Source organism: Platalea leucorodia (assembly GCF_965183815.1).
Source record: "Platalea leucorodia genome assembly, chromosome: 2".
Taxonomy (NCBI): domain Eukaryota; kingdom Metazoa; phylum Chordata; class Aves; order Pelecaniformes; family Threskiornithidae; genus Platalea; species Platalea leucorodia.
The window spans coordinates 108521507-108665685 of record NC_138824.1 but is presented as its reverse complement, the minus strand read 5'-3'; the positions used below and the strand labels follow the sequence as shown (position 1 = coordinate 108665685).

Here is a 144179-nt window from a genome sequence, read left to right as displayed (position 1 = left end):
GCTGAAAGCAAGTCCTGCTGCTGGCTTTGCCTCCCAGCCCTCTGCCAGCCAGCGGTACCTCCAGCCCCCTTGCAGAGGACCGAGTGCTCTGCCTCCCTTCGCCCATCTGACTCTGTTGGTGGGGTTGTCTTCTGTTGAGCCAGCTGATTAATCCAGCTCACCTTGCAGCTGCACAACCATTAGGTCTGCCAGAGGAAAGGCAGAGGCAACACGCAGCCAGGTACAAGCAGATTGATGGGGGACGTTAGCCCCTTTCATTAGCATTTCCCCATTAAATGGGGCAGATTTAACATGAAAATGGATTCTCAGAAAAAGCAAGGCTTTATTTCCCTGGTGTTTCAATAGTTTATGTTAAGCACTAACACATTCCCACACTCACTAAAGTCAAAATAAAACAAAGTGTCCTGATCATGGCTGAGAATCACGTTTGATAAATTTTTGAGTGTGAATGATAGAAAAAGGTGACGATATTTTTGAGAGTGCAACAGTATGTATAAAATATTACGCATGTGTCAAAACAGAGTGAGATTTTCACTTCAGTTCAATCTCACAGCTTGGTTAATTGATTTGGATGCTGGTTTAAAAACCTTTTTCCATTTTAGGCTAAAGGCTGAACATTTGAGACTTCACACAAGTCCCTCAGCGTTGACCTCATTCACACATTTTTATAAACTAACCACTCCGATAGCTGGGACCAAAGGACACGGGCTTGTATTCCTCATCTGAGAGCTGAGGGTGTCATTTAAAAGAAGAGAGAGTCCTCTAGCGGAGAATTTTGAGTTTTACTCTTAATGTAACATTCGAAGGGATTTGACTTTTTAACTGGTTTTGTAATGCAAAAATACCTCAGTTTACAAGCACATACTGAAAGTAGAGTCAGCATTTTAAATCCTCCAAGTTCATGCTCATTGTCAGCCTCTTTGACAAAAAGTTTTTGGCTCTTTTTACTCACACTTTTTTTTTTAAAGCAGATTACAGCTATTTAGGAATGAACAAATACACACGTGCTTCAGTAATCTTATTCTTCTGCTATTAAAAAAAGTATCATCTGATCAAGAAGGAGGAGGAATCACTTGGTTTATGTGACTGCTGTAACAACGTGAACGATCAAACAGAGCGTCTGCAAATTGCTCAGACGCTCTTGCAAATAACTGTGTTTCCAGGAACAAGAATCAGTTCGCAAATAAGGTACCAGTAGCAGAAAGTTAAATTAGCAATGAATATCAGTCACAATGAAGCACTCGACCAGCTCTTGATGTGACACAACTTGAAGGGACACAATGTACTTTGAAAGGGCACTGATGTAATAGGATGAGACACGGTGACCTTTGTATGGTTGCCTTATTTGCTACACAGGCAGCGATCAAGCAACTTTAAACAGCCCTGAGATTTCATTTCCGACCTCTCCCGAACATTTTTCATTTAATAACATGTCAGTGGCTTTTACATTCTCCCGTCCTGTTTGGACTGCGCAGAGATGGAGAAAAGAGAGATCAAGACAGATGGCAAGAGCCTGATCTGGTGGAGGAAGGCTCTCCCCCTGTGAAAGCCCTCTGTGAGTTATGGGGTTCAGGAGACAGAACTCATGCTCGTGTCAATAAAAGGAGCCAAAGCAGTTCAGTTCATCTACTCCCTTATTCTTCTCTGACATATTTCATCTTGGTCTGATGTTCTTGTTACCAGTCTTCTATCTATCTTACACCTGAGAGGGAATTTCCTCTGCAGGACGCAGCCTTTATCGTGCCAGACGTACTGCCAACTCCGGCAACTTTATCCCAAGCCTTGCAGTTTCTGGAAGTATTCATAGACACCAGCTGCTGGACCGTAAAATTTCAGAAGAATGTCAGCTTTCATTCAAGAAAAAATAAGAAACAAACAAAAATAAGAAAGAAACACAAATAAGAAAGAAAAAAACAAGGTGAGGTCTCCAAATCCAGAGCGTAAATGCAAAAATACAGAATGTACTACTCTAAGTATGTTTCATACTTTTTAAAGCCCCATAGCACTCTTCTGAGGCCTGAGCTGTGATTTCCAAATGTCTGGAGCTGGCAGTTCTGTGCCTGTGAAAATCTTTCATGTGGAGAGTTTATTCTCCACCACGCAGCTCTGGCCACTTCTGAGTTACAGGGCACAAAGTGAATTTGGCAGACAGCAAGATCTGTCTGTGTGCGTCAATCACGCTTACTAAAATGTCTCTCCTTATTCATTACATTCAAACCCTTTGTGAGTAAACTAAGACTGAATTGCAGCGTGGAGGATGTTTTAGTGGTTGGAGGGCACGGTTTGGTTAGAAAAAATGGAGTAGGAAGATGTAATCTTCCCAGCGCGCTCTTTTCCTCCTCGCCTCAAATGCTGAAGTACTAGGAGCCATAATCTTCAACAGTATTCCTACCTGTTTGCTTTCTAGTATTATACCTGTACTATCTCCCTTTTCATTTCCTTCTAGGCTAGCTATTTGTAATGGCTCATCTGAGCAGAAATATCTGAAAACCTGGAAATGCAAAGATGAAATAAGTGTAAAATGGAATTTTTCTACTAAAGGTTAAGATGATTAAATAGCATGAAAGCTAAACCCATGAAGTTATAAATACAATCTTCACATGATTTTCCTTCAACTATATTCCTAATATTTTGCATTCATTTTTTTCCATAAATTCTAGCAGATGGCATCCCTGGGTGGGTGTGCAGAGGCACGGGGCTCTGGCAGTAACCTGTGTTCAGTCTCATTTGTTGTCATGAAAATTCTCATTAAACTCATCCAATGAGAAAATGGAAACCTACCTTAAATTACATGACTCTTCTCAAATAAATGTTTAGTTGGCAACAAAATATGGTACCATCCCCATGGCTTCTCACTGGGTTTTCAACTCATGAGTTTTCTGTCCCTCAAGCATTTCCAAAAATACTATCTTTACTCTAGCAGGCTTCATCTCCCCATTCGAAGCAGGAATAACAGCAATTCTTCATTGCCCCATCATTAGCTTAATATACCAAGCTTATGCCCAGCTTAATAATTCGCTAGGAATGGAAGGTATACCTAACTTATGTGGGCAGACAGGAAAAAAAATCTCAAATGCTTTGAATAAACTGTAGAAAATGTATCTTGGACTTTTTGAAGCCTAGTGAAGAATAATTGTGCTGTGCTTCTAAGAGACTTTGAGATCTTTTCCCATGGATTCTCTGAAGACCTGACCACTAAAGAGAAGGTAAATTAGATTACAGTATAAAGTGAAGCCTGCATTTGGCGCTTTGGGACTGCTTGTTACATGGTGCCAAAGGTTTCAACAAGAGGCAGCAAGCTGTGAATCCAGCATTGTCACAGAAAGCATTAGAAACACAGCGGACAGAGTTATCCAGAGACAGCAAAGCTGATTTCTGGTCTCCTTTTCAGTTTCTTAGTAAGGTTTTCCCCAGGTGAAGGATAACCACTATTCCAGCTTTGACTGCTGATGCCCTAGAAGCAGAGAGGCAACTAATTCAGACACCATTCCCTCGCACTCTGTTTTCATCCATTGGATTGCTATCAATCACCATTATCTCCTGGAATAACAGCTTTGCTACAAACACTCCTAGACTGAGGCCCAGAAAGGGAAAAATCAATTTTCAGTATCAAGGAGAACTGGTTGTAGGACTGAGCTTTGGTGGGAGATTTGCTGATGACACTTGTGTGCCTCTCATCACTCCTATCGCAGTCTGCTTTCTCCTCAGAAACAGGGCAGGCTCATGTTGCCATTACCTTCCTTCAGAAGTCCCAGTATTAGTCCATGGACTAAGAACCACTGAACTCAGAGAAGAACAGCCTATGTTACGGCTGCCATCAACACCATGCAGTCCAAGTTTCAGAGGGATTTGGATCAGGCCTTCCAAGAGACATTGCATGTTAGAAATTAACCACGCGGTATGTATGACTGGAACACCCTTCACCCTGCAGTTGCGTCCTAGATAGTCCTCTCAGTTCACATGCAATGAATCCTGTCTCTTCTGCCGAGCAGTTTTATGTTATGTGGATGTCAATTTTCTTCTCCCCCAACACTATAAATGATAGCAGATTAAGATATTTATGATGGCGTAGAAGAATTTTTAATATGTCAATTGACAGTCCAGTTGGAAGATTGGGCTATTTCCAAACTTGGATTTTGGCTGCGTGAGGAAAACCAGGTTAGAAATTGATTTTGTTAAATCACTGCAGCACCCTGATGCAGACATATATTTAAGGAGGTTTCATAATGACTCTGTTTAAACTGGTAAGGAATCAACTTAAGCTAAATTAACCCCACGCACCCTTACACAAAACACCAGCAAATGGCATGATGACACTAATGGTACTAAACGCATGAAGGATTGTGCTGATCTGTGAAAAGCATTTCTAATCCTATTTGATTGCACTGTCTTGCACAGATGATGCTTGTGTACATGCGTGTTTGTATGGGTCTTCTCTGAAGAACACAGAACATGAGCCTTCTTGATCCCTGCACGCTGTGAAATTCTGAGTGCTGGCAAAATGGTGGGAAATCTTGTGGGTAGGACTGAGAAGGGAAGGATGCTCTCTTTCTCTGTGGAGAGGGCACTGGACTTCACCAGTTGGAAAATGAACTATGAGATTTAACATATCATAGTTGCAAACAATCCAGCAATTGAGATTATTCTCTAAATGTTAAGCTCTCACATATGAAAGCTGAAAATACCAAAAAGCCTGAAGAAGGAGCTTGTGGAAATGGTGTAATTAGTCCGTCTTTAAGATAACGCTGAAGTACATTTCTAAAACAGAAATAATCTGCAGGAGGTTAACCTGTTCAGAACTGCTTCACACATATATTTTTCTCCAGACTTTCTTTTTTTTAACTTTTGTAGATCCTGTAAGTATTTGATCTAGTATCCAAGAGTTAATAAAACCTTATTTATTCCAATAGACCCATAAACTCAGAAAAAATACATAAAGCACATAAAACTTCACACTTATTAATGTAATTCTTAAAACCATGTAGTGCTTTATATCACAGCATTTGCAAAAATTATACAGTGATAAAGGTTAGTTTATTAGTAACGCAGATTCCTAACTAACATGTATCACCTCTTTATTCAGATTGCCCCTTTGACCACGCTAAACGGTATCTTGCCTTGATACTCGCAGCCTATAATTACATCTGTATACGAGTCATTTTTCGTCAGTCATGTATGTTTTAGTTGTTTTTTATCTTTCCTCACAAGGCAGTTCTAGTTCAGTTGCTCAGAGTAAGTGCAAAAAATATTGAGTGGTTTGAACATGTGCTTCCATACTTTGTGCTGGGAGGACGTGCTTTCTGGGGAGCCCCATCCGGTAAGTTATGTGCTTCTAAAACGGAGCTGGATTATTCCTAACTATGGTAGGCAGAACTGGGAGTAATATGGAAGATCATCCCATGGCAGGTCTTAGGCTCTTGACTTGCAGCCCCTGCTGAGAGGATCTATAAAGATTATAGTTACAGGAAATTTCCTCTAGCTTTTAAAAGAAAGAAGCATGAGTTTTTTGCAAAGTAAACAGTGAAATGTTTGGCCTGAAGCATCACATCACTCGTAATCACGCTGACCAGCTTTGTGTACATTCTTTGCTCTTGTTAGTCTCACTGTTCATAAACATTTATAATTTATTTTTTTGGTTGTTTTCTCATTAGACTGCATTCCAGTCTTCATATACAACAGGCTCCTGCCATAGTACAGTAGTATTATTAACAAACAGTGCAGTTTGGCTAAGATGAAGTATATACAATGAGAAAAAAAATCATGCATCAGATGATTCTGACAGATTATCAGATCATAATGTACATCAACCACTTGCAATGTGTAAAGAAAATGAGTGCATTATGAATGGGTTACTGAAGATGCATCAATAGTTTGATTACTCAATTATTTTGTAAAGAAACCAGAATCACAATGTTCTAAGATCATTTGCTGACAAACGAAGCAACCCCAAACTTTAGCCTCTGGCAACAAATGAGGAAATGTCTCCTGTCCCATCCACCCGCCCTCTGTCCCCCGTCCCCCCCAGCTGATGAAAATGAAACTTCTGCAGCAGGCAAGATGAATTTAATCACCTTCTTTTCTGTCTGGATAGTCTTACTTAGTTATAGGGATGTGGAACACTTCAGCGGTATGAGTGCTTTGGGCAAAATATAAAAGCTTTGTCTTAAAAAAAAAAATTAAAGAAATGCATAGGTAAGGAATCTGGGCTTGAAAAGTGTCACCGCAAAATGTCATCGGTCTTAAAGGTTATGAGATAGAAACTACAGGAGGTGAGGGGTTTACAAATCAAATAATCTCAGACGATCCCTTATGCAGTCAGTGTATACAGGGGGACTTTTAATCAGTTCAAAGGTGGCTCGGTATTTTTATATAAATAACTCATTTTCATTTCCAGCTAGCTGAGTGCTCCTGCTGCTGGGCACTGAAGGAATCTCAGCAAGGGCACAGATGTTGAGAACTGTGTTAAGGTAACTTCAAATGATTTAATGTCTGTGCTGTAAGAGAAGTTAATTTATCATACGAGAATGAATTCAGAAAAGAACTTCTTATTTCTGCTAATAAAATATCTTCTTGCTGGAAACCTAGTTTAGGTTTTTCATGCAGGCAGCAATTTTTATTAATCTCTACCATTTGACTGACACACATTTCAATTTTCAGATGATTTTTCTACAGTGCTGGAACAGTATATTAGCTGAAAAATACACTCTGGAATGTAAGTGTAAAGTATGCATCCATTATGCAGCAGCATCAAGGCAGAATTAGACTGCACTTTGAGACAAGATATAGTATCTGTCACTCCTGTGAATGAGCCTTGATTAAATTAAATTCCCTACAGGGACAAAGGTTCAAAAGTTCCTGGTTTAATAAAACATATGGCAGAAAACGTGGGAAATAGCGGAGTATGCAAAGCTTTAGCACTGTAAATGGATCTATTTCCCAAGTATGTGCATTTTTTCTGTACACAGCTATTCCTTGTCAAAATACTTTTTTCTTAAATAACTCAGTGTTTGCGCTGCTCACACAACCTGTGTGAAACACCCCAGAGTGGGTATAGGTATAGCTCTGTGTACACTTTGAAAAAAGAACAGAAATTCCAAGAAAACATACTGCAAACTAGAAACTCTGGGCTCTTTCTTTCAATTAAAATATATATAAAAAATATATATAACCCATATATTATTCATTTTGCTATTCAGTTCAACATGTTATAACTGTACTCACATTTTCAGCCTTTAGAGAGCTCTTCTATACTCTCTTAAATCTTTCATAGATAATGTTTGGAAGAAAAGCTGAACAATTGGTAGCTTGGGAAGATGATGGGAGGCAATTACCAGACTTCAGCTTATGGTTTTTGTATGAGCATTTAATAGTGCTGAGCAAATAAAAAAACAGTTGGTCCCAGAACATACGAAAACCACGGAGGATGACCTGCTACTCAGGGACAGTACTGGCAATTCTCACACTACAGTAATTGGATGCATAAACTGAAGGAGATGACAGAGGTCTGGGTTTTCAACCATCTTACCTGAAACTGTGGCCAATTGTAGTGCATGGTGTTGCACTTTTTCTTATTTTCCCATACTGGAGACTCAAATTATTTGATAATGCCTTCTGGGAAAAAAGTAATCTGTATACAATTGTTTTGATAAAAGAAATAGCGCTGGAAGCTATGCACGGTTCTCATGGACTGCTTTTTGAACATGTTCATGCATCTGAACTTAGAGTAAAGTTGTTCTAACAAAAAAAAAAAGACAGTTGATTTCTCATTCTTGCCAAGAGACAAAAAAAAAAAAAAAAAAACAAACAAACAAAAACAAAACACGGAACAACAACAACAACAAAGAAACAAGATCCTTCCACAGGATGGTATTGAGACAGAACACCAAACACAAGAACTGAGTGCATGATTTTATACACCTTTTTAAAGGACATTTTCACAAGTCTTTTTCCTTTCCATGAGTCTAAGAGTGCAACTTAATAGGAAAGGATAAAAACAGCAGGCACAGCTTGCACAGAAAAGAAGAGTATAACTGATCACCATGTCCATTGTGAATACTGTCAGGATGCTGTCAGCACTAACAGGTCTTAACTGTCCTGTCCAGCCTCACCTGGGACCCCCACCCCAACCTCCCCTGCCCTGGTCCTCCGACGGGGCGTCCCAGATGGACCTCAGGTTCACATTGTCGCCTTGTCTCCAGTCCCATCTTCAGCCTCCTCTCCTGTCTCATCTTCCGCTGCCCCTGGATGGACCTGGCCCTGGTTCAGCCCCTCTCTTGTGTCTGGGGCTGCTGACAGAGGCCGTTGCCAGCCCCTGGCCCTACCGGCCCCGCTTACATGCTGCATGGGAGGCTGCAGCCTGGCTGGTGAGGGCATTGCCTGTGCTGGAGTCACCCCTGGCTCCTGGCTCATCCTCCCTTGGGGAGCAGCCCCACTGCCACTGTTCCCTAACAAACAGGACAAAAGTTTATTGAAATTGCAGCAAGATAGATTTAGGATAACCATTAAGAAAACTTGCCAACTGTAACCTGTTCTTGAGGTCCCTTCTAGTCCTAATTTCCATGAACCTGTGAAATGCCTGCAACAGCCAATGACTGAAGTCAAATTCATTGGTTATAATGCTATTTTGTTTTTCCTGTGTGGCTCCAGAGTATATTTGCATGGTTCTTCACAATTACAGCTGACACCTCCTCTTCAAAACTCAGTAGAATTGCTGCTCTGTGACAGACCTGTAACTGATCTTATACCAAAATTTCAGTTAGATGCCAACCTTGGCACCAGTGGTGGCTCCACTAACCCAGCAGCTTCCCTTTAGCTTTTCTCATGCAGAAGGACAACTGGATCTGCAGACAACCTGCTTTTGATGCCAGTTAAGTGCATCTTGAGACTCTTCTATCTGCCACTAAGGTATACTCTGACCATCTCCAGAAAAGTAGACTAGATAAGTCCATATGGGATTCTTAAAATATCTGTAACATTCCAGAGTAACAGATTTCGCTATTTTGCAAAATACCACTGCAAGCTATCCTGTACAATACATTTTGTATGAGGCATGAATAAATTCCCTTGATACTGAGATGCCCAGCTGGGGTGTCTCAGGCCGCAGCTTGTGTGACACAGCACCATGGCATCAATATGACGGCTGCCTCCAGACAAACATGTTAAATTAAAATAATCATGAGCGCAAACTGGAAAATAAATGAGTTAGCTTTGTATTTGCAATGGAAATCAAGCAGGGTACACGAGAGCTTTCGCTTTGATGTTCTAACATATTCATATAATAGCTGTTTTGATGTTTTCCTGAGACGTGCCTCCAGATTCTTCCAGTCACGTATTAGGAAGGTGAATGCAAAGTGTAACAGCTGCCTCTTTCTTTCTCCTCCCTCACTTGACTGTTAAGTCTTTCATCATATATCAACACAAGGAAAGTGACCCAAAAGATATATTACTTCAATTAGAGAAGTCGTGTACAGGCAATATGATGGAGTAGGAGATAAGGACCACAGGTATGGTCACGGGAAGTATTCTGGTTACAGCTGAGCTGAATCGATATTTTATTGACACCACCACCCCGTGCTGCTTGTTCTCACCTTGCCAGAGATCCCCGCCATTGGGTTTAGGTTTCATTTGTTTGTTTCATTTTTAATAGATTGAGTTATGTAGGCTCTAAATCAGTTCTGAGAAATGACCCAAATTTAAAACCCTCTTTATAAGAAAAGGGTTGTTTCAAGCTGTTTCAATCTATAGGTTAGAGACCAACCAGGAAAACAATTAAATGAATAGTACTGAGAGATGAAACCTCTACTGGGCTTGTGGCGTGGGTGGAGGAAGAGGACAGGGAGATAACACATTGCCCTGGATCTGCTGCCTGCAGCACAGTTCGTGTCACCGTTCCACATGGTAATAAGCATTAGCTAAAATACAGAAATGACATTACATTTACGGCACCCTGATTAGGTGTCTTATTCTCAAATGACTGGAAGGACTGATTAAATCAGTTTTAGGGCACCGTAAAAAAATGGGAGCTCTACTATCAGTGTGGGTTTTTTTCTCAACCCAGAAGTTGAATCAGACTGTTGTTAAATGAAGATTTTTATCAAGTTGCTTTAGATGATGTTTATTATCAGGAATTTGATAGCTCCTGGTTTAGCTTCCCCACTATATAGTGACATGCGTTTATACTTCATACAAGAAAAATTCTCATTTAAAAAAAATCTGAAGAACTAACCCATCTCTAATTATTCAAGTTCCATGCTCTTCATCCTCCCGCTTGCCTTCCATGTCTTGTTTGATCGATTTTTCTATAGCATTCATAAATAATTGAAACTGTTGATGATCTTCCTTAAAGTACGACATGTATCAAGGAGCTTAAGAGAACGGCAAAGATAAAATAGCATAGTATAGTTTCTTATCCAGAGGAGAAATAAAAAATTTCAATTCCTGAAGATGCATGCCCCCTAGGATAGATTTTTCATTATTATTACCTTCTTCTTTTGTCTGCCTTCCTTTCTGTCTTTTTTGGTTCTTTTTAAACAGTACTCAGGCAAGATCATTCCTGCTTATAAGCAAGGCAACACTTTGATTCTCCAGTACATTTTGTATTTTGGCATTGGTAGAAGTACAAAGTGATGGAAGGGCTTCTTGCTGAATTTTTGCTGCTAAACTGAAAGGAAGAACGAGGTGATCTCCTAGCCTATTTTCCTGTCAAAGCAGAAAACTCACTCTTGTAAGGTATAACTTTGGGCTTCATACAAATGGGCATGATTCTTTTAAGTTTCCCAAGGAGGACACTTTCTTACTATTAGTCTGCTACACACACGTGTATGCACAAATACATAGGCTCACTTCCCATTTCATCGTGTGAATACCCTGTTATTCCTCACTAGCTTGGGTATGGGTTTTTTTTTCAAGACAATGTATAAATATTTCTAGTTTGGCCTTTGAAGACAGTCTATTTATTAAATGGTGTTGCTTCTTTCCTTAATTATGATTATACTGAACTAGATCCTTTCTTGGGACTGACTGGATGCCTGAAAATGAGGAGCTAATCTGTGTTGGTCCCAACAGGAGTTACACGGGCTGGTAAGCTTCACCACACAATTCCAGGCACTGCACGCTAAGGAAGGAGGACAAGAGTTACGAGATTTGTATGCTCAACAAGCTCACTGCAGTCTTAGATTAGCTGTGAAAATTTAATCTGGTCAGCCAAACACTACGCAACTTTTTGAGAAGATCGCCAGCTTGGCTGGAAAAAGAAATGCTCATGAAATGGTCTTCTGCAAAGTGTTCATCTCAGACCTACACTATGGTTTAGCTTTCAAAAAAAAAAAAAAAAAAAAAATAGCACTATCAGAATGAGCATAGCCTCTAGTAGTTACTACCATCTCAGAGGAGAAGAGGGTTAAGAAGCTATTGAAGAAGATTGGGCACACCTGCAAGCTGTCTGTAATACTGCATGTTAGGGATAAAAACCTGAATTCAGGTGGAGGGCAGTATATGTAGGTCAATGTGAGAAAAAGGACCTGGACTTTCTATGCCAAGACTATGGGTAAGGTTTTAGAAGAAAGGGCCCTCTTCTGGAACTAACCAGGTCTAGCATTATGAAAAGTAATTTTTTTTTTTTTGTTCTGGTCAGAAAGCTGAAAATTGGCAGTGTAATTGTCCTGTGAGCAGGCAGGCAACCTCACTCCACTGTCCTAAGACAGAGATATTAATCAGGAGGTGATGAGGGTTTTTTTGTTTGTTTGTTTTGTTTTCTCTTCTCTGTACCAATAGTGAGATCATTATTGAATGCTGTGTCCAATTCTGACATCGGTGCTTCAAAACAGATGCTGAAAAACTTGAAAAGGCCTGAGAGAAGAGCCCTGAGAACGACTGTGAATCTGGAAAGGTCCAAGAAAGCATGAAAAACTGTATCAGTGAGTATATGCTGAGCTTGCACAGAGAAAACTTTGCTGAAGTTGCATACAGACAAATGAAACCAAAGGTTTGTTTTGCTTGTCTTTAGAGGAAGAAAAGCAGCTTACTCAGGATTTCCCAGCAAAAAATTCGGTCTTTTTCAGTACCTGATGTTACTTCAAATGATAATTGTGGTTTTGTGAAGAAATAACTGGGGTGAGATGATCCTCTGATCAAAGGCCAGGGCTGCACTGCAGCGTGAAGGGGTGTCTCAGGGTAGCTCATGCAGGTGACTGACCAGGTACAGCAGGACACCCAGGGCTTGCCTCTGTGCTGCAGCAACACTGAAGGTAGGACTCCTGTTCCTAGCACGTGGTGCCTGGGCCACACCTGGACACGAGCGTAGTGGGTGACCTGAGACTGCTCCAGCCACAAGAAAAGGTTTCAGCTCTGTCTTATTGCCTTCTTCCTCGCCCTTCCTTGCCCCGTTACTGGCAGCGCTTGTCCCCCCTCGCTGAGCTGGCGAGAAGCCGCAGGACAGCGGGAGGGTCGCTCGTAATGGCAGCCCCGTGTCAGGGCGGCAGGGCACGGACTGAACTGTTACTCTCTTCTGCCCCTCAGGTTCAGGTCGTTTTCACCTGAAACGAGCTGACCAGTGGTCACGTTTGCCTGCCCTCATGATCTGTAAGGCTGCTTGTAAATCTGTAAGTCTTGTTTGACTTATGAAAGCCTTAAATCTGGGGTAGGAGGTATTTCCTTCACCTCGGGAATAAGTGGATTGACTCAGTGGAATTAACTACGAAGGTATTTGAGCCTCAAGGGTCTCAGTAATTTCCTGGAAAACATTATGGTGGGTGACAGCTAGGTGAATGCTTCCCAAAAAACCCCAACCATATGCTCGGTTGAATCAGCAGTGGCTCCCCTCTGTATGGGTGCCTCTTAAATTTCACTGACCTGACTGGAAGCGTAAAGGTACCAACGCAACCAGCCATTTTCCCAAGTTGTCTCCCTCCTACATGTAAAATGGTGTAACTTCACTCTTAGTAACTTGATTGTCCCGAGTGACGGGATTTGCTCAGTGCTTTCCCAAGAACGGCCGTTTCCCATGGCCGTACTTGTCAAGGGCCGGGGCTGGGCCCTACCCTTAGCCGGCAGGCCGCGCCGGGAAGCGGGCCGGGCAGGCCGCGGCCAGGCGGGACGCCTCGCCCCGGCGCGGAGCAGCGTTTCGCGGGGAGGAAGGGGCAGGAGGAGGCGGTGGGGAAGCCCTTCCCTCAGCCGAGCGTGCCGGGGAGCCCCGCGGCGCCCCATGGCAGCGCCGTTACCGCACAGCGGCTACAAGCGCAGCCGGTAACCGCCCGCCAGCGGGCCGCGGCCCGCCTCTGCCCCGCGGCGCGGCGGCGGGCAGGGCCCCCGCTCCCGCCGACGGCGCGGCCCCAGCAGCCGGCAGCGCCACCCGCGCCCCCGCCTCAGCTCGGCCCGGCCGCGGCGGGGCGGTGCCCGCCGTGCGCCCAGCAGGTGGCGCCGCCGCGCCGCGCCGCGGCCTGTGTGCGGGCCGGGAGCGGGTGGCGGGGGCGGGCGGGGACAGGGCCCGCGCCCGCGGAGCCGCCTGGCGCGGGGTCCCGCCGCCGCCGAGGGGCCGCTTCCCGCCCGCCGGGGCTGAGGGGCCGCCGTCCCCCTCCCGCGGCCGCCCGGGGAAGCGAAAGCGGGCACGTCTTGATCCGAGCCTTGCGGAGGATTGCGGGGAGGGAAGCAAACGCAGCCTCTCCTGCCGCCCCTCCGCTGCCTTGTCTGCACGGCAACGGAGCGTGCGTTCCAAATTAGGTGCCATTGAAAAAAAATTATGAAGTCAGGTATGATTCAGAGCACCTATTTTAGAGCCCTCAGCGTGACCGTGTAGGAGACCATGCGGGTTTTTGAAGGCCACGGAGATCTCAACGAGAGTTGGCAGAGAGGAAATTGCAAGTCGTCTTTTCAGAAATCTTCCCAGCCCCAGCAACGAACACCCTCGAGCAGAAGAAAACAAAATCCAAAACCAACCACAACAAAATAATAAAAAAAAACCCAAACCCCAAACACCTCCAAAATGTAGCTGGTTTGCAGTTACTGCGAAAGCCGAGGCTTGACCTGACGGAGAAGGGAGGTGAAGCCTGGCAGAACCTGGCCCGAGGGGGGACGTGGCCCGGACGGTGTCCGCAGCCTCAGGGAGGTAAACAAAACGCTTGCTGAGGGCGGCGGGGCCCGGAGCGGGGCGTCCGGCAGGCGGACGCGCCGTTGTTGGCTTCCCTTGCTGGAGGAGCGGCAATGTTTCGCCCCTGCTTTGCCCCCCGTCGGGTGAACGCTGCCCGGGCGAGGCATCCCTGAGGCTGGGCACCGCTGCGGCCCTGCCTGGGGGAAGCGGAGTTGCCAGGGTTAGCTCGTTCCTGTCGCTGTGGAAAGGTTGAGGTCAGGGACGCTTTTACTGTCTTCGGAAGGAGAAGCAGACTTTTGGCCTGCTGGTGAAGGGATTTGAATGAAAACTTGACCATAAGAAATTACATGGAAAATGGACCTTCTGGCGTCCGGGTGGGCAACAGATGATGGAGCACTGTTCTGGCCAGGTTATAATCTATTATCTTTTGGATATCTGAGATACAGAAATAAAAATCACAAAAATGTAGATGGAGATTGTTGTTCTGAGTTAAGCTTTAGTCAGATGATTATCGATTTATCTTTTTTTTTAATTATTCAAAAGATTGAAGATGTCAGATTTGTGAGGCAATACTCTGGTAATGCCATATACCCTTATGTCATGGTGCCATTAGAATACTGCCTCGAGGAGATGCAAATGTAAAGAGCTAGCTTGTGTAAATTCTTCACGTTACTGTGTTTAGCCGGATTAGTTCCTTTAAACGGATCTCCTCAGGCTCAAGTTTTAAATTAAGATACCGAGCTGTCCTGTTGAAGTTGGGGAAATTGAAAATTTGGTATGGAAGTTAGCTCTGTTGAATCAGGACGAGCACATATCTTCAACGTTTTTGGAGCATTTGCTCTTTTAAATGTGGCTGGAAAACACCTATACCTATTTTACCTTCCTTGGGTTTTCCCAATGTGCCCATAACTACAGGATGACTGGTCAGCTTGCCAAAATGCATGAAGAAAATAGTAAATCTGCTGATGCGAGATGCAGTTCTCCTTCAGCTTGAACTTGGACATCTGTTGGCTTTAGTTGTATTGAGCAGAACTTTGCTTAAGGGCTGAAAGGGACAAAAATATTAATAATTTATTATTAATCTGTTATTGATTGCAAGGAAAGCAAGCTCTCTAAAAATTAAGGCAAGCCATGGTGCTTGTCTCAAGGATTTTATTACTCAAGCTGAGATAGCAACAAAGTACTTTGAAGGTTAATTATGGACCACATGATGACAGCAACAGGGGAGATGTAATCATATAATCACCATAGATGCTTTATAGACTTACATTTTCTAAGGTATATATGTAAAAGATGAAGGGAGATACTGCAAAACCTATAAAGTGGTGAGAGAGAAAGCATGAAGAAAAACTCACCTAATGAGCAGTTAGAAGTGACTCTTGTGTCAGTGAAATACTGTTCTGCTTGTCTAGCATGGGACATCTCATTTTAGCATCTAAAGGAATTTGGGTGTCAGAACCAGTTTACGAAATACTGATTAAACAACTAAACCAAAGTATTCATACCTTCTGTTGTTAAGGAGGTGATTTTTAGTGACAATTAAAAATTATCATATGATTTTGATGGCTTGTATACGATTCTAGCCCTTTACTGCTGACCACAAATGTGAATTCAGAAGCTAATTTTAAAGTCAGTTTTCCTATGATGAGGGAAGGCATGTCAGTTGTTAGATGGAGCCTGACTAATTAAGAAAGTGCTTTCAGGCTCTGCTAGATCAGAGGTTATTCTTGATTTGCATCTTAATAAGAAATCATTGATGGTGTAAGGAGTTCTTTTGATTATTAAAATATGACATGAATATTGAAACCTTTTACAGGTAAGGACATTTTGATATGAAAGTGGCACAGACAGGAAAAAGTCATTACACTTTTCTTTTTTCTTTTTTTAGTGTTTCCATTTCATACCGTCTCAGCAAATCAAATTAAGGGACTCCAGCATTCTTATTAAATTTCACTGGTCGGGAGCTGAGACACATTATTAAGTGCTTGCATTTGCTGCTTAAAATATGGCAAGAAGCAAAGATTTGTAAGACACCAGTGAAGAGCAATTTTAGGCCTGGTACTTTCAAGCTCACCTTTTTATATACTATTACATGTTATTCCTTGTCCCTTTTCATGTTCTTATTGTCACCTGCAGAAGAGAAGGAGACACATACAGCCCAGGCAGAACGGAATAAATAATAAAAGAAATTAAGCTCAAATGTAGGGGGAGGCAGAGTAATAATGAGATTTTATATAATGTTCTTTATCTTAAGTACTTCTTTAAGCTGAAGTTAATGGTAACTGTAAACTAGCTGCTATTTCCTTCACTAGCTTAGAAATCACTAAACTGTAGTACTATTAGTTGTCAGCCAGAGTATGGCATAAAAAAAATAATCTGTCACTGAGGTCCTACGCATGCATTATGCACTGCGGGTAATGTTAGTAAGAGGTTAGTCATACTATACTCTCACATGATGTAATTAATACAGAGTAAATGACTCCGAAATTTAACACCAGCCAGAGTGTAGTAATTGTGGAATTGTCCCAAATCTCAAAGAATGTGTGAGTGGATGGTGTTAATAGCCTGATTATGTAGCAGCAAGGGTTTAAATATAGATTTTGAGGCATATAATTTGATTCCTCAAGGGGCAACTAATTTGACAGCAACCACCTTGTAGTGGAAGCTGACTTTTTGGAAGAGCTCTGGAACTGGCCAGGTTTTATTTTGGGCAGCATGAGACCTGTGGGATACTGCAAGTATTGACATCTGATCTGCAGTACTCCAAGAGCATTTCCAGGCATCCTGATTCACCAGGATGTTTCTACTCCTGCTCTTGCTTTATTTTAGGGTTTAGTGTTTTAGGAACAAGTTCTACCTTGTTCATACCACTACTGCGTGTACAGCCTATAGCAAGATTTATATCAGACATCACAGACTCCCTCTTTAGAAATCTCGCATATCAGAAGTTTATGTTTCCGAGGAATGGCAGGTACTCAGCACTTGCAAAAATCATATCCAAAACCTTCATTGACCTTATGTGAGGTATGTTAAATGACCTGCATTAGAATAGAAAAATAGTAAGCAGTAGTTGTGTGCTTACTTTTAACTGCACAAGAAAAACTGCATCATACTGGTCCACAGAAGGAATCTCAGAAGATAATTCTTAAAAAGTTCTATGTTTCTTAAAATTTTCTTTTCCAGTTAGTTATTGATAATGTCTGATTTGGAAGGTTGTCATTTTTTTAGAATATAATTTGTTTTCAATAGCACTGCCTCAAATCTTGCCAGAGATCCTTAGAGTACAGTTATGCTTAATGCTATAGAAACACAACAATGTGACAATTATTCATTCAGAGAAAGTTCAGATTTAGGTGGGCTGGACAGCTGGAAAAAAATTTTAGATATGCCATGACTTGCAAATGGTTCTGAGTTCTCTTAGATTTGAAAAAAAAAAAAAAGTATCATCTGATAGCTACACAATAAACTAAATTATTCTAACAACAGGAATCAATCAGAAATAATTTAAAAATACAAGGAGGCTGTATATATGCAAATATCATATGAGAAGTTTCATAATAATCCCTTCAAAAAATGTAATTCGCAACTTGAAAGACTGAATAATCTGATTTTCTTAGAAGTGTATTTCAAATGCTTCTTGATTTGCAGCAATTGATATCTCCTAATCTGAGGGACCTTTTCAAGTCTGGACTAATCCCCATTTTCTTTTTAAAATGGGAGAGAATGTGTGGGAGTTGTCTCTGTGAAGATGCATTACCATCTCAAATACTGTTAAAAATTATTTAGAACTAATAAACTGGAGTTATCAATAGTTGAACTAGCTTTATTTTAGCCATTGAGGTATCAGAAGTGGCAATACAAGAGTTTGATATGGAGTAATTGACTCTCGGCAGGTAAGCTGGTTAACACTCAGTTCCTTGCTGCCATGGATAGCCTTCTAATATAGACTTCTAATACTTTACCAGCGAGCTTAAAATTAACTTGGCTATCTCTTTACAGTACTGCACCAGCTGTGTTGTCTTTGTGTGATAACTGCTGTGACTTGCTGGCCTAAAATGGTTTCTGAGTCCTCTTTTTTTTCTTTCTCCCTCATTCCAAAAGAATAGTAGTACATGCTCATTCATATAGCAAGGTGTGTTTTTCTTTTAGGAGGGTAGAATTTAATTTCTGTAGTCCAAGTCCATCTTGTGTAAAAGTTCAGTCCCCGTAAGTTAAACCCCCACCTTCCTTTCAGCTGACTGGAAGAGGGATTCAGATGTTTCATCCTTGAGATCACCACCTTGAGCCCCAACATTGAAGATATCTAAAAACAGCACATGGATTTTTTGCTGTACCAGATGAAGTAGAACAAATTAAGTATGGTGCCAAGGTAGATAACCTGTTTTAAGACATTTCTCTTATGTCAAATGACCCTTAACGTTATACTCAAGTAACAGTCATTCCTCGATTATCACTGTTGAGAGTGTTACCATACTGCAGTATGTAGTAGTGCCTATTCCATATGCTTAGAAAATAGGCCCAAAGACAGACATTCACATGAAAAATGTCCAGATTTTTATTGCCGTGCCGTCTGTGCTGAATAATTCTGTAGTTTCTGGCTTACGTTGACAGCATCGTGAAAACTGATGACAAAGAGGGGGGAAATAATAACAGTTTCATTCAAAAATTATTCTTGCAATAGCTGAAATCTATAGATTTGTCAGATAATATGTATTTAAACATTTGGCTTACGGAAAGTTAACATTTTGAGCGATGGTATGTGTGGGAGGGCAGGCTACAGATCTGGCTGAGAAGTGAATGGACCAATCTTAACTGTAATATTCAGGTAGTATGATACCTATCATATTCTCTCAGTGCTTGTCCCTGCTGTTCTTAAATTCTTCATACATAATTTTCCTTTTCCATTCTGTAGGTGTGAGGAAAAAACTGCATATACATATATTGTGTGTGTGTCAAGAACAGCTTAGTAGATTGTAGTGAGAGATTTCTACTGTCTCTTGAATGTGATGAGATTTATAGTCATCTGCTCTTGCAGAAGAGGCTTCCAAAGTATGAAAACAATGCTTGAAAAAGTTCTGTTTCTTGTCATGATCGTTCCTGTAGGAAGACGCCATAATATATTTGTAGCTTTCTCTGAATTCAGAAAAGAGTTTACAGATACAGCAGTGCAGTTATTTATAAAGACCTAAAAATAATTTTGTATGGTTTGGGAAGGGCGGGCTAGATCTTAAATAGTTTTGTATATACAATGATTACTTTTAGTTTCAGCAACACGAAAATAAGGAGTTGCATAAGTCTTAATTATACCTATTAATTATATTTGTCAAAATAAGTAACAAAATCAAATTGCTGTTTAAGAAACTCTTGTGGCAATTTGAAATGTCTGCTGTACTCTCTGCAGAATTTTTTCTATAGGTGCATTGCAGTAGCAGAGAAATTACTTTGAAAAACTCAGATTTACTGGGAAATTCATATTTTATTCCTTCAACGTGTTTATTGAAGTCCATAGGTCTGTATTCTGTTTGTTGGAGATGTTGGCTTAGGTCTCTGACCTGCTCCCCAGTCTTTGACCTGGCAGGTGCTGCCTGTGCTGACCGTAACCCCGCAGTCGCGATCCTGGTGAGGGGCGTCCATCAGCGCAAGCCCTTGGAAACATGCTGCTAAGTCTCTTCCCAGAGCTGCGTGCCGGGTGGGCTCTGGCAGGAGCCACGCTTGGTGTCGCCTGCAGGCGCGGGATGTGTGGGCGCCGATGGGCTCAGTGCCGGCTAACCGCTGGGCAGTCTGTAGCCCAGCGCGGGGAGCAGAGATTCCCGCGGAGAGGCTACCTTATCTTGTTTAACAGCCTGGATAGCAGTCGTGCTTGGCTGTGGGTCTTTTGCACTCCGAGGTGGGAATTTGGGTTTCTAGGTTGTTAATGATAACGCTAAATATACAGGAAGATACTTAGCAGTTAGAATGCTACATTTCAGGGGGTTTGATTCCCCCCCCCCCAAATACTGAATGGGTATGATGTTATGTTGCTGAAAAAACTCAGAGCATTTGGGCCATAAATTTCTAGTCTATTCACTGCTTTAAAGATGAACCTGAGCTATCTGGGGATGAATTGCCCAGGCTGAATTGTGTGAAGCCAGAACCTGCAATATCCCTTTCTCTCCTGAAGGCAGGTACTAACTCCAGACAGTTCCAGGCACCTGGTTTCAGTGCTGCAAACTAGACAGGTAATCTCTCACCGTTCCTAGTAAAGAGCTTGGTGCTCTGGACTAAAATGACTACTGCTCCTGCAGAAGTCTCTCTCTTGTCACTCTGTAGCAATATCTAGCTGGCTAGATACCGTTTCTGGAGCACGAGTGATGTACACCCTTCTTTAGAAACCTTGACATAACTCCACAATTTAAAAAACAAGGAGAATGCATTTATAAAAAAATTAAAATTGCATTTGATATATTATTCTATGCTAAGCTGTATCTTTAAGCAAAAAGTATACAAACGTAAATAGTGTCTTTCTCAATTTTAACACCATGGTTACAGAGGAACCTGTTCTCTGCCCTCTCTCCCGTTGCAATTTTGCAAATGCATTCATTTTGGGAGAGAGAGAGGACAGAAGAGAAAATGACAAAAGAGAGAAGACGTATCTGCAATGTCCGACTGCTGGGAAATAAGTATATCCCATTGATTTCTCTATATGCCATATTTGAGCAAGAAAGTCATGTTTTTCAGGTGACCACCTTTTTGCAGCGTAAAGTGTTAATTAAAAAAGTTGTTATATATAAGGCAGCGAAGGCCCAGCCTTGCCGTTGCCCTTCGCTCACTGGGGAGTTTATACAGATGGCAGGATTAGACGTGGCTGATCTCAAATCTTGTCCTGTGGTGGCTCTGAGTCGTAACATCACCGCCAGCTTCAGAGGACAATGTGTGGGACCAGTGAGTGTCATTGGCTGACTTTGCCCATGCTGAAGACATTATCAGCGTCTCCAGTTCCGTTCTTCCTTGTTTCATTTGTATGGCTTTCTCCATAGTCTTGCGTTACAACCTTGAATCTTGCCGTAGTATCTCAGAAAGCTGTAACAAATTCTCTGTTTCATATGAAAATTGTCTAGCTTCTTCTAATTACAATAGCTCCTTGTTCTACTGCCAAAAAGTAGCATCATCAGCTACTTGGATTATACAGAATATTACAGCATAAAGACAACAACAGAAATACACTGTTATTTTTCCTTCCTTATGTCCTGCCTTGTGACAGGAATCCCTCCCCCTGCTAAGTTCATTGGTTAACAATAAACAAAGCTGCTTTCAACAACTGCCTCACGATAGCCTCTGTGGAGTGTAATACAGTAGAGCCATGATAGTATTAAAAAACTGGCTTACCATGATAGTTTTGATTTTTTTTTTTTTAGTAAACTTTATTTGACTTATTACCTCCTAAACAGAGATGATGATACCCTTTTCTTGCATCCGCATAGAATGGGGATATAATCCCAATAATAAAGAATAGCATAAATAATTTTCTGTAAGTGTTTTATTAACATCAGCAGAGAAAAATGTTCACTGCAAGAGATACAGTGTCACCAGACTCCAGAAGTGACCGGAGGTTGTAGTTTACTCAGCCTGGGGATTCTAGGTTGCTTGTATCTTTCATTCCTATTAACAGAAGCTTTTGTTGCTCAATGTTTTTGTAAATTATGTAAAGGTATTTGGCTGAATCTCAAACACTGATTTATCAGGAAACATTTTTTAAAACCTTAAAAATTTGTCTGCTTTGCCCAAGGGAAATGCCTTGAGGAAAGGATAAGGACTTCACATTTCCTAGCTTTAGGTGACTAATTTTGGTCAACCAAATTAAGACTTTAATTTCTAAGGACTCCCTCTGTAGTTACAGAGAGAAAGAGGATCTTGTAGGGGATTCCTGACCAGAAGTCTAACTCAGATATTCCGTGCTACCCTTCAGAGGAGGCTTGTGAGAGAGACAAGAAAACTGTCTTGGATACCCTTGGCAGTATGTGAGGGGTGGACTTGCATTGGTGGTCCCAGTTTTTCAGTGCTGGAGGCTGGCTTGCGGGTGTGGGGCTCTTCTGACGGGGTGCCATGCACGGATGCAGAGGGAGGTACCAGTTTTCACCTGCTGTCATGCCCTGTCTCCTCCAGAACTGCTGCAAAAAAAGGTGCGAGTTAGGACCATCTTCTGTGCCCAATACCTGACTTGTGGGCCACAAGTTCCACCACCTATTCTTAGGAATATCAGTCTGTCCTTTCTCTTCCCTTACAGGTTCTCTGTCATACCTGGCTTTTTTTTTTTTTTTTTTTCCCCAAAAAGATATTATAGATGATGTATCTGACATTTTGGGGCAAGGTCTTCTTGCTCATGCTTACGCCAGGCAAATTACAAGACATTAAGTTCTGACTAATGCTTTGTTCCACTTGTGTTTGCCAGTTGTGGGTGACAACATCTGTATTCAGAAAGTGCTGCCTGTGCCTTTGCATTTGAAGAGTGGTCTCAGGAGCAGGCGCGAGTACTGCAGGCCCTCTGACCTCCCCACGGCTGTCTCACAGGCTGCCCACGAGGAGCCTCTTCGGTTGCATCTATGAGACTGGAGTTGTTCAGGTGTTTGAAGTTGTGGGTCCGCCTTCACCCATATCTGGGATTGTCTTTCCTGCTTCACAGTTTCAGATCTACCCAAAACTGGACTTCAGAGAGGTCACTGACAGACTTCAAAGATAACGTACTGATTTACTTTAGACAAAGTGACTTAGACTTTCATTTCACTGACTGATTTACTTCAGGCAGTCCTCTAGGTGGGCACTGGCCTCCTGCGTCTTTGTGCTGGACAGTCTCTGTTAAGAAGTCCTCTAACTTGCTCTCCTCTTTTGCACTGCACTGCTATATCCTCTTATTTAGTTAGTATTAAACTTTTACTCAAACAGAATGCTCTAAGCATCTGCATCTTGAAATTTGTTGCCAGATTCTTTAGCATTCACCCTTCTCATCCGATAAAATTGCTCAGCTCCCCTACAGCGATTAAGACATAAAAAACTTCCCTGAATCTGGAACTTTGGTGGGTGCAAAAGTCTGAAGGCTACTGGCTCTTCTGAGTATAATGGCTATGCTATTTTGTTTGCTGTTATCGGTGTTGCTTTTTATTAAGAGATACCATGTTTTTTTCTCATTTAGCCTGGCAGCCTAATGTTTAAAGTAGGTGAGAATCTGATTTTACTTACAGAACGTTTTGTTTATTTAAGGCTATTTGAAATGACTTGTTAAAGAATTTATCACAACTTAGTTGATGACCTCATCTTCTTTCTGTGCAATTGCAGTTCTGCATAAAAAAGAGAGGGCCATATGTATCCAGGGGAAACTGAATCACTTAAGCAGAAAATAAAGTCTGTCAAAACACTACATAAATGCTGTACATGAACCTTTTTTAACTGAGCCTGGTAAATTGAGAGATTTCCAGTGTATTCTGACAGTTTAGTCCCTGGACCAAGTCAAAAAATGATCTGCCACTCCTCAAGGTAAAATACAAGTCACAAGTCAAATAACTAGTCCTTTTAAGGAACAGTGAGTATGTGTAAATTGGTGATCGTTTTAGAGCTCCTTGGTTCAACTCATCTCATTAATTTAGTTTGTCAATTAAGAAATTTGCTGCCTCAAGAACTTCACTGCCACGCTCCTCGCAGAGCTGGAACCTAATGCGCTAACGTACAGGCTGACATAAAAAGGGTTTGAAGTTTACAGTGCTAATCAGAGGTGTGCCTGTATCCAAGAGTAGCTCTTATAGTACATTTGGCTTAGCACATGCAGAAGACCTTCAATATTTCTATTTTGTAATGAGAGCTTTAAAAAGCTCCTTGAATAGGGAAAAGACTTGAAGGAAGGGGAAGAGGCTTCTTCCCTTAGTGATTCCTTTTGGTGGTTCACTGCTCTGCAGTGGCTCTCTAAACTGCTATGGATTTTAACATTTACTCGAGCACAGCTGGGCATTTTTTTTCCTGGCATTTTTCATTCAGATATAAATAGGTACTAGGGCAATATTACCAAGAATGCTTTTAAAGAAATAACCACTGAAGCCATAAAAAACACCTTGAATTAAGGCAGAATGACTGCCACCATTTTTATGCTCCTCTTCTGGGTGCACATAAGGCTGTCTAGGAACTGTAAACCTAGGGAAAGAAATAGAAAGGTGTATGCCAAATACAGTAGATGGGGTCTTTAGTGTGGCTTGTTCAGAGATTCTTTTTGTTAATGCAGGATTATTTCTGTCAAAAATGAAATGCTTTGAAAAATATGCTAAGTTGATGTAAATCAGAGGAAAAGGAAAACTGATAAAGCACTAAGAAAAAAGTCCAGGAAAGAACATTTTGACCATTTTTAGAAGATTGTGAAGTGTGAATTGTTTTAGTTAAAACAATTCAAAGAAATTTGAACTCTGTATGAAATGTATTGCAACTACAGAAAAATAGAATTTAGTAGGTTGAAATGGGGAAAAAAAATTGCCAGCATGAGGTTTCCTGTGAAATGGAAAATCCAGTTCCTGGCCAGGTCTATTTAGTGAAAATTTCCTAAATCTGGAAATACTTTTGGTTGATGGTTTTAAAGAGAGAGAAGATTCTTGAATGTCAACTCACAAATGCAAGTGGATTAAAATCTCCCAAGCCACCTGCTTACTGTAGTGGGGATGGCTTGAACCTAACGTGGAAACCCTATTCCACGTGTTCCTCAGAAAGGTGCCTCAGTAACTGAAGCTCGTCGTGCCCTTCTGTGAAAGCTGGCTGAAGATATTTTCCCAAGCTGTAGATATTAATGGTCTCAGATTAATTACGCTTTTGCAAAGTCTAAGACTCTCAATTACCTGAAGTGTAGGTTGCTGTTCGTTTGCTGGCTGCTGACAACTTGTGAGTTCAAGTTGACCCCTGTATATTTTAAATTGGGTATTACCTTTGAAACAAAAAAACTATGTCGGATGAGCGGTTACCACATCTCTCATGTCACCGCAGAGTGCCATGCCTAGGTCTCACTGGGAGCTGGACAGTCACAGCGGAAGAAAGCTGGGAAATTGTATTATTTTAAAGAACATCTTTGTAAATGGAGACAATGTTGGTGGTGACAAAGTGTCAAGGAAGCAGAGCCCATTCATTAGCTCTTCTTTCTATATAGGAAATTGAAACATAAAATAAAAAAGGACTAGTTGCACCGTGCTTTGACTATAACAACCACCAAACAGAACAACCATCTAGTGGCCAGATTTCTTTTTTTTCCAGGGATTTTAATCTGTTTCCTGTAGAAGCAAATTTTTTGTGTCACATCCATGCATTTCCCATTACTTTGTAAGCTGAAGAAGAAATCCAGTCTGCCAGATTAATTAGCTAGATTTCTCCTACGTAGGAGACCACGTAGGAGGGTGTAGACCTTAGAGGAGTGTTTGTCACCAAATGAACGTGGATGTGCTAGTTCAAGATGCCCTTCAAGCTATGTCTGAAATATTGCTCTGTTCAAATGAGTTACTCCTTCTCGTGGGTGGAATGAAGAATCTTGTCCTTCATCTTAATTTGTGTACGCTAGGTTCATGACAGAGTAACTTAGTCATATAAAAGAATGCAGATATCACCTCCCTTCTACACCATGCAAAGCTGTTGCGAGCCAAGGACTTGTACAGCTAACAGACTAGTAAAACCGGGCCTGTGATGTCTACCAGAACAATCAGGTTGCAAACTCTGCACAGTCAAGTTAAAAATCTAATTTGGCTATTTGTATGGGTTCTTAATCATACAGGTACAAGTTCACATTAAAGTTAGACTTAATTACATCTCTCAACTCATCCATCTAAATGAACAATGCTTTGTTGAATGTAGCTTTGTTTTTTATAAATATCCTCCCATTATATAGCAACTGAATATTCCTATTTTACTGTGGCTTTTGTGTGTGGGAGAGGCACTCTGAAAACTAAATATATCCAGTATTAATTAAACTATGTATCTAGGAAGGACAGCAGGACAATTCTTCTTTACAGTTTTACAATGAGATTTGTCTGTGCATGAAAAAAACCTCAGCCATTCAACATTTTTACTTCAACTTTAGCTTTATCTTTACGTCTGTGAGAGTGACCAACAATTGGCTCCTATATTTTACAACCTGGTATGTGTGAAAAATGAGCTTTTGTGAAACTGAGTTTTAGAAATACTCAGAAAATGGGAAGAAACAATGCACGGGGAAGAAGGAAATGGGGAATAAAACATGGAGAAAATGATAAAGATTTTTGGCATCTAATGAAAAGGGAGAGAGAAGTGCCTACGAAGTCTGAATCTGAACATGAAAGTCTTGCCATGAGCAGTTCGCAGAGAGTCACCATCAGCCTAGCCCTCGTGGTGTGGTACGGCCCTCTCTTGGCACGCACGCTCGCCCGCGCGCGGATCGGCACCGTGCTGTCCTGAGGCCGTGATGCTGACTGCGGTTCCCAGGCCTCTCTGCGCTGTGTAAACATGCCCACCATCTTTAATGATCTCGGCTGGTGGCTCTGGCACAGAACCACAAAACTCAGAGGCCTCCTTTTGCTCTTGGCTGTCTGCAGTAACCATAGAAAGGTTTCACCTCTACCTTGGACTCAGCAGAAGGCCACAAAAGCTGAAGGTGGTGTGAACTAAATGCTCTGAACTTGATGAACCAGAATATTCCCACTGAAGTCTTCTGCTTGGAAATGGGAGAAATCACAGGTTTACTTCATCCATCACGCAAGTACCCTGTTATACATAACACTTGCATTTATTGCTTGAACAAAGCAGTTTACCCACTGTATCAGTCCAGGGACGAGGACAGACAGCCTGGCAAATTGCGCTGAGGTTTTTCAAGGCATGACCCCTCCAGCTGTCTGTCCCGTCCCTGCCACAGCTGGCCTGGCAGGGTGGAGCACCTGCACGTGTCTCCACGCAAAGTCTGCTGTCGTAGCACAAACCAGCTTTCGTCAGCACTTCAAAGGAAATTGCCGTACTTTGCATCTGAGGCATGTACGCACAGCCCCAGCCAGCTGCTTTGCTGTGGGGATGTTTTCCCCTGGCTAGCAAGCGGTAACCAATTGTGGAGGGCCTAGAAGCAGAAGAAAGAAATAGTGTCTTAAACCACCAGTCGTTTCTGTCATGAGTATCCAAAGACTTTTTTCCATGGCATTGCAGAAATCAATCCTTAGCCCCATTTAAATAACTACAACAGCAGGCTATTACAAACATTCTGACTTGAAAGAAAAAATATGTGGTATGCAAGCACTGAAGATTACAAATAAATATTTTGCAAAAAGTGCCTGTAATTATGCAAAGTAAATTTTATGCAAGGAGTGGCGCCACCTAAATGGCAACATAACGTATGCACACATTCAGAAAAGAGTCTTTTCAAACAAACTATTGCCACCATCCTGGAATAGCTTGAGTCTTCAATTACAAGTTAATCTGTCCTAGTAAAATGAATTCTTTAGTGTTGGGAGTAGTTCTCTCATTTTTTACTAGTAACTGTATTCTTTCTACTATTCAGTGTCAAAACGGTAAAGTGGCATTACAGGAGAAGGCAGAATTACTGCCAGTATGAGCACCATATGTGGCAACATGACAGCAGCTCTGCTGCAGCTTTCCTCATAGCAAGGTACGAAATCCAAAGTCAGATGGCTCAGATGTTACCAACGGTGGTTTATAGCTAGAATTTGTTAATTTCTCACTTCAAACTCAGACCCGAGCAGTAACTAGCTCGGGTCTGTACTAGCAACAATTCTGATACTTCTGGTTTTCTCCCAGTTACGCACTTTTCTACATTTCCCAATTTGTAGAACTGGTCTTGTGGCATTGGGCTGCAGCGCTTCGCGGCAGACCCAGAGGAAATGGGGCACTTCCAGCCACAGCAGTTAGCGTCTGCTGTCTGCTCCTGTGCCGTGACGTGCGTTCTTCAGGCAGCCTCGCCAGGGAGCTGGGCTGAAGTTACAGCACTGTGGCTGAGAGTGCAACTGCCTTGTGGAAGGGGAGGAGGATACGAGTTTACAGGTCGCAAACTCGAAGCTCCCTGACCTAGTTGGTGCAATGAGCCGCCTTCTAACTGCCCGCATTTTGAAAGCTTCCAGAGAGTCCCTGAAAGGGGTATCTGATGTGTTGACGCTGCCGCAGTAATAGCTGTGTCAGAACCAGAAGGTGTTGCAACTTCCTAAGCAGTAATAATAGATGGGTTGATACCACCTACTTCCTTAGTTTGTCTTTTCCTGCTTTGTCATAAGGGTGTCTGTCTGGCAGGGCGAGGAAAAGGAAGACACTTAAGTTTTGAAAGATTTGCAATTGTAAGCAGCTGGGAAGGAAACGAGTACTAGCTCTTGTCAGAGGCAGACGACTACCCTGCAGGCTCTGCTGCGCCGTGGAGCAGGCTGAGTGATGAGCTGTGGGTCCAAGCTCCGCTACAGAGAAGGGGGAGTAGTGAGTTTGAAAGGTAAGAGTCTCAGTTGGCCTTTAGTAATTCTCAGGGTCATCTGTGAAAGTCTTAGGCTTGTGCCTGTTGATGGAGTCATATCATTCATGAATCTAAGTTTAGGTCACTCTAAAAAGCATAGCAGGCTTTAAGAAGAAAATTTGAATGGATCAGAAGCAGCAACATTGATTCTGAGAAAATAGATGCCTTCATCTAGGACCTTTCCAGATGAGTCCTCAAATCCATGACCGCTTGTGCCAAACTTGACTCTACAGTCCATAAAACCTGGTTTTTAAGTATCAACCCTAGAGCCAAAGTTTTCCTTCCACTGAATTCCCCTAGTGAAGTTCCAAACATGTCATTGCGTGAATTAATAGATACACCCTTTGAATCACTGAACCTTACACAAAGATGTTTGTGTATTTCATTGATCCATGTGTCTTCTCTAGGAGACCAGAGTCCCCTAGAATAGAAAACAATTTGACTTCTCTTTTACCATATATATGAAAGAAAACAAACAGACAAACACAAAAATCCACACCGTATAAGATGTGTTTACCTGAACTTCTCACCTTATTACAGGTGTACATTTGGTGGGATGGGGAATTCTGCGTCCCTTGCCCTGTTTGTCTTGCTCTGTCGCCACGTGCATGGAACTCATCTTTCCAGTAGAGCACCGTGACTTCTCTTTGACATGCCATGAAGGTGTGTGTTTGCAAAGCCTCAGAGAGCGGTGGAGACACCGTGCGGTGGCCACCTCCCGGGCTGCATGCTGCAGAACTTCCACGCCAGTCGCCTAGCCTGGTGCAGAGGGCTGGTTGCCCTCATACGGTGGGTTTTTTCCCCCCACAGTCCCTCTTTGCTACTGAGTATGTCCTTCTACAGTTAACATTTTGCCATCCCTTAGTACTGTTTAGCTGTACCACCTCCCAGCCTTGGTTAACAAAAACAGAGCAAGCCCTCAGAATTAATAGCTCTGCCCCCATTTTCTAGATGGGCCACTAAACTAAATGTATGAGACCTCACCTACCTGTAATGCTGACCAGCTACTCTTAAAAAACCTTATCTGTCTCTGCCTTCATGCTTAGATAATCAGTCTCCGTCCTGTTCATGTGATGAATTATTTTATTGTCTTCATTTTGTCCATTTTTATAATAAATACTTCCCTTAGGTTTTTGCCTTTGGAGTTTTTCTTGCTTCATCGATTCTCTGGAATATTACGCTGAGCTTGTTTTACATTGCAAAGTATACGCGTGTGTAGCGTGCCTCAGTAAACGTCTGTGAACTGCCGTTCAGAGCGGCTCTGGCTGTCCGTTGGTACACGACGCTTCTGAGGAGACCGCTGCACCCACGTTCCCCAAAAGCGTTGTCTAACGTCGGCACCTCAGTCCTGTCTCCATTTTAAGTCACGGACTCTCCCTCCCCAAATTAACCACTGCTTTGACTGTGCAGCAGGGAGCCGAGGCTAGCGCAGCAGTCCCCCCCTTCTGCACAGATGTTGAGTTTCATGCCAGCAAAGCTTGCCCCGAGAGTGGTTTTCCTTGGTAACATGTACCAAATGTGCAATAGTGTAACAAGTTGAATAAAGTTTTACCAATGCCCTACTAAAGATCATCAACAAAAGTCCCCACCGAGAAGCAAGTGCCACTGGAGATCATTTGTCAAACAGTGTGACTAACGCAATTTATGACCCCACCTCATCTCATCAGCCTCCCGTTTATCTAATGTGTCACCCTTTAGGTCTTATGTTTCACCCCAGCTGTCCGTGTTTTAACATTTAAAGGCTTTGCGTCTGCTGTGCCTGATACTGTAGTACTGAAGGTCACTAAGCTGACTTTACTATTAGGTGGGTTTCATTTTTATATACCAAACGTGATGAGGAAGAGTCATAGTGAAGTCTGCTGGCAAGATCAGCTTTAAATGTTGCACATATTAAATGACTTTGCTTTCAGTTGGTCGTCTCAGCACAAGTGGGACTGGAAATCTCAGAATATATAAAGTGACAGATTTTGTGGTGCCAGCTGTACTCTTGGAGCCCAATATTGTCCTTCATGTGAATACACAGAGAGTATAGTCGCATATTTATTGGGAGGTTTTCCTACAGCTGTGTCTAGAGCGCCCACTGACAACAGCCACACACTACCTGCAATGCTTCTCTGAGTGGGTTAATAGCAATAAGGAGGTTTTTAAGGGGACATTTTATATTGATTAAAAACTTTCTTTTTCTTTCTTTCTGGTAGGTAACCTCCGCAATATTAATCATTAAAATGTTAACTTTTTAATCACCCAGATGAACACTGGGCTTAGATAAGACAAGTCAGATATGGCAGAGATGTGAAATGGTCTACCACCGTCAGCGTTCTGTAAAATGTAAGTGAAGCAGGCTTGTTGGTTAAAACCATGGCAAGAAAAGAAAACAAATACATTTTTGTTTTCTCAGATGCCTTTTGACTTACAAAACTGCTATTGTTGCCATCAGTAAATGTGGTCAAACGCCATGGGTCATTGAAATAACATGGAGAATAGATTATTTTCTGCCAAAAAATATTTTAGAAAGAATTATTTTCTATATACAGGTGAAAAATACAAGATGGCATGAGTCTGACCATGCACATATGTCAGTAATGTTTCACATCTATTTGAATTTTTACATATCATTTCTTACAGTCAGTAATAAGATACAAAACAAACTGACACTTATTCAAGAAAATGAAGGACACATGGTCCCATAACTGGATATAAGAGATAGAAAACCTCTCAGACAATATAAAATAAGCAAGCACGCAGTTCATTTTGAAGAAATTACTACTAAGTAGTTTTGCATGATCCAGACTGAGAAGTACTAATTTAAAAAAAAACTCTGGGCTGAGGGCACGAAAACTTTACGCTATAAAAATCCTACAAGATCCTACTAAAATCCTAAAGGTCTGTTTTGTGTTCTTTTTTTTTTACTTGGAAAAAAAAGCTGTGATCAAGTCCTGCCATGGAGGCCACGGTCATTTGTGAGGGACTGTCTGATCTTTCCTTAATGTTGCTAAGGGCTGAATACAACAAATCTTGTGCTAATGCCCACCATGTTCTGTAGAAAGCTACCCGTCTACAGCTGGGTTGGCTGAAAATACAGATCTAAAAGCAAAACAGAAAAAAAGCAAAGTCCCACCTAAATTTTTAGACAAACAAATTTTTATCAGTAAAGTTTCTGAAGTGCTGGGGAAGCTGTCTTTCTGTATGTGTGCCTCCTGCCTGCCAGGGCTGAGTGCCTAGAAACGTTCCCTAAAAGGGAAGCGGTGGTGTTCCCCCGTTCATCTTCCCTGAGACCACTTGATAGCTATGCTTTGAGCACGCTGACGGGAGTGAATCAACATGACACACAGCAGCCTTGGGTGCTTACATTTAAAAATACAGCCAGCCAGGGAGGCGGTAATGATGTTTGTTCCGTATTTAATCTCCTCATGTTTAGAGTACTCTCCCAGGAGATGGAAGATTTGGGTGCCGTGTCCTCCTACGCTGTCAGGGCTTTGGTGTCGACATTCCCCTCATTCCAGAGGAGCGGCCAGAAAACGAGGCTGTAGACCATGCTGCGATAAGGAAGTGGCATGGTTGGACGTGAGCAAGAATCATTAAGCTTCAGTTGTGAAATGTGAATCCTTATCTAAAGCAGCTTCCCACTCGTTCAGACATAGCTTCCCAGTCCATAGTAGGGGTAGGATGTTAGGCACGTGCCTCTTTCAGCAATTTAGCAAGTCGGAGGTTGCTGGATGTTGTAGATCCCAGCTTGCAGCATCCAAGTCCCTTCCATACCGAGGGCAGGGAGCTTAGTTAACTAGCTGAGCTGTTTTGACATTACCCTAAGGACTGAATACCTGAAACCTACCTGAAATAATGCACTTCAGTGGTCTGGGTCCTTTCATTTCTCTGCCTTTGAGTAGCAGATTATGGGTGACTAGACAGGCATCAAAAAATGACAGAAGCAAAAAATGTGAATTTTGTACTAGTCCCATCAGCTTTGCCTTCTGGTTTTATCTGTGGATTACAGGATCCTGATGGAGAGCAACCTTGTTTGTCCACATAGACCATAAGATGTAAGGTCATTGGCTAACGAAGCAATTGTCTGTCATTATTTAATTAAGCAAGAGTGCATGTATGTACATGACTGCGTGTATGGGAAACTTGTCCAGGAGGCGTGATAGGCTGCCATCACGGTCAGTGAGCATTAGCTTGAACGGAAAGCAAGAAATGACTGAGAAGATGAGGAGAAGACAAGAACTTGACTTTTTACTTTGTAGGAAACTTTGCCATTTGAAAAAAATATATTCAAAGTAAAAATAAAAAAAAATATTTCTGCAGAACTGGCTTAATTACTTTGTAATTCAAAATAAGTTGTTTAGACCTTGAATATCTGAGTGTTACACACTTGTGATGCTAAAAATTTTAAATGTTTCAAAATAAACATTGGAAAGAATCATTAGGTGAAGTTTAAAGTGGGTGGGTGGGTGTTTAGTTATTATTTTACCTAAAAGGAAATTCATTGGATACAGTAGTTTGTTGTGAAACGTGCTCCTTTAAATGAGTTACTTTTTCAATGACAGAGAAGTATTTTGGGGAAAAGTTCTGAAACTTTCTACTGCTTGATAAATGGTGGGTAATGCCTGTTGGAAGGACTAGTATTCATTGCTGAGCTCTAAATTACCTTCAGCCACATAGGAAAAAACCTTATTGCCTCTCAGGAAAGCCGGGTGAAATATATGATCAATGCGCAAGTGTGGTCAAGAAAGTAAATAAAATGTGAAGATGGCTAAGGTTAAATGTAAGGCACTTGAACCAGGTTCTCTAAGAATCCGTAATTTCTGTGGAATTCAGCTGCAGTTACATGGACTCAGTACTTTAAATCTCAGATTTTTTTATTTTGAATGTAGCATCTGACCTTTGGAAGGTATATGAATAGGCATCTACTGTCAGGAGGCAACTGGAAGGTGAGGGACCTTTCATTTGAGATACATAAACCATGGAATATGTAGCTGTGTTTTGTGCAGTAACAAAAACTACATTCACATCATTTTAGTTTTACTTTTAGATTTTCAAAAAGGGCTTTCAGATAATGATCGCCCTCTTTGCTGAGTTACAACTTTGGTTAATTTTTGGTTTGGTTCCCTTGGGGAATAACCAACATAAGATTTTGTAAGCACAGAAGCGCTGTTTGAAGGGTTACCAGTGACACAGAGAGTAATTGTCAAATTATGATTTAAAAGGTGTCGCGCTTAAAAAGCTTCTTGAGCGGCAGCGGTTTTGTTTCAGGTGGCTGAACTGGTTACTGCAAAGCAAAAAGGCCTAAGTGAAAGTGCTCCAAAATGGATTTTATAAATGCGAATCCAGAGAAACTCTTCTCTAGGGTTAATTACAGAAGCTGTGCGTTTATAGCGTTTACAGCACTTTTTAAGGCAGTGCTTTCTCATGGCCAATATAGCAGGTTACACATTTGGGAAAAGAAAACCAAGAAGTCCTGACTTGTACTTCCCCAGCTGTAACCAATGCAGCCACAATATAATTAAAGCCCTAAATAAATGATGAACTTAATTAAAGACAAAAACAAGCCTATTGAAAACGGAGGGAAATAATGAGCTATTTCTTGTTGTACATGATCTTTGTATACAATAAAACATGTGCTAAAGTGTTTTGTGGTTGGCTGGCGTTTTGTTTGCTCTTTACAAAAATGGGAAGACGAGGAGCCCGGTGAGCAGGATCACGGTTTGCATCCAACAGGCGGTCTGCAGATCAGAAAGGAGTGATCAGTTACTGATTTCAGAAATAGGTGAAACGAAGCTCAACGGGTATCATCGCTGAGCTTGTGTCACCCGCTCTTTTGGGCCAGCACAGCTGTTCGTACAGCCAGTCAGTGAACCATTTTGGGGAACTGATCTAGCAGAAAAAAACAACTGGTTTAAGGGGGAGGGGAGGCTGTGGTTGTATTTCAGGTGGATCTCTTCTCCAGCACTGCTGGTGAGGAGGACACGCAAAGCGGGGTAGCCCGGCTGAGGGGACCAAGCAGCTGGAGGCAGAGGTTGTGCAACGCGTTGCCAAATGTTTAACAACGCAACCCTGTAATATTGTTAAAAGGCGAGGAGCAACTAAGTGGAAATATGATAAACTTCCGGGAAAATATGTATAGCTATGCCTAAATACTATTTGAGATATTAAAGGTACATTAAGGTACATTGCCCAACTTGTAACCAATGATATAAGCAACAGGAAGGGATAAAAAAAGAGAAATAAATTTCAGCTCGTGACTCTCATAAGCAAATGTGATCACCTCTCTTTCTGCGCACTAGTATCATCAATAACACTAGCAAGAAAACGCTTGCAGCTCTGGGAGTGTGACAGCTAAATGATCACTGCAGGCTAGCAACAGGAGCTCAGAAATGTAAGACTGTGGGCTCTTTGTTAAAGTGGCACGTCTCAGAAACAATACTTTACAGATAGATGAGATGATATTACATAAATGAAGAAAGCGAGTCTCCTATGTGGTTCTTTTTGTGCTGTATCAGTGCAGCTTTTGGACTTTGAGTTATCATGCCGAATTCTCTGCTAGGTTCACACAAAATTCATCTGTGCCTCAGTCAATGGGATTTGAAGGCAGAAAAAGAAGGAGGGGTGAAACCAAGCAATCTGGTTTTGTAATTTCTTCTGAAACAACAGTTCTTTAATATATTATAGACACTAAGGAACACTAATATCATAAAAAGTCGTGAGCTCTTTCTAACTTGTGGGCCTAACAAGATGGTTAGTGTTTTCTGATGAGGTACAAATTCCAGTCTTGTGCTCCATGTAGTCCATACAGAGCTTGTGCTACAGATGGAACATGAAACCCCGTTCTGTCTGGTTTCCAGCAACACCATATGTACGACAGAATCCTCATTTGCATGGGTATGGCTCAGATTATGTCAGTATTTCAATGATAAATCCCTGTCTTGGGAGTGGATTGCTCAGCCTTTTTTTATTTTAAAGAAAGGGAGGCAGGGGAGGAGCCCTTAAAAGTGAGAGTTTTGTTGGGAAGAGGGGGGTGAAGAAGGGAAGGAATTTAATGGGAGATGATACTTTGTTATCCTATCCTGATTTCAGGCAAATTGGACAAAAAATAAAATTTCTTTCCAACGCTTTCTTTTTCGACACATTCTCTCTGTCAGGGAAGCTCTTCCATTGAGTTAAATGAAACAGAGAAAAGACTTGACAAAATTATTGCAAGACAAATCTATTTTTTAAAAAAAATGCTGCATCGAAGCAAATATTTTCAGATATAAACAATGAATAGCTTTGATGAAAATTATCTGAACGCAAACAGTGCAGCGTTCGTCAAATACGCAGGGTGTAGAAGAAGGTGTAAAACTGTATGAGAAAAAGCATGCCTGTATGTGGGAAGAGAAGGACAAAGGCATTGGTCTAGCACCCCGGCAGAGCAGTGCAACAGAAAACTTCTCTTCAAAAAGCCCCGAACTACTACTGTTACCTTTCTTACCTGGAGCCATCAGTCTGAGCAGGGATCATTTCTGCTCTTATCCCCAGAAAAGTAATTTGCGAGCCATTTCCGATCTCATTATATTATCTGCATAGTTTCTTGTCTTTTGCACGATAAATTCTTAGGGAACATTAATTTTAAAAATCGCCTTGTATATTGCAGCATAAAAGGCAAAAACATTAAAACTGACACAATCTACGAGCAACAAACCTTAGAAGAGCAAATATTGATCAAATTGCAACATCTCCTGTGCAGAAGCTACAGTGAAACAAGGCAGGGTTTGCAGCTTGTCACGACCTGTGCAAAAAGTGGTGTTTTACTTGAAGTCCAAGATCTTGCAGTGGTGTTACTACCTGATCGCCTCAGCTTTAAAAACATTCATACTCTGCTGTGGGGAGAGGGGGGGAATTGAATTACAGAGTCGTAAATGCTAAGGCTGTGCGTGACAGTCGGGCAGTAGCCACAACTCACTGCGTTGCATTAGGCTCCCAGCTCATGGTTTTTAGGTACTTGGGGCTATCAGCAGCGTGCCGCTCTCCTCAGCTTTTCCTACAGACCAAGCTCCACCAGCTTGAGAAGCCTAACCGGGGTGCAGCTACCGCTTATGGTGCAGGCATCCAAAACGCGGGGTGGGTTCCTCTGCTGCCCTTCACCGGCTTCTGTTCAAAGGCATTTTGGACGGCGCAGTACCCCCGGACTTCCCAGGGCTGGCTTTCCCCTGCGTGTGCTGATGCCCACAGCCCAGTCCTCTCCCTCCCTTTCCCTGACTCCACAGAGCGGAGCGACAGAGGGACAACCTCTTTCCTCATCCCGTTTATCCCAAAACTCACTGCGGGTTGCCGGGACCTGAAACCCTCCCCATATTTTAATCAGCAGTGAAGTAGTTAAAGTCGCTCCCGTTTAAACGTGAACGCTGACTGCGACCACCTCGCAGCTCACCCCAAGCGGGGAGCGCAACTCCGGGCGCCGTTCGGTGCCGGGGTTTGCTGCGGGTACGAGCGGCCGGGGCCGGGATCGGTCGGACGCGTCCCGCCGAGCCCCGGGGAAGCGCCGGGGCGTTGGAGCCGGGTGCGCTGGCGGCCGCCGGGCGGGGCTGGCTGCAGGCAGGCCGCCCTCGGCTCCCGCGCCCCGGGAGGCGCCTGCGGCCGCCCCACGCAGCCCCGGGCTGCTCTCGGTGTCGCCGCCGCCGTGGCCCGACCGCGGCTGCCCCGGGCGGCCGCTGCCCGGCGGGGGAAACTTCGCTGCCCCGCGGGAGGCAGCGCGGTGGGGCTGCCCCGGCGAGGGGCGGAGGGAAGCCTGCGCCCGGCGGAGGACGCGGGGCCCTGCCCGGCGGAGCGGCCCGGGAGCTCGGCGGGGGCCGGGCTGCTCCCCCTGCGGCTGGGGCCGAGCCCAGACCCGCGGGGGCGGGCGCCGCCGCCAAGATGGAGGCGGCGGGTGTAAATACCGCGGGGCCGGGGCAGGGCAGCGGCGGCCAGCGAGGGGGCCGGGGGCAGCCGCGGGGGGAGCCCCGCCCGGGGCAGGTGCGTGGGGCGGCGCCGCCGGGGAGCCGCAGCCGAGCGGAGCGGGGCCGAGGGCGGGGCCGGCGGCGCGCTCGGCGCTCCGGGCGGCGGCGGGGGCGGCCGCGCTGGGAGTGACAGCGGGGCCTGAGCGGATCCGCGCTGCCCCATGGCGGCCGCCCGCCTCGGCGGCCCGCCCGCCTGGCGCTGACTCGGGCTCCCCCTCCCGCCCCTCCTCCTCCGCCGCCGCCGCCTCCTCCTGCTCCGCTCGCCCAGCCCGGGCCCGGCCCAGCCGCTGCCGCACGGCGCTGCCGCCCGCCGAGCCCGGGGCGCAGCCGGGAGCCGCGCGGGGGCCATGACGGTGGAGCAGAACGTGCTGCAGCCCGGCGGCGCCGCCAAGGTGAGACCCCGGCCCGGCCCGGCCCGGCCCGGCCCGCCGCCCTGCGGGGGCCCGCCCGCTGCGCCAGCGCCCGGCCTCGCGGCCGGCTGCGCGCCCCTCGCCGCGTCCCTGCCCGCCGGCCTCCGCCGGGCCCGGCCCGCACCCCTGCCGGGGCCGCTCCCTGCCTCCGGCGGCTGCCCCCGCGCCCGGCCCCCGCCCCGCCGGCAACTTTTCCCTCCCCGCAACGGGGGCGCAGCCTGCCCGGCCCCCGCCGCCGCCTCCCGGGCCCGTGGGAAGCTCCCCTCGGCCGCGGGGGGCCGGCCTTCCCCGCGCCGCGGCCGCTCCCTGCCCCCGCCGCTGCAGCCCCGGGCCGGGGCCGGGGCGACCGCGAAGCCGCCGGGGGGGGCGCGGCGGGGCCGGGCGCCGCGCTGGGGCGCGGCCGGGCAGCGGGGGGCCGCCGGGCCCCGGGTCAGCCCCGCTGCGGGCCGGGTCCTTCCCCCAGCGCCCCGCGGCTCGGGGGCGGGAGACCCGCCGCTGGCCGGGCCGGCCCGCGGGCAGCCCCGGGCTGGGAGGGCGCCGCGGCCCCGGGCGGGCCTGTTGAGCTTGCGGAGCTGCCGGGCGGAGCAGCGGGACGGGGAGCAGCGTGCGGGCCGGGGCCGCTGCCCGGGCCCCCGGTGCGAGCCCGGGGCCGGCGGGGAGATGCTGCGCCGGCCGCCGCGGCTGCTGAAGGTGAACGCTCCTTCCAGGCGGTGACCCCGGGCGCGCCGCGACGCGCTCCGGCTGGAGTAGGGAAGAGCTGGGTTTAGGGACTCGTATTTACCCGCATCCTGAAATGGGGTTAAGCGTTTATGAATCTCTTACTGCGCACCAGGAGTTGCTGGAAAATGTTTCCTTGTCAGAAAAAATGGACACCTTCTAAAGCCCGTCTTAGCTTGAAGTGAACTGAACCGGGACCTAAAATTAAATCGCAGTGTTTTTTTAAATTATTTTTTAAAGGTAACTGTTGCTGGTTAATGCAACTGTTCTGGTTAGTGATGTGACTGCCTCCTCTTCCCTGTTGTTGTTTTTTGTCGTTTTTTGGTTTTTTTTTTTTTTTTTTTTTTTTTATGGCACATGATGCTTTTGTAAGGTGTATTTGCCTTGGTATAGTCAGCGTGGAAGTTTAATGGCTCCAGTCATAAGAGTGGACAGTGAGAATGCGGTGATTGAGGTGTAATTGGTTGAAGTGGTACAACTTACACTCAAGCAGCTCATTTGGAGGAAGAGGCATGCCTCGCCAAAGACTGCTGTCATAGTTGGAAGTAGTTAGCACTGATCTTGGCCGCTTCAGCAGGAAGGCAAGGGCTGAGCGGACTAATTTTGTCTCTTCGTTCCTCAGTCGGTAGTGTTTTAAATCGAGGTGTGCTAGCAGGCTAACATAGCAGAGTTTTGCTGCCAGGCCCCATGCTATGTGCGTGTGTCTTCTGTGTTTAACAACTTCATTTGTTGCTGCTGTGCACCTGACAACTTATGTGAGGAAGGTTTTACAAAGCCTGTTGTTGTTGGTTTACTTAAATGTCCTTTAATTATTATACTGGATACTTTGTTACATAATACCTGGTAGACACTGGTCAGAGCTGCCTGCTTGCGCTTTCTGTCAATAATACCGAAGAAGAAAAGTTATAATTTTCAGCTAAACTAGGGCTTGCAGGTTAGCAGTTTGGTGTTACTTTAGTCACAAATCAAGGATAAGCTTAAAGGATGGTTGGAGATTGATTGTGGTAGATCACCTGGTAATCCGTACTGCAGTAAAAATGACTTTAGCAATAATTGTAAAGTTGTAATCAGCGTCTATGGACGATGATAACTAAGTATCTAGAGAAACCGTATAAAATAACAGTTTTTTTTCATGGCAGAGATTTTCTTTATTTCTGTTGAATCATCTGATTATTATATCATCTGAAACTCTTTGTTACCTACTTTATCCCTAATTGCGTGTGGGGGGGGGGAGGAAGGCCAATCTTGAGAATATTTTGCAAAAAATATTATTTCACTCCAAAGTGAGTATCTCATTGCTTAGTGAGACTAAGGAATAGCTAATTGGATGACAAACTTTAACATTGTTCAGCTTATTTGCATGTAAGAAGAAAAATAGTGAAGGTACAGTGGGCTGATGCATTGTTGAAAGGTGGAGAGGTTACCATACCACTAACTCATCGCCTTCCCTCAAAAGAAGAAAATCCCATGCTCCGTGAGTAACGAGAGTTTGTTTTGGAGACCTCAAAGTTTGTCATGATTGTTTTCTGTTAGTGCGAAGAAACCACATACAAGCAGAAATGTATTTGATTTCCAAGAGATGCCTGAGTCATCAGCATACCTTATTCAGAACTGTGGTTCCCAACATTGTTCACCCGATGTTTTCTTACTGTCATGCAGGAAGTGTGTGTCAAACTTCGGCAGCACTTGGAGATGTAGGTTTGTATTAATAAATGCACTAACTACAAACAGCCCGTTTCCCACTGAAGCTATCTTTAGTTTATTGTGTAGTTAAAGCATCTGGATCGCATCAAAAGACATTTTTTCTTTCATGTTTACTGGTCATCTTGACTCCTAGTTAAAACTTTTAATTTATCTCCTGAAGCAAATAATTAATCATGTTACTCTTGTTGCTCACAGCTCTTGTGTGCTTCTCTAATGTCGTTAGGTGCCTGTTGGTTATCTGTAATCTTCGTATTGAGACTGAAGCATGTGAATAAAGGTAAATGGCCTGGGAAGCTTAAAAAAAAAAAAAAAGTAGCTTCTGGTTTTGCCCTATCTGTATTTCTGTCCAGTAAAATACTTGTTGTCATGCATTTTGCTGCTGAAGAACTAAGGCATGTGTATTGCAGGATTCCCCGTACTGCAGGCAGTCCCGCACCGCGGCTGTGGGGGCCGTGCGTGCTGGTGCACGTGTACGTCGACTTTTTTTCTCCCGGAGGAAAACCATCCCAGGCTGCCCTTTGTGCTGCATGCACCCTTCCCTTGGCCAGTGTCCTTCACACCGTGGGTTCAGCAATGGGGGTGGGTGAATGGTGATTCTTCTAGTAATTAGGAGAAAAATGATGTGGAGAGGTCATGCATATTTCAGCAGTGTGTCAGCTCTAATAGTTATTGTGATGGTCATCTCGGAACAACAGATTGAAGAAACTGGATTTTAAAGGGTAATATTTAGCTGGCCTCTCAGCAATGTGTATTATCAAGTTCTACTGCTTCTGGAGAGAGACTGAGCGTTGGTTGATATGTGGATTTAAAGTCTGGTTTATCTGTCCTTTGGTTTCCCACGCCCACTGTTATTTAGGACCTGTGATTCAGCAGCATATTGGCAGTGTAATCACAGGAATAGTAGAATAAAGTTAGGTGTGTCAGCTCAGCCTGTTTTTTTTGTTTTTTTTTTTTTAAAGCAGCACAAACCTTTAAGGATATTTACCACTTGAAATAATGCATGGTGTTAAGCGAGGTCTAATACTACTTACTTCTCCTTTGCTCTTTTTCGAGGTAGTAAGGAGAAAATCGTACTTGCACATGTGTGTACTTCTGCTCTGCTCATCCCATGTGTTTGATGTACATATTATTGAAAGATTTTAGCTAATAGTATGGTACTGACTGCTTTTCTTACCTGAAAGCAGTAGCCACTAACTACTTAATACTGCGGTGGTTCATACAGAAGATGATAGTCATATGTCTCCAACAATTGATGCAGTCCTGAATGGCAGGGGGGGATCGCGTGGAATGTCCACTCAGGACTTAGTACATAAGGGAAGTATTTTGGGAGTTGTGTGGGTTTTTTGTGTTTTTTTTTTTTTCCTTTTTTTTTTTTTTTTCCATCTTGTTAGGTGGCAACCTTCCAAGGATACAACCTTTAGAGTCTTTGTGTTTTGATCCATTGAGTTCAGGGTTGCCTGACTGACCATTTGCCTGGTGGATCCGAGAGGCTGCAGGCTCCTGCTCCCATCACACGGCCAGAGCCGCTCTTGCCCGTGAGCAACACGCAGGTGTCCTCCCTTACCTCAGAAATGCACCCCGGGTCGCGTCATGGGGGTGGGTTACATATGTGTTTGGACTGCGTGGCAGGCGGGCTGCTCATGTGATGGGCTTGAATATGGGGGGTTATGCCTGCTACTGCTGGTAAGGCTTTATTACCTCTTTTGGTGAGGAAGAGCAGAATAACCAGACTGGTTTACTCAAAGTGTTTGTACCAACTACTAAATACTTGCCAAGAATTATTTGAAGTGCTATACAGTCACACTTTTAGATACACACATCTTGTTACTTATTTTTTTTTTTTTAAAAAAGTTCATTTAAAAAGTTCATATTGCATGTCGTTACACTTTCTATGTAGACTCCTGTTTGTATTTTCTGGAAGCTGGAGCAAGGTGCAAAGGTCAGTGATTCAGACTAATTTTTGAAGCTCTTGTCAGACTGATGTTCTGAATGCCTTTTAGTTTTGTGAATGTTCTGATGGGCTTTGGTGGGAGGGGGGGCGTGTATGTGTGTGTGATTAGGGATTTTTTTGGTAGCTGTTCAATCCTGCTGAATCTTGGAATTTTTTTATTGGTATAATATGCTATGAATCTGCACCTTTCTGGAACCTTTAATTGTGGTTTAAAACCTGTTGCATTCTAGAAAACCTTTCACAAAGGTTCAGTAATGATTTTGATTGTGGTAGCAGGAGTTTACAACCATAGTACTACCATTAGCGTCTGTCCAAAATGATGTCTTTAAATATCTTTTGGTCCACACCTTGAAAGAAAAATACTGCTTCAGAATATGAAAATCTAAGGTTTATACATTTTCCTATTAACCTTTTGTAATATTATTTTAAAATATCTTTAGTACTTCCTAAAAAAATATATTCTTAGGATAACCTGTATCTACAACTACTAGGAGCAGCAGCTACAAAAGATGACAAAACTCATCAGCTTCTATGAAAAGGTCAAAAAGCAAATTACCCATGTCTCAAAATAGAAAAATATTTCACATTTTTAAAAGTGCTTTGCAAAGATAAGTGGGAGGATAATTGAGCAGTTGCTTTTCTTGCACTCTTATGCCTGAACGTTATGTTAAGGCAGGAAGCAGCATCTCTCTAATCCTGTGAATTTAGTTGGTGCTCATGGACTTACCTAACTACAGATGAATGAGAGAGATAATTTCCATTCTGGTTTTGGCTATATCTTCTTTTATTCCTGGCTGAAGAACCCACCCAAGTGTCAACAGTCTGATTGTTCAGTCCGCGAGAAGTTGGCTGCATAACTTCAGTGATGTGAGTGGTTGGGTTGAGGGACACGGTGGACGCTGGGGACCTGACGCAGTGGCTGACCTGATGCCCCAGCTGACTTGGAGGCTGCCTTTTCAGGCTGGGCCGATGTCTTTGCAGGACGAGCTGGGAGGTGTTTAACCCTCACGCGTCACCTGTGCCAGGAATTGTTTGGGCTGCTGCATCAGTCACCCCCTTACAGCTGTGGCTGGCAGTGCCAGTGATAGGGGGGTTGTCCAGGTGCCCAGGGGTGCTTCCAGGGTTCCTCTATGTCTTACTGCTCTTTGCTTTCTGTAGTGAAGATGCTTATTCGCAATTCCTAGCTGGTCATTTGGCAAAAGCTAAGAGCCAAACGTGATATTCCTTAGCATAAAAAGTATGCAAAAAGCTTCAGAGCAGCATCTTCACTTACTTTGGTGTGGGTTTTTTTTTTGTTTTTTGTGTTTTTTTTGTTTGTTTTTTTTTTTTGTTATTGACTTCTTGTACTTATTATGGAACAGAGCTCCTAAAATTCTGGGGGGGGTAGGGTATGTGTGTGTGTGTGTGTGTTGCCAGGAGCTGGACTGAGGCAGGAAAATCTTTTCTACTTTCACTGAGTAGGAAAGCCACGTGTGTGGGAGCAGCTTTTCTGGGAAACGAAAGAATCCTGAGCACTTTCACTTTCTAGTTCTCTTGTGATAACCAGCGTGCTTATGTGAGGGCCGGGAAGGTTGCACTGAGTCACAACACAGGCTTGTGTGTCTGTTGGGGTTTTTGGTGTTTGGTTTTGTTTTGGTTTTTTGTGGCGTGTTTTGTTTTGTTTTAATGGAAGTGTTAAATTTCCCTCTCAAAACCCAGTGACTAAGTTCCCAATGTGGTGGTCTGTAGATAGCTGGTAGACACCTGTAATTCGTGAGGATTCAGTTTCTCACGAGGGGGCTGTTGACTCCTGCCCCAGGTAGCAGCGTAGCATCACGATGCAAACAGCAAGCCAGAGTATTAGGTGAGTAATGCAGGAGAGGCTGTTGTGACAACGTATTTCAAAATTATTTTATGAATTCAGGGTAGGCTTCAGTCTTTTTTTTCCCCGCTAGGAAATACAGACTGCTTCTGTTAGCTGATTACACTTCATCAGCTGGGATGCTGTTAAAGAAGTCAGTATCTGCCAAGGGTATAAAATATTTGACTCGAGTGAATGTTAGTTTAACCAAGTTCAGTGAAACTAATATAACACGCATGCGACTTCTGCCAGAGAGCTAAGCGTGCAGTAGGTGGGGTGGTAACTCCTTCGGGACTGTGATGTGTGCAGGGTTCTGGTTAATGGGTGCTCAAGTATAATTAATAGGAAAAAGCTAGTACTGTGAATCACAATAGTTAGTTGCATGTAAAACTATGTGGAGTTGAAACTTTTCTGACAAATTCTTTGTCTCTTTTATTATTTAAATAAAATTAATATTTTTAAATGTTATTTATTTATTTTTTTTTTAAAGAGAGAAAACATGGTGACAATCTAAAGCTGTGAGGCTGAACTAAAGATGAGGTGGTGAGGTGCTTTACTGCTGAACAGGACAGCGGGGGCACGCCTTGTGTAATGGTACAAACTCAGGCTTTATGCCAAGTAAAAGGAAATACTTTTCCCCCTTTCCTGCATCAGGTTTGCAAATGGCATCTCTTGCTCTTTTTTGTGAATGCTTATAACTTTTAACTTGGCAACAATGTATTCTGAACAGCATATGTCAGATTTTTAGTGTTACCTTACATTAATGCTGTGCTGAATATAAATGTTGTCGTAAGCTGTATTGTGCCAACACACCTCAGCCAAACTTGCAGGTAGAAGGGAGAGCAGCTGTAGTGCGTGCCATGGTTGAGTACAGTCACCGTCTAAAATGTTGCTTTCTTACAGCATTAAAATTTCCACTCTGTGTTGCAGGCTTTAGACCTCTTTATCATTAGATTTCTTTAGCACTTCAAAACTTGCAATACACTAAAGACTCTAGAGACCGTTAACAGAACATTTTCATGAACCTTCTTTTTGAGTAATCCTGTCCCTACCATCTTTCTGCTCTGTGTTACCATCCCAGTTTTCAGAAGTGAATACAGGGAATGTAAGTCTGCCTCTTTGCTGCAGCGGGTTACGCCTCCCTGCCTGGATATTCGAGGCGAGTACGCTGGTCTGTGGATCTGGGGTGGCAGAGGTGGTGGGCTGCCGTCGGCCGATAGCTGCACGGCTGCGTCTTCTGGCAGAGGGGTGGTTTTAACCTTCTGAACTACGTAGTAGTTTTCCTGGTGAACGTGGTGCAGAAGCTGTGGTTTTAGGCTTTAACAGGAATGAGATGTTAAGCTTAACATTTTGAGTCAATATTGAGATTCCCGTGAAGTGCTGTGAGGGAAGAATTGGGTCCTAAGATGGTGTAAAGGACAGATCGACACAAAATGTCGTGAGTAGGACACTGTGATAACATCAGACGTCTGTGGCAGGCTTTGTGAGTTCTTCTCTATTTAATTATGGACTGGTTTTCCATGTATTTAGTAACATCACTAGTTCCAAGCATTTGAAAATCACAATGAAAATATTTAATTTATTTAGACGTAGGCTCTTGCAATTTAAGAAGGCACTGATGATTTTTTCGGTTAGGTTTCATAGTTTTCCTTCTTTTGAAAATGTCATTAGGTACGTACTTAGGCTTTTCTTTGCCATAATGGGTGAAATTCAGGAGCATGTTGAAAGCCATCAGCGTGAGAGTTTTCCTGAAACCTGATGTTTCCTGATGATGGGACTTTAACAGAAAGAGCACTGTTGTGAGGGGTGGCAACACTGAGTGTCCACAGTTTTAATGTAGCTCTCCAAAGTAAGGATGTTGGCGAGGTGGAATTGAAGGAACACGCGATGCAGAACAGCTTGAAGGCTGGAGTGCAACTAGATTAACTTTGGAAACATCACCTGACACAGATTTGTGTATGTAAACAACTTTTTCTTTTAAGGCAGTAGAAATATCGGTATGCAAATTGTAATGGTTTTTGTTCTGAGATGCACAGCTTTGACTTGATGCTTTTGTTTATAGTAGGTTTCTGAATTATTTTAACTGGTTGATTCTTGCTGAAAAAAATTATACCCTGCACAACACTTCTTTTAAAATGTTTCTGTCATCAACTAATTGGCAACAGTCAAGCTTATCAAAGTTTAGGTGTCACGCAAATGCAGGTTGTGCTTATAATATCCTTGAGTAAAGCTTTTTTTAGCCATCAGGTGAAAGCATATTTTTAAGCTTTACAGTAAGCACATGTAGACAGAATAATGTATTTAGTAAAAGCTTTTCAGAGAGGTGTTAGTGTTTTCAAGGCATGATCCATAGCTATTTAAATTTATTTGACCCTTATATCTTCCCACGAATTCTGTCTAGACCAACGTAATTAATGCACGTGATAAAATGGCATTATATGCCTCCGTGGCTCCTTCCTATCAGTTGACATGTCATCATTTCACTCGTGTGGTACCCCATAATCCAGAGGGCTCCCTTTAATTAAAACAAAATGTTCACTTGACGTGAGGGGCTGAGTCTGAGACGTAGAAGTTTTGGATTGTGAATTGTGTAGCTATATTTAATGCCATCTATTACTTTTGGTGAATAGTAAATGCTAGGCTTGAGTTCACGCATGGTTTCTGTGATAGCTGTTCTTCTCACAGCTGTGTGACTTCAAGAAAAGTCAGATACCTGGGCTGAAAATTTCTATTTTTATTCTCAAACCAAAAATTACTCTTTCTGAATTTCAATAAAATTCCAATTAAAAAAAAAAAATCATCTTGATAAGTTGAATTTAGCTGTGCTTTTACTGAGATTAAGCCAGAAAAAAAAGTGCTACGTGGAAGTTGAAAATAGTATTAATTTACATTCAGGTGTATGCTTTGAGAGTGCTTTAAAGTAAGCAGCTGGAAAAGGCTGGGTATGCACAGGCACGTGCCATTCTTCATCCTTTTCAGAAGAGGAGGAGATAGCGAGAACAGGCTCCTGCTCCACTTTCCTTTTGTGTTCAGTTTCACTTTATTCCTCTGGAAGTTACCTGCTTTGAAAAATAAATTTCTCCTGGGATCACAGCTGTTGAAAATGTACTTTTTTAACACTTTCCAAAGCGCATAGTTATAAATGGCCTGGTTAGAGGACTGAATACTGTGTATTTCATCATATCCTAGAAATCTTTTTATGACTGAGGAAGCATTTCTATATTTTGCAGATTTTTAACTTTTGCTTTGTTTTGGTACAGAATAATGGGAAAATATATAAGAGAAAGTTTTTAAGATTGTAAATATGTTTTTGTTTTGTTTTTAAAAAAGCTAAATAGCTTTTGGACAGCTTGTTGCAGAGTTGCAAGAGTTGCATTTCCCTTGGTATAACCTATTTTCCCGTTTGTCAGCTTTTCTTTAAATTCTGCTTGTATCTCTCATGTAATTTCTCACCTGTTTGAGGACTGTGCTCTTTTCATTTAGAGGCTTTTCCACTACCTTTCCCCCCCCCCCCTTACATTGGAACATTTTAATTATTTGGTGGTAGTAATTGGCAAGTTTTTTGATACGGATGCCTAAGTTTCTAACTTTTTTCTAATAGAGTACTAGAATTAAGTCTTCTCTTTCTCTCTGTATTCCTTTACTTGTTTGGAAATGAAAAAATAACCAACATCTTACTGGCAACTTTTAAAAGTTCCCTCTAGTCTTGTGTGTGTTTTATGGGACGCGGTGCTGAAAGCCACAGAACATCTCTTGTGACAACCCTGGCTGGACCATAGTTGTCCCCTCGCCTGAAGCTGACTGGGCTGCTTTTTTGGGATACAGTCTGCTGGTCTACTGGGTAACCTCTGCATTTATTGATGGTAAAGATGGACAGACTTCCCCATCATCACCAGTACCAGCTCTTGCTAACTTGGCATGTTGCCTTGAAGCTTTTTCTGGGGCTGATTTAAAGAAGAGTGGTAAATGTGCCACCCACTTCCTAGCGCTGCGTGGGGGGTGCGTGCAGTGCACAGACTCTGCTGTGCTGTTACAGACCAGGGAAGGAGTTTGCAGCTGCCTGCTATCCCCAGCAAAGATGCCCAAGACTCTCTTGCTTTGTGACCTTACTGAGGAGAAAAAGGTTGAAAATTTTGCTAATGGAGTTTCTTGTTTGATGGGGAATGTGTAGTCATAATGCTGCTGCGAGGGAGGCAGCACAGAACTTTAATTTCTTATGTTTCAAATTATTTTTCAAAAATGAACTTTTTAGAGGAGTCTCTCATACTCCTTTTACTCAAGTCAGCCTGTGAAGTTTCAGCTAGGTATGTGGTGATGAAGGATGGCACAAAGTCACCATTGATGATATTGCCACACCACCACTAAGACAGGGGAGACTGATAGGGCTAAATTATAACAGATAGCCATTATAAACCAAAGCTGTCATGAGTTTCTTGAGACCACATCCTCGCGTATTAGAATATAACATGTTCAGTTTTCTGTGGGAGCTGAGACAAATGTGCGTTTCAAAAATCAGGTAATTCAAAGTCCATTTTAAAAATAAAAATAAAACAAACGAGAAACCCCCAAAAACAAACCCCAAAAAACCCAAAGATTGCCTTTTTTCTTTCTCCTTGAAAGGAAATGGGCTAGAAAATTTCAGTTGCCCTCTGTGGAGTGCACTGCTGAATTTACTGTTTCTTTAATTGTGAGGTAGTAAAATTATATGCTGATCCTCCGTACAGATCTCAACGCATCTTTAAATACTGTAGTGTGCCTGTTGTGTCGTAGGCTCATTTTAATTCTAATGTCATCTGCTCCCGTCGAGGTTATTGCCTCATGGCAGCGGAAGGCGCTCGCCAGCGGCCGGCCGTGCCGGGAGCTCGGTGGCCCTTCGGCAGGGCCGCAGCGCGCTCCTGGCGCCTGACCCGGCAGGGCTGTCTCGCTGGAGAACTGGGACTGCTGTCAGAAACCCGTCACCTTGCAGGAAACCGGTTAAATATCGCCCCGGATTTTAGGTGACTTAATGTTATCCGTAGTCCTGTTATTCTGCAGAGTTTGTTTAGTTATTTATTTGTTTTTCCCTCAAGCTAACAATGTGTGTCTCTTCACAGGATTTCTTTTTAAATGATTAGTAGGGAGCAGGATAAATTATCATATAACTTTACTGGATGCTGCAGATAATGGTGCCTGACTTTTCTGATGGAATTTCGTCTTGTAATGCACCTCGGATTAAGAGTTGGGGTGGGGGGGATCCATTGAGGCTGCAGGATGAGTTCAGCTCTGGAAGACCTCACTGCGGTGGGGTGGGGGTGCTCCCCTCCGCTCTTCTTCCCCAGCCCCCCGCGTTGTCTCACCTAACCTCCACTGGCCCGGGAAGCGGGCAGTGGCGGGCAGCGCCATCGGGAGCTGCGTGCCGGCTGCAGCCCCTGGGCTCCCCGGAGGCCGGGGGTGTCGGGGAGCCCCGGGCTCGGGCCGAGCTGCTGCAGGTGGCCTCGGGCTGCCAGGGCTGTCGCTCAAGAGACAGGAGGGCAGGCGTGCCTGGGTACGTGCACCCTCCGTGATCACAAGGCCTGTTTCTTTAGGAAATCAGGCTAGTAATTTTTTTTTTTTAATCTGACTAAATGGAAAAGCCTTTACTGAAAGGCTTTCTGTTAAGCTTTTATTCTTTATATTCAAACCAGACAGCTGAGCTTTTTGCCCAAATGTGTCCCTGCTATTGAATACCGTAGACTCTTTGTAATAGAGACCTGTCTTAAAAAGTTCAATTTAACTTTTATTTAGGATTTCCACACTGTACTATTCTGAATTTTGTGTGGAAAAACTGTTTGTGAAATCTTCCCTGGTATCGCTTACCTACGGCCCGTAGCAGAGTTGTTTGAGGTGAGGCGGGATCTTTGATACTTGTGCAATTAACAGTTGCAGTCAATGAGATCTTTCTGGATGTGAACACCTAAACCAGGGAGCAGAGAAGAGCGTGCGCGGTTTCAGCCTGCGCAGGAGTGGACCCGGGTGTGTGCGTTCACCCGGGTGTGCAGCTTTGACCACCAAGGCACACCAGGAGCATCGGATCCCTGCAAGTGTGTTGTTGCTGTATGAATTTTATATTCGCCTGTTGTTGGAGTAAGTTTTCTGCAATAGTGCCTAAGTAGGACAAGGACTGCAGGAGGCCTCTTTCCCCCTCAGTTTCTCTCACTGGATAAAAATAAGATTAAAATAAAGCCAGAGAAACAATTCATTCTCATAAGGCTGCTGCTCCACAAGTTTAATGAAGTGGAAATAGGCGCAGCCTTGGTCTTGTCCTCTCCCTTGTCCCACCCTTGGCTCTCACAAAGTCAGCAGGAAATTAAAGGCAAAGAGCAGCTTTCTGATGGTTTATTGAGAGCCTGGGCTGGCTTGCCGGAGGTTGAGGCAACTGGCAGCGCTGGCTCCAAGGGAGGAGCGGCTCGTGGCCAGAGCAGGTGGCATCTGGCAACTCCAGCCTAGGCTGGGTGACGTGGGCAGGAGCTAAAAGCAGGGAAGGACAGCTGACTTGCCAGAAGCAGCTTGTGGTCTGACAGTCCCTTTAAACTTTATTGTTTGCAAGTATTGCAGAGACTGGGATCCCACCAATCTGAGGCCATTTGCAGCTTCTAGATTTGTTTGTTCCTAGAGTTGTCCTCGTTATCGTAACGGCAGAGCGAGGAGAACGAAGGGGCTAGCTTGACGAGGTTTTCTTGGGAGCTCTTCCTTATTGTGCAGAGCAGGGTGAGATTATCTTGGTGGCTGTTTGGAAAAAAAAAACCATAAAGCTAAATACTTGAACAGGCTAGTGGGACTGACCTCTTGAGTTGAGAGGTTGGTCTTAGCCTTTCAGTGAGAGATAATAAATGGGTGACAAAAGGACTGTGATGAGCCTGAGACGTGAGCCAGAACAGCTTGTGTTTGGTGTGATGGGTTAAACTGTGATTGGGATGCAAAAGAAAATATCTTAAAGTGGGAAGTTAAAATGTGGATCTTTGCAGCATTTGACCTTAGAAGACTAGATTTCATGAACTGTTCAAAAGATATCCAAAAGGACGTTTTTAATAGCTGCTACAGTAAAATTACGATACCCTGGGCAACACTCTTTCCTGTGAGGAGTAAGCCTGTGTCTTGGTGATACTACTTGGGCAGACACTGTAAAACTTAATGTTTAGGTATGATGGTAAATGTCTATGAACAGAAGAAAAAAATTGAAACTTCTACAACAGAAAGTAGCCAGGAGTGATTGGAAAATACGTGTGTATATGTGTGTGTTTATTTTTTATATATATGCACAGTTAGCTGTATTTCTGTCATTTTCCAGCCTCCTTCTCCTTTCTATCCGTATAACGCCACCTATCACTGAGCCCACTGGTTTTAATTTGCTGTGGCCTGTGCACGCTGATGGCAGCTCTCTTGATGCTGGGGTCCAAACACGTTGAGGTGGGACTGGGATGTGAACCGAGGCCAGAGCGTGCCACTGGGACGTGCCACTGCCCAGCTGTTGTCCACGGGCGGGCTCGCAGAGGAATCCTTCTGAATTGTATACGTAGTTTACAGATAACGTGTGCTGGTGCTTTGAAAGACACCTTGCTGCCAGCAATAACTCTAATCACCCATCAGATTTGGATCAGAGTAGAGATATTTTTGCCGATTGCTGTCACAGTTATTGACGTGTGTAAGACTCAAAAGTGGTTTTTGTGAAGCAAGCTTTCCCGTGGCCATTCCAGTGAACACAACTTGAAGTTTAACTTGCATCTAGTTAAATGAGACTAAAGATCTCACTGGTTTTACATTACTTTAATTTTTAGAGCTGTTGTCGTTACTATGATAATAGCAGATTGACAAGAGATAAAGACCTAGTTTGACATTGTTTCACTGGGAAGCTCTCTGTGTTGTGCTGAGCAGGGTGTGAGAAATCACGGTGGTGGTTTAAAACACACAGACCTCAAAACTCTCAATAATTTTACGTGTCTGACACCTTTTATGTTTTCAGTAAGTACTAAGGCTGCTATCCTTGATGATAAGCCTGTCACTGAAGCTTGTTTAGGAATAGTTATCAGTAAGAGCTAGAAATGCAGAACTAAGCAATTCTTCACATGCTTCTTCATTCAAGCAGCAACATTCATAAATCAGTTCATGGACTGATTTTAAGACAGAACTTTAGTTACATTTCTGTTGTTTGTTCCTCTTTTGGTTTGGAGGATTGGTTTTAAACCATGTTGCTTTGATGGAAATGACAAGATTTTAGAGCCAGTTCACACTTCTGTTGTGGTAGATCACACCATTTATTATCATGTTCTTCTGAGCCAGTTTAAATGGCTCTGCTTCCTTCCTAGTGTTCACTCTGCTTTGTCTTTATAATCACTACTCATATTGCCTTCAGCCACTGTTTTCTTCTGTATTGTTGTTGGTTTTGTTTTGTTTCTTTTTCACTGGGGAAAACTGAATCTCTTGATAATGTAAACTGAGCCTGTTTAGTTGTAATCCAGGCAATAGACTTGCAGGGGTAGGGAGTTGGAGTCCAGGGCTGAGTTTCAGTACTTCTGTGGCCTGAGGAGAAATAAGACAAAAATCCACTAAACATGTTCAAGGAAGCGTGTTTCTGTTCCTTTCTGAATGCTCTCCGTGTTATCGTATGTATGTAGTCAGTGGGGCCTCTTCTAGCTGTATTATTACTCCAATTCTTTAGCACCCCAAAATTTGCCTAGGAAGACCTATATGGTAATAAGGTGATGCTTCCCCCTTGCTTTTCACTTCTCCCCCCTGAGCTGTGTAAGAAATTTGGCTTTAGGGTCTCATTCCTTCCCTGTGCTGTCCATGTGAATGTGGAAGAAAGAGTGTGAAGCCACTTCTCCTGCCTACGGGTGGAATAGTTTGGAAAGTCTCAGGCTTTCCCCCTGTGAACTGACGGGGTTTCCTGCCCATTGCAAGAGTACTCCCCACGTAGGTGATGATTTGGCTCACATTTAACTTCTGCTTTTTTTTTGTAAATGTGTAGAACTCTCTGAGGTGGGTTTGCCTTATATTTAGTGTCAGTAAATATAAACCAAACTCCTCAAGCCTCTCTTTAAAATTTCATTTCAAAAAGGTTAAATATTAACTTGAATTAAAATAAATTTAAGTGTTATATGTTGAGAGTAAATGAGACTTTTTTTTTTTTTTTGGGCCACATATATGAGGCTCAGCATGGTGAGTATTAACATGAATGCATGCTCTCGTGTTGTGTGGAATCGTTAGTATCGGATCTTGAAATACATTGAAAAGTTCCTTGTTAAAGCTTTTTCAGTTGAAGTAGTACAGCTTTGTTATTGTTCGTGGAAACCGTAGGAGTGGGGTGAGAGTATTCAGAGTGTCACCTTATGATGAACACAAGTTATGTAACACTGATTAAGTAGGATCCTTCCTTTAATTTTTAAGGGAGGACTGTATGCATGTAAGTAATGCACTCAAGCCTCTTCCCCATTAAACTTTTATTTGGTCCAAGCTGTGGCTGGCTGAAAGTTACTGCCATAGAGCATGCCCTTTTGCTGCCTTGAAGTAAGTTTGCTCTCAGTCCAGTTGCAGGTGGGGAATTATCCACTTTGCACAAGCTGCTGCTGTAATCGGCGGGTTTTGGCAGTCTGTGCAGAGCAGTCCCGGACTGAAAATCTGCAGTCTCTGTGCATGCCCTTTTGCTCTCCACAGGTGATTTTGTACAAGCCAAAGCTGAGATGCATTTTGCCTTTGTGTGCGTATAAAAATATATATTTCACCTACTTTCTTAGAGGATACAATGTCATGTAAGAGGTTTCTCTCTTCATGACTGAACAAAAGGAAACCCAGTTAGATAACCAGGCAAGGGAACTGTCGTGGTTTAACCCCAGCCAGCAACTAAGCACCACCCAGCTGCTCGCTCACTCTCCCCTGGTTGGGATGGGGGAGAGATCAGGAGAGTAAAAGTGAGAAAACTCGTGGGTTTCAAAAAAGACAGTTTAATAGGGAAAGCAAAAGCCACGCATGCAAGCAAAGCAAAATAAGGAATTCATTCACTGCGTCCCATCGGCAGGTAGGTGCTCAGCCATCTCCAGGAAGGCAGGGCTCCATCACGCGTAATGGTTACTTGGGAAGACAAACGCCATCATTCCAAATGTCGCCCCCTTCCTTCTCTTCCCCCAGCTTTTTATTGCTGAGCATGACGTCATACGGTGTGGAATAGCCCTTTGGTCAGTTGGGGTCAGCTGTCCCAGCTGTGCCCCCTCCCAGCTTCTTGTGCACCCCCAGCCTACTTGCTGGTGGGGTGGTGCGAGGAGCAGAAAAGGCCTTGACTCTGTGTAAGCACTGCTCAGCAGTAATGAAAACATCCCTGTATTATCAAGGCTGTTTCCAGCACAAACCCAAAATGTAGCCCCATACTAGCTTCTGTGAAGAAAATTAACTCTACCCCAGCCAAAAGCAGCACAGGAACCTAATTCCACCATGCCATAGGAGGTACTGGAAGAACGAACACCTTAAAGCCAGTGCAAGAGATTTAACTTGGTCTTTGCACTAGCAAACTACTGCTTTTAAGAAGTACATGTATACCTATCCCCACTTTTTAATCTACATATTTATATATGTATGTTTATTCCGCGCACATGCACAGAAAAATCTTGAGGACAGAGATGGTAAGAGTAAAGCCATGCAACAAAGCCTTCTGGAGTTGACTGTGTGTTTTCCCTGTGTTTCAACTTAGTATCTTCATGGAAGGAGTTAGTTTTTATTTGCCTATTTGGAAGTTGACCAACAGCTTATTTAGAAGATGGTCAATGTGTCTGTTGCTGGAAGCCATAATGCTCAGTAATGTATGTGGGCCTTTTAACTGTTCCTGGGAGATATGATTAATGTGGCAGAAAATGATATTCACAGTAGTAATTGAGGGTCTTTAGTATGCTTGTCCTTTGTACATTAACTATTTTTTGTTTATTTGTTTGTAGCAGAAATTTACAGCCTTTTTATAAGAGGATTACGTTCCTCTAATCTCTGTGTTCTTCTCGTTACAGCAACATCATACAAGGAAACTGGCTTATTAGCTGCTTGTCTGCAGACGTACCATTAGCAGGTCTGCTGCAGCTCACGTTACATTAGAACTATCTTTAATATAAAATATTTGTGCAATGTCATTTGTGTTTTCCTCCAACAAGTAACTCTCGTAAATCACCGTTGCACCAGAAAGTAAACAGGTTTTGCATGGAGGGACTGAGTCAAGATGCTGTTCTCAGCATTTGCATTTTCTCCCCTTTTTTTTTTTGTTTTTTTTTTTTTTTTGTCTGTGGTACAGGTATTCATCCCTTGAAGGAAGGGATTCCCTTAGTTAATTTTCATTATGTACTACTCAAATGAACTGCGTAGTGAAGCAGTAGGCCCTGTTTTCTCCTGGTAATGGTTGGACCATCTCATTTATTACTAAACATACTTTTTCTGTCCTTGGAAACTGAAGAGGGTTGTTTTATCTTTGAAGTTTGAAAGCGTTTGTGTTGCAAATACAAATATTTGGATGTTGCCATGAATAAAGCCAAAGCTTACATGTACTTCTTCAGAAGCTACAGAGATGAGAAAATAAACAGATCAAAAGGTGGCTAATTTTTCCCTCAAAATTATCTGCAGTATAATTCAGAATTAGTCAACTTATGAGATTCACCTTGTCCAAAAAAGCATTTGAGTAATTTAGCCTTTTGCTCCTATTTTGATAAGTTATCAGAGTTTACAGTACTGTTGTGGAACTAATTTGGGTACAGTGTCTCCCTAAGCAGATAATAGCGTAGATCCTTTTCTGCTTCACTAGTGCTGGCAGAGCTACTGAATATGCCATTGTGTGAGGTTATAAACCAGATAATCTTAATTGGGCATTTCCTGAGAGGAAGGGAGGGATGGCTGAAAAAGGAAAGAATTGGAAATAAGGACATGCATTCCTAATATACAAATTTGGCTTCCATCCAGGAAAATGGGAGAATTTCCTGTTAGTTCAAATCTTCCAAAAGCTGAAAGCCTGGAGATACATACCGCATGCCTCGGGGAGCCAGAGGAAGGGGGAAGGCTGGGAATAGCTCATGCCTGAAAGCCCCGGGGAACCGATTGCTGTGTGATGTGGTGGGACTGAGGGGTGTGAGCAGCTGGGTCTCAGGGCAGCTCTAGCATCAGCGGGCCATCTCCTTCGCCTGGCCAGGGATTTGGGTTGCCCTGCAGCACTTACAGCAGCAGAGTCTGGTGTCGTAGACCAAGTCCTGGAGCCTTTTTAGAGTTGAGTCAAATGCAATTCAAGCTATGAGGATTATATGCGTATATGTGGTTTTTTTAATATATGTGTGTGTGCACGTATAACGTAACACATTTGGTGGTGCGTGTACACTGCAGATGCATGTGGAGTATTGACTCACTAAACTGGAGGATCTGTGCTATAGACAAACTATGGAATCTGTCATGTAAATTTGAGGAAAGGATGGCAAACAAGTGGGTACAGGCAAATAAACTCCAAAAGCACTGAAGTGGGTTCCTTTGCACCGGTAGTTGCACCTGGTTCTGTTGGAATAATCTCTTCGAACCTGCATTTGAAGAGAGAGGTTGCTTATTAAATTGAATTAAAGTGCAGTGAGTTATAATTCAGAATTTGAACCCCTACTAATGCAAGGTTGGAAAAAATAGGGAATCAGGGAAGAGCTGTGTTGAAAAAAGGAAACAACTTGTTTATGTTAGGACTGCTAGTTGTGTTCTGAATCTCCGTCACTGACTTGATTTAATTAACATATATTAGTGTAGATGCTTCAGACATTTGTAAACGCTTGTAGGCCGCCTTCTTCATTTTTTAGCTTTGCTTTAGCGTAGCATAAGCGCTTTTGTGTGTGTGGTGGTTTTTTGTTTTTTTGTTTTTTTTTTTTTTTAAGTAAGCCTTTGAGTGAGTTGTGATCGTTATTGTTTAGAATAGCTACATTAGTGTTCGTGGGCATTTGAGGGTCTATATGCTACAGTCACTTCAGCTCAAGATAGCCCGAGCTCCAAGAAGAGTAAAGCTTCTAGGGTAGATGTAATCGAGCGGAGCATTAATAGGAGTAAGGAGGGTGGCTCACTTTGTGTGTACAAGTCTGTCCTAAGAGTTCTAGTAAATACCAGTTATGATACAGGAGAGACTTGATTGTTTAGCAGTTGCATGAGAAACTATCTCCAAACTTCAGTCATGGGTAACAGTAAAATAAAATCTTTTTATAAAATCCTCCTATATGCCACAATAGCATGTACTAAAGGAATAGAATTCAAAACAAATAAGCTTCACCCGTTTTGACTTCGGCAGTCTAGTGCAGATGCACTAAATTAAAGTCACATCAAGGATGAAGTAATCTCAGCTCTCTGAATATGAGTACAATTGTATTTTGTAAACTTCTTAAGTGAAAAGAAAAACAAAAAGAAAATTTGATCTCGACCTCTGATTAATGATTGAGGAAAGGGTTTGGTAGTAACTGCCTGCACTGTCATTTGTAATGAAAAGAAATGTAATTACCTGTATTAATACAGTTCCACGGGTGATAACATATTGTCAATTCAATAGTAAAGGAAAATAATGGTAGAGTTAAAGATGCAGTTGCAAGAAAGATTTGTACACAGTAAAGACGGTGCGGTTTTGTTGGGTTTGAGAGGATGAGGGGAGAGGGGTGAATGCATGAAAGGGAAGGCCACCAGCGTAATGCCACATTAAGGAGTCTTTAGCTGCCATATGTAGTTTCAGAATTGTTTCTGAAGACCTGTTAGTCTATTAGCAGGTATTAAGAGAATACTTTGATCAGGTTGAAATGACTTAAATTATACTCTTTTTTTTCTGCTTTATTTTTTATCTTTTTCCTCCCCTTTCTAGGAAGGGAAGTGTATTGTCATTCTTTAACTCCTGTGTGATTTGAAATAACTCAATTAGAGATTAACAGCAGCTCATCCACACTTACCTGAAAAGCTAGTAATGTCTAAATCACGTGTTTGTGGCCCCAAAACAGTTTAGCTCCATTTGAGGTATTCAGGATAACTGTTAATTTTCCTCTTAATTTCTGTCACTTGTAACTAGGATTCTTATGGATTCCCTATGTTGTTCACTTAATTACCAGTTAGAAATTTTGGAGCTGAGTGCCTTAAACTCTTGGCCTTTAAAAAGTATATTTAGGTACTTAAATAATCTCTTGATGAGAAAGGATGAGCTCTGGCTCTGGTTCTGATCTGTTAAATGTGTATGTCCTTGGGAGGGGAGGCCTCGAATGACAGCTTTACACCGGAATATTGAAATCTGGGTATAAACTACAGATGTCTAGGTTTATAAGTTGCAGCTGTGCTCATAAATTAACAGCCAATATTTTGAACTGCTAAGAGATTGTTTGTTGGTAAACTATGTCTCTTCTGTCTTTTCCTGATCTCTGTGAACAGTGAATATCCTTCAGTCAGCCTTTCCAAGTGTTGTATATATTGTGGAAGATACAGAAATCTGTTATAACTTGTTATAATAATCTATAGTGAAACTATTTTCCATTTTATTAACCATCACGTCGGTAGCAAATAAAGAAAGAAATCCATTTTGCTGCCATGCACTGCCCTTGAATTGCTCCTGCCAATTTTAATGCTGTTGTAATTACTTTTCCCAAATACTCTATTCCTTTTCTTTACTTCTTGCCAGACCCAGGGGCAGGAAAGCAACTTTATAGGGCAAACAAGTCCTGCCTTTGTACAGCGCTATGAAATGCGCAGAGTAAACAAATGAGGGGGTGAGGGATGGGGAGAGAGTGGGAGTTTGTTTTCCTGCATCACTTCACTTTTCTTGTGCCAGTAGCAGGGTTTTTAAAAAGAAAAGGGGGGGGGGGGGGGGGGGGAAGCCAAATTGGATTGTTAGCAGTGTCCCTTAGGATCATAAATGAAGGGAAGATTGTGTATGTAATTCATAAACATCCTGAACTATATGCCTTGTATTTCAACTTATTAGGGCATGAAGTAGTGCCTGCCAGGTTAACTTCACACTGGGGAATTCAGCATTCTTGCAGCTCTTAATTTCCTCTTCTGTACAAAGCTGTGATAAGGAGGGTATTTGAATATTTGATTCCAAATAATTCATTTTCAAGAAAAGTATTTTAGAAGTAGCCGCAAGACAATTATAGTTGGTTTTTTAATTGAATTTGGCGAGTAACATGAGAGCATTTATTTGTCACTGATAGGAAATTTGTCTAGCAAACAAACCCTTATACTTTACAAAATCTTGTCTTTTATAGATGAAATTACTGTTTTGAGTTCAGGATGTGGTAGGCAAACAATAAAAAAGAAAAACCACTTGCAAATACCCCCAAGCTTTTCTCCTTTTCCCATCTGCCAAAGGAAGAATGGAATTTGTTAGCATGGAACAATGATCAGTCCTCTGTGTTTTCATGGTTTTAATGGTTAACTGGAGTTCAAGGATTGTTCCAGCCTAGTGCCTGCTTTTTGCTTCTGTGATGTGATATCTGAGCATGAGCAGAGGGAGTCATCTGTTGGCTCTTAACAGGAGTGGGACCAGATTTTTATATAAAAAAACAAAACACCCCCCACCCCCCAAAAAAAACCCACACCAACCTGAAAATTCGTATGAATTGAATATTTGAGACCCAGAACCTCTTATTCTTTTCTATCTCCAAGTGTTACTTGAAACTCAGTCATAGATGCTGACTGATGTTGTGATTTGGGAGAGTTGGATTCAACTGGTCTAGGAAGGCGGTTAAGACAGATTCCTAAGGTTTTGCTTTAGTCTTGAGAAACTCTGTTTTGTGTGGATATTTTCATAGTACTTCTCTTAATCCTTGCTGATCATTTTGATGTTTTGATTTCTTAGTTTTGAGGCTGGAATGGCTGGGAATTGTGTATATTAAGGAAATAGTGGGATTGAGAATAATTGGGAGTTGAAGAAATTGGTTTTGATGGCAGTTCAGTCAACTATTTTCCCCTGCTGCCTTTGAAGACCAAGCTATGGAGTTTTATTTGTTTAGGAGGGCCAATTGTGGCTTTATATAGGCTCCTTTAAACCCATGTTGCACAAGCTCACCCATCATCAATTTTTTTGTTTGTTTTTTTTTTTTTTTTTAAAAAAAACCACCCAAACCAACCAAGCAAAAACATTACATTTGGGAATTAAAAGTGCCCAAGTTGCAGAAACTGAGACAAACTTGAATAACAAAGGCTCTACCCCTTTGTGGTGCATAAAGCTTATATGGAGATACTTTGAATGTTTGTAGAGAAGCATACTCTTGTAAGTAATGCGTTTTGCTGTTACTTGGCTCTTATCTTATTTTGATTATCTGTTCTTCTTTTTAGCACCAGCAAACATTTTTAAATCAGCTGAGGGAGATCACTGGTATCAATGACATCCAGGTACTACAGCAGGCACTGAAGGTAAGATGGATGTTTCCGACTTGTAGCTGAATATGTGCATCTTACCTGCCTGTGAAAGCCATAAACCCCACCCTTTCTTACTCTCGTCTTCCCTTCCTTCCCTTCTCTTCCCAGCTTGAATACTTTTTAGATTTATTTCGGGGAAAAAAGCTAATAATGATGGCTTGTTCACTTTAGAATGAATCTTGATCTGTTTCGGTACTGACATAAAAATTAATCTGGTGTTGAAATGAAAAGACAGTAATGGTATGACTTGCCTTTAACCTTTGGCTAAAGTGTTTTCGGATACCTTGGTGCTGCTACAGCTGATCAGCTCCTGATGAGTTAAGTGTTGTTTTCTTGTCAAGATGTAGTTAAGTTTTCTATCATGGAGAGGTCCTGCTCAGTATGTAGAATGAAGAACTCCCCTTGAACTTCCCACCTGTTGCTAATTTGCTATTATTTCACTGTTTTTTCAACCATTGAAAATTCTTCCACAGCACAGAAGAGCTCTTTGATGCAAGTAAAGAATGGCAGGTCTCTCTGCATTCTGTTTCCCCAAATTTATATATAAATAAAAAATATTAAAATATTAAAAAAAAAAAAAAAGCCTTGTCACCCTCAAGCAGAGATTTTTAGCCATTTATACATGGTAAATGAGGATTTAGTAAATTTAAATTATATATATATATGTATGTATATATATAATTGTTGCTTCACATTCAGCGTAAATCATGTACAAAACCACCCCTCAAAAGCCAGTGTTTCTGGCTTTAAAAATTAAATTGTAGATTTTCAGAAGAATTCAGCTGACTGCTGTTGAAGTCTGTAAGAGTGGGCTGATTATGCTTGTGGAGGGGTTGACCTACACTACAAGACCTTTAATTTTTTTCTGAAATAAGTGGAATTCTACCAAAGTAAACTTTTATAAGATGTTTTATCTTTATTTTGGTTAAAAATAGTGAAGTATGCAGAATATGTCATGTTTGGAAACATTCTTTTTTAATCGGTATTTCACCTGAAAATACAACGTGTCATTGATCTTATAAGTGGCTTGTAATGTTGTCCTTTGCTGTTAAGAAAAATTAAAAAAGGGTGAGGGGACTCTCACTTCTTGTTTTGTTGATGCTTAAAGGACAGCAATGGTAATCTGGAGTTGGCTGTGGCTTTCCTCACTGCGAAGACTGCCAAGGTTCCCCAGCTAGAGGAGGCAACTTACTACCAAACAGCCCTGCCTGGAAATGACAGATACATCAGCGTGGGCAGCCAGGCAGACACCAGTAGGTATTTTTTTTGTTTTGTAACTTTAGTTTAAAGGCAAGGAAACTAAAAATTTCCTGTGAGATGACTGTTAATCTGCTGATAATTCTTATTTAACAATTTTTAGATTATTATGTATTCTTTCTTTCCTTATTTCAGTGTATTTTTTTTTTATTTGAGTTATCCTAAAGTATTACCTTTACATGTATGTATGGTACTGATCAGAGGGTGAATAACTGGATTTTCAATCTTCCCTCCCCACCCCAGGATTTATTTTGGGGTCATGCAGTAAATAATTAAAGGCAAAAGCTGGGTACTCTTCGTCAAAGTAAAATAAAATTGGAGAAGAGTCTGTGAATGTCTGTCTTAAGCATATTAAGCTTTAGCATATTAAGAGTAGCTTCTCCCTGACGGGGATGACTTGCCTAAAGGGAGAAGTGAGAGGTGAGGTGTGGATTTTGTAGTAAAAGAGTAGGTATTTTATATGTGAAATTGAGATTTAATGTACTTAATTTTAAACAACTTTATTTAGTTGATGCAGGAAGTCCCACAACCTGTACTGCTCTGAGCCTTGCAGGTTCTATTCCTTTGCTTTGGGTAGTTATTTTTTTTTTTTTGGGGGGTGGGGGGGGAATGTGTTAAATGTGTTAAACATGTTAAATGTGTTCTGCAAATAAATATGGGAAATAACATGAAAGAAAAGGTCAAAAGAAGTTTTGTAGTGGGATTGATTTCTGTAAAATCTGAGTTTCTTGATAACTGTATTTACATTCCAACATTCTAAACAAAGATTTTAATTATATCTTGATCCTTTGACCATATATGTAGTACATCTATGTAGCTTTTATTAAATGAGTAGAATTATTTAGCTTCACCCACAGGAGGATTTTTTCCCCTTTGTTTCACTAATATTGGGGTGGCTGCGGTGGCACAATTGTAAAGAAGTTTAGTGAGATCTCCTTGTCAGTTGTACAATTGTCTTTTTGTCTCTGGCACCTTGACGTAAACGTTTTTGTTTTTTTTTTAAAAAAACTTTTTTTATAAATTAGAGATGAGTTTATTCTCAGCATCTTGGGTCTGAAAACTGCATTTTAATGCTTGGTATTACTAGCAACCCTGTATAAAATGCCCTGAGTGCATTATTGGTAGTTGCATTGTACCCCCACTAAGTTTTGGGGGGTGGTTTGTTTCTTTTTTTGTTTGTTTGTTTGTTTGTTTTTTTCTTTTCCCTCCTTTGGAAACAAAACACACACAAAGCCCCACATGTATTTAATTTTCAGTGTCAGAAAACTGACATTTAGGAAATGGAGACTATTGTCAACAAACTTACCAGTGTTGTCGTGGTCTTCAGTACTGAAGAAAGTACTACTATGGCAGTGGAATAGTAAGCTGGATTCTCTTGCAGTCTGTGTTTAATTAGATTTATTAGCAATCCCATTAATAAAGTGTTTAGTTTTGCTGTCACTGTGCTATGCAACCTTATTGAAGATATGGGGTGAGAGGGGATATAAGAGGGAAGAGTCAAGCCTGCAGAGTCTACGTTACCCATGACTGATGGTCAGGCTAAAAAGAGTAAGTCTTGAGTTGCACATTCCAAGCTTAATTTCAGGATTCTCTTCTCTTTTCTGGAGGGCTGAAGGCAGACCTGGATTACTTACAGTTATACAGCACTACAAGTCAGTAATCAAGAAGTGCCAACTGCTGTGGAAAAAGCAGGTGGACTTTTTTTTTTTAACATCTTTAGTGTCTGGTCAGGTTCTTGCTGGCAACAAAGATGAGACCCGTTTGCCAGCCTTTGTTTTAGTTAGACTGAAAACGTGTTACGAGATAAAGGCATCTTGGCCACCTTTTCTTCATGTTAAAGGACGTGAACTAAACACCTACAGCAGAACAAAAGTCTAAACCAATCTCTGATCATAGAGTCCCCGTCCCGTCCCCGTCCCCCCCGTAGAGGTCTAGTGAAAGCTTCTTGCAGAACCTTACAGTTCTTTCTGTTGGGATCTGCTTGTCTGTAATTATTTTGATTATGAATTTAAAAAATGCAGTACACTTAAAATGGACAAGGTTCAGGGCCCTGCATTGGTAAGTACTGTCATGTAGGGAGTGTGGTGAAAGACATCGGATGACCTAGGGTGGGCATAAATGGAAAACATATTCAGCAATGATAGCTCCAACCATCAACACACTCCTTTCTGCAAAGAATGCTATTAGCACTTCTCTGTAACTATGCTGAGTTGCTGACAGTATCTTGCCTTTCAAATTTGACTCCCTTGTACTATCCCACGTAGGTATAATTACATGAAGGTAATTATAACTCACCCTTACTCTTCCTTACTGCTTAACTACCTCTGTGCATTTGGAACTTACGATGTTATGAGTCACTGAGCTTCGCAGTCCCGCCAAGTCAAGTCATCCAAACTGGGGATGAGAGGGAGTTACAGATAAATATCACAAGTGTCTTCTATGCTGCAGAAAACCTCCAGCCACTTACAAAGGCTTTTGAACGTACGCCTTGCATAAAGGCATATCACTTGTATTCCGTGAGCTTGACTGACTACATTTCTTTGAAATGGTTACTTAGTTAAGGGGTAAAATAAAAATGTATATAACAGGAAGTCATACCTTAAGAGTCAGTGGTTAGCCTGGATTGTGCACTGGCTCTTCCAAACGTGACAGTGGTCGTTCAGCTGTTTGAGTTGCATGCTGTATGTTAGGAGGTATAAGGAGACCTCATTTCTCTTATTAGCAAATGCAACATTTCTGCAGCTGCAAAAATATTAATGAGTTTGCATAAAACTTACTTCATCTTTAAAAGCAAAGGCTGACATGCACAGTGAGCGTTATTCATGATGCTTGCCTTTTTGCCTGTTCAAAATGGTATGTGCAAGCACCTGCAAGTGTAGCTTTTTCACATCAAGAGTGATGCATGCTTTATCTGATCCCTTTGCAAAGGTTTTTTTCCTTTTCCTTCCTGCAATCTGTTAGTGAGCAGGAAGTGCTTAAGTATTAGGGTTGCAATGTACAACTGAACTCCTTTTAATCTGAGATCACTTTAATGTTCTGCTTAGTAGCATAAATCCTAGGCACTGCACTTAAAGCAAAATAAAAGAAGTTGTTTAGTAGTATTTTCCAATATTTTCCCTTTATTGATTTCTCTAGAAACCTTTTTTTTTTTTTTCTCCATTTGCAGTAATTCAGTGTATTTTCATCTATGGCTGCAAAACAGAACTATTGCATTGCTAAGCATTTATCCATTTCCTTCTCATTATTTGAGAAACTTGCAGAACCCAGGGTTAAAGGAAGCAGCAGAATGAAGAGAAGATGTATTGTCTTCAAATGAAATAGCTGTCAAGACAAATTCTCTCCCTCCCTTCTTTTGAAAACTCAAAATTCTTTTTCACAAGAACTGAATTATTAGGCTTTGCAATTGCACATTCCACAGCCAAGACAAAAGATTTCAAGCCCTTTTATAAAGACATAGTACAATGTAACTATAAAATACCACACACACCAACTTGAGGCTTGTAGACTTCATTGCTTCTGGGGACCTCGCTTTTATGTCTTCCTGTTCCTAGAGTTTGTGCCTTTGCATAGGTTTCAAAAGTCATTCAATCAACGCTTTTCAATGAGGTAGACTTAACTGCACTTGAAACCTCCCTAAGTGATGTTTATATAACATTTTTCATAAAAACCCTTCCATTCTAGAAAATCTGAAAAGTTAATAGAGTAATTTGTTTTGGTGCTTCACTGTCCTTACTTCTAGACTCCTAATTTCTTGCCTAAATCTCTCTTGCTTCAGGTTAAGTCTTTTATTCTTTGTGCTATCCCCTGTGGGGATTATAGTACACTTCATTCTTTTTGTCTTAGATGAAGTGTTGCATGCTTGAAGACAGTGGATCATAATGTCCCCTCAGAGTTTTCTCAGATCTAAGCTAAACAGCCTAAATTCTTTCCAAGTCTTTGGATGCATTTCCTATACCTATTGTCATTTTTTTTTTTTTCTCTCTTCTGGACCTTCTCTAATTGTTCTGCCTTTTCCGTGAACTGTAGCACGCAAAACAATAACCAAGACTTTAGCTGAGTTCTTAAGAAAAATGGGTGAATCTCCATAAATGTCCATGTAGTACTCTAACAGCATACCTCAGTGTAGCACTTCATATTTTCTTCAATGCTGTGATGATGTGAATTGCAGGTTGAACATGAATCAGCTGTAGCTCCTAGATCCTTCTTGGCGCAAGTCCTAGGCAGTTCTCATTCTATAGCTGTGCATTTTATTGCTTCTGTGAGTAGAATTTGACACTAGTTTCTTCTGTCACCTTACCTACTTTAGATATTGCCATGTGTCTTCATGACATTTCCTTGTATTTCAGGGATTATTTGTGTCATCTCCATCCAGGTTCCTGGGAGTGTCTCCACCTTGGTATGCCAGGGTCCCTGCTTTAAAATGTCAGGAGTCTTGTACGTTGAGGTCCTCCTTTCATCTTCCAGATTCACTTGTGCTTTTGTTCCATGCCTTCCTCTCTCCTTCCCAGCCCTATCAGTGTGAGGATAGTCAGTTTAAGGTGTTATCATCCTAGGACCATGTAAATGCAGCTGAGATGAGGAAGTTCCTGTAAGATGGTGGTGGCTAACATTTGCTAGCTTCTTCATCAGTAGAGCTGTTTGGGTTGGCCAAGCAGCTGCTGGGATGCTGTGTAATCTTTCCCCATCCAGTTTTAACCAAAATTGGCATATACAGCCAATTAAATTCCTTTAAATCTTCATGTTGGAACCCAAGACCATCATGACGTTTAACATCACAGAATAGACTGTAGAATATAAGATCTTGCTTAGCTCTGCTTGTAATAAACAAAACTGATGTAGTCTCTACTTCAATTTTTCTTTCTTTTTTTTTTTTTCTTTTTATATCGCTGGCGCATTGAAATTGGAGTCTTGCTGTTGGATTTCCATACTTGGCACCTGTCCATTGAACCCATCATGCCTGCCCCTTCATTTTCCTCTCCCTGTGCCAGCGCTTGCATCACTGTGGTTGTTTATTGCCTGTCCCTGGGTTCAGTTGCTACTTCAGATCTGTCCCTCATGCTGAGTTTCCCAGCCTACTTAGGTTTGAAGTTCCTACTCTCGGCCTCCTCTTGGTATAAGTAACAAGTCAATAACACAGTAATTATTTCAATGACCTAGGCAATTACCAAGTAAGAACCATTTATTTAAATGATGACAGAACCTTCCTAAGTAAACAGATTGATAAGGTTTTTTTTTTTAGAAAAGAAAGAAGACATATGGGGATAGATAGATCTGGAGTGTGCATTTACTATATATACACTAGTATATTTATCACAAATTTCAATATACAACTTAAAATCACTTTGTAGAATTACAAATGATGTCAAACTCTCTGGATCTTATGTACCAGAAGCACACGTTATTATATAATAATGTTGTAAACCAAAAATACATTTCTTAGTAAGACAGTTGAATAATTCTGCATGTTAATTTTAGTTGAATAAATGTCATGAATGCACTAAGCCAGGCTGTTTTGATGAGCAGTTTCTTCATTCATAAAGAATTTTTTCAGAAGTAAATTTTTTTGTTTATTTAGTAGCCATGGCTTAATTAAGAATGTTTGCATTTTCTAAGGCTATATGATATACAATAAGAAGTACCTTTATGAGGATGAGCCAGTGAGAACTAAAGCATTCTGTGGCTTAAATGAGAGGAGTATTACAAAATCGGCATATGTAAATTAAAGTCAGGTAACTATACATTTGGAGAAGTGGCATTTTTCTTAATATTTTTATGAAATTAATCCTTCAGCCTCTCACAGGAAACTCATGTGTGTCTGGTAAATACTTTGGGTAAAAGTCAGGTTTTGGGGGTTTTTTTGTTTGTTTTTTTTTTTTTCCTTCAGACTCAGACCTTGAACAAAGAAATCAGTTGGTCAGATAGGAAACTTCAGTAGATCAGTTTCATGAATTAATTCCACTACTAATTTCTATAAAATAAACAGTCATAGATTTGCATTAACACTATAAAATTGAAGTGAAATAAGTATTTTAAAACTAGGTTTATGTTGAATTTGTTAATGATTGTGAGAGAAGGCAAAGCAATCACACTTGTAGAACAACTGCTTGAAAATGGGACATCTTTTCACTAAAAGAAAAAAAGAAATCGCCATGTAAGAATTTACAAAACATGAAGAGTTTTTAAAACAAACAAACAAAAAAATCTGCATGAATTTCATGTATTATATGTACATTTGTATAATCTATAACCAGCTGACAGGAATGCAAACTATGCAGACAAGCTGATAAATATATATATATTTTTTAAAGAGGAGTTTAGCCTCAGACTGTTCCCCTTCTGTTATGACTTCTATTGAGATCTCCTCTTTATAATCCTATGACTTAAGATTCAAGTCATACGTGAGCTGTTGCAGCTTAATGAGTTACTGTGTCAGCTGAGATGCTGAAAAAGACCTCGGACATGCTCCAAGTACAGCAAACATGAGCTAAAATACATTAGCTTAAATCTCCAAAACATTTTTATTTTATGTTTGCTACAAACTAAAAGCTCGCATTGAGTAGGTTACCATGGATCAGCTGATATTTAGAAATGTATTTTTCTGCCATAAGTTATGCTAGGTAAACCCTCCGTGACATAAATCAATTGCACCACTTGCATGTGGTGGTAGTATCTGGCAGCAGGTCTTCATTATATTGTCTTTTTTCATGCAGATTGGGAGCAATGTATACGTGAAAACAACATTTTAAAAGAGAATCCTGTATTGTCTCTGCTCCAAAACCCTTGCATGCCAAAGGAAACTGTTGTGTTGATCTGCTTTCTGAAAGCAAGCGGAAGTCAAGGATTTGGGGTTTTAATATTAAAGTGATGTAGTCACTAGTAATATGAATGGTAATAAACTTCTGAACACATAGGGTGGTGGTATAGATTCATAAAGATTAAGGAGCTAGGGAGGTGCAAAAAAGTTGAATAATTTAATGAAAGTGTGAGTTGGAGTTGACCTTGATAGTTTTGGGGTTTTTGTTTTGTGGTTTGGGTGTGGTTTTTTTTTTTTCCATTTAATAACAGTGGGAGCTTTTGTTAACCACATAATTTTCAGCTAGTTTATGAGTTCTTTTCTGGAAAATACTCCCCATATAAAGGAGCTTACTTCTTAATCTAACTTTCTTCTTTATTGTTGTATAAGAACTTCATCAGTCTTACCTGACTAGAGACTAGCTAAAGGAATATTCCCCTCTGTAAGTAAGTGATGGGAGTAATCCCATACTTCTCCACCAGCATGTGTGGCTGCTGGATTGAGGCTTACTCCCTCTTCAGCTGTGACCACTATTACTACTTTCAGAAGAACAGCTCGTCTCCAGCCGAGATGAGGTGCTTGTGTGTGACTACCTGTAAATGGGTAGAAAATACAACATAAGCACCACGTTTCAGAGCGTAGTAGGTAGCATGTGTGGTCATGGGATCCTCTCATCGCTGTCGACCTTTCTAGCCTTTCTCCTGCTCTCAGGCTGTAGAACAGAGCCATGTCTGCACGTGACCCAGGCTGAGGTACTATGTTAGCCCAAATTACATTGTTCTCAACATGGCAGCTCATATGTCAAAACCCCTCTGGGTGAGACTTCTGCTGGTGGTTCTTGCATATTGCTTAAGTGCTTCTGAAGGAGAATTTCGGGCATCTGAGTTGAAGTATCCTTCTGATATGCTGGAAGATCTGAGCTGACTATAAAAGACATAAGAATAAAATTAGGAAGTGCTGCTTTTCTGGTCACAGCTTTTTTCCATACTTCCAGGTCATGCCCAATTGCCCAGTTTACTTTGCAGATAAGAGTGCTTCCTTTAAAGGCTCACTAAATAAAATAGAAATTCAGCCATCTTTATTTGGGGGAAACAGGGCTAAGTTGAAAACTAGTTTTTGAAGATGCTGATGTTAACAGAAGAGCTTCTTTTACAACTTCTCTTCAGTTTCAGCTTTCTGTGAGGACAAGTCATCCCATTTTCTGTTCATACACAGCTACAGCAATGATTTTTGTATCAGAAGTTCAGTGTTTTATTTCGATCCAATGAGAAATGTCACAGACAAGTAAGCCCAGGGAAACAGGGGAAGCTGTCTCTACAGTGAGTCAGCCGATCCAGGAGAAAAGTCAGAAGCTAGATGGAGAAGCTTTTTGGGTGTGAGTAATTGAGCTGGCCTCTGGAAGGAGAAATGCAGACAAGCTGCTTATCTCTCTTTGTGAGCAATCATGAGTTTCAAATCTGTATCTCTCTTTCCCAGAGTCTTTTAGCTTCTAATGTCTAAACTCCAGGCTGGAGAGTAGTCCCTTTTATAGAAATTTGGGTAAACTTTGGCCTTGGAGGAGGGAGGCTGAAACCAGCCAACACTCCGTGTGCACATCTGTCTAATATTGCACATAAAAGTCTCTTTTGCACTTTTCCCTTTCTGTCTGGCTGAATTGCAAAATGTGATTTTTTGGTCCTTGAAATCATGATAACCAATGACCTTGGCTTTTCTGAAGGTCTTGTGCAGTTGATGGACCGTTGGCCCTGGCCGCTCTGAAAGCGTGGCGGTGCCCGCCGGGGTAATGATTGGTGTTGTGGTGTGATGTGGGTAGTGAAATCCCTCCTTACTCAGGAGGCAGAGTGCTGTTGCTGCCCTCAAGAAACAGGAAAGTTTACGGGGGATGTTAGTATCTGATTCTTTAAATAATGGGAGCTGGAGAGGAAGGCAGAAGTAGGGTTGTTTTCATCTTCATTACCCAGTCAGTAGCCTATCCAGCATTCCCTGCATGTCCAAGTATGGATCCTCGTTTTGACTTCAGTATTTGTTGGCTTAATTCTTCTGTTGAGATGGGATACTTCCAGTAGACAGAAACAGGATTTAAATATGTTCAGAAAAGGAATGCACAGATAGGATAGAAAAGAATTAAGTAAGGAACTCTCCCACATGTTATGAAACTGTGTGAAAGTATTTGGCTCACCAGTGCACAGAAATACTTGTAGAATTTGGGGCTGTACTGGGAAAAACTCCACACGTGTTCCTCCATGAGGAGGGAAAAACAACTATGCTTGGTTAAGGTATCCTTTTTAAGAGAGGGCTGTCTTCATCATGTGTTTCCTGGAACCAACTGATTAGGGTGGCTGAAGTAATACATTCAAGTGTATTGCTTTAAGAGGGCTTTCAGAAACCATGGATTCCTCAATTTGTCCCATAGCTTTGTGAAACTCAAGATCATTAGGAGGAAAGAAGACTATTGCCCGTCATCTCTTAGGAAGAGCAAGCTGCTGAGGTTTTTATCCGGCTTGGAGGTGGAAGGGAGCCGTTAGCAGGGTTAGTGGTTGGAAGAGCGTAGGGCACAGGAGGGATGGACTGGAATGGTGCTCAGCAATCCACGTGGGCTCTCTCTCCTCTACAGTAAGACTTGCCTTTCATTCTGTTTCACTTTTAATTTTGAGAAAGATAGTTTTGCTTTTCAGATGTGATTGATCTCACTGGAGATGATAAAGATGATCTTCAGAGGGCAATTGCCTTGAGTTTGGAGGAATCAAACAGGGCATTCAGGGAGACTGGAATAACAGATGAGGAACAAGCCATTAGCAGGTAAACGAACAACTTATATAAAGCAGAAATTAAAGAGTTGGAGATTGGCCTGTATTGCTTTTTTTAACTTTTAATTTAACAAAGAATAACTTGTTTACTTTCACTTGTGCTACTGATATGCCTGGCTTCAGGATGTTGCTTTAATGTATTGTATGTTCTACACTGGAAAATAGTCTATTATGTGTGGGCTAGGATTTAATAGTATGTTTCATATTGATGTATTTGTTTAAATATTGAGGAAGTGGATGGCGATAGAGGATATATGGTCATATTTAAATAGGATCTAAAACTAAAAGTTTCTCTTGTGTATCAGGTAAAAAGCAATGAAAACAAAATATAATTAAGAAGCTAAAAAAATTATTTGTCCTGTTTTTTGCAGTGTTCATTTTACAATAACATTTTCTTACCTCTGGGCTAAGGCTGAGACTGAGGGAGGGGGTAGTAATGCTATGACTTGAGTATACTAAGAGCAGCTGCTGTATTTTAGCTGATAAAGTATGTTATTAACCTATTTAACAAATAGGATTTGTAAGCTTTGAGTGAAGTTAACTACTTTGGTTTAAAGTTTTATGAACTTTCTCAACTGGGGCATGATAAGAGTCTGTAAGTTAACTTTTGATCAGATTTTACAATAACTTTTTGTACAGTGTGTGTTTATATGTAAATATAGATATTATTATGAAATATTTGGGACTTGAACTAAGCCTGGGTGTAGGGTTGTGTGGGAGGAGTGTTGGGTTTTTTCATCTGTGGCTGGCCTTGGGCAGAGTGTTGGTTTTTTTCATCCGTGGCTGGCCTTGTCCTAGGGGAACAGGGCAATGATTTGATCCTTGTGTTAGAAGGTTAAGTACTGCCTCCTTGTAAAAGATTAATTTTATAAAAAATTTATTTAGATGGAGGAGATTCACCACAATAATGCTTTTCCTCAGTTCACTGTATTTGACAGACTAAATAGCTTATCAGAAAAGTCCAACTCTGAGAATATGGAGACTTACTTCATCCACAGTCGTCATCTTTTTCCTTTTGAAAAATAAATGTACTAATTGTGAGAATAAACATACCCTTACCTTGCTCCTCCTATTTGTGATAAAAGCCATCTTGTTATATGAGTTTAAGATAGCATATTTTAGGAGAGAAGAGTGGGATGAGAGGGATTTATATTCTCATTAATTTGAAGAAGATTTTAAGGGGTTGATTTTTTTTTCTAAGAGCTCAGTATGTGCATGTATACAAGATTATAGTGGAAGTTCTGTCCAGTTCTGATTCAGAAGTTCAGCTCTTGCATGTTCCTTTTTGAAGGACACAATTGTCATAATTAGAGAGTCGTGATTTAGGCAGACACTCAGAGAGATGGACCTATTTCTGGATATAGGAAATCTTTTTCCCTTTTTTTTTTTTTTTTTTTTCCTTTCCCTTCCCCAGGCTTTGACTGCTTCTGCTGTGCTCACTTCTTGGGAGTCTCAATTCTTTAGTTTTTTTTGTGTAGACTTTGTTTTTCACTTCTCAGAGTAAAAAGCCCTTTTTGGTCTTATCTGCTTCACCCATAACGAAGTATTATAAATACATTCTACTTAAATTATGGTGTATTTTTTCTGGTTGCAGAAAATAAAAGTATGCCTTTTTTTTTTGTATGTACAGAGACATGTAGACAATCTGTTCAGTTATATACAGAGAAAAAAAATGTTGGTCTTCTGATGAAACAGAGACGTATATTTGATGGCAAAATTGTGCACGATAGCAAACTAAGAGCTTGTTGCTACCAATGGGGATATGGCCTGCACACTGAAAACATATTCTGTACTTGCTGTAGTATTCTCTGGAGCATTTGTTGCATGAATTCATCTCCCAAAGCCATACAAAAATATTAACTAAAAGATCCAGAGTGTATCACGGCACAAGAAAGGGAAATGGGACTTTGCTTGTGAATGGATGCAGAGAAGAGTGAGAATCTTGGGGGTTTTGGCAGCATTGGGGTATTAGATCAACTCAGTTACATACCAAGATACACCCTGAGCTGATAGCAAATTATGTCAGAGTTGTACCCATGCAGGAAGTTCAGAATTCTTGAATTCTTGATCTGAACTTTTCCATCAGTTTCCTTAAGGACAGGACTTCAGACTGGTTTGTTTTGTTTGCCTTTTTTTTTTTTTTTAATTTAAAAAAAAAAAAAAAATCACTTTGTAGTTAACACCCCACAGAAGAATGTTGGCATTCCAATAGAAAGCACAGTATCTGTGCAGGACTTCGCAAAACAAAAAGTAGAACGCTGTGGTTGTAAACAAGTCACACTACAGCCATTTACTTTTGTTTTTCCTAGGTTAAATAAGAAGCAGAAATCAAATAAGAAGTCAATAATAAGCAAATTAAACTATGGAAGTCTTTCATTTTTAATAATGTAGGATGTGTGCATACTTAAATAGTTTTTGGTGTGGAAGATTTTTTTTTTTTCTTCAAAGGTATTCATAGTGGTTTGGAACCTAATTTGCACTGATTTTGTTAAGGTTTCCAAGGGAGCATTAATGGAATTTCTTGACTTGTGTAATTAATGTTGTAATGCACGTAGAATTTGTCTTCCTGAATGTAATTGCCTTGTGCTACTTAATGAGGACAGATCTGATTACTATGTAGGTGTTGAGAGGAGTGCAGCTGAAATGTCCAAGTGTCCAAGCTGAACATCTTGTACATGGCATGTTTAAAGTTGTGGTTTTGGGTTTTTTTGTTGTTGTGTTTTTTTTTTTTTTTTACTATTCCCTCTTTAAATTTTCCAGGGAAATGTGCATGATCAGTGTATGTCCTAATATGAAGAAGTTTCTCCTGTTTATATTACTTTTCATGGACTGAAGGAGAATGAGGCTAGCCAGATAGGGCTTCACTGGGGAAGCTAGTAAGATATGACTGAAAGGAGAAATTAGTTGGCCTGTGTTGTGCCTAGGGTAGTAGCCGTATTAAAATGAGAGCCCATACTATAAGTGCATAAGGATCTGCACAACCCCTAGGCATTTTTTTGTTTTGTTTTGTTTGTTTTTTGTAACATTGTCATTGAAACTGCTGAAGGCTCTGCACTGTGGTTAAGCATTGTGTGCATAGATCAAAGGTGAAACTGGGGAGGGATGTAGGGTTGGGGATATTCCTGGATGTCCAGCTGTAAGACAGCCACAGTATAAAGACCTTTCCTTGATCTTTTAGCTGAGTAGCCTGCTGGAGCGGGCTTTTCTGCAGCATGTTTAGTGGGCTTCCTCCAAATGGTTTGGTTGAACTTTCATGCTGTGGACTCGCTTTGCTCGGAGCTTATTGCGTTGTCTGGCTAGCCCCGTGCAGGCAGCTCTGCAAAGCTGCTTGGCTGTGCCCAGCTTGTTATGGAGAGAAATAAAATACCGCGTTCAAGTCCCATGCCAAGCCTGGCATTAACTGACCCTCACTCCAGCGTTTCCCTCCAAACAAGATTCCAGCACTTGGAGGTGGGGAAGCCTTTGGTCCCGTGAGGCTAGAGACATGCCATACCCTGCACGTAGCTTATGGCTCTGCTGCTAGCGACTGCTGCTGTGGTCTCCGAGGGCTGAAAAGAGGGTGTTATGGCTGTGTAATTGCTAAATTCTTGTGCTAACTTTCTGGAAAGATGCTCATTTTGTTGAGAGCGATGTGCAAGTAAGATGCTTTGTAAAGGTAGTCTCCCAAATCAGGACTGTATGAATATAATGTAGTGAACATTATAGCATACGATGTATACTCACTATGCTGGTAAATACATTTATTTATGTAGCTTTTGAGCTGATCATTAGGTTCCTGTTTACTGTGCTCACTTTTACTTCAGTTTGCATCACAGCTATCATTATGGCTGAAAATGAATTTGGCACGTAGGGTGTGCAGCTATTGTATGTGCTCTCTGAGGACAGATAATGTTATGAGTAAAATAAGGAAAAATATCATGAAGCCTTGAGAATGAAATACTTTGTTGGAAACAGATTTGAGGTGGAACTAGAGATAAGGAAATCCCTCACCTGCTAAAGAAATACAAAAACAAATGCAAGGAAGAAATTTTAGTAGGTAATTAAGTTGATCAGTGGTAATACCCTTGGGGTCAAGGAACTATTTCAGTTTGAGAATATACATTTTTCTGGACTTGAATCTTGAAATATCTTGAAATATTCTTGAGCTGGCGGGGAAGTTAGATTGTTTCCTTAAAACAAAAGTGGTATGGAGTAGGTATTGTAGTCCTGTTACAACATCATTCTAAATTTATTCTAGTCTGTCAGAGTTTTCCCGTCAGTTTTAAAGGTCCCTTCAATTTACTTTAAACAAGAGTTTAGGTAATTCTACCTGAATGAGAAATTATTTGAAATATGTATGACATTTGTTTTCAATTAATTTTTAATGTCCCCATAAATAAATTTTACGCTCAAAGCAGAGATACACTGGTCATTTAACACTTTTAAAGGATTGTATCAGTGAGAAGGGAAATGAATTTGTTTCTTTACATTTTGGGGTTTGCTTAGGAGATAACATTATCATTGCCAGTGTAAGCGTCTTCTACCACTGAAGAATCAGGTTCCATCCCTATGCATTGTTTGAAGAGATGTCAGAGCAGAAGGTCTTAGAGGATTATATACGTGTCCTTTCAGTGTCCTTTGAAAAAAGATGTGCTGCTTACGAGGTTATATGTCAAAAACTAAATATCAGAAATCAATTAATCCTTAAGAGATGACAAGTTTTAGGGTCTTCCTGAGATGTAATAATACAAAAGTGGTATTTATACCAAATGCACTCCCAAATTCTGAATGCTTCTATTTTTTTTTTGTTCAAAATAAGTAGCAATAACAAATTAGTATGTCCCCCAAAGCAGTTACCTGTAGTAAATTCATATAATGTTTAATAGTTCTTGTATATCTTGTAAGACACCTTTTCTTACTTTGACAAGAGCATAGCTTGAAACAAAAATGTAGTTAGGAAACTGAGGGTCTACATCATGTGGTGTGCGTGTGTGTGTGTGTGTCCCGCTTTGGTTTTTCTAAGGTGTTCAAACTTTGTCCTTTAGTAACTCCATTTACAGACCAGCCTAGACCTGCCTTTCTTTGATATTTAGTGAGTCTAGAACCAAAGGGGCAACCTTCCAGGCTGCACAGGCTACTTCGATGCTTGTCATGCAGCTCTGGAAATCCTGTGCTTAGCAAACGTAGTACTTCCATAGGAGCTCAGCCTTCTGTAGGATAGTTGGACTAGATGGTTGGGGATAGTAGCTGTGTCGATAGTGCACATGGCCAGGCAACTCTGCTTATTAGTTAGAGCCGTTGTTATATGACCTGAATGTATCCATCTCCATCTTTCTATTTAGAATATGTAGCTACCACAAGTTACCTTTAAGGTGTTCTTTGTCACCAGGCTAAGGATATGTGCTGATACAGAAATACTGTGTTGAGTGAAGCTTGAGTTTGGGAGCGTAACACACATCAGATCTTACTGTCTTGCGAAATATGGACATTCAGCATAAATCATGTAGGAACAGTTTCCTGCAAAGAGTGTGGTCACTGAAACATACAATTAACTCGCTGGCTGGCATTTGAAAAATTGCGGGGAGATGTCTTTCCATGGCTCGTAAAGTAATTACTTGCTAAGTAAAGCAAAAATACAGTTGCATAAGTTGCAAAAATGGAAACTGAAGAAGTGTCTTCCATTTTTGAAAGTTGCCTAGCTAACTTTGGTTTCCCATCAGTAAGATAAATATTGGTGACTTTGTGCTTTGCATACCAATAAAAGCATTTGTAGATGAAAGCACTACACTAATAGTGCTGCCTAAAATTTCTTTTTGTCGATCCTATTTGAATCTGGTTCTTAAATAATTGATGACTTGCAGATATGGCTCTTGTATCTTGAGCTCTCGCAGGGATTCAATCACTCACTGATACCATTTTCCAAAAGGTAATGGAATTACTATAACATATCTAAAAGTAAAATAGCATCTTAATTTTGAAGACATATTATTGCATATAAATTTAAAAGCAAGTTCAGCAGCAATAAGTTATGATGTAATTAAGATGTCTGTATTAGTAATTGAAGGTCGTGTACTATGTCTTTTTTTTTTTTTTTCTTTTTCTCACATTTTTCCCTCCCTTCTGTTCCCAAAGAGTTCTAGAAGCCAGTATTGCAGAAAATAAAGCAAGTTTAAAGAGGACACATCCAGAGGTATGGAGTGACTCTCCAAACCCTTATGATCGAAAGCGGCAAGACAACTGTCCAGTAGGATTAAAGAATGTTGGCAACACGTGCTGGTTTAGTGCTGTCATTCAGGTAAGCACCCTCTTCGATTTGCTGTGTATACTCTTCATTGTATTTAATGTGAGGTGAGTTATCTTATTTTAAGTGGATAACTTAAGATATCTGTTTTCCTGGGAAGTTTAGGGCACTGCATGAGGTGGTTTTGAGCATTACTTATTTATTGCATCTCTTAACATGTTCATCCATAAGTCTGAAGTGTAGAAAGTACCGTAGCATAACTAAGTGAAGTTTCAAAATGTTTCTTATTAAAAAGTTATTGAAGACAAGGAGTTGAGTCTCTGAAGATCCTGGGTGTCTGCAGCTCCTGCTGACATCAATAACAATTGTGGATGCCTAAGAACATGTGAAAACTGGATTACAGATGAGGAACAGACTTTTTATATTAAAAGCAATGCATGCAAATGACTGAAAGGGGGTGGCTGACAATGGAGGTAGGTAGAAGAAATGAGACACCCTCAATCATGGAGTGCTTACTGGAATAGCTATGAGGAAATAGATAGCTGAGTAGGATAAAAGAAGGAATAACTGATAGAGAAGGAAACTTGAGGAGGAGGAAAGTGAAGGTCTGATATGGATGCAATTGTGTCTGGTTTGGGTTGTTTTACCTAATACAGCCAATAGGTGTGCTCTTAGTCTGTTTTTGTGTATATGTAGCTGAATTAAAAGCTACCTTTTTTTAAAGATAAGGTCAGTAGGGAAATGAGTACAGATACTTCAACTTGTCTAGTGAAATCTAATGTTCTAATATCAATAATTTATTGTACATAAACTTTATGAATCCATCTTTCAAGAGATGGTTTTTTAGAAGTGATTGCTAAATCTGTATATGTTTCTGTAAATAATCTGTAGGTGTATTTATAAGCATCCAAACCCACAGAAAACTGTGGGTGAAACTGGAATACAACAGAGGGAAAAATTTATTTTTAGTCTACAAGAAGCAAATTCAGCATATTGTAACTTTTCATAATCTGATATTTTGAGAGGAAGCAAATAAAATATTTAGTACCAGTTTTTAACAATTTACTGTCAGGCTGAAGCACTTTAGATAAACTAATATTGTTACTTTCATAGTGATGGCTGTTGTACTTCAGGCTGAGTCCATTTAGATCAATGTTCTGCCTAGTAATTTCTGCAAATGGATGCTTACTGAGGAGTATAAAGTGATACTGCTCTGTTAAAACACTCCCAAGTCTCCAACTGCTTTCATCTTGAGGGAGTTTCTTGATCCTTTGCAGTTTGTTTAGTTGGTAATCCCCAGTGGACCTCTCTTTTATGTACTTGTGTCCCTTGAACGTTGCAAACTTCTTTCACCCATAGGGTCCTTTGGGTAGGAATTCCGTAGTTGTGCTCCCTGTTGTATGAAAAACCCCATTGGTTTTGTTTGGTTTTTGAACCTGGCTCCCACTAGCTTTGTCTGGTGGCCTCCATGTTTCCTGGTGGACAAGACAGTTAAAAATTGATTGCCATTACAGTTATGGACTGCTGTCATACTTTCTTTCAACAGGTCAGTGGTTTCTCTTTTCCTCCCCCCCCCGCCCCCAAGCTGACTGCTGAGTTGTTGCCTATATAGAATGTGTTCTAACCTCTCATCTGCCTTGTTGCTGTTCTCCAGATCTTTTCTAGCTCCAGTAGCATTTTAGTTGGGGGACCAGGAAAGGTCTCAAGGTGTGATTGGGCTATGAATTTATGAGGTGGTATGATGGACAGATACAGGCTCTTCAGGAAAGACAAGTAGGGATGACAAGGAAGGGTGTTCCTTGTGAAGGAGCAGCTCAAATGTATGTGGTACTTGTGAGGGACAAGATAACAGTTTAAGATGAGAGTTTGTGGGTCAGGATCAGAGGAGAGGCTGGTAAAGGTACCACCCCGTTACAGACCACCCTCCTCAGGATAAGGATGAAGCTTTTTCTAAAGCCAAGGAAGTCTCTGGATAACGGTCTGTGGTTCCCATGGGGAACTTTAATAAACATCCTGACACATGCTGGAAGTCCAACAGAGCAGGACACAAGCAAACCAGATTTCTGGAGAGTATCAAGGACAACTTCTTGATACAAATACTTCTGGGCCAACTAGGGGATCTGCTGTTCCCTAAAATGGAAGAAATGGTTGGAGATGTAGTAACATGGGTACTCTTGACTGCAGTGACCATGAAATAGTAGAGTTCAAAATCTTGATGGGAGTGAGGAAGGAGTAACAGGGTACAGACCCTAGAGTTCAGGAGAGCAACCTTTGGCTTCTTCAGGAAGTTGGTATCTGGGATCCCATAGGAGGCAGCTCTGAAGGGCAGAGGAGCTCAGGAAAGCTGGCAGCATCCTCTAATTGCAAGAAGAGTCCATTCTGCCACTCAGGGAACTCATGGCCAAGCTCCAGTGCAAACAGGCAGTGTGCAGGATCTTGAAGCAGAGATGGGCTACTGAGGAGTTTGGAAATGTTGCTCAGGCATGAAGGGATGGTGTTAGGAAAGTGAAAGCTAGCCTGGAGTTGATGCCTCAAGGGATGTCTAGGTTGACAAGAAGAGGTTTTGATGCTATGCTAGTCATAAAAGCCTGAGCAAGGAGAATGCTGTTCTGTTGCTGAATAGAGCAGGTGATTTAGTGATAGCAGGCTTAAATAAGGCTGAGGTACTCGGTGCCTTGCTTTGCCTCAGTCTTCACCAATGAGGTCTCCCAGACCACTGTGCTTCGTTGGGGGAGAGGAACTCTGAGCAGTGGTTAAGGATTGAGTCGGAGATTACTTGAGGAAACTTCACCCATATAAGTCCACAGGACCCCCTGAGCTGCATCCAGTGGTCCTGAGAGAATGGGGGGGAAGTCTTAGCAAGGCCGCTCTCTATTAATCTTTGAAAGGTCATGGAGAATCAAAGAGGTTTCTGATTAACTGCAGACAGGCCAAAAAGTCAGCCTGGGAAGCTATGGGATGGTCTGCATTAGCTGACCTTTGAGAAGATGGAGCCAGGCTTTTCACAGCAGTGCATATTGCGAGGATGAGAGGCAATGGGAGTAAGTTGAGATAAGGGCGATTCAGCCTGGATATAAGAAGCATTTTTTCCCCATGAGGACAGGCAGGCAGTGGAGGTTGCCCAGAGAAGCTGTGCAGGCTCTGTTCAACCTTGAAGGCTTTTAAGACATGCCTGGAAAAAGCCCTGAGCAGCCTGGTCTGATCTCACAGGTGACCTCCTGCTTTGAGTAGGAGGTTTGACAAGAGACTTCCATCAGTCCCTTCTGAGCTGAATTACCCTATGATTCTATAGTAATATTTCTGTTTCATTCTGTCTTCCTTTCTTAATTATTTTATTCTACTTTTAACTACTTCATGCATTGAACTGATAATTTCGTGGAACTATGTGTCATAAATCTAAAGTTTTGAGTAATACTAGTTAGCTTGGTGCCCATCATTTTCTATAAATTTTAAGGTTCCTTTCCACCACGTACCTCACTGTACACTTACCAGTGTTGAATTTAGCTTTCTTATTATGTAGTTGCTCAGTCCCGTATGATCCTTCTGTCAGTTCGTCTTTGCCAGCTCTTGTTTTTGCTACATTGCATATCTCTGTACGGAGCAAACTTGGTCGTCTTGCCACTTGCACTCTTTCCTAGATCACTCCTGAATTTTGCTTACCAGCACAGACTTCATGAATTTGCCATAACCTTGCTTCAGGCTGGAACAGATGGTTTGCTTCTGCCCTCTTTTTCGTTTCGATCGCTTATTTGTCTGTGCCTGGGCCTTCCATCTTACCTCATCACTGCTTAGTTAAAAGCTTTTGTGGAATGACAACTCCAGAAATTACTCTGAAATCCCAGTAGACTACATAAATTGGATTGCTGTTATCCATGTTCTTTTTGACTTCTTGGTGTTGGGTGGAGGGTTTTTTTTGTTGTTGTTGGGTTTTGGGTTTGGTTTTTTTATGGGCAGGATTTACTTCCATGCAGGTAATACTTAAGTAATGCTGTAGATAATGAAATGGAAAGACTCCTTTATTCGTTCTACCACCTCCCTTCCCACCAAAGTTTTCATGTTCTTAGGCCTCTTTCCTTTCAGCATCTAGTAATCTATCGAAGTGTTTGAATTTTCTGTTTTCCTGAGGTCTTTTTGTTTTCCTTGTTCATCTCTCCTCCTTTCCTTATTCCTTCATGTGCATAACTCTTTTTCCAATAGCAGAAACATTATCTTTGGTGCTAATATAAAGAAACATTTTATTCCATAAAGCTCTTTGTGGAGCTAATATGACTTGGAGTTTTACCTTCTCTGTTGTGTACTCAGATTTTACATTCCATAGTAGTCCCGAATCTCAAGATAACTGATTTTATGTGTATATGCATTTCTGTAAAAGAAATATTTATATATAGGAAACTGCAAATGTTTAAATAAATGTTTTCAAGGAAACCTGAATTTTAATTCATTAACCACAGAGATAAGAACAGAAGCTAGGGAATGTAAAAACCTATGCTAGACCTATGATCTCATGTTATTTATACCTGGTGTGCAATTTTATACCTTGAAAATGGATTATAAAGAGGACTAGCTAGTTCTTATGGTTACCACCCATATTATGTGAAAATCTGTGGCATTTGGAATTATCATGGTTCGATCCTAAAAGATCATTAAACTTCTGTGTTTAGGTCTATAGAATGTAATTCAAGTAAACCATTGAAAGATTTATAACTTCAGTTGGTTGAAAATATAGGTTATTAGTATTGTCTGCCAGCCAGGAAGACTTATGTTTCAAACAACCATCCCAGGAAATTTAATGCATGTTAATTTAGAGCATTAGCTAATACCGTATTTATTTATCCACAGGGCAGATTGACTCCTTGGGTTGCATTGACTAAGTAGAAGTATTTTCAAGCTTTCTTTAGGTGTCTCTTGAAACCTGACACATCACATAGGTCAACAATATCTAAATGTTAACTACTGTCAGTCACAATGATATATTGTGTAATATAATCTAAAACTAAATTGCAAAGAAAGAAAAATCTTTTTGCTTCTGTTTAAGGGGTGCTTGTTAAGGAAAAAAAAAAGCTTTTGACATTTTGGCAGTTTCCTTATGCAATGTATGTTGGTTTTTATAGCCACCAATTCGCTGACTTAATCAAATAATCAGTGGTTTGTTGTATTTGTATTGAGACTGAAATTCCTTAAAATACATTTGCAGTGAATGACAGCAAACCATAACAAAATTCAAACGTTGCTAGAAATACTGCCTTTTAATCTGTATTTATTTGTGCATTGGAGAAATACGCGCATGTAGAAGGCATCATCTTCTGTAGGGGAAGAGGGGAGTCTCTCTTCAGATAGCTCCAAAACAAAGTTTTGCTTTCAACAATTACATTCAGCATCATTAGAATGAACAGTAATATTTTTTTTTCCAGTGTAACTTCTAAAAATCTGTTCTGCTGTTGAAGAGTTTTGAGTTGATAATAACTTGAATTTAAAGGAGTCCCAAAGAAAATATGTCAAAACGAAACTGTATTAAAGCATGTTCACTTCTTCCTTACCTGCCAAGAAATGAATCAAGTCCCTCAACAATTTTCCTACCTCCTCTTGAACTTCTAATAAACCTACATTTTTGACAGGAGTTCACCCATACATGCTTTTGCTACTGTTCAGTTAGATTAACTTTTATGGAAGGATACCTAAATCTTGAGGCTTTAGAATATTTCTAGAAGGCTGTTTGTATGTTGGTTTTTTTTTTTTTCTTTTTTTAATTCTCATTGTAACTGCATGTATCTGCTCTTGAAATAGAACTTGAGATATCAAGTTCTTTAAAGAAACAAAACACCAATGTACTACTACGTGTTTTTACTTCCTTTTTTGCAGTAGATTTCAGTGGCTTTCGTGTAAAAAGGTAACTTCAGAATTTTCCTTGGGCTTAAGGGTTTATAGTCTGAAAATGGCTTATAAATAACACTTTATTGAGCCTGTGAAGTGGCTCCTTTGTGTCACACTGAGCACAAGTTAAGTGTTTGCAGGACGTAGAAGGCAGATAACTTGCAGAACACGAATGCACTATTGGAATCATGTCTGTTGGCTTGCTGACTCTGCAAGTTGTCTCCCAGGTGTTTTGCTTTAAGACATTGCACAAGACTAACTTTATCTTTTGGAGTTCCACGTAGGGTTTCAGTCATGTGCGAGAAGTAATGCCCTGGCAGTCCTTGCCCTTTGAAAAAGGTGTCCTGGGAAATACCAAGCAGTTGGTCGTTCAGTGAATATTGTCCACTCGGTGCACTAAGACAGATTTCTGATGAAAGGAAGAAAGTGTGTGGGGAATCACATGCAAATTGTACTGTAAATGCCGCTCTCTTTCTCCTCTCCCCAAGTCCCATTCCTAAAGTACAAGGTGCAGCATTTTCCTGGGTCTCATGACTTCCCAAGGGCCTGTCCAGATTGTAGCTCCTCCCTTTACCAAATGAGTTATCCCAACAGGACAGCTGGGGTTTGGCATCTCCACACTCTTTTCTCTGGGAGTGTGGTTAGTCATTGAAAAATGAGACATCTCTTATTTTGTTTTTTTCCTTCCCCAACAGCGCATAGCTTGCAGAGCAAAGAATTAACAAGCTACCATCTTAAAAGCATAAATCTCCATGGCTGCTCTTTAACTTTTATTTTCAGGGTCCCTAACACGATTTTTGGCATTTTACTCTCGCATTGTGTTTAGGAGCAGCCTTCTTGCTTTCCTGATGTCAATATATTTGGGGTTAGGATCTCATTTGATCATAAGCTTTTAGTTCTGGGAAGAAGCAAGACAGCTTGATGGGTGAGAATCAAGCAAGTATTTGCTTCCCAGTTGGTGGCTCGGCTATTGCTCCTACCATCTTTGAAGCAGCTTACCAGAAGTATTTAACTTCTGCATTGTTCATCCTATTTGTCACGTTGAATGGAAAGGCTTGTGGTGGATGATGTGGTAGTGCATTAATACCAAAAAGCCTATTAATTACATAATAAGAGCTGCGTATATGTACATTTTACACGACTCCCTTGCTTCCCTGGGCATGTAATGGAAGGCTGCATGCTGGAGAACATTCAGTGCACAATCCCCGTTTGAATTAAAATGGTCATTGATGGAATATTTTCTTTCCACTATTTTCTCTGTCCAATAGCCTGGGGGGTGGAATACGATATAAACTGTTCAGTAGAGCTTCATGGGCAGAGGAATAATGATGTTGGAATGTAGTTTCTTGCTTTCCCTCCCTCCATCACTCCCTCTCTTCCCCTGTTGAGTAAAGATCGACCTGTCACTTCCAAGTGCAGTCATCCTATGATATTTGCTGACAGGATATTCCTTTCCCTGCTTTTTATTATTCTCTCTGGTCTCCAGTTCCCTCGGGTTGCTTGTGTGATTTTTTTCAAACTCTTACCTTATATTTAGTTTATATAATATTGCAAAATTTCTGTTTTGAAGGGTTGGAAAGCTTTAATGGATGATGGCTTTAGCTTTGACTCATAAATTGTTGTTCATTTAATTAAAATAAAGGATACAGAGTAAGTGTTGGGTTGTGATCATATGTGTAGGTCCTAGGTTTAGAAGGGCATAAAGCCATTGCATTGTTTAGGTGTGGTGTTTAAAGTTATACCACAAACTTATTTCATGCCGCTGTGCATTTAGGCAAGAAGTTGAAAACTGTAACCATGTAAGGAAATGTTGGCTGTTATTTTATGTCCTAACAGATTTTTTTTTTTTCTTGCTTTGAACATGTAATAGAGGAGTGGTTGAATGGCATTTTTTAGTATGTGCCAAGACGCAAGTATAAAGTGAATTCTTCTGGACACATCTCATATCATACTTATCTGTCTTCTGAATTGCAGTAATGTTCCGAGTTTGTTGCTATAAACAAGTAAATGTTTTCTAAATGCAGGCTGGTAATACCATGGTGAGCTGTTTGTTTAAAATGTTGACTTAACCCAAGTCTGCTAGATGTCTTAAGTTAGTTTGACTTTCTGGATCAAACAGTATGAAAGCTGTTTTCCATCTTCTCCTATGTTACACCTCAGCCTTTTGGAAAATCTAAACATGACAGCTTAAAACTGCATTTTATACCTTGGTTTTCAGCAGTTTGGAATGCTGATGATGAATAAAATGCTGTTTATAAATAGAAATGTCCTTTTTGAGATACTTTCTAAAGCTTTTAAGATCTGGGATTAAATCTCTCTGTGACTTTGAAAATGCGAAATATTTTCCTGACCGCTACCACTGTACATGTGGGGTTGTTCTGCTGAAGTTCAGCCATGAGATAGTGTCATATCTGTCTGTATGAGTTTTGTTTCCGAGAGGGAGAGAGAAAAAACTCCTCTTCCAATACTTTCACAACTAAGTTTGAACAGGAACCTGTTCAATTCCCAGCTTTGAAGCTGTTTTCTTCTCTCCCCTTCCCTCTTCCTTACATGCAGTTCTCTAAAGAATGCAAGAATTTTCAGGAAGGCTTTTGACTGTGTCAAATTCTCAGTGTATGGAACAAGGCAATATCAGGAATATGTTTTGGGTGACTTCCTCATTTTCTTAAGGTGGTTGGTTTTTTTTCTTTTATTTTTTTCTCTAAAAGGTAGCAGACAATACACAGAGCTTAACACACAGGGCTTAAAAGAAAATGTATTTAAAATTCTCTTTAGTCTTGTTACAATAATTATTTTCTACATTGTAAGTAAAATGTGTTTAAACTAATTTTTTTATATGTATAGCAGTCAGTTTCCTTTTAGTTTAAGCATGTTAGGAAGAATTCTTGTTGTATTTATGCTTGCTGACTTCTACTGCTATGCAATGCATGCATAGACTCAAATACAGGCCTGATGACCACATTAGATGCCTGTCATGAGTCTCTAGTTTGAAAACGGGATTTACCACTTACCTGAATAAGACATGCACAAGTGGAGTAGGAGGCAGCCCCAGCGTGAGTTATAAGGAGGTGCTGGGTGGAAAGGAGCGTGGCGCAGGAGCAGAGCGGCCAGTGCAGTGGCAACAAACAGCCACTTCGTGGACTTTGCTGTGAGAAAAGTAGGTTCAAGAATGTGAACCAAAAGGTAAAATAGATCAATAAATACAAAAAGTGGGGAAGGCCTTAAAGAGGCGGGAGAAGTGATTCTCCCAAATTAGTGGTATAGAGTCCAAAAGACTTGAAAGTTGGAGAGAAGTAGACTTAGTTGCCAGTGAAGTTGCTTATGTTTTTGCAGTATGGATCTTTGCTGGACACTAATATTCAATCTGAGGCATGCTGGAGTGTTAAGTCACTAATAAGCCTAAGCGCAGTATTTAGGAGTACTTTTATTTCGAATCCTTAGCTCTTCAAATATTGATAACTAGTAAATTTAAAGTTCTTGATGTTATTGGAAGGAACATATAGTAATGTGTGCAGGTGGGAGCATACATTCCATAGCGTTCTATGTTTTCTTTGTTTTAGATTATTGGCCTGAATGAAAAGTTAACCCTAATAATGGCTGATCTATGCCACTAAAACTAGCTTGGTATACAGTAAACCACCAAAATTGTTTATAAAGTGAAGTGAGAACATAAGTCTAATTTGTCATGTTGGCAGAGGCAAAGTATTCCAAGTAATATACTTAATGACATAGGCAGAGCTCTATTTTTGCTTTTTATTTTTAGAACAATAATAATTGTATTCATTCTTTAAGATTGTTCTCTGCTTGCTATACAAAATGAAGGTAGATATGGTCTCTGCTTTGTGGCTTTAGAATCTGAATAAATGTAAAATTGGAAATGTATAAAAGGCCCCAGATGACTAAATGAGGCAAATGGGTGTTGCAATGTGTTAATGCATATATAAGCTTTCAACTTAAACAAGAATCATGTTTTAGCTAAATGCTAGTACCTGAAGCAATTCGCTTAGGAGCTCTGTAGAAATGCATACTTCTCTTTCCCCCTGCAGAAGAGCTGCTTTTCAAGCTGCACTAATAAGATATACTTAGTTTTTTGGTTACTAGCCAAATTAACTCCTTCCTAAATTTTCTTTGTCAAAATTCAAGTTAGTCTTTGTATTTTTCTCCTATTAAATCTCAAGCCTTAACACTAACTTGGACAAATTCCTAGCCAATATTTGCTGCTGATGCATGGGTATCGTTACGTACCCTTACGGTAGTTGTGGCATCCTTGCCTGTTGTTAATCCCCTTCACTTTGCTAAAAGGGAGCCTACAAACTGGCCTGCCACAAGAATAGAAATTGCACAACTTTTTCTTGGGCTGCTCTAAGAGAAACCTGAATGATGACCGCATTTCACAATATGCTGGTGGTGTTCCAGCTGTCTGCCAGTAGGTAGGTCCTATTTTGTTTGCTAACCTTAATTTTTTTTTTTTTTTTTTTTCCTTACTTATCACCTTAGGAGAAGTTTAGGTTTTCTGCAGTCATTACAGCACTGGTCAAATGTATTCATTCTGCTTGAGCATGCTAGATGATTTTTCTGCCAAATAAGAATGTTTCTGGCATTTTGCTGACTGGTTTAGAATTAGTAGCCTGAATCGCTTTAGTATGTGTTTCACAGATCAATTTGAAAGTCTGTCCTTTCTTCCAACCTTAATCTTTACGAATGGAATAGAAAGATGGCAATGTTTATAGTATTATGAAATTATGGTGTAGAAAGGTGATCAATATTAAAAATTCCTCATTTCTTGCACAGAATTTTTTTGCTTTTTTTTTTTGTTCTCAGCAGTGGAAACAAATACAAAATTGCTAGTCAAAGAAAACAAAAGGTTTTCATACATCTGCTACTGAGACAGCTGGGTTTAGTGCCCTGTGCTTACAGAACTTGCAAGAATCCATCAGAGAGAGCCTGTCTAAAGCTCTGTGCAGGCACTTGATAGGTCATCTTTTATCTAGACGCACGAGTACTGTTTTCCTAATCTCCAAGTATTGTTGATGTCAGTACCTTTACTATTTTAGGACTCTGCTGGCAGCCCTTAATGATCTGTGTTGCATGCCAAGCTTTTATGGATTTAATATGCTGACTAATTTCTATTCTTGCAGTATTAATGTAGCATCACAGTTCTTGAATGTTAAGAATTAATTCTTTACTCAAGCAACCTAAGTTCTGCCAAGGTCCTTATATCTGATAATCCTAGACATCAAGGGGGGAAAAAGGGATAGGCAGGGTGTTTTAGGTGAAACAAAGGCAGCTTATATTCTGAAACTCTGTTTGGACTCCGTATAATGAGGGTAGACATTACTTAGAGAAGTGAATGTTTTTAATGTCTTACAGTCTTGAAGCTACAACTCTACCTAGCTCTTTCTGGCATGACAGGAAATACGTCTGCATCACCACCACCTATAGCAGGGGAAAGCCACAGTATGTCTGTTGTCATTCAGCACGGTTAGTTTGAACACCCTAAACTGGCGCTGGATTTCTGTTGTTGTTCAAAAAAACAAAAACCAAAAAAAAAAAAACATAACCCGAACTTTTAGATAATTTTTCTTGCATGCATAAGTTTTGCATACTTTACATTGGTAAATTTTAAGCATATTTGATCAAGGCCAGTAGATACAGAGTATCCACATTTCAGATCCAGCCTGTTTTCTTGCACTGGGGCTCCTGACACCTTCCTGTAGCTGAAGCCAAGTGGGTGAGAGATGAAATGCTGCCCCACGCAATGTGTGTGGAAGGCCAGTGCTTTGGCCTGGGGCCAGTGGGTGGCACTCGGGCCAGGGACAGGCTCTGCTGTGTCTCTCTTGGTGGCTGCAGAAGAACGGCTTCTGCTCTATGGCATCGCCTACCCTGGGTGTAGGAAGCTTCATCACAGATGGTTCAGCAAACTGGGAATTGTTCTGCCTAGCCCCTTTCTGAAGCACTGGGGTGCTTGGCTGTGGGAGGTCTCTGCTGCAGTGAGGGCTTAGGTGAGCTCATTTATATCTCCTTACCTTGGGAAGAACCATAGGTTCATCCTTGAGGTACCTCAGGCACAAAAATTGGTTGGTCTCAGGCACACTTATTGTATACCTGTTTACACTTACACTGGGAAACTATCTTTTTTTTTTTTTTAAATGAAGTTTCCTGAAGTTGATTTAGCTCAGTATAGAAGAGCTACAACATGACGCTGTCCTGTTAGCATTAGTGGTGTTGGCAGTAGATTAACTGTGAGTGTTCTGCTGCATCTCAGTACAACCACTCACAATGTAAGCCGTTTTGGAGAAAAGTTTAATAATTAAATCTCTTGCATAAGACATTTTGAGTAGAACAAAGCCAAAGAAGAAGAGAGCATATCAGGCAATCCTCTTCATTATTCTCAGCAGCTTGCAGAAATAGGTTTGTTCAGCTTAGTGAAGCATGGAGTTGCATGTTCACAGTTTAGAGTTCTGGGTTAAAGAAATATAGTTTTTGTGAAAAACTTGTGGATTGAATGCCAGGCAAAAATTCTAAACTTTAGTACAGTTTTCTGTACTTAATTCGTGTGTGTGTATTATGAAATTGGCCAGCTCAGCTGCTTGGCACTTCAATGGCACTTGGATTAGTCATGGAGAGAAGTCAGTCTTTGGACATTGTATTTCAGCAGCTGGTTTATTTTGTACATAAGACATTGCTCTGCTTTGCTTGATGAATAGCACACCAGTGGAATGCTGTTACATCATGAGACATAACTTCAATTAGTATCAACTTCTAGAATGACACTTGAATTAAATATTAACATTTTCTATGCTTTGAGTAGAGTAAACAAAGGACTCTGTTTTAATCTCCCTTCTCTGCAAGGAAGGATAAAAGGGGAATCTGTATTTTGAACAGCAAAACAAAAAAAAAAAAGCTTGACTACTCAATTGTCTATGTTGATTTAGCAAGGTCAGAAAAGTCTTTTTTGGTCAGTGTTATTGATTCCCCCCCCCCCCCCCCCCCCCTTCTTTTTTAAACCTAAAAATGTTAGGAAAGACAACTTTAGCCTTTTCATTTTGCTGGAGATGTATACTGTGGGGTACGGGAGGAGGTTAGACTTGGTACAGGCTCTTTCCTAAGGAGAGTTAGGAACGTTGCAACTTTTCACAAACATGATTTTTTTTTTTTTTATTTTTTTCCTTCCAACATGTTCTAAATTATTAGAATAAATGCAGTGCCTCCTCACAATTTGGGTTTCATTTTCTTGGCACTGTAGGGTTGAAATCCTATTAAACCCGGTGTGGTCTGTGACTTAAGTCTTCACCTGTGTAGGAGAAGTTGTGGGATCAAAGTCTTTTGTTGGCTTAGGCAAGCTCTGCCTTTCCAAAATAAATAGCAATATGTGAGCGGGGGCGCAGGGAGGAGTTAATTATAGATTGTAAAACTAAAGGGGATGAATGGGAGGGCAAAGATTTCCTGTGCTTCTCTAATGAACATGTTTAAAATACTTTAGACCTTTTCTGCTACCCTTTCTTCATTAAAATGCTAGTTTGAGGTAATGAAGTGGACTTTTGTTAAAGTGCTTTCTGCCTGTACAGAAAAGCAACGGTGCAGTTACGCAAGTGCTGAGGACTTAAGTTTTCAGCCACTGCTTTGGACTTTTATTTTTGCAATCTGGAATCATCTTGTTCTGGTACTCCCTTGGCTCCAGGCTCTGTGTTACACTGTGGGGTTCGTTGCTGGTGTGCCTGTAGACACCTGTTTCCATGTCTTATTGTCCGTAAAATGAGAATGTTATCAGTTCCTTACCCGCAAAAATGTGTAACCCAGTTTCTTTACTCTAATGTGCAGTATTCAGATCCTATAATAATGGGAGGAGTGGGCAGAATGCAAAACAGATAATTGCAAGTGGATTTAAGCTGCATATACAAAGATGTACTCTCTCTGCACTGAGGAGGTAGATGATAGAGGGGCTACAAGATGAATTTTACATGGCTAAACAGGCTTTAGTTTTGATTTGAAAGCTGACAGCTATACAATTAATGAAATTCTTGTTGTAAAAAGTAATTTACCTATCATCTAAAATTATTGTTCCATTTATGTGATTAACTGTAAAGAAGTTTTTTTTTTGATTAAGCTGTTTTCTTGGCAAAAATAATTGTCTTCTGTTGAAAATATGTTTAGTAAAGTTAAGTGAAATAATACAGCTTCTGAAATGAAATTTTAGCATTTCATATGTTTGACATTTCATTTAGTTCACTAAGGCACATTTGGAAGAATTTTGAATTGTTTACAGAAATGCTCAAACGTTTTTAATTTTTTTTTTTTTTCCTTTTCAGTCATTATTTAACCTACTGGAGTTTCGAAGACTAGTTTTGAATTTCAATCCTCCTGCAAATGCTCAAGATTTGCCCCGAAACCAAAAGGTAAAATTAGAAGCTAACTTCCCCTGGTGGCTGATAAGGGCATTTCTTGCTTGTAATTGAATTTTGCACTGTTCTTTAGCTCAAATTAGCACGGGTTTTATAGGTGCCAATTAACATTTCTCTGAGCTTCCTATTACGGATCTTACGTAAAATACGTTAGCTTCAGAGGAGAGTACAGGGCAGGGTGTTGAGAGAGGCAGGGTTTGCTCGAGTACTGCTGCTTAGAGCAGGTTCAGTGGAAGGGCTTCGCTGATACAGCTGTAGCAGCACTGCTGCTAGTGGGTGAGCATTTTTAATGTGAATGGAGCTTGTCTTAACAAACATATTTTATTCTAGACCCCTCACGTTGTGCAGCTATGGGCGTGCTTTTTGGTTACCTGCATGTTTTTGATCTGTGTAACTTTGCCAGCAGCATTGTTAGTGTTGGCCTGACCATTTAATCAGTTTTTCGGGGACGTTAATTACTTGTAACTCGTGATCCGAGATTAAGCTTTTGGTTATTAGCTTGTCTCTTCTGGCCTTTTCATGAGGTGATTGTAAGCATAAATTTTCCCATGTTTATTCTGGTACTCTTATGGGATTGGGGAGGGGGAGCCTTTGCTCAGGTGTCTTGTGACCTCAGACTAGCAAGGGGGAACGATCATGGACTGAGGGACAAAACAGGCCAATTTTTCTTCCTGCATGGATGCCCTCTGAGAAGAGATACATGAGGGCACCTTGGTTTCTATGTTATGAAATAGAAAGGAAGAAATGGGAAGTGGCTGCATGAAGGCACTCGATGCCCTGATTTTCAGTGAGGGTTTACAGAGCAGTGAATTTTTGCATATCCAGAAATTAGACTATTGCCTTTTACCCCTTTCTTTTGGATTTTAAAAAGGGAGTGTGTTGTTGGCCTGTTCTTAGTTGTTTGATACTTCAGGCTCGACTGGAATGTTCACTAGCAAAAGAGCTGCAATTAAAAAAGCAAAAGAAAACAAGGCATAGAGAAGATAGTGTCCATTTTCTAAACCTCTAGGTGTGTACCATAAAAGGGAAGTTGCATGTTCAGTCAGAACTGTATAATTTCTTCCCTGCCCCCGCCCCATTCAAAGAGCAAGTTGTCACTTATTTGGTCGTTGTTTTTTGTTTTTTGTTTTGTTTTTAAAAAATGTTTGCATTAGGTCATGAGATGGTGTGCAAATACAACATGGGTGGTATTGGGAACATGTCACAAGAGGGTGATGGGACTGTATTTTAGTAAGACAGACAGGATAAAGTCATGCTTTACCAAAGAGTTGTACTGAAATATTTATTTTTTGATTTTTTTTTTTGGTTGACTTTCTGCCTGGTATTTCATTATTCATCATATAATTTGTTTTAGTAATATCCTCCAGTACTCAGAGTTCTTTACCTTCATTTTTCAGGATGTAAAAAGCAGTTGGCATCTAGGAGGTGGTATGAAATAGATAATAGAAAGCTGTTATCTTTGAAAATCATCTTGCCCAAGCATTGACACTAGCAGCCGAATGCCTTTAGCAATTCCAAAGTGCTATTTCTTAGAAATACTGACCATGACAGACAATATTAAGGCTGTGTGAAATGGTGTGACACCAGGCAAGTATCTGGATTTGTGCAGAAACCTTGCCTTCTGCAAGCCTGCTAGTAAGAATCTCTGGCAGTAGTTTGTATCCTCTACTTTGTTAACTTAAATTCCAGAATGAAAGAACATTATTAATTGATGTACTCATCTGTCTTATCTACAGATGAAAAAGGATTGGCTTAGTGTTGAAATATGGTTTTGGGAGAATTTAGGAAAAGAGATCGCTTCGCTATTTGGAACTTGGACAAATAGAACAAATAAGCATGCATGCCCCCAAATATGGTGCTTTTATTTTTTTATAAGGTGAAGGCAAGTAGAGGCAAATTGTTTTAAAGTTTTAATATAAGCTACCAGTTGACAAAAAAGCCCTGGAATTTACTTCCATCTGCTTACTTGTTTTAAAACTATCTCAACTTAGTTTTGTTTTGGTTTTTATTTTTCACCTAGTATTAAGTACTGTATGTGACTGACATTCCCTAGGATCAAACTTCCTTGCTAATAAAGATCAAGTTTTAATAATCCCAGATTTTGAAGACTTTGGTTTACTTGCAGGTGGTGGAAAGTAGAGTTTAATGCTAGGGTCATGACAATCTCTTGGTTTAGAATTAAAGCATGCGATTGTACATCAGGGGATCTTGCATAGTGGGGCATTTTTGTTCTTTCCTATCAATATATTGAATCCAAATGCTATTAATAATTTGGCATGTAAAATTTTTAATCCAGAAGTCATTGATATAGATTTTGACTTAAAAAAAAAAATAAAAAAATCCCAAAACAAACAACAACCCACCCTGTTTGCCTCAGCTAATTGGACTTTGTTTTTCTGGATTGTAAACTTGGGCGTACACTTAAAATCTCCCATCTGGTTTTGTTCTTTTTGAAATTAATTTTTCTTCCTTGGCGTGTTCCTCGGCTTGCTTCTGTAGAACAAATGTGGTTCTCTGTAGTTACTGCAGCCTCTTTGTATCACAGTTCTCTTACCTCTTGCTGTCATATGAACAGATCTTTTTTGCTGTACGCAGTGAGGCCAGCTCCATGTTTGGCCTCAACAATATCTTCAGGAAATGTTTTATTATCAGGAGAAGTGGGTTACTGTGCTGCAGGTTAGCCCGTCCCTCCCCCTGTTTCAACATTATTGTTATGCCAGTGTCCTGGCATACTGATTGACAATAATGAATGTTTGCTATGTATTAAACACATAGATTGCTTTAGAAGCATTTCTTAATCATAAATAGTTCCCACATCAGTGTATTAAGAAATCATTTATGCAGCCAGGATAGATGATAAAATAGAGAATGTTTTAGATTATGAACTTTCCATACAGTTTTTATTTTAAAATTGATTTTAATCTCTTTGTGTTGTCACCCCTACAGTATGCTTTAAAATTGAGAACTGTATGCTATGCTGTGATTACTTTATTAGTTCTTTTGTTTTAACGTGCGAGTCCTTTGTGGAACTGTCTACCTTGTCTTGGGGACTGGCTCACGTCCTTTTGAAGATTTTGGGCTTTGTTTAGTCAGAATCACTATTTCTCGTGGTGATGCCCATATAATCTGGTCAAGGATCATCCCTAATGCATTAAATTGAGCTTTCTTAAAAAAACCAAGGATTTTTCTAGTTTGAGAGAACTTTTATAGGCTTTACAGAGATATTTGTTCTGAGTAATCCTACTGACATCAGTAGCCAATTGTTCAACCTAAAGCTACAAATATGCTAAAACTCAGCCAAATTAGTAGTATAAATTTGGATAAGTAATGCAATAACACTCACTGCCTATGTACTTCAGATTTAACAAAAGGAAGGTGAGATCTATTCTGTGGTCAATCATCTGTATTATGCATATGAATTATCACTAGTATTGAAGCATGTTGATAGAATATATCTGTATCTAAACTTCAAATTCTGTTCATTTTTAATAGATCACTTTATGAAAATAGTAAGAAGAAAAATCACTTTTGCAATTTGTTTTCTTCTTGTCCTTTAAATATGTAAATGGAAAACTGATTTTATTCTTAAATTATGATGATTTAATGCTGAATTAGGATGGCATTTGATGAAGTCTTCAGCCTTTTTTGTGAATGTTGTTCATAAGTGGCTGGTGTTTTGCAAGGTTTACCAGAAGAGCAAGTAAAACTTGGGAATTTATGTGACTAGAAGTCTTTTAGGTATTATGCAGAACATACTCCAATTCACCACACACAGGTTTTTAAAGCTGAAATAAGAGACTTTATGTACAAAAAGCTTTATACATACTGGATTGACATAGGAGTGACTAAACAAGTCTGCTGTTTGATGATCATGTGAACTAGTTCTTCATCAAGTAGTTCCAGTTTGACCAGCATCTGACATCTGTGCTGCCTTCGAATGATGCTTTGTTCTAAACACAAGTGGATATTACATGGGTTTTAATTTCACAAGTATTTGTCAGCTATCTACTCGGGAGTATGAGTGACATCCAATCTCCACAGCATTTGTAACCTGTGGTTTAATCTATGGTATGATGGATTTGTGTTTCAGTTTCCTTGCTTTTCATTATACAGGCAGAAAGTATTTCTTCTGCTTCTCTCCTGGAAACAAGAACTCCGTATTCCCCATGAACTATACGTAAAAAATAGGTAGAAAGGAGAGCAGGCTATTTCTCTTACTTCTGTCAAGAGAAGTAATAATGACTTGTGTACACTTTATAAATTTAGTCTTCAGTAAAATATACGCTTAAAAAGGTACTAGGCAGTGTGTAGGCTCACAAGAAATTCTGCTAGAGGTATAGAGGAATACTAGTTTCGATAAAACCAGTGCATGTTGTTGCAGTGCATTACTTAAGGCTTTTTAAGTCTTGGGAACAACAATTCTGTCTTAAATGCAACGCGGCTTGTCCACTTGTCCATGCAGCCCCATTTCAAGTCAAACAGGTGCATCTAGATCTGGTTTTAGGGAGCTTTCAGTTTCTGAAATGTAACTCTTCCCAGAGAACTACATTATTTTGTAAAACTGACAAGTAAAAGGCATGCAACACTACCTTGGTAGTACTACAAGTAAGCTTATATATTATTATGATGATTGGCTGGATATACGCTTAGTTCATTGGGTAACACTTCTGTAAAACAGAAGTTTACCACCTTGTTAAATATGTTTAATACTTCTGTAAAACAGATTTTTATTACCACTTTGTTAAATATTTTTAATTCTTCTTCAAATACAGGAACATAGGAATCTGCCTTTCATGCGTGAATTGAGGTACCTGTTTGCACTCCTAGTTGGTTCGAAGAGAAAATATGTTGACCCATCAAGAGCGGTTGAAATCCTTAAAGATGCTTTTAAATCAAATGATTCCCAACAGGTGATTTCTGTGTATTTTTATTCAAGCTTATGCATGTTTTCATACAGTCATCTGGCAATAGGAAATACTTAAAATGGACAACAAAAATTCAAAATATCCACAGAAAAGAAACTTCTAATTATCACAGTCTTTGAGCTTTTTCTCTAATATTATGTGGTCTCTAGTCACTTTTATTTAAAAAAAAAAAGTTCTGGACAGCATGACTATTTTATTCAGTACATTTTATTCAGTACACTTTCTTTCTATTATTTTACAAACTAGCTAATAGCTCCACATTCGTGCTTTTAGGGTTTAGCTTAGCTTCTAAGTCTGTGGTTTTTGAAAGAGCTTTATTCTTCTGATCTAACAGTACATCCAGGGCTGCTACAGTCCTAGTATACTATTTGTCTGTGTAGATATTGGTTTGGAGGGTCCTAATATTCATATTCAGGATACTTGCCTAAATCACAGTGGGTCTATTTTGCTTGTCTGAGAAATGCTTTGTTTTTTCAGGTGCTTTATTTTTCCCACATGAGGTTATGTGGATAAGGTGTTTAATTACAACAGCATGCTGAATTTAGTGCTTGATGAGAGTAGCATTAGTCACTTGTTAGATACCAAAGGGTTTGAACAATGGAATTCATAAGATGCCTTTGGACTAGCATGGTATGAAAGCTGAGCCCAAGTAATAAGGATCACAGGACAGTGTAATGGCTGAGGAACACCAGAGCCTTACTGTGCTCTAAGAGCCACCCATAAAAAAAGCAATCATGGCATAGTCTTAAACATAGTGTGATTTTTTTGGAGCTCTTGGGGGGGGAAATACTGCTGTACTGATCTTGTAAGGTGACACTTCATTGTGTTCTGTTACATATGTGAAGACATACTGTTCATTTTATATTTTTCAACAGCAAGATGTTAGTGAATTTACACACAAATTATTAGATTGGCTAGAAGATGCCTTCCAAATTAAAGCTGAAGAAGAGAGGTAAGAGGGTTTTTTTGGGTGGGTTTTTTTTGTTTTTGTTTTTTCCCCTAGCTCTGTATCCAACCCAGTTGGATCTTTTTCAGCCATACAGTGAGAAGTGGATTTTTGGTTGTTTGGTTTGCTTTTTCTCATCAAAATGTTCATCATACTTCTCAGAAGTAAATACTCATCGTATATAAAAGACATACTGTCTTTTGAATACATAATTGTTTCTAGAGTGTTGCAGGAAATAGTTTTTTACAAGGGTTTCGTACAGTTTAACCACTCACGAATAGAATCTGATTTACATAAATTTTCCTAGAATGAAGCACTTCTGAAACTTATTTTTCAGAATATACTTATCATCACAAACATGTGAATCACTTTTATTGTCATTAGAGGAAAGTACAAAACTTAATGAACAGTAACTGAGTAAAATAGGCAGCATTTCCATAATGAATTCAGAATATTCTGCTCATAGTTTTACAGGAGTTTGTAGCTTCGTGTTTGATTTTTGCACTAACACGCTTTCTGTTTTCAGGGATGGAGAGAAACCAAAGAACCCAATGGTGGAGTTGTTTTACGGACGATTTCTAGCAGTAGGTGTACTTGAAGGTATGCATGTGAATTTACTTGGACTTCTGTGCTCGTCTGTTCAGTGCTTGTCTAAGTACACAGGTGAACGATGCAGTTGTAGCATTTTAGCTACTTCTGCAGAAGTACACTTGGAGAATACGCATTTGGTCTGTGACAAAAGGTTTTTCCTGAGAATGAGACTGAAGGTAAATGTAGCGAGCTGCAGTGGTCCAGAAAGACTGTTTTGGTAACTTTCAGGAGTTGAGCGTGTGTACTTAAGTGCAGTAGAAGTTAGAATGAGATGTTGAGCAAAAATGCTTGCAAGAAATTATTATCAGGGCACTTTTGCCACTTGCTAATGGTATATGAAAGGCAGCTTACTGTATTTCATTGAGCTAGTCTCTCACACTCTCTCTGCTTCATTTAATGCAATTTAAAATTTCAATTAATTTTAATCAATTGTGCATTTTCTTCTGCAGAATTTCTGGTATGGGTAACTCACGCTCTTAAAAGTACAGTTTATTGAAAACAAGTCAGTGGAAACCTGCTCAAGGGCAGTGTTGGAGAGAGTACTGAGGAGGAAGAGACTGTACCACAAGCTTCCCTTTATCTTATCTGCATATAGTTAGTAATTCTGCAGAATTGCAGAGCTCTCTATTTCCAGGAGGCCAGCAGTTGTGAAAGTGTTTTTAATGTTGGTGATTCCATCTCCCATCCCGAGAGTGAATGACTCCTGAGATGCATTTTAATGAAGCAGCTATTATCTTTAAAGTGGCTTCCAGGTTGTTCCTCGGCCTGGAAATGTATCTAATGATTTGTTGTCAGATTTCAAAACCATTCTGCAGATTCCTTGCTACTAGCTAGCGTTCTTGCTCCTTTGCATTTGGGTACTTTCATCCCTCACATTCTCATCTTAACTGAGGAGATGTAAAAACCAAACCGATGAAAAGAAACGGGCAGATGTAAGAAGACTTGTTACTGACTTTAGGATGAAATAAATTGAAATTGTAGATTAAAATCACTTGTCACCCATATTTCTCCTCATGTTTGAGCTTACATCCTTATACACTGTTACCAAATTATGATTTTGTTTTCAGGACAGAAATCATGAATGTTCTCTTTTGTGGTTTATTTTTGCAAAATGTACTTATACAAAGGGCTGTTTCATACCAGCAATTCCACTGACTTTGCTGATACAATGTAGGATTGTATTACTAAGCTGCTATTTGCAGGAGGAGGACTTTGATTAATACGTATAAAACTTCCCATACATCTGTGGTGCCAAGCCATTTTGAGTTTTGCTTATTACTAGTAGTTGCAAAAGCAATATAAAAAATGGGCTGAAGAGGAAAATACCGTAATTTTTAGTGTTACATTCAAGTGACTTTTTTGATTAACTTGTTTTCATACATATAATTGAATTGTTCAATAAGAAAATGTGGGTATTGTGCAGTAGACTAGGTCAGGTGACCTAGGATTGCTAGGTTTTTTTAAAAGGTAAATATTTGTTCCTAAAACCTTACATGTTTAATTTCTTATGTGAAGGTAAAAAATTTGAAAACACAGAAATGTTTGGCCAGTATCCACTCCAAGTTAATGGCTTTAAAGATCTGCATGAGTGCCTAGAAGCTGCAATGATTGAAGGGGAAATTGAATCTCTGCATTCAGAAAATTCTGCGAAGTCTGGTCAGGAGGTGAGTTAAGTGCTCCTGTGGGCTTCTCTCAGGGTGTTGTTGTAGTGCTCTTTATTTTTCATTAGGGTTCATGGTTGGTTTTTATGTGACCTCCTGCTGTGCAGGTTCTGATGTCTGGCATAACTGGCTTGTTAGTTTGGGGTTTGTATCTCTTTTGGAGTATCCGGAATATCATCTTTTTGTATTTTTCATAAGATACGAAGTTCATGCTTATTAAAAGCTGGCACAATTAAGTGCTTACAGTGATTTGGCACAGGTTGGTTCCCACCTGTTGCTGATATTTGATCTTCAGGGAGGTCATGGGTTTGATGTCCTGTGGTAGCTGACCACTGCTCTGACTGACTTGCAGCCCTGTGCCATGCTGTAAACAGCATGTGCAAGCTGTGCATTTGACCATTGCTTTAGAGCGTTGTTGTTATTCCTCTGTGCCTCTCTGTTGCCATTCCTCAGCACCCTAGCCTTCTTCCCCTCTCCCCTTTTTACTGACGTTTCCCAGCATCCTCCTCTTTGTCCCCTACAGTGGGCAATTCTCCTCCTCTTTGCTTGTGGTGGTGGACAGCCAGTGCTTGCTCCGTGGGCTGCTGTTCCTCTCAGGAGAGCTCTTGCTAGAGCAGGAGGCTGACAAATGTCAGAGCATGCTGGAGGCGTGGGTGGAGGGATTCAGATGGAGCCCCACTAAAAAGTGGGGTATGCAGTGTATGGTGTTGGGATGAGGTGATGAATGAGATCTCTTGTGCAGAAGGGAGAGGTTAGGGAAAAGAGGTAGTTGGACCAATGGAGGCTGTAGAACCAAGAGGGTGTGCTCTGAAATGTCCCCTCTTATTGCTGGCATGCATGTATATGCCCAGCATTTTTCTCTGGCAGAGCTCTTTGTGCTAACCTGTGGGCTATTGACGTGGAAATATGGGAATCCCCATTGCCTGTAAAGGCTGAGCTACTTTCTCTTTACACAGCTGTTTGTGTTTTATCACAGTTATTTTAAACATGTGAAATCTTAGGAGGTTTCTTCTACTTAAGTAAAATGTTCAGGTATAGTTTCTTCCTTGATGTCAATCTTTTGCAGTAATGAAATTTTGCTTTCTTTAATCATATCGACATACACACAGAGTTTAATTACTAAGCCTAGTGATGCACACTGAAATTGTCCTCCAGTCTGAACTTGTATTTCTGATTTTGTGCTATCAACAAAAGTTTTATAGCATCCCTTTTGCAGTCCCTTTGTTCTAGTCAGTTATTGTTGATCAAATATTCATCAACCAAATCAGATGTTAACAAGCATTATCAAATGTATTTACACATCTTACTGGATGTGTTCTTTCACAGGATGTTTCCAAGTTTTTTTTATTTGTAGAAATGACTTCCTACAATGAGCATGTTTCCTGAAATATAACTGGAAGGAAAAAAAAAATCTCATACATATCTTGGTACAACCCAAAGTTCAATTTCTTTATGCAAGGTGAAATCTTGTACGTACCTGCTACAAGAGCACGATTGTTCATCTTACAGACTGAAGGTTGTCTTGCAGTTAAAACCCATGTGCATTCATGCATAAAATGTCAGTTGAGTTATAAATGCTTGACTTGTCAGACTTGAGGGTTTTGTTTTGTTTTTGAGGGGTTTTTTAACCTGTAATGTCAGGAAACTATGGGGAACAGAAGGATAGTCATGTACGGGGCTAAAGTGTTAAGCTTTGAGTTCTGCGAAACTTTCAGGGTTGTAATCAGCTTGGCTTCTTAGCATGTGAAAATGGAAGTGAAGTAGTCATATGACAGATTGACAACAGTGGCAAAACAAGAAAGGTAACGTGTTAAGTCCTAACTAGAAAAACATTACTGGCTTATTACTGTGGCCAAGTAAATTGGTTATATTTCCCTGAACTGAAGTAATTTATTTATAGTGGTTGCTGCTGTTAGTAGTTATGCTTAAACATCATGCGTCAAAGATATTGCAGTGCATTGGAAGGTTTGGAAGCACTGAAGGAAGCTGAATTTCTTGTAGTTTTAATGAAGTCTGTCTCTGCCGAACAAAGACTTCAAGTGGCATTCGTCTGAGCTGGTAGATATCAAAGCTTAAAGAGAATAATATTAATGTGATAGTCACATGTGTTGAAAGATTCATTTTATCCTGAAAATAACATTCTGGTTTTTTTCTTCCTTGTTACCCCATTAGAGGCAATAGTGGGATTTAGCTGGTTTTATTATTATTATTATTATTATTATTATTATTATTATTATCACGATGCCTAAAAGCCTCAGCCATGGAGTAGGGTGTCAGCAACCAAGCTAACATACAAACAGAAAACAGAGACATTCCCTGTCCCAAGGAACTTAAATCCAAATTCAAGAGAAGATGGAGGTCAATGCACGTACCTGGAGTTAGAAGTGTGGGGAAAATAACATTTGTCAGCATCATGGCTGATGAACTTCAGCACATCAGCAGCTTAGTCATCATTAAGTGGTTTGGAGGCCTTGCAATAAAAGGTTTTTAGGGGGAAGGGTTGTGGTGTGGCTTTGCTGACTTTAGCATTGAAATCTACTACTGTGTGAAGTTGCTGCAGGAGAGAAATCATGATTGTCTCCTTTAAAACTGAAAAAGTGGTTAGTGGAGGCTGACATAGGCAAGAAAAGGGAAGGCAGCTTATTTTGCATGTAAACAGATGTGAGGAGTGATGCTGAAGGCAATGAACTGTGAAAATTCAGCAACATCCTGGAAACGTTAGTGTGACAAGGCTACGTGCGCTAAGGCTGGGCAAGGGGAGAAGAGAGGAAACATGGCACTGAGACGTGGAGTGATGAGACCCTAGACCCAAATTTTAGCCATGAGCACAGGAAGACAAGGCTGTCTTGGAGGTATTGTATGAAAAGACTTTTCAAGACATTTGGCTGGGTAGGAGAACTTGAAGCGAGCCCCGAGTCAAATGCCACGTCCAGGCTGTGGGCATTGACGTCGGAAATGTGTGGCAACGGTGTCCGCTGCCATCAGGGAAGCTTGAGTTGATGGTTAGACATCCAAAACATATTAAATGGATAGACTGTGTTTTTTATGTTGCAGAGTGGGGAGAAAAAAAGGGACTCTGATGCTGGAATTGGAGCTGAATTTGTCAGGTAGTTGAGAAGTGAAGTATGTAAGGGGAAAAAAATGAGGACTAAGGATAGACCTCTACTGAATACACAAAGAAAGCTAAGATAAGATGATGATAACTGGGGTTGGTCCATAGATGGATTAGCAGTGATCAGAGACACGAGCAGAAACTTCAGGAGAGGCTGTTAGTACGGAGGAGATTTCAAGGAAAAGTATCAGTTTTACAGCGCTGAGAAAGCTTGTCTGACGCAGCCCAAAGTGCTCGCTGGTGCTGCTTCAGAGGAGGTCATTAGAGACTTTGAGTGATATCAGGTGAATGAAAGGGTCAGAAACTTGAGTCTGAGGCAACTAGCGGGAAGAGCACTTGATACAGTCTAAACAACTCTTTCAGTGGCCTTCGAGAGTTAAAGGAGGACAGGCCAGTTGGCAAGGCAGGTAGGTTCAAGCGTAGGCCGCTGTTAGTATGAGCGAGACAAATGTGAAAGGAAGACGCCTTCGTGCCTGCTCTGCTCTGACGCAGACAGCGATAGAGGAGTTGCAAAGCTCTGATGCAGCATGGGTGACGAATGGTCTGTGTTCGCAGTGAAGGCGAAAGATGGGAACTTGGGAAAGCTTATGCTGATCCACCCTCTAAAACCAGTCTCTCCCATAGCTGTGTCAGTCTGCAGGTATTGTAACATTATTACTAAAGTTCTGCTATTGGAAGGCATTCATTGTGGGGTTTTCTGTTTTTCTTTTGTTCAGCACTGGTTCACTGAGCTTCCTCCTGTCTTAACTTTTGAGCTATCAAGATTTGAGTTTAATCAGGCTTTGGGGAGACCAGAGAAGATACACAACAAATTAGAATTTCCTCCAATTTTGTATCTGGACAGGTACAGTATAATATTATCAACAAAGTCCTAGTATGAATATGAATTAAACCTCACGAGTTTGGTAAGATTCCTGGTGCACCTTATACTCGTTTAAATCACAGTAAACTTCTCTTCTAGCTGGACAAGTTATAATTTTCATAGGTTTCATGTATTTCAGAAAATACACATAGATAACAATTTAAGACTTACTGCTACTCTGTGCCAAAACCTGCTTACACTTCAGTCTTTAATTTATTGCTAGGTAGTTGTGTACACAAGCAAAATACTCTGAAAAATTACACTGTTTATGAATCCATTTGGGAACGCGGATGAGTAGTCATATATTTCATGGTGTTCCAGATAGGCTGCATGGATTGAAGAGGATTCTGAACATCAGTGCATGCTTCTTATATGTAGAGGTGAAATACCTGGCTTTCAGTGAGATGCTGAATGTTGTTTGTGAGCCTAAACAATGAAACAGGAGTATTGCTATGTGGTTGCTACTTAAACCACTTAATTTATAAGCTTTCTAGTATGTGTTCCTATTCATTTACAAGATGCATCCGTGGTACGAACAGAGCTTTTGACACTGGGTATAAAGCATCTTCTGAAAGCTGGGGAAGGGGAGGCTTAATGGGGTTACCACTTTCTTCTCAGTTCTGTTTTACTGCTTAATGTGTTGTAGGTAAAACAAGGCTCTAGAGAGGGTTAGTTTTTCCTAGCATTAAGCAGCATGGCTGATGAGTACAGACCTTGGTTTCAGTGTTGGAGTACTGTGGGCTGACATCTCTTTCTAACTTTCATGTTTTACAGGTATATGCACAAAAACAGAGAAATAACAAGAATTAAACGGGATGAAATCAAGAGACTCAAAGAGTACCTCACAGTTTTACAGCAGAGATTAGAACGGTACTATAGATAACTGTTCCCAGTGTAAATGCAAGTAATATTATGGGCTACATAGAATAATTCCTTTCAACTATGCACTTTGCATGTAGTTATTTGCTCTAAATTTCCCTGCTATCTCTCTTTTCTTTTACCGTTTTCCTTGGAAACTGTATAAGCACGGTAGTTCTAGTGCATGAAACGTGCTAGGAAAGGCTTGCTTTACTTAATTGCAGTCAGCCAGAAAAAAATCCTTCTTTTTTTTTTTTTTTTTTTTTGTATATGTGAGTCATGGCATTAATACGTTTTATGGTTAACAGATATTTAAGCTATGGTTCTGGTCCTAAACGATTCCCCTTGGTAGATGTCCTGCAGTATGCCTTGGAGTTTGCCTCCAGCAAGCCGGTGTGCACATCTCCCGTCGATGACCTGGGTGCTAGTGCCCCTGCCAGCGGCACGCTGCCAGCCCAGACATTGCCCAGGTAAGAGCTGCCTCCTGCTCTCCCAAGGTGAGAGGCCGGTCATCCCCTCAGTGCAAACCCACTTGCTGAGAGAGAGGGGAGGGAGTTTAGCTTCTTCGTTCACTGGCTTAATACAACTAGGCATCTCCTAAGGGGTATAGCATAAAGTTTCTACTCTCTTCTGGAACTATTTTTCAGCACTACAGACTTAAATAAATAAACCAAAATGTTAATAATCTGGGTTTCTCTCATGCACTTCTAGAAATGTCTTTAGGTGGAGAATTACCATTTTCAAACCAAGCACAGTTCCACCTACAACTCCAAATAGACACAGTATCTGGTGAGGCTACTGCTTCCCAAGTGTGTTGTTTTAAGAATCTGAATTTGGGCAGCATGTTATGTTCTGTGGAGCTTCAAGGTTTCTTGTGTCTGCTTTATCTGTTAATTTTTTGCCTGGGAGTTAAGTTCCTTTGCTGCTTTGCTGCTTACATTTCTGACTGAGATTGTCAGGAACCTGACAGTGACTTTTTAAATATAGACTAGCCAAAGTAACAACATTATTGGACCTCCCTGATGTTCTCATTATTGAAGCTAGTAGTAACTATTAGTAACAGTTAATAAAGTAGGGTATAACTTAGGATAGGGTTTGGCTAGGTAGACACTAACAGTTTATAACAGAGCTTTTTATATTGCAATTGGAAAGTAGGGTTCTAGGTTCTGGTCCAGTCAAGATGGTTAACTTCAGAGAAGTTAAGTAAATGAGTCTAAAAATCCTTCAAAAGATTTCAGACATCTTGCTGATATAAAGCAAATAGAAATCATCATGATTGATAAGAGAAGGCAAACTTTTAAGATACTACTGTTTGCTTGAAATGCAGTATCAGAAGTAGTATACTTTGAACAAAGTCCTGTGTAGGAAGTTTGTTCTGTAAAAATGTAAGTATTATGACTTTTTGTCAATCTGTAAAAACACAACAGCATGTTATGTGGAATGACATTGTCAGCTCTTAATGTTCTCAGAACTTTCTAAACTTCTGAAGAATCCAAGTTCCTCAGGTTGTATCATGATGCCGCACAAAGTTAAAAAAACAGTTGCTTGCTAGAACTTCAGATTCCTTTATGTGTAGGATTATATATAGGTGGTCTTGATAGGAGGAGAAAAATCTGTAACAGATTTTCATTTTTAATATTTTGCTGCTCTTGTAGAATTCTCATAAGTTGGCAACTTTGCTGTTTGAGTTACAAGACTTATTTGGAACAAGTTTAGATGGCTTGGTGCTAAATTTTCCAGTGTGCTATAAATATCAGAGGCCCTTTAACTGTTGTTGTTCAGTTAAGTTGTAGGTAGGAGACTGGAAAAAGAAAGTCTGCTAGACATAAGACATGAAGAAATTATTGAACACAGAACTTGTATTTACTGGATTTTATGGTCAATGGGCCATAAGACAAGCTGCTGCAATTTTTCTCTCTGCAGTTTGGCAGTAAACGTTTCAAACCACAGTCATTACTTGTATGACGTTATTTGAATGTGTTGAGTAGCATTTCAAGTAAAGCAAACTGTGGCTTGACCGATCCAATTCCTTTATCGTTGGTAATGGCAACCAGAATTGTTATTGTGCTAAAATGTAATACACCACAAAGTTTTCAGAAGTTATGTAGTAATTCCATATTGATGCTGTAGGATTGCACTGTAGGAAATTATTACCTTTAAAATTTCTCTTTTCAGATGAAAAGCTTATTTTTATGGTGTAGCTTTTAGTTTGTATACGTGATGATTCAATTTTTGTATTTCATGTTCTGAATGAATGCAGCACAATAGAGCAACAGGGGCCTTCATCTTCAGATGTTCCAAGCACATCTCCTGTACAAAGATCAGTAATACATAAACCATTCACGCAATCACGAATTCCTCCTGATCTGCCAATGCATCCGGCACCAAGGCACATCACTGAGGAAGAGCTGTCTGTCCTAGAAGGCTGTTTACATCGCTGGAGGACTGAAGTAGAGAACGACACTAGAGGTAATGCCACAAGCTGGAGAATGCATTTACCATTGGAAAGGATTTGTGGAACTGGGGGAAATGGCCTTAATGTCCCTGTGTGTGCAGAGTTGCTTGTTTCATACTTCCAAACTTATCTCTAGCACATAGGAAGGGAAGTCAGAGATTGTATAGACTGGAGGTATGTAAACTGAAGATGCAAACTGGGCATTGAGTGAAGCGTACACGAGTGTTTCCACACAGGTTTCTCTGTGTGGGGCGTTGAGGGGAGTAGAGTGAAACAGAGGTGGGATCCATGCCGAAGAACGTCTCTGCAGACGTGTCTGAGCTGTCAGTGTGACAGTGGCTGGGCCCATGCTGTGACTTGGTGCTCTGCAGGGGAGTTTATGGTAGAGTGACCCCTTCCATAAGGGAAAATGCAGCAAATTTCTGAGCAAAGGCTTTTTGGAGTCGGTGGAGCTTATGGTCTGTTCTGTTGCTCTGTGGGAAACAAGGGAAGTAGTTGTTCCAGCAGGGGTGGGCTTGGCTGAGCTCTAGGAAACAAGCAGCAGTGGATAACGAATCACTCTCTCCACTTTATCATCCGAGAAGGTTTAGTATTTGGCATGTAGGTAGATAAACAGATGCACCAAATGTGAAATATACCCTTGTTTGGCTTTTAATGAGATGAAAGAAGGATGTAGCCATGTGCAATTATGCAGCCTCATGGAAGAGACCTTCTTTCTTTATTTTTCTTTTAGATTTACAAGAAAGTATATCTAGAATACATCGGACAATTGAACTTATGTACTCTGACAAAACAATGGTCCAAGTAAGTACAACTTCTGCATGAGATAATTCAAAATAGATACTTTTTGTCACTTTAATAAAAGTTCTTAGATACTTGAAAATAGAGCAAGTATACAACAAATATATATAGTGGTTTGAGAAATTTCATTGGAAAATCATAATGGGTTTTGCAAACCTTTCTATTATGCACAGTCAGATGAAAGACAGCATTACAATATTTTACAGGTGACATACTTAAGTTTAAGCAACTTTGTGAAGAAAAGCCCAAATATGTTCTGTATCTGATCCACTTTTTTGACTTGAATGCAGAACTTCAGGTTTTGTATAACACAACAAAATTTTCTCACCCCAATTTGACCATATTGCTAGGTTATCTTATGGCTTTAAGATGGCAAAGCATTAGACGCAAAAAACTATTATTTTTATACTTGATGCTTATTGCCATTGTGTATTGCGACTTCCATACTAATAGTTGGGAATTCAAGGCTCCTGATTTTAATTTGCAGTTAATAATGCTAGTGGAGGTGTGGCGGTGGTGTTTTGTTTTTTTTATTGGGTTTTTTAAAACTCTGTCTAGGTTTAGTACCAGTCACACTTGACTATTAGACTAAGTTGCCTTTTAGGGAGATTCTCATGCTGTGTAATCTGAACAGCATTTTTAGAATGCTTTACTACAGAGTCGTGGCTCCTCTGGTATTTCTTATGTTCACATACTCATGTTTGCTCACTTTGACAGGTTTTAAGGTTAAGGATTTCTTCCTCTGTTACTTTCTGTTAGTAAAAAGAACTATTTTCCTTCCAAGTAAGATCTGTTCAGCTTACAGTTTTCCTTGAGGTACGTTTTCATTTTGTACATGGCTTGTAAGAGTTCCTGGCAGCTGAGCTCCGATGTTAAGGATTTCAGGCAGACTTGCCTAGATGGCTTTCTTTAAGCTTGCTACTGGCAGGCTTTTTTTTTTTTTTTTTTTTCTTTAATGCTTGTGTTATAACAGGAAGGCTACAGGCAGGCTACGTGTCATCTAACAGTAAAATTAAGTAATTTGGTGATCTCACATCCGAATAGCCTACCTGTGTTAGCTTAGGTGTTATAAGAGGAAATACCTCTGGGTGGCAAAGATATAAGTCAGCAATCAATACAATGGAAAAAGGAGATTATATAAATCTGCACTAGGACAAAGTGTTTTACTAAGTAATGTAGACTAGATTTTGTTTTGTTTTGAAACAGAATTCCAGAAATGGAGGAGGATGAAAATGGTATATAGATTTGTAGAGGGAGTTCCTGTGCCATGCCTGAAAGTAGTAGTGTGTGTTAAGTGATTGAAAGGGAGCAAGTAGGTACTGAACCCATCTGAAATCACAGGCTGGAAGCAAAGGCTGCCCTTCTGCAGCTCAGCTGGTTTTGTCCTGTGGGTGTTATGGCACAGTAGGAAGGAGGCAGGTGCATATAGCTGTCGACTTTCCCCCTGCCTGCCTCCGCATCTGGGCGAGCGGATAGCTGAGTATTGCCCCATTCTCTGGGAGCAGATTCACAGTATCAGTCTTTTCCTCTGAATGATACAGCGGTAGGGCTGAAAGCTTTTCTCTTGTGAGTCGATAAGGTCCGGGCACATAAAACTAGACTTTTTAAGGAAAACGTATTGTATTTGCAGGATACTTCCTAGTGTTTGTATGAACTATTTAAGAAGCTCTTAATCTTCTCCTTGTGTCCCCTTTTGATTCTAAGGAAACTACAGTTGTCCACAAAACCCTTGTCAAATTGTCATACGAAATATATTCCCAAAATTCTTATTTTGTCATGTCCTGAATGAATAGATTTTTATCAACTGCTTATTTGAGTATTTCCTTCCTTCTGTGAACTTGCTGTGAGGAAATGAGACACACCAGTTTTTCCTGTGGGAATTCATCTTTGACATATTAGCTGTGATAGATCTGTTCTGTAGCTACATGTGACAAGAGTGGTAAAGCTCCATTTCTGTTCCATGAGTAGTACGTGTAAGCGAAGAAGCCTAATGCCAACTATTTACTTGTTGTGTTGCCCTGTACCGTTAATTGCTGTTGATATAATGGCTTATCGCAAGAGATGCTGGTTGGCACTGAACTCGCCGGTCCCCAGTCACAGACCTCTGGGGAACTGTCCTGGAAGCTCAGCATGGATGACCCACAGCCGGTCCTCCAGAGCTGGTGCAAAGGGTAGGCACCCTCAAGCTGACCCAGTTAGCATGGTTTTAAGTAAAATGATTTAAATTCACCTGGGGTTTTAATATGCCCTATTTTAAGGTGAGGAAATTTTATTGTCGAAGTCTAAAGAGACTTCACTTTTTTTTTTAATCAGGATCTGCATATCTTTTTATGTGTGTACGCATGGGCTTGCAATCATTTTAAGAAGGCTTTCACACTGGTTTGATAACAGATGTTAAAAACCCCAGAGCATTCAGATTTAAGGACTTGCTAGGATTTCTTCTCCGTATACTTCTTGTGTTTGGGAGATTTACAGTGCAGTTTGGTCTCTGGGATGACAGTCTGTTGGATTCCAGCTGCTGTGCAGTCAGCTAGCTTTACAGTTCAAGGCAAAATCTCCAGCACTTGCATATAGCCTGGAAGAGAATGACCAGGTTAAAAATAACTTCAAGGAGTTCCTCAAGTAATAGTTTCATATGTATTTATGGTTACTAACTATTGTGGTGGTCAAATGATACTTGCAACAAATATTTAGTACACCTTATGTTTAAATAGACCATTCATCTCCAGTCCAGACTGTGACACCAGTAAAAGATGGCTTCATTTTTTTCATCCTAGCCAAGCTGCTGTCATTCAGGCATACTGTGCATAGCAGGGAAGATCAGTTTTCCCTTTTGTGTTGCATGTGCTGTTTCAGCAGGTTAAAATGAACTGATCACTAAGATGCTTTTAAAAGACTTGTAAGGGAGGAAGCACTCGTTCATTCTGCTTCTCTCCTTCAGATTTCCAACTACTTATGTAGAAACTAACTTTCCTGTTCTTCCTTGTTGATGAACACATGTAACCTGGGATGCTTTTTGCATTGATTCTAGAAACTGCTATCTTCCTTCTCTGCCTCAGGAGGAGGAGAGGACCTCTTCATGTGTTCCATCCTTCTCTTAGCAATGCTTTTACTGATACGTTTAAAATAGTGGCAAACAGTTGTATTCCCATTCTACTGTAAGAATTTTACCTCTGGGTAATGGAAGTATTCAAGTCCCAGATATTCCTTTAAATACACTCTTACTGGCAGCTAGAAAGCACAGAGTTTATTACCTTGAATTTGCATATGCCTTTCCAAACTTCAGGACAAGTTTACCGGGTCAGAACTGGAGCAAACCGTAGATGTTCGAGGCTGACGTATTTAAGGGTATTTGTCGATACAAGGAAAGTAGGAATAGTAAGGAATTAAGAAAAGAGGATGCCTGGCAGTAAAGGCAGCAGAGTAGACATTTATGCTATAGACTCACTAATGTTTTTAACATCTCTTTTGACTAGTAGTGGTAAGTAAAATAGTTCAAAGTCCTTTTGCTTAATGGGTTGCTAGTTTTACCTTTTTATTTTTCCTCTTTGTCGTGTTTTGATCCTGTGTAACTTTTTTTGTTAACTTTTATTTAATGTAGCTATTATTGATAGCAGGTAGTAGGAACTAAATGCTGGAAAGAAGAGTTTGACATTTTGTGGTTTTTGTTTTACTTTTTTTTTTTTTAAGGTTCCGTATAGGTTGCATGCTGTGCTAGTTCATGAAGGTCAAGCTAATGCAGGACACTACTGGGCATATATTTATGACCACCACCAGAACAGATGGATGAAATACAATGATATTTCTGTGACAAAGTCAACTTGGGAAGAGTTGGAACGGGACTCTTTCGGTGGTTACAGGAATGCCAGTGCATATTGTTTAATGTATATCAATGATAAGGAACAATACTTGATACAAGGTAATATTATGGATATGTTTTCTGCATGATATAGAATAGCTGAATACATTGATAAAGCAAGTTTCTTTCAGATGGATTTCCAGATTTTTGAAATGGTTTTAATAATTATTGAAAGCTCTATTTATGCTCATAACTGTTAGTCAGATTGTTTTAGCGGGTGGAACAATTGCTCGTCAACTTTTAGATTAATAAAGATAATGCCAGTATTTCAGCATTATTAAGAGAGCAAAATAAATTAAGTTTATTTGTAAACTAAGCTAGTTTTTAAACGTTTTAGCCAGGTGATCACATGTTCAGAATTTTGGAGATGTCATCTCACTGAAGATTAGAACAGAAATATGGAAATACAGAAATTACCTTCTTGGCATTAAAATCTTCGTGCAGCTACTCTTTCATAAGCTTCAGAACTTTGAACTTTACTGGAACATGGAAACTTGAAGCTTTATGCAGAATATCGAAATGTGAATAACGTAGCCCTACCAACCACACATTAAACCAAAGTAATACATGGATTGGGAAATCTTTTTTTCGGGTCATGTATTAGTATGTAACTATAAGGCATGTATGGAAGTGTTTGGAGGAGGGCAAAGATCCCTTAGCATGAGTTTTGTGGGGCCTGATAATGGCGGCTAGGGAGCTGACTGTGAAAATGGCCAGAGATTCAATAACAAGTGGTGGAAAATTTTCATGTTCCTGTCTTTTCATAGGGTGGAAAGCTAGACTGTGCATTTGTTTAGTTTTTAAATGAGAACCAATATTAACCTTGACATTTCTCGATTGCCAGATTAGTAGCGGACTTGCAGCCGCAGGGTTTATGGGCCCTTGTAGGGTGGCTGTGCCACTCAGAGTCTGAGGCCTGCTTGCTGGGGGACAGTTACAGCTGATTGATCCCCCAGCATCTGGGATACTCTTGCAGAGACCGTTCTCGAAGCAAAAGGGAAGGTTCCTTCATGTAGCTGGTGTTCTTATCAGTTGACTTCCCAAATCCCTGTAGGCCCATTCTCCTTCTCCTTTTCTGCTGGGAAGTTGAGTTGTGTCCAATTCCATGTGGCAGTAATGTAATCGAGCTATGGTGGGTTTTTTTGTGACTTTTTTTTTTTTTCTGAATGTTCACAATCATAGGGTGCTCACAGCCCAAAAGGCTCATCTTTCAAAATGTCAATGATCTGATGGTGCCCAAGAAGATGTGCTCTTGTGATCTTGTGCTCAAAGATCACAAGAGCAGTAGCCATGCATCTCAGTAGCAGAGGAGTGCCCGACAGATAATAAAACCAGTTAAAAGTAATATACGTTTGGGGTTTCAGTGGTGTACTGTATGTTTCCAGTAATTCTCTTGAGGAAACTTGTTGAACATACTTTCTTTTTGCCTATTCTTTCTTTCTCTGAAATTTATATTTCATGTTACTGCAGAGGAGTTTAACAAAGAAACGGGACAGATCCTTGTTGGAATGGACACGCTGCCTTCTGATCTAAGGGATTACGTCAAGGAAGACAATAAACGTTTTGAAAAAGAACTCGAAGAATGGGATGCAGAACTTGCTCAGAAAGCACAGCAGGAGAAGTTGTTATCTCAGATACCCAGGGCACCAGCACCCTCACCTGCTCCAGGTTAGCTTCTTCTGCCTGTTTGTAAAAGCAGTAGAGCCAAAAATCACTGGGTTTTGTATATATTGTTTTGCAGCTTAAGAAAGGCAAAAAAGTTAATGTGTTATCTTGAATTATAACTATTTACTTGGCCAAGGTAACTGCACTTGAAGTTTAGTCTGTCGGGGTTTTTCTGCATTTTATTTTTTACTTAAAGAAAAAACATTAGTTCTTCCGCCTTTTCCCTCCCAGTTGTGCTTAGCTTTTACTAAATTAATTCTTTTTCCCATAGAAACTTTGGCCTTTTAAGATAGGTAATTATTAACAGGTCTCACCAGTCTGTTTTGAGAATTTACTAATCCATAAGTGATGTATAGTCTTCAATTCTGAGTGATTGAGTAGAAGACCTACCTCCTTATTTTAAATTAGGACAAAATTTAGATCTGAAGAGAAGAATAATTTATTTGGTGTGATGTATTGAATAGAGTTAACGATAGTAAGGCCCACTCTAAGAAATTATTATGTAAAAACGAGAGTGTTAAAACTGGAAAAGGCTCTGAACAGGAACAGTGAGGCTGATGCTGTTAGGAACCTAGCTAATAAAGACCACTGGCAATCTGACTAAAAAGACTAATATGCCTGCTTTGACACAGAAAAACCTGTCAGGTTTTAGGTTACATCCACCTTTTTGCTCCATTGCAGAAGGCTGTATGCACATTATGCGAAAGATGACATGATGGATTTGTGTAGTGAGACTGCTGTCCAGATGTTCTCATTGTTACATTTGAGTCATTAAGACTGAGTGTATATTCTCAGAACTGTGTGACTACAAACTGAATGTAAAAAGTGCAGTGATTTAATGACATTTCTCTTTTTGCAAACCCTGTGGAGAGTGACTTTGTCTTCTATATGTTTTGACTCCACATACACTTTTGAGACTGGTTTTAGTTCTTTTGTTTAGTTATGGAACGTACTAAATGAATGTTTTATCTGCTAAAATTTGCTTTCGTCATGTAAGGAATATAAGACACTATTTATGCTAATCAATTTTATTGCCCTCAAGTGGGAAGACTTTGAGATTTCCCTTAAGTCAGAACAATATAATGTGTTGATTATTTTGCAAAGTAAAAATACATCTGGCGCTCAAGCGGCTGTAGGTCATTCTATATATTGGGTCTGTATGCCGCAGAAAGTCCAAGCAGAATCTCATCTTTGTTCTCAGTCGTCCCCTGTAGGACTGATGAACACCCCTCACTCCAGAACCTTAATGGGTCTATAGACAGGACAGGTCTGTTGTCCCTGTTATAAAATCATGGGTCCATTTATATGAAAGTGTTCAAAATGACCTGAGACACAGACTGGTGTAAAGTTGTGCTTGTGAGTGGTGTGACCTGCCCTGCCTTTTCTGTGTGGGTTACCTTATCTATGAGACAGTGATCCAAATAAAACTAATCAATTCAGAATTCTTGCTTATATTAATGCACAAAATTGTTATTTTTATTTCTGTCACTAAGTTCAAGCAGGAGAACCAGAATATTTAGAACAGCCATCAAGAACTGATCTTTCAAAGCACTTAAAAGAAGATTCTGTACAAGCAATCAATAAAGCTTTAGCTGAACAAGAAGATAGAGGTCCAGAAGCTATAATGGATACGGTGAGGATATTTTGAAGCTTGAAATACTTCTTTTGCTTTTATTTTGCAAGTGGAAACGATATGATAGCTGATAAAAGGGGCTGTGTGTGGAAGCTTTGAACTGAAAATTACTATTTCTTCAGGGACTGTCCAACACTAAAGTCCATCCAGAAAGTGTGTACTGCAGTAATGGGTGTAGTAGAAGAAAAATACTAAGATAGATGCCCTCTATGCAATTAAAGTACTTGTGGAACGTACAGCATATTTTTCAAATGACAATCGTGTTTGTGCCCACCATCTTTTCAAAATGGTAGATGGTTCCATTTATTTTTGAGGAGTAAACATTGACATTCCATGTAAAAGACTTGAAAAATACTGATTTAAACGTTCAGGTTTTTATCTGAGAAATATAAGATTATAATTTAGTTCCCTTGAAAGACCTATGGAAATTAAAGTAACGTTCAGAAATAAGGGGTTTTTCAACAGTATTCTGTAGCTTTAATGCAAATTCACAACTTGGTGAAAATTATTTTTTGTGGTTCATCAGATGCATATATTATCTTAAAATGGTTATAAGAATTAGTGTTGGGTGATTCTGTGTTCACTTCATACTACAAATACTAAGAGGAATTGGAAATTGACTACTTCATGAGTTATTAATGAAACTAATATTTAACAGGTTTTTTTCTTCCAGCAATTTTTTTTTTTTCTTCCCTGTAAGTATATAGATAAATGACCAATGTATTTGTCACAAAAGCAATTGCCTTTAAAGCAATACATGCATCTGTCTCGGAACTGTATCCGTAAGGATAAAACATACGAAATGTACAGTATAGCTTCCTTAGGCACCCCTAGTAACCACTAGAGATACGAACAATTTAGATCTGTGCAAAATTTCAAGCATGCTTCCTAAGTTCAGCTATGAATCCTCATTAAACAAAAGCAGCCTAGCCCCAGATATCTTTGGGGCCAACAGGAAAGTGTGAGCCTCTGAAAAGGACGTGAGAAATTGTTGATTCTTACACCCGACGTGTTTTCCATCCCTCTCTCCTGTGGTGTCAGGAGGGCAGAGAAGCACGCTTTCTCTGCTAAACTGAAATCAAAGCCAACAGGGAAACTAATCTAACCCTCGACGAAAAGATGCTCTACCACTAATGCTTTAGGCTACTGCATATCTGACTTTCTTGAGTTCTCAGAATACAGAACAGCTTAGGGGGAGCCTGTTTAATACGAGTTACCCCCAGCTGAAGGGGTAGCTATGAAGCTATCAGACCCATGATAAAATGTCTTGCATGATGCTGTCCTCGTTTTAGGGTCGGTGGGATGTGGAAGAATCTTAGACTTGATTCCATGGATCAAGTGTTTTACTTTAGGCTAATGACACTTTGCACAGTGATCAGCCTTAGGACTTTACAAGATGTGGTTGAGGAACCACATGGGGAACACCATGATAGGCTTAATGAGGCAGATGCTGGTTGTCTTTTCCAATATTTCCTCTGCATTATTCTGCAACAAGGTGGATGGCTCTTTAAAAATAAAAACAACAAACCCCAAACCATGCAAGCTCTTTTATTTAGAAACAAATGTATTTCAGCTGTTAGAATCTAAAGCCAATTTCTAGCTAATCTGAAGATACTCTCTTAATGTTTAAAAGCTGCTCTCTGTATACCCAAATTTAACTTAGGTGGAATTGTGCTTCCTTCTAAGTGTATCAGCATGCTTTTTCATTATTCTGCTTCCATATGCATTCTGACATGCAGGCATATGTTCCTTTCCTCCACTTTTTGTTTGTCCATTTTAAAAGAAGGAAAGCCAACATCAGAACATGTAACAAACAGGACTGTAGGTTAGTCGCCACATGATCATTTATGTCCATTTTCTCCCCTTTTGTCCTTTTTTTTTTTTTTTTTTCCCCTACCCTCTGCACAGTCTTCCTCTATATTTATACGGTGCTGGGTGTAGATAGATACTATATGTGTTTCTGGAATCTTTGTTAAAAAATGAGACTATTGTAATAGTTGCAGAACAAGTAGTATGGCACTCTGATTGCTTAGATTAGAGTCAAGGTTTAAGTTCTGCAAATGTTGTAAACTGGCTATTATACAATGACAGACCGTAGGAGCTGAGCTTTGTCTCTGTTGTTGTTTAAAACTTACTTTAACATAGCAAGAATTTCAGTGACTGACGTAATCTTCCCCTGATTTTGTCAAATTACTTTTCTAAAGAAATAAATCTGTTGAATGTAATGCACCTTTAAATATTCTTTCAAATATATCTTAATTGCTAGAGGCTTTTTTGTATTTTTTTTTTTTTCCCCAGAGCATCAGGAAATGTTAGCCTTTGGCTTGTTGCCGTCCGTTAGTATGAATTCATCAGATACTTCAGTTATATTTAGTAATTTTTTTGTGGAATGTATGAAAAGAAGTGGTGGTTCACAGACTCATCCTTTAACAACTGCCTTAAATTTGTAATGGATGTTAGAGTTGCAATACTGGATACTAACCTGTAGAGATGTAATTAGTGAATAAAGGACAAATTAAATGTTTTTAATAATGATGGCTTAATTTTAAAATGTACTGCTTAAAAAATTAAGAAACTGTAAGTAATTAGGTATTATAAGTGATATTCATAATTTTTTTCAGAACTTCAGCAGTGCACATCATTTTACTTGATCAGCCTGTCAGTTTGTGTGTCTCTAATTTTATCTTTTTTTTTTTTTCTTTTGATGATTATTTCCCCCCACACATACTGATAATGATTTTCTTCTGCAGAGCTCTGATAATGCCCCAGCTCAACCAGCTCCTAACCAGCGAGTGGTAGAGGTGGCGATTCCTGATGTAGGGACTTTTGTGATTGAGTCAGAGGAGGGGGGTTATGACGATGAGGTACATTTGATTGCAATTGTGTGCACCGCTCCTCCTCGGTGCTTTCTTGTGCTGCCTGATGAGAATTTTTGGCATGTTTGCACATCGTGACACCTAACAGATTTCTGCAAAACTAAATGCTTAGCGATTTGTAACCTTAACAATGTCTTAATTTGTCATGAAATATGAAAGGAAAGCACTAGCTATTCTAATTGGGCACGCTTTGCATGGTACCTTTTACACTGGAGGTATATTTGTCTTTTTAGCTGTGGAAGTTGAATGTTTGTGTTAGGCCAGATAGCCTTTGAAATGCTGGTGATAGACTGCGGACTACTACGTTATTTAAAAAGTGACAGGCCAGTGAGTGATGTTCTTAATGTTTGTGCTTTCTTGTCAGTCCAGTAAAGCTAATGTTCAAGTCCGATCCCTTATTTGCCAAGGTTAAGCTTTTCAGGCTTCAAGGATTAGATTATCCATGGAAATAACCTGAAACTGATCTAGCTGGTAGAGCGGACTCTTCCAAAGCTTAAGGGGGGGAAAAAAAAAAAAAAAAATAAAAATTTTTTTTCCCAATTCACACCCAGGGTGGTGCATGTACCTGGTACTACTTGAGGAACAGATGAGAGGCCCATCTTATCCTGAGAGACGTTATTTTCTGCTGCCCTATTTTTAGCAGCAGAAAGCAATGCTGCCGGGTCATCAAACGGTCCTGCCTTGACACGGCTTACTCCATGTTCGTTGTGGTTGGGGACAGCGCTGGTGCAGCCCGTGTTCGCAGGCGTCTGAGCACGTGGTGGTGTTGGGCTACGGGAGCTTTTGCTTCCCTAGGCAAATGGATATTTCAGGTCACTCTGCCTTGTAATTGTGATCAGTTGTAACTGGGAGTATGGGATGGGGAATAAAATGATTTAATTGATATTGTCACAGTGAGTTTGGCTCCTCACGGATGTGTAGTCTCCACGTTTAAAGAGAGGAGGTTTTAGCCTCACCTAATGACCTGCTTTTTTGGGTTTTTTTTCTTTTTCTGTTCCGCTATTGTCCCCATGCCATTGTCTTTCTAGAGGATGGTAACTTTCTTCCTGATTTCCCTGTTCCTTTTTTAAGTATATTCACTTTTTTGTTGTTCTTATGTGTGGGAAACTCTTCCGGAGAGTTTAGGGTTCTTCATCTTTTGTTGCTGTGCCAGTTGCTGTGCCAGCTGTACCTCGGGCAGGGAGAGAGGGAGTGTTTTTTCTTTGCTCACAGATAACAAAGTGAGTAACCTAGCTGTATCAAATTGTTTGTATATAACTGATGCGAATAGCTGAGAGATGTGTGTCTTATGTTTGGCTTTGTGTTTGTTAAATGTTTTGGGTTTGGTTTTTAAGAATTTGTCTGCAAATGCTTCAGGGACCAATTGCATTTGCAGCAGTGTATCCCTTATTTTGATGTTGAAATATGCATAAAATACAGGCACTGTAGTTTACTGTGTTTTTCGTATAGTATATATAAAGTGTGATTGGGTGATTTTTCTACTTGAAACATCTTTTTTTCTTTTTAATCCTTTGGTGGTCATGGATAGCACTCATTCAGTATGCAGTTTCTGATGGATACTAATGCTGAACAATGCATGTTCCTTTCCTGGGAAGTTTTGACCATATAACTTTTAAATTGTATTTGACACAGTTCTTCAATTTTTTTTTTTTGTAAGCTTCCTTTAATCATATGTTGTTACAGTAAAAATATATACACGTACCATGACTGATTTGCAGAATATGCACACCAGATCTGTATTGAAATGTGCCATTTCAATGTATGCATGCGTTAAGTTGCTTTTTATCTTGCATGAGACTAAGAGCATATTGAATTTGGTCATTAAAATATTAATCATTCAAAACTTTTACCTTAAATCCCTTGTGGCAGGTCATGCTGACCCCGAACATGCAAGGTATTATCATGGCTATAGGTAAAGCCAGGAATGTTTATGACAGGTGTGGGCCAGAAGCAGGGTTCTTTAAGGTACAACTAACATTTTCAACTTTTTCTCCTCTGACTTTTCTTGTTAGATATGCCTTCTCCCTCCACCCTTTGATGCATATTAAGACTGTTCCAGTGTTTATACATACTCTTCTGTGAGATCAGTCCTCCATTTAGATATTTCTGCCTTGAAAAGCAGACAGCTACTTCCCTGTTGATTCAGCAGTACGCTGCCTTGATATCAGTAGTTTATATACCTTTCTGCATTTTACCTTTCTAATAATAGTAGTAAGTAACATGAAACCTAGATGTGTAATCAATAAGAATATGTATTTTTTCCCCCCCTGTTAGTAACAAAACCCATGCCTTTGCTAGACTGTTTGGGACATAAGTTTTTTTTTTCACCCAGGCACATCAGTGTTTAGTCATTTGTTGTTTATTTCAAAGAGATGTTCTTGTTTTGTACTCCTCAAAAGATTTTTAGTAAATCTAAATTACTGCCTTTTGCGTAACTGCACGGGTGTCAATGCTATTTATTTATGCAGTGTTTTATTACTGGGAATTAGACATTAGGATTTTTTGTGGCTATTACTCTTCACAATGATACCAGATTTTAAAATGTGTTAGTCTTCTTAAATACACAAACTTCTGAGAATTTTTAGCTCATGATCTCTTGAATTTTCAGGGTATTAGAAAAGCAATTACTTTGACATGATGTAAAATCCTCTCAAATGTGATTTGTAGGGGGGAGGAAGTTTCTTGCTTGTCATTGAGTAGCAGTCTGTTTTCCTCTTAATTGTTATGGTGTAGTTGTACTAGAAGAGATTGTAAAAAAACAAAACAAAACAAAACAAAACAAAAAACAAAGAAAAACAAACCCAAACAAACACCCCCACCCCCCCTCCAAAAAAAATTCTCTAACCCCTTGGTAAGGAAATTGAAATCTCATGAGTTTGCTTGTTTGTCTGTTTGGGGGGGTGTAATGGATACTTAGAGAAGTGTTGTGATCCTAACACTCGTTTGCAGGGCTCTCTCTGTTAACCATGTCCGCCCTCAGGGAATGGAGAGGCACCTGCCATAGCTGCTGTTCAGTGAAATGGATTTTGTTTCAGATTCAGTGCTGGGGCTTTTCGAATGTATTACTTAATGAAAAGATGTCAATCTCCTTTTGTTTTTTGTTTTTTGTTTTTTTTTTTTTAAGTTGAAAAAAAAAAATCTCATTTGATCAAATCAAACTCTTTACCAAAGAGTTTAATTACACCAAATTATGTTTTAATATGAAGGGTGTTTTGATAATTTTAAAGCAGAAATGCAGTTCAAAATAAGATTATATTTAGTGCTTCAGAGTTATCAAAACAATGCTCAGGTGAAATGTCTTTTGGTCTTTAATTTTGAATCCTTAAACATTTTTACTTCACAGGGGACAGAATTTGTCTTTGAGTGAGAAAACGTTCTGACACTAAATTGTTGGAGAGTAGAAAAGTTTCCTTATTCCTTTTGTGCTGAATCATGTTTGCAATAACTTAAAAGAGGTGGAACATGCTTCATTTTTTGAGGAATACAATAGTATGAACGCATGCAGATGAAGTGGTCCTACTTAGTAACAGAATTCGTATTTTGAAACGTATCAGATGAAATCTCATGTTACTCCATAAACTTATTGTAAAAGGTTCTACAATGTTTTTTAATACTGTTATACTCTGGGTTTCTTCATGTGTTTGTTTTTTTTTGTTGGTTTTTTTTTTTTTTTTAATAAAATGAGGGTTTACAGAAAATTGTGGGGGTTTTTTCTATGATGTGTTTGTTTTAGTGTAACCCAGGTAAAACCCATTTGATGTGGGTCATTGTTACTGCCAAGGTTTCACTCCCCCTTTAGATCTCAGGCTTGAGACGTGACTAATACAAACCCATTAAGGTATTTCTTGATCAATGACCTTTTGCAATCTTCCTTCTTTAAAATTAATAGATCCTTGCAGAATGTTTGCCTTAAGATCTTTTATATAACATTCTCAGTGACAAAATGAAAGCACATAATACTTTTTTTTTTCTAGTGTCCTTTTTTCCTGTATTCTGTGTAAAGAAATAGTGTTATTTTTTCATTGTACATAGGATTTCTGAATCCGTACTATACCATTTTATTTTGTTTAAATATATATATAAAAATATAGGTTGTGCATTGCATTTTTTCCTACTTCTAAGTAATTATCTGAAAAATTAAATGTCTGACAGCAATTGCTTTTTGTTTCTGGCCCACCCCAATAAACAGGGTTTAATTGTGTAGTTATCCGTGTGGGTTTTCTAATGGTAGAACTTCTTCTGATGTAAGATAATAGAAACTCTGGGGCTTTTGATATTTATAATCGGTTCTCCCAAACTTCCTTTTTAATGATAATGCATATGGTTAGTATTTAACAATATTGATGCAGAACGTTCTCTTAAGTTTTAAAGCTCTCCACACGCTCTGTGTTTAAGCCTGTATGAATAGTATCCTACCCACGTGTTTAGTCCTGAAGCAAAATGTGTAGAAGTAGAGAATGGGAGCCCAAATTTGTGATAGTTAAACATCAGGAAGTTACCTGCTACTGCCAGGTATTTCAACATAATGGAATATGAAATAGTGAACATATTTCTGCTGCTTTGGAGCTCTATTTTGTGCATGTGTTGTACTGAAACTTTGCTAATGTGTGAAGGTACTGTGTTATTTGTTTTGAGTTGACATTTATTGTTAGCAAACAATCTGATCACCTCCCTGTTTTGAGAGATAAATTATGGAACATATTAACATTTGTCACCATTTTTCTAATTATTTTTCTTGTTGTTCCTCTTCTTCATGCTGTATAGTTTCAGTGAATAAAATCTAATGAACATAACAGATGATGTTCATTAAAATCTAATGTGCTGGCAAAGCTGGAAAAGTTAATGCTTCTGATGACCTCTAAAATATTCAGTGAGGACTCCATCCTGCCCTACAGGGGACTAATACTATTCATATTGAACTATTATTTTCTTCAGAAATCCTACGATTTTGATTTTTGTTGAAAGACATTTTTCATTCTCACTTAGTGTTTCCAAAATCATGCATGTTTATTAAACTTCCTGTAGAATTTCTTTTATTCATGTATTTGCATTTTAACCATGTATTAAGGGTACCTTTTTTACCTTATGAGACTTTAGAAGATTTTTTTTAAGTAAAATGTCTGAAATCTTTTGCTTTTGGACTGTAAATGCTTGAAGAGGCCTCTCTAGGCATTGGATAAACCTTCTCTCAGGGAGACGTAGCACAGGATTGGGACTGCTTTTGAAGTAAAGGTCTACCTGGGGTTTTGGCAGGCTTAGCTGGGGAGAGACAGGAAGAACTTTACCATTTGTCTGGTTTTTTTGGGTGTTTTTTTTTTTTTTTTAAACATAGTTCAGACTTGTTAGAAGAGTGGAGTATAGAATCCTTAAAAAATTATTTTTGTAGGTAAAAGGCCATGGGACATGAATTATCCTGTTAGTGTCTGTGATGTTTAAGAGTTAAAAGCCAGAAGGAATAATGTATATTTTTAAAATTATTTAGGCAATTAAATTGGAATACACGCGTCTGCTAAAATTAGCCCAGGAAGATCCACCCCCTGAATGTGATTACCGTTTGCGTCATGCAATTGTTTACTTCATCCAAAACCAGGCACCAAAGAAGATAATTGAGAGAACATTACTGGAACAGTTCGGAGATCACAATCTTAGCTTTGATGAAAGGTAATAAGATCTGCACATCTCATTTCTTGTGCTTACGAATGTTCTCTGATGGGTGGAGACGCCCCTTCGTCTTCAGATAGTGCACGTAATAGAGGGAAGGCTAGCATGTTTGTTTGGTGTTATCTTTTGGCTTGCAAGTATATTTTGTAAAAAATATAATCTTTATAAAAATCTCTCAAAAGAGAGTAAATAAGTTGCGTTTCTATCCTTATGAAATAAGGAGAAATACTCAGTGTTGCTCATAATTTTGCACACGGATTTCTGTACCTTCTTTCAAAACACTGTGTAAGGCTGTGTAGTTTGCATTCTTCACTGCCCTGAAAGCCAGCAGTAGCCAGCAAAGCCTTGCAGGCTATATGGGTAATTTACTTGGATGTAAGACAAGGTCTCTTTTCCACTCAAAATTCCATATACTTACTTATTTAAAGAAATAAATTGAAAGGTAGAGAACATTAGTCTGATTTCTGCATAGTGAATAATCCTCTAATGTTACCTTTGCAAAGTAAATATCAAGGAGTTTCAAGCCATCTGAACTTTGAATTAAAAAGAAAGACTGAGCAATGTGGCAATTTTGCAAAATAAAACAAGAAGTAATTCTTAAATAGCACAGACCTCCATCACATGTACTTCTAAAGAATGCCCTCTGCTGCTGATTATACCATACATAATAAAAAGCACATTTTCCACAGTGTTTTCATATTGTTTTGCGTAAGGCTGTAGCTTATACTGTTTGAGGCTGCTGTCTTTGTATGGATAATATTCTTTGCGAATTCCCAGTAATCTTCCATGATTTCTTGTTGCTTTTTGTAAGGTGCCGTAACATAATGAAGGTTGCTCAAGCTAAACTTGAAATGATAAAGCCAGATGAAGTAAACATGGAGGAATACGAGGTCAGTATTTTTTATGCTTTAAATTAAACTGTAACATGAAATAGTTATCAGTAAGCTCAATTTTATCTTCACAAATTTGTTCTTGTCTTCCACTAAGAAGTTAAAGCTGGTTATTGAAAGACCATTTATTTGTAGGAATGCTGCTCTTACCAGGTGATCTAAAGCTGGTTTTTCCACATAGTAGTAATTCCAATGACTTGAGCCATAAATACATGTCAAGTTTGAGTCTGTCCTTACTCCTTAACGTGTCTTGACGTCACTAACAGTATTTCATAATTTATCACCATATGAGCCAACTGGCTTTCTCTAGTCAGAAACAGCTAGCAGTGAAGGAGTGAGAGTGGTCTAAGCCCAGTATTACAAATCTTGAGAACTGGGTCACAGGCACGGTCACATTTGTGCTCTTCCTCCAGCTGTCTCTGCAGCCATTCCCATTTTCTTAGGAGCACCAGATTCTTTAGTTTGCTGAGACCATACGTAACCAGTTTATGCATTTACTTTTTCCTCCTGCACTATTTAGAAAAACTTGGAAAGAAGAGCAAATCTCAGACATTAAATAATCATGACTAATATTTGCCAAAATAATTCATCTCATTTAAAGCTAAGTCTGTAGCTGGTTTTACAACATTGGTTTCAACTCCGCGTAATACTGCTCATTACAGCCTCTTAACAGGGGATATTTATGTCCTAGGCAGATTCCAGTGCAGCTTGTCCAGGAGGACTATGGGAGTAATCTTCCCCTCAACAAACCAAATGAAAAATATTTACTTGTCAGTTCTCATTACCATATTTAGGACCTAGAGTAGATGCCTACTACGTAAGTGTGCTGTCCCTGGCCTGTGAGGGGAAAGCACTCTCATAGTGGGATTTCTGTTGCATTTTTTTAGGCTGTGCAAGGCTCAATATCTTATTTTCTGAATGGCATTGCACAGGTAGAATAAACAATTTTGGGCTTAGCTTTAAGAGTGAGGGAGTGGGGTGTCTTCTATTCCCCTACAGATACGTGCCACTCTTTTAGCTCCTGAGGCAGATAGTTGTTGGTTTCTCCAAAGATTTTATCAGTATTTGTCCTGTATAGTGAGTTGGCATTTCATGGACCCTTTCTCATGCTCTTTGTATTGAATCTGTAAGTGGCTATATATTCTGGTATGCTGTCCCCTATTTTATATTTATTAAGCAATTGAAAGTTGGCTACTAACCAACTGCAGTAAAAGCGCCTTTCTCACTTATTTACCTGTAAAGTGTACCACTAGTCACTTTGTATAAATGGCAATGCAGTAAGATAAATGTTTTGCTCCAGTATAAATACCTCCACAGTCTGAATTGCATTTGGTTTTTTTGTCACTTCCCATGTAATATTTTCAGGCTTTTTCTCTGTCATTCTTATATTGAAAGTTAAGCTTAATATTAAGCTTATGAAAAAGCTTTCTAACACTTTCTGAGTAAATAACTGAGTGTAATATAGGGAAGAAAGAAACGCTGTTAGCCTCTCAACTCTTTTTGAGAAGAAAAAGGGGATCTCATATAATTCTGACTGTGTTTCTCCAAAGATGCTTTGTGTTCCTTTCAAATGGTAATGCATTCTGTAAAAATAATCTAATTTAGAAATATTTTAGGTATTTAAGAATTATCTTTTTATTGAGGGAGGGGGGATGCAGGTGGACTTCTCCCACATGCAAGCTGGCTAGGAGTCCTTAGCACTTACTGTGAGTGTTCAGCACTAAGTAAAGTGTGTGGTTAAAAAAAAAATTGTATTTCATGTTTGTGGATGAAATTCTATATACCCTTTCTTATATGCAGAGATGGCATCAAGACTATAGAAATTTCAGGGAAACAACCATGTTTCTCATGGTAGGATTGGAGTTTTTCCAAAAAAAGAGGTAAGTGGTAGTATAGAACTCAAATGTGGTAGAGCAATTTGAAGGCAAAATGTAATGTTGACAAGTAAAGGTATTTTTAAAATTAAGAGTTGTTTAATGTGTTCTTCATTTTATTTAAGCATTTATTCAGTCCATTAATCTCTTCAGTCTTGCATCTACCTCAGTTTCCCACAGCTTCCTATTCTTAATCTCCCCTTCTTCTTGCCTTATCAAGCCATGTACTCTTCAGAGCACCTTCCATGTGCACCTGTATTCCTCCCTCTCTCCTAATCCAAGTGCTCTGGGTATACATCAGACACAAAAATCTTTCTTCTCTGGCACCACATGTGCACATACATTTATCTGCTTTCATCAGCGATCACAATTAGTCAAGTCCCTGTCTTATCTATCTTTTTATTGGGTCTTCCCACAGAAGCAATTTTGCCTTCTGCATTTGTCTGAGCCAAAATTCCACCTGTGATGGGCTTTAAAGGTCAGGAAAAAAGAACACATTTGAGGAAAACTATCATGCGTAACTATCATAGTTGCAGCTGATTCTTCTTAGCTCCATGAGACAATGGTGATTCATTCCCTTTTCTTTTCCAACCAAGTCAGGAATTGTGATTATGTAAAATTGGTGCCATTTATGTACATAATGCACTACAGCTAAAACTTATACTCTGATCTGCTACATGCAACAGGGATAGTGATTACAGTATAAATGGCCTCAAAGCGTTCTGCAGAAGAGAGTCTTTGAAACAAAATTGTTCAAAACTGCCTTTTCCTCCCATGCCCAGCCAAAGGCACAAAATGATTAGCTGCAAAATATCCAGTGACTGACATCTGTGGTGGGAAAATTGAGCTAGCACATGATAAAAATTTTTGACTGTGAAAACAATTCTGCAGTCAATCCCTAATTTTCCTTTATAACACAGTAGGTAGGGGAATTATAGTGAGAACCAGAATTTCTTGTGTGTATGTTGTGTAGTAAATTGCTTCATATTGCTCTTTCTTGTCTTGTATGCTCCCAAACAAGAAAGGCCCCAAACAAAACAAGAAAATTGATTGGAAAAGACACTGCCTTGTCTTTGTGACAAGCTGCATAGTGGCTGTAGAGTGGCTAAAACAATGACCCCATAGTCCTGTTTTGTCTTCTGGTTGCTAGTGTGTAATAAATAGTACATTCATTAATAACCTAAATTGCAATATGCTATTTTGTCAGTCTTGAACAGCTTATGTACAAAGGTTGGTCAGAAGATTGCCAGGCTTATTTGAAAAATAAACACTCTGGTATTTCTTGATCCCTTAAGGAGGCAAAAATGTCACGGGCATCGGTGTGGTATATAGGAACCCTCCTTGTTATCCCCGGACTTCATGCATGCTCTAAGCATGCGGTCAGGAACTGAATATCTTCAAGTTCCTTGGCACTGGGACTCCAGGATGGCACCTTCGACTGTAAAATAGCGCTGTTTGCACTAATCCACTTCTTACCATAATATATTCTGATTCCCACCAGGGGGAGGGAGGGAAGCACAGGTTTCTGCTCTGTGCTGAACAGCATTTTTGGTATAGTTTTCCATTGTTTACATTAACTTGCAAAATTAGGGTGAGGCATTTATTACCAAACATGTTTGTAATTTAGAAAACAAGCCTATAATGACCAGTCTTAGACTCTGTATTGGTCACAAGTAAAAAAAATATGATATTATCAGACTAATCTAATGTCCAAACAAGTGTAGCATTCATTCCCTTTGGCAACAAATGCAATTTCATAAATGCTTCAAGAGTTATTTAATACAAAGACAGTAAGACTAGGGTTAAGCATGCTTAGAGGATGGGCAAGGATCTGGGTATCCATTGACGTGCTCTAAAGGCATCTATTGCAATTAGGCACCTATGTTTCAGCTACAGGTTCCCAAAGGACTGAGATCTTTACTGAGGATCACATCTTGTACACTCTAGAGGGCAGTACTACCATCCGTATTCTGAAAACGAGACTAAATTGATGAACTCTTCCAATTCCCTTATTAACACTGAAATCATAAAAATGTAACTTCAAAAATATTTATGAAAACATAGACTTTCATAGTTGAAATACAACCTTGATCAGCAGGACTGTTTGTTTTTTTCAGAAACCCATCTCCCTTAGTTGACCAACTTTTCTTAGCTTAATAATACTATTTCACTGAGACACTCAGTCTCCAGATGGAGCCAAAAATTGGCCTTTATCCAGGTAGTCTGATTTCCTTAAATAACTGCGCTGTGTTGAACAAACACAAAATCAACATTAAAGAAGTAGTTTGCTGTATCTTTCTGTCCTCTATGTAGCTTACTTCTATAGGCCCTGGTGCTGGAGTGCAGAATATGCAAGACTGCATTTGAAGGCACAAGGGAAACAACAGTTTCTTAGTACTACTGAAAATCACCTTATGCTGAGTACTGGGAAGTCATGCCTGCTTTCAGTGTTCACTCGTGATCCCTTATGGTGGTTGAAAAGGCCCTGTTTTCACTGCAGGTGGAGAATTAAAGCGTCTTTCAGGTGTACCTTCTCTGACTGTACGATAGAGTAGGAACCTGCTATATGCGAGATGAACGCAGCCAGCCAGCGAACCTGGCAGGAGTTTTACCTGCAGCTCACTCTTGTGGTAGTAACTGAAAAGTGAACAAACCATAGACCTTAGCAGTTGCCTTTTAAGTTTCTCGGAAAGCCAATACAGATTTTCAGTTTTGACTGAAATGCCTTTTTCAAAGCAGTGCTAAAATTTAGCCAGCCTGTGCTTTCTCCATCTTTTCCAAAGCCTAGACCCAGTGAGCAACATAATTTTGTGAGCAGCTTCAGTGATTTTAGGCTTAGGCTTCATAGGCTGGATGTTATATGCACTTGAGGTGTGAAAAGGCAGAATCTGTTTGCTAATTTACCCTGTAATTGTATTCCTCACTCTCAAGATATATAAGGACTTGGAGCTTGGATGTACAGTAATGATGATTTAAAATAGCTTACCTTGCTGTTAGATGGCACTACGGTTGTTTCAGGGAAAGGTCACACAACTGGGGAAGGAGCAGGAGGAGAGGGACTGGGAAATAAGGTTGCTACCAGCAGCAAGTTTTTAATTTGGATCAGCCGAGTTGTTGACACTGTAATTTCAACCTGCAGTTTCACAAATAACTGAACCAAGAATGGAAAGGGAGAGAAGGTCCTGCTCCTCTGGCTTTATATCCTGCAATTCCAGTTCCTTACAATCATCTTCTTGCCTTTCCTCCTACATTAAGTTTTCTGCTGTCTGGTCAGTTGTGTTGGTGATCAGTGGTGTGAAGAGTTTTAATGGGCAGGAGAAATGGACTTGAGGAGAGGGTAACAGGATTTCTTCTTTTAATGAAAGCATAGCTTTGTATTTTGAGGACAAAAAGGTGGAGAACAGCGACTGTACTTGTAATATATTAATTACTTAAACAATATTTAGAATTGCAAGGGACTATGAGCAGATCTCATGGTGGAAGAAATAACTTCACAGTAGATCGTGAAATTATGATGTTGGGCTTCATCGTGTTCTTCTAAACAGGGATATTAGAAGGTAAAGCTTTAAGGAATCATTGCTATTTCAAGTAGCCTTTTCCCTTTTTATGTTGTCTTATTGGGAGGCATTACTGTAAGTCTTGAGTTCGTCTACTGATTTTTAGCCATTTTTAATAGTTTGGTGGTTTGGTTTTGGCAGTTTAAACCTTAACCATGACCTCCTGGTCTCACTAGGAGGGAGTGAGTGCACAATGTACTGTTCCTCTAACCACTCCATTACGAAATTTCTCTTCCTAGACTCTTTTAGTTGAATAAAAATGAGATTTTTAACTGCTTGGTTTTAGGGTAGCTAGAACTGCTTTCAGTGGCTGTCTGTCATAACTGGGTTTCTCTAAGTCAGAGAAGTAACAATTTAAGGTGTTTGCTAGAAATGGCACGCAGCAGTGTGAGGGAGATTGTTAATCTGTGCATGAAGGTATCTCTGATCATTAACTGTTAGGTTCTTACATCGCCTGGTACTTGTCCTTTACCAATTAGGCTTGTATTTATCTTCTGCATTTAAATTAAAGACAGAAATATCAACAGTCCAGCAGCACTTAGCTTTTGAAATGCTGTTGTGGCTTCTTCCATCGCTTTATACTTCAATAGTTCGGAAGAATTTACAGTTAGTGAGGCCAAAAAATCACAGTTTATTTTTTAGAAATAAGGTGACAATTTTAACTCTTATTTGCTAAGGTGTAGAATGCTGTCAAGATATATATGGCAACAGCAGATCAAACCTAATGCAACATTAATGCACGCAGAAAAAACTAAGTTTCTGTGCCTATTCAAGGCTAATCCAAAGCTATTTTTGAAGGGAGTGAAATGATACCCATTGGTTTCAGTGAGCTGTGGATCAGCCTTCATGTGCAAGTGACCTAACCTGATAATAAAATAAATTGTTCTAATGTGTGTAAAAGATGAAATTGTGTGGTTAAAAAAAAAAAAACAGACCATTATAAAGAGATTGTTGGGAGGGGTGGACTTACAGTCAAACAAGCAAGTGAAGTTACCTATCCTTTGAAGAGCGCAGTAGTTAGCTTTAAACAGGTGGTACCTGGATGATGCATCTAATGTTTTTGTTTCTTTACTTTACTTCAGCTATATGGAAGCCTTGCTCTACCTTATCTATGCTTACCAGAATAACAAAGAACTCTTGTCCAAAGGGCCATACAGAGGGCATGATGAAGAGCTGATATCTCACTACAGACGAGAATGTTTGCTAGTAAGTGAAGGGTGAAGTATGTTTCAAAAAGTGGAATTTGCCGCATAGCTTTAACAAAATTAATTAGTAGAAAAGTGTTGCCATCATGTAAAACAAAACCAAAACTAATCAAGACCCCCTGTTGTTAACAAGTTAATACTTAGACTTGTGTAAGGAAGAAAAGCAAAAGTAAGAAGGAAAACATTATTCCCATTTTTTTGGAATAATCAATCATCATCTTTATGATTGTAAATAGCGTGCTCACTGCCATCATGTCTGGGCTAGGTAGGATCAACAGTTGACAGTGTGGGTGAGCAGACTCACCCTGTTGCCACAGTTTGACAGGGATACAAATATTGGCAAAGGCATCAGCAGGAAACAAGGGGTTTTTTTCCTTGATTATGTCACTTTTGGCAATAGCGAGAAAACAAAGCAGGTGATAGGGCCTCAGTCTTAAAAAGAACAGCTGCAAAGGTTGAGCTGGCAAGTATCAAATGAAGTGGCTTGAGGAATAGCACAAGATCAAGTGGTTTAATAGAGTAAATGCATCATTGCTGTAAACGTTAAAGCGCAACTGTGATTAATGCAAATTACCAGGTAGCTTGGTAGAAGACTGTGCTTTAAAACAAACAAACTGATTCATGGCAGAATGTGAAATGCTGTATACTTAAAGGCTTTCCTTTTTTGTGGTGGTTTATGAAGAAACTAAATGAACATGCTGCAGCACTGTTTGAATCAGGAGATGATCAGGAAGTAAATAACGGCCTGATCATTATGAATGAGCTTATTGTCCCGTGTTTGCCATTACTACTGGTGGATGAAATGGAAGAAAAAGATATTGTTGCTGTGGAAGATATGAGAAACCGTTGGTGTTCTTATCTTGGACAAGAAATGGAACGTAAGTCATTTATTCATTAAGGTAAAAGGCCCTTGTGCACCCTTTTTGTAAATGTGATGTCTTCAATGTCTTGAATTGAGCCTATATCTTTTGTGCCTTGGTAGTGTATTTTGAGCTACCCTGATTTTTGAATAATCCCATACACATTTAAATAAACAGTTTTCCCATATATTGCACTGGGGTATAAGGCCTTAAAGGAAACATGGCTTTTGAATGGAAAAACGCTTGTGGTGTTGGACCATCTGAAGGGGCATTTATACTAACATCTTACTGGGAGTTGGTGTGTCCTAGTTATTGCTGGCAGACCTGAAGAAAGTGGATTATTCCAAGTGAAATTCCTCCTCTTCCCACCTACCAATAAAAAAAAGTCAATGTTGGGCAGAAAAAGGAGAATTCCACAGGCAGACGTAAATGCTTATGTTTGTTTTTCTTGTTCTATTTGCAGCTAACTTGCAAGAAAAGCTGACAGATTTCCTGCCAAAACTGCTAGATTGTTCTACAGAGATTAAAGGTTTCAATGACCCGCCAAAGTTACCCTCCTACTCCACACATGAACTGTGTGAAAGATACGCCCGAATCATGTTGTCACTCAGTCGAACTCCAGCCGATGGAAGATAAATTCTGCAACCTTCCTAAGCACATTGTATAAACTTTTTTAGTTCTTAAACCTTGCCTTCCTGTCACAGGGTTTGCTTGTTGCTGCTATAGTTTTTAACTTTTTTATTTTAATAACTGCAAAAGAGAAATGACTGTACAAACTTTAGCCAGACTGCAAACAATTAAAGCTGAGAATCGCATGGCGCTCAGTCGTTTCAACCAGAATTGATGCAACATGCAAGTCTGATCATTATGGCAAAACTGCTTTTTTGCCACTTATCTGTTACAGTATTACTTTGCTTTTATCTTAAGATCCTTTACTTTATCAACAGCTGTCTGGATCATTTTGTGACTGCAACTACTTTAAGTGTCCAGTGCTGTGTAAATACATGGTACTTGGTAGCTTGTAAATGAAATGAAAGAATAAAGTTTTATTTATGGCTACTTCTGTGTTTGCAAGCAGATACCTTGTATATTAGTGTAAAATACGGGTATTTTTAGAAGAGATACAGTATATTGATGGGTTACTCAATTTTATAGACAAGGTTCTTCAGGATTTATGGCCAGTTTAGTTACAGGTAGTCGGAGATTACTGTATGTGAATATATTGGAAAAACTGTCACAGTATTATACACTATGGCTTTTTTGTATGTTCTTTACTGATCTGTATGATACTGCACCTGAACACTTTTGTGTGTGTGGCCATGCCAAGTCTTTTCTGATAGTAGGGGCTGGCTTCTGAAGCAAAACAATAATGGCACCTTCCTTCTATTCTTAGAAAAAAAATAGAAAAAAAAAAAAAAGTATTTTCAGTAGAGATATATTACATCCTCTGAGCAAAATTTCTAGAAATTGATTTAAGTAGAGAAAATAAAGGTTAAAAAAAAAAAAAGTGGAATTTGTGAAGGTTAAGAATTAATCCATTTTTTAAATTGGTATTTTAGTCATGTAAGTGACCAGAAATAAAACCTTACGTTAATTCCTTACTTGAAATAGGTTGCTATTGTTGCAACAAAATATCTCAGAAATCTTTTATCTGTCCTAATTAAATTTCTGTTGAAAGAAAAGATCTATAGGGCTTGTTTTGTAGAACTGAAATACTGTCTGGTTTTAATGAAGAAACTTAAATTATTTTGTGGAAAAAGGAATTTAATGCGTCCTTAGGTAATCCTGTTACCTGACACTATTTTGATTCCTACTCTTTATAGAAAAATTTTTGTGTTAGAACAGTAAAATATGTGAATATTTGTTTGTATGTTTTTATTGGAGCGGCACTCAACTTTCCATTACAGGCTTTCAAGTGGTGTTTATTTGAATATCTACTAATAAAAGAACACAGAGAGTGGAAGGAGCGATTAAGTTCAGACCATGTAGAAATGTAGCAGGCATAAATGTAGGCCTCTCGTATGCAAGAAGAGGCAGAGTTCAATCTTAGTACGTATCAGTCTTGAAAGTTGTTCATTCTTGAGATGTACTGGATCACAATATAAAGTGAACAGAGTGTGGCCTTCAATTCAAAATCTTTTTAGGGATGATTTCCTCTTCTGTTTTCAATACTGGAGTGCTTCATACTTTGTAAAATCATCCATTTATTTTATCAAAATTTTTTAGAAAAAGAATATTGAACTCTTACAAGTGCAATACTACTCAGGAGCCTTTTTTTAGTCTGAAACTATTGATGTGTGAACTATCACCTTTCAAGGAAAAAGATGCATATTATGAAAAGGGTGAAGACGCATTTTAAAAGATTTCACATTTTGCATCTGTTGCACTTTGATTTGAAACTCAAGAATATGCTTACTTTAGCACTGTGGGGTTTTTTTAGACAAGGTTTTGAACAGATTAGATGCCTCGTTTGCCTTTTTCAATGATGGTAAAAACAACAAAGCAAAAGAGCAATTTTATTTCTTTGCTAACAGGTTTTGAATTCGAATGTTTGAAAACTTTTAAGGAAAGCTCCCCTCTAACCCTGCAGGAGCCAGTTAACCTCATCATCTCTGTAATCTTCCATGACAAACACAGGGGAAAAGGCGCTCTTTCTAAGGTAAAACAGGATGAAAGCATTTCACTTGGGAAAATATCTAAGATACTTAAATTAAAAGGAAGCAAGCAAGGATGAAATTATTTGTTCTTTTTGTTTCAGTTTTTTTCAGGTTTCTTAAAGTGTGAAAATAATTCATTGTAGTTTGTAGTACTGAAGATAAATACGTATGCATTTGCAATGACTTTAATTTTTGAGTTGACTTGAGAAGGTCTCTCTAGTAGAGCAGAAATAAATATATATGTATTTTACTATTTTAATATCTTTTAAATATCTTATACAAATTTAAACCTTCAGTTAAATCGTTAAGGTATTATTTTGTCTTAAAAACCTTGCTTTTTTCAGTGCAATAAGAGCTGATAGCTTGGATTCACAGTGCCTAGCACAAAACCTATACAAGTAACTGTGTAAGGTAGTAAAGCATACAGTTCATCTGGCTACCTAATAATCTGTGACTGAATTATGTAAGTAGATACTTCTCTTCAACATGGGAATTGTGAGATTTTTATCAGGCTTTTTTCAGTTATAGTACACAAAAAGACGAAGGGAATTTAACCCAAATTCATTTACTAAATCACCTGCACCATCCATTAAATGCAAGGGTTTTTTTTTTCCAGATGTTGCTTCATACCATGGAGGACCCTGAAGGCACTGCAGTCTGTGTTACGTACCCGACATAAACAGTAGCACACAGGACACAGTCTGATACTGTCCAACAAACGTAAAGGTCCATAAAGAGAGACAATGGTGGTTGTTTATATTCTTCATTTTGTGCCATTTCCTTTTCTCAAAATCCAGTGAGTCCAAATGTCTATGGGAGGCCTTATATTAATACAAGTTAAGAATGCCGATGGAAAGATGCACCGCTCTAAGTGTATAATAAATCACCTCGTCTGTGCAGCATTTTCCAACATAAATACGTACATTAATTTTTAAAAAAGTATATTCAGGTTTTGTGTCTAGGAGGATGCAAGAAAAATGGGTATCAGTCGTGGCATTGAGAGGAAAGTGGTTGCTTTTGGAGAGGATATTAATACAGATACAGAAAAGCTCTTATCTGAAGAGGTCTTTTAGCTAAATGCAGTAGGTAGAATTCAAAAGGGGAGTGATTCTTTCAAGTGAAACAGAATTATTTTTCATGTGATTGATATCCATTTTTTCTTTGCTTATTGTGTCCTTGAAGAGCTTTTGAAATCACGGGCTTGATGGATAAGCTATTAACTGAAAACACTCTTAATTCCTAAGAACATCTTTCTTTGTACGCAAACTAACAGTACTGGTATTCCCCTAGTTGAGTTTCCATCAGCAGAACATTCCTGCTTGGTTCAGCTCTTCTATTTCAGTTTTGATCCTTATGGGAGGGAAGCCACAAAACTTTTGCAGACACCTGTGTTTCTTATAGCTCTGGCCATCGCTATTGTACGCATGTGTGCTCCAACTTTATTGTAGTGCCCTTAAAATCTTGGACTTGGCTACAAACTTTTCTTCGCCATGAATTTCAGATCTTCACTGTAAGTAGCAGGAAGAGAGTCGCACTTCTCAGAAACCGCTTCTTGAGGCAGCACTTTGAAAGAACAGCGTGACTTGCTTTCTGGTGGTTAGAATTGGCCCAAATCCCCTTTTCACAGGCTGGGAATGTATAGTGAGAAATGCTTATTTTCAGAATGGCGTTCACTGGATGGATTCATTGTGAGTGTTAAGGCTATGGTGTCATGCTTCATCTCTCCTTTCATGCCTTAATTGAAGTACCTCTCAAATAAAGGTTTGGGCTCCATGGTTCTTTCATTCACTCGTTTTATTATTTCCCCCTTGCCCTGTTGCTCCCCATTTAAGTCACTTGAGTATCCGCTTTCTAGGCTTTCTAGTTTGTTTAGTTTTTGCTTCACCATCAGCTGGTCTAATCACCGTGCCTTTGCTACCAGGTAGAGCTTGTGATACAGACTCAGGGTTCTTCTGCTTCCATCTGATTAGCGTGGGCTTCAGTGTTCACCTCTACAGGCTCCTGAGTGCTTTTCTTGGAACCGCTCAGGCGTGTATGCCTGTGCGGGATCTGTGGGCCAAACAACGCCGTCTACGCACGTGCTGTCTGGCAACTCAGCGTTTGAGAGCCTGAAATAGGAAAGGTATGGACAGTTAGTTCAAGCTGAAGATTGTTTTCTGTATGGTCTCTTGGCACATTAAAAAAAAAAAGTGAATAATTTGTTGGAGACTGACTTAACTGAGCACTGTCTGAACTAAGCGCTTAAGAAGAGTGAGGAGTGTCTCATGTACTGTATCTCGGCACTGTCTCTCCAAGTTTATGAAGGCTGTAGAGGCTGGTCCTGATGTTGAACAATCTTCACTTCAGTTTACCCTGATCCTCACGCTTTGTCTTGAATTATTAAAACTGCAGTCAAACAAATTTTGGCAAAAAGCAGCTATGTCTTGCTGTGCTGGCTTAAGTTGGTATCTGTGCAGTCCCTACCCACATCTGCGTTCTGTATCCAGGTATTTCCTATCACTTTTTGGGACTGTATCTCCTTCCTTATCCTTGTTAAAGTTCTCTGAACCCATTTGTATTTCACGGACATGCAGGCAACACAGGGAGCAATAATTCCTGTAGATTTCCTTTAAGAAACAAATCTTGTGTTTTGTCTGTGAGCTTAGTCTGTAACAGTGAAACTTTTAATTGAGCTGCGGACTAAGGGCTTGGAAAATCTGTGGGAGTTTGGGGTGGGGTTGCTTTTTTATTATAGATAATACAGAATCATAAGGTGGAGGCAATTACTACATAAACATAGTAAACTTTTATATGGATTAGGAAAAAAACATTTTTTCAAGTAAGTTTTAAGCAAAAAAAAGTCAGTGTTAATGCTGTTTGGAAAAAAAAAAAAAAACCCTTATGCTTTCTTAGGGAAGAGGTGGGAGAGTTAGGCTTTTCAGAGAAACTGTGATCTTATGGAACTGAAAATCTTGTAGCTTAATAGCTCAAGATAATACATTCTTGTAATCTGTTTATGAAGCTGTTTTGTTTGGAAAGATTCTTTTAAGTTTTGCATCTCATGAAGCAGATTCTTCAAAAAAACATACAAACAAAAAAACCAACAAAGCAACCAAAATACCCCTCCCCACAAAATCAAATAACAAAACCCCCATTCCTTGAGGGAGATAATATTGTTCTGAGAAGTCCAAGTTGAGTTTGGATGCTCAAAAGACTTCTTATCTCCCCCCTTCCATGCTGACAGTCTGTTTTGAACAAGTACGTTCTGTTTTGGAATACCTACAATTCCCATTTGAATGTCTGAAGGAAAATTTGTTACCTCCAATACCTTCAAACGTGAGACGAAGACCTCTCATTGTGTTTGGCACAGACGCTTGTTCCACTCTCAGCTGATGGTGATTTTAGTTCTGTGGTTGTTGCAAGGTGCTTGAACAGATGATTTCTCACTTCAGTATCTATCTGTAGGATGGAGTCCTCAATATACTTTGCATACAGAGATTTATACTGCTGCGTGTTACGAATTGACTCCCCTTCCCCTTTTTCTTGGTCCAGTTTAATCCTCTTATTCAAATGCCTTGTACTGGGCAAGTAAAACAGTACTGATTTTGTTTGCCATCGTTCTTGTCTTTTTCCACTTGAAGATGGTGACATCTCTGTGTTATCTGGCCGCCTTAGATTTTGTAGTGCTTTGTGCTCTGTGAAATTGTTTAACTGAAATGGAAAGTGATGGAGTTCATTACCTGCTGGTTGTAGTTGACAGAGAAGAGCCATAATGATGTTTTCTAATTAGTAAAAAAGTAAAATAATTTCTCCCTTGACACAGTGCCCCACAAGATTAGGAAAGCTGAGTATCTTTTCTAAGAAAATAGAAGTCACTAGGTAAAATCTGGCACGTGTTATAACTGGCCATAATCCCTTAGGGAGGGCACCTGCATGGGCAGCATGTTTGTTCTCATATCTTTGTTCTTGGAGGAGGCATACAGCTGAAAAAACTGACTCAAAAGCATTTCTGATGGATTGTTATCGGCTCTGTAGTAATTTTATGGGTATTTTGCTTTCTACATGTTTGCTTTAAAGAGGCTTGTGTTGTAAATGCATAATGTCAATTCTTGGTGATAAGAAAGTCTGATGAGTTCAGATGGGTATTTTCTATCAGAAGTTCAGTGAAGCTGTGAAACTTCGCACTTATCCTCAGTTATCTCTGTCCTATTAACTGGCTAATTCCCCTTCACCACTAGTCAAAACACTTCTGAATCTAAGTAGTGGACTCAGGGCAGACTATAATGTTGTGTGTTTTTTTTTCTTTTAGGGAGAAATCAGTTGTTTGGCAAAAAGGGTTACAAGAGGCCTGAGATAACTACCAAATAATGGTTAGCTCTGGCTAAGAGAGGCTCATAATACAGCCAGTTTTAAACTAATCTGTTTCAGACATTATTTCTGCAATTAAGATTGAATAATCTGGTTTTAAGTGGTGTGCTAAGTGTTACAAATGCTATTTACAAGCCTTCTATAAAAGGGTGCTGTACAAAGAATGTCTAAAGCAAAGTGCTGGACTATGAGTAAATGTTGAGGGCTTCTAAGTACCGTAGTCCAACACCTCTTTCCAGAGTGAAAGTATTGTGGGGTTTAATCCCAGGAGAGATCAGAAAATAAAGGAGAGGGGTTATCAACTGCAGAAAGACGCAGAGGTACAAACGGACAGAGATACTCCTTCAGGATTTCTGCAGAGCAGGAGAGTGAAGGCTGCTGTGTTCCCTCATCTTGCATTTGCTCGACCCCTGACTCTTTGCCCAGAGGAGACTGAGCACTTCTCAGCAACGTAGGCAAAGCTGGATTTGGCCATGAGAGGTGGAGTACAGGGCTCCCTTCTGCTGTGAAAGAGAAATGGGTGCATTTTGGACAGGGGCCCTAGGGAGCCAGGCGTGCCATTCCTGGAAGTGGGAAGGATGGCAACAGTTGAGAGAGGCCCCCTGTTTTCCATCGGAGTCACTGTCCCTGCACTGGCCATTCCTGTCCTTCCCCTGGTCACCGACAGGACTGCGACTCCAGGCTCGTGGGTTGGCGGAGCGGGCGCAGAGCTGGCAAGCCTGCCCACCAGCAGCCTGCTTCGTTGGCCGCCTGCCTGCTTTGCTACTCTGCTGTTGAGTGTCACACCTGCAAGCTCATTTTTACTTCTTTTTAAGTCCCTTCCGAGCCTCTCCTTTCTAAGGTACTAGACCTGTTGGATTAGTGATGTTCTTGCTTCCAAAATTGTGAAGCAGAGGATCCTATATTAAACCTGTGCTCAACTGAATCCAGCTCACTGAGTAATCTCGGCTACACTGTAATTGACTGACTGACTCATGGCAATGTATATCCTTCCTTCAAATTTTACAGAATTCTCAGATTTCATCAGTTATTGCTTATATTGCAGCTCACTCATGAAGAGACCTTTGCAGGACCTGACTCTTCCCCCTCCCTTCACTAGTAATGTTTTCCCTGGAAAGGAGTTCCCAGTAACAAGAAACCTGTATGTCGTAACTCTGCAAAAACTTCTTTGGAATAAAACATAAACGGTTTGGTCTGGCAGCCATTTTGGGCAGCGTTAAGAGCCGCGAGACTGTAATGGGGTAGCTCCTCTGGTGGGCTGCGGTCTCTCCCCGTAGGCCACGCCGGAGCTCCCTGGGCCGCTTGGTGCAGTTAGACTTGGCACTAGGCTTTGGCACCAGCTCAGCGTGCTGCTGTGAAATAGTTTTCATGTAATAGCAAATGTCCCGACAGCACGTGCAGAAGGGTCGTGAAGGAGATTATCAGGTTGCTGTATGCGAAGCTACTTCTACGTGTCAGGTCCCCCAGTTACAAGTTTCAGTATTAGTAGTAGGCCTCCTACAGCAGAGAAAGAAAAACACTCAGGTTCAAATGGCATCAGACAGACTGCAAATGAACGCAGATGTGCTGAAACTGAAACCTTTGTCTTCTGAAAAACCTCAGATGGCGACAGCCTAACAGTGAGGAATGCGGTTAACGTACTTGAAGTTTCCAATTTGTTCAATTTTGACCAAGGTCTTACCTACTGTATTACGATATTTTTAAAGTTTCTATTTCTTATCTTCTATGTCCCATCTCCCTAAACTAGGAATCTGCAAGTTTTCACTGGAGTGCTCAGTGACGGTCTATACTTTTTTTTTTTTTTTAACTTTCCTGTTGAGCTTTTCGGCTGACCTACATAGGAAATCATTTAAAATGAATGCATTAATTTGGACAGCCTTTCTTCTTTAAGCATATAAAACATATGCATTATTGACCATGCTTTGATGTTGCAGATTTTACACTGCCTGTGGGTTTTGTCTGGACTGGGTTTGGTTTGCTTTTATGCTCGTCATACTTTTTATGTTTTCCAGAGAGCCTAATGGTGTAAGTGAGCGCTTCAGAGTCTCCGATGACGTATGGTCTGAGGGAACGGGGTTCGCGAAGGCCTGAAGCGCATCACTGCCGCGCTCCGTTAAAAACACGAACACTTTCTGCGGCGATGGAGACAGCTGCTTATCTGGGAAGGCTGTGGGGTTTTAATCTCCAGGGGAAAAGGATTCGGAAATATTTTAAATTTCTTCTGTCTATATAGATTTAGCGAAAGTATCAAAGTCTGGCTTTGGGTGAGGAGCAACTCCAGACCAAGAGCTGGAGGGTGCTGCTCGCGCTCGGGGCGGGTTCCGTGAGGCCTCGCGATGCGCTCTGCCCTTGGGCAAGAGGCTTCCAGCCGCGGGCGGGCAGGAGGTGCCGTTCCCGAGGCTTTGAGGGGAGCTTCCCAGGAGCCCTAACTCCTTAGGACAGGGTGACAAACTCGCTCTTGCCACCGCAAGGCGCGGGGCCGGACACGGGGGCAGTGAGGAGCCGGGGCCGGGGCCGGGGCCTCCCTCCCGCCCGGGCGGGGCGGCGGGGCCGGGGGGCCGCCTGCCGGCCGCCACAGCACCGCCCCGGCCGGGCCGGGGCCGCGATGGGGCCGGGGCGCAGAGGCCGCCCTTTGCTGCTGTGTTCCTCTTTGCTCTGAGCCTCGGCGGGGCAGAGGAGCGTTCCGGTGGCAGCCGCTCACTTCTCGCTTTGAGTGGGATGCGTAAAGGGAAACCTGCAAAAAGGCTGTTTGTTTGTTTGTTTTTAAAAAGAGGGGTTTTGTTTGTTTGTTTTTTAGAAAAGTTTTTTTTTTTTTCCTAAACCCCCCATGCAGACCTCCTCGACCCTTCGTTCTTGAGCGAACACCGGAGTTACTCGAGTCCTTAAAAAGCTAGGGGCGTTCTGCAGTAGGTTTGATGTTTCAGCAGTGAGGCTGTGCTTTGCTCTGCCTGGGCAGAGGGGCACGTTACAGGTTATTTTTTTTTTTTTTTCTCATGATGCTTCATACCTGCCTCTGGCTGCAGCAGGGGAAAATAATTTTACACTTTTGCTGAGGTCCTCATGTGAACCAGAACAATTTCTTTCTTTCCTTGGACTGGAAACATGGTGTAGATTTTACCACAGAAAGCCTGAAGTGATGAGCTATTTTGTTAGGGTAGGCAGTTTCTTTCAGTGGTTTGTTCAATGGCTGTAGTTAGTGTTGCCGTTCATACTAAACAGCTTTCTGGTTTTTAAAATGACCAGTGATTGGTACTACAATGTTTTTAGCGACTGGTCCTTTTGCCCTGAAATTCACTTTTTGATTGCTCCCAATCCCATGGCTTTGGCAGGACGTACCAGTTCCCAGTAAGCGTTCCTAGGAAACTGGTGGGGCTTTCTGAGACCCCGGGGTGCCTGCGAGCAAGAGGATCAAGGAGGGTTTATCAGAAGATGTTTAAGTTCATAATACATCAGATTATTTTTAATCTTTCTACCTTGCGGTTGTGTGCTAATGACAGATTCAGGATAGCCATGTGCTGGAAGCTTTCATGAGCTTTTGGAGGTTTTGTTTGTTTTGTTTTTTTAAAAATTTCTAGGAAAACGGTATTTTCAGTTATTTTTAATGGCTGCTATTGATGCCTATCAGGGAGAAGAAAGAGTAGTCCATGAAATGATGGAAGAATATTTCAGGGGATGCCTAGAGCCAGTTCCTTGCTAACTGGTTAGTGGATTAGTAACTAACTAACAGGTTTCGTGCCTGTTTGGAAATGCATACATGTGAGGAAGCAATAGTGAAAACAAGATGATCTGACTTGGTCTAAGGCACAAAGGAAAAAGTCCACAGAAATACTTGAGTGAAGAAATAAAATTGCTGTCTATAATTTTCGGCACCGTGTTTTAACTGCTACTGTTCCTAGCAAACCAGATAATTTTGTCCCAATGTGCCACGCTAGTTGCTCCAAAAATGCCAGTTTTGTCTCTATTCTAGCATGTATGGCAGTGTCCCTACCTGCTTGATCAGCATCACGATACCTCAGTTGTTGATGCGGGTACACAATGTCTGTGGCTTGAGCTTTTCTGCTGTACTTGAACTTGCTCCGAAGAAGGCGTCAGTGCAGCGCCTACCTGAAAACAGAGGTGAGCGGAGGTCTCCGGCATCCTATTTGGTGCTTAAGCAGAAACGAAGAAGGAATTAATCTTTATTGCATTCACCTAGTTTAAGATTTAGTAGGCAGACCAAAGGATTACTTTAGGTAATTAGACTCTCTAATTGGATTTTTAAAGTTATTAACCTTTTAAATAGGCCCTCCAGAGCGGTATGTCAGCATGTACTGAGCTAATTTTCAGCCAGCTGTTGGTTCCGCTTGCAGGGCTGACAAGCGGAGGGCAGGCAAGGGTCGGGTCGCTCCTTGGTGCAGGGAGGGCAGGAGGACGCCTGCGGCCCTGCTCGGCCGCGACCGGGGCGCAGGCGAGGAAGGCGGTGCTCTGGCAGCGGGCGCGCGAGTGCCGGCGCTCGGCGTGTGACGCCGGGCTGCTTGCGTGCCCAAATAGCTTTCTGCCTTACCTCCTGCATCGCTTGCCGCTAATGAAACTAGCTGGGGTTTTACCAGGAGGCTGAACGAAGAAGACTCTTCACAGTGAGAGTTTTTCTGTCCTTTGTCTCCATCTTGCCTTTGTATTTGCCTTTGTGTTTGCCTTTCCCATGGCACATATTACAACATTTCTTCATCCCACAGACAGTAAGGAGTTCCTTCTACACAAAACCCCGAGATGCATGTTACAGAGCACCGAAAATGACTGGCCAAAGTTGTGGTGGGGACAAAAGCTACAAAGCAGCATAATATTTCCTGGACATATTGGAAGGTACTATTTAGTCTTTTACAATTTTTGGACCAGGACTATTGGAGACTTTTTCATCCTTGATGAATTTAAGTGGTGTTTAATGTTTGCTCCTCTGTGCTACTCAGTCCTATGTATGCAAGGCCAAAATCGCACTATATGAAGATGTCGGAGAGAACCTGAGATGTT

General features: G+C 40.3%; 1 protein-coding gene across 2 annotated transcripts; it reads left to right on the top strand.

Annotated features, from left to right (window-relative positions):
* Positions 1–37808: 37808 nt before the first annotated feature.
* Positions 37809–133227, top strand: USP25 (ubiquitin specific peptidase 25). 2 transcript variants are annotated; one of them, XM_082304385.1, is made up of 26 exons: positions 37809–37911; positions 60444–60521; positions 61636–61780; positions 71253–71376; positions 77496–77658; positions 91785–91871; positions 96650–96787; positions 97678–97754; positions 98275–98348; positions 99855–100003; positions 103829–103956; positions 104749–104844; positions 105141–105302; positions 107093–107301; positions 108021–108091; positions 111779–112007; positions 113418–113615; positions 115106–115245; positions 117996–118109; positions 119991–120086; positions 123604–123782; positions 124594–124672; positions 126473–126552; positions 131186–131309; positions 131991–132186; positions 132632–133227. In XM_082304385.1, the coding sequence occupies exons 1-26, from the start codon at positions 37867–37869 to the stop codon at positions 132802–132804; spliced, it is 3354 nt and encodes a 1117-aa protein (XP_082160511.1). In that variant the 5' UTR covers positions 37809–37866; the 3' UTR covers positions 132805–133227. The 2 variants fall into 2 exon arrangements, with proteins under 2 accessions (XP_082160511.1, XP_082160510.1); XM_082304384.1 differs by lacking the exons at positions 117996–118109; positions 119991–120086.
* Positions 133228–144179: the final 10952 nt, after the last annotated feature.

Excerpts from the sequence above, each read along its gene's own strand:
- USP25 (XM_082304385.1), top strand. The coding sequence starts at position 37,867 with ATGACGGTGGAGCAGAACGTGCTGCAGCCCGGCGGCGCCGCCAAG. Across the intron at positions 107,302-108,020 it reads AGTAGAGAACGACACTAGAG|ATTTACAAGAAAGTATATCT; the intron begins GTAATGCCACAA and ends TTTTTCTTTTAG. Across the intron at positions 132,187-132,631 it reads TCTTGGACAAGAAATGGAAC|CTAACTTGCAAGAAAAGCTG; the intron begins GTAAGTCATTTA and ends TTCTATTTGCAG.